At 35.4% G+C, this 107671-nt stretch overlaps 1 protein-coding gene across 3 annotated transcripts; it reads left to right on the top strand.

Annotated features, from left to right (window-relative positions):
• The first annotated feature begins 10560 nt into the window (after positions 1–10560).
• Positions 10561–107320, top strand: LOC149784322 (translation initiation factor eIF2B subunit delta-like). Of its 3 annotated transcripts, none has more exons than XM_089932353.1 (13): positions 10561–10713; positions 36054–36208; positions 43630–43754; positions 48684–48717; positions 60581–60770; positions 65417–65531; positions 71033–71109; positions 74885–74987; positions 76640–76767; positions 77292–77383; positions 90025–90110; positions 104549–104729; positions 106955–107320. In XM_089932353.1, the coding sequence occupies exons 2-13, from the start codon at positions 36079–36081 to the stop codon at positions 107161–107163; spliced, it is 1470 nt and encodes a 489-aa protein (XP_089788479.1). In that variant the 5' UTR covers positions 10561–10713; positions 36054–36078; the 3' UTR covers positions 107164–107320. The 3 variants fall into 3 exon arrangements, with proteins under 3 accessions (XP_089788479.1, XP_089788477.1, XP_089788478.1); XM_089932351.1 differs by having other exon boundaries at positions 36054–36211; XM_089932352.1 differs by lacking the exon at positions 10561–10713 and adding an exon at positions 11723–11819 and having other exon boundaries at positions 36054–36211.
• The last annotated feature ends 351 nt before the right edge of the window (positions 107321–107671 follow it).

Here is a 107671-nt window from a genome sequence, read left to right as displayed (position 1 = left end):
ATCTTCGTCTTAAAGACTTTTATCGTAATGATTTTTGATCATAGATCTTTGATCATAGATCTTTGATCACAAACATTTTATCAGAAATATTTTTATTTTATCAGAAATATTTTTATTTTTTCTGAAACATTTTATTTTTTCATAGATCTTTGATCAGAAACATTTTATTTTATCAGAAATATTTTTATTTTATTTTATCAGAAATATTTTTATTTTTTCTGAAACATTTTATTTTATCATCGATCTGTGATCTTAATATTTTTCTTTTTTCTGAAATATTTTTCTTTTTTCTGAAAATTTGATCATTTTACATAGTTCTGAGTACCAACTAGCCCATCAAAATTACGAAATTGATTGGTTTGCATGATTCTGAGTACCAACTAACCCATCAAAATTACGAAATTGATCATTTTACATAGTTCTGAGTACCAACCAGCCCACCAAAATTACGAAATTGATCATTTTACATAGTTCTGGTACCAACTAGCCCATCAAAATTACGAAATTGATTGGTTTGCATGATTCTGAGTACCAACTAGCCCATCAATTTCAGAAAAAATAAAATAAAGATCAAAGATCTCAGACAAAATAAAATATTTTAGAAAAAATAAAATATTAAGATCAAGATCTAAATGTTTCTGAATAAAATAAAATATTACACGTGCTCGGTCGTTTCACCAACGAAGTTACTCTGGATCGTTTCACCAACGAAGTTACTCGCTAACATAATTTTGTCTTAATTGTTTTATACGAGTACCAATTATTTTTTTGCCTCGTATTCGTGGGATAACTCCAATCTAATTTTTTCTACTGCGGCAGAGAGATGGGCGAGTTCCTTCACTTGATCTTCTTCTATGGTAGCTAGCGACTGAAACATCGCCGCTTGAATCTGTTTCATAAACTTGTATTCAGAAGATAGTGTGTGTATTCCCTGGTTCCTGCGTTCTTGTAAAATTTCAAAATCAGAAACTATTTTTTTCAGGATTTAGTTCATTAGATATATTAATTCCATCTTTTCCCAATTTTTTAATAGCAACAATTACATCATTAATATTTTCGTACTTCATTATTTAGTATATATTTATTTAAATAAAAAAATATATCCTCGTGTTAGCCCCAAATCGAGTATTTTAGCGAGCTCATGAGGATGTTTCAAGGACGGCACAAACATATATGATGAATGATTGAACTTCTATTCGAGTGTTTTAGCAAGTTCAGTAAGTATACAATGAATGAAATCTTAATTAAGGACGGCACAACCCAGAACTAGTAGCTTGCCACCGCATTTTACCAAGTTCAACGGCCACACGAAATACTACCCCCATGAGAGCCCCTAACCCGTCAAACAACGGTCTAGAGGCCCAAGAGGGAGGACAGCACAAACATATATAAATGAATGAATGAATCTCTATTCGAGTGTTTTAGCAGGTTCAGTAAGTATACAAAGAATAAATGAAATGAAATATATACAATGAATGAAAATCTTAATTAAGGACGGCACAAACATATATGATGCCATTTTCTACGCATAACAGAACACCCCCCAATAATCAGCCCGTGGGTGATACAAAACATGTATCAACCACCAGTGACGTGTGGCTGGAGGGGTTCTGTTATGCGTAGAGGGGCTGGCGGTGCCCCAATTAATTATAAAAATCGCTAATATGCGTAACCACCGACGGTTGTCAGTCGTGGGATTCGATCCTGATACCGTGAGTATCACGGCCAGATACGTTATCGACTGAGCTATCTAACCTTCTTAACAACATATGTTTCAAAAGTTATTATATAGCTACAGATCGATTTCTGAATAGATTGTAAATATTTCTGCATTAAAACAGCGGTTTCTGAATAGATTGTAAATATTTCTGTATTAAAACAGCGGTTTGTAAATATGTAAATGAGAGTAGCGTGTTCTGCCAAGATTTCTCGTAATAGATTGTAAATATCTGCATTAAAACAGCGTGTTCTGCCTATTTACAATACTACCACGGCACCAGCAAACGTTTTACCACCTGCAGATCGGTTTAAATACTTGTGCATTATAACAGATTGTAAATATCTGCATTAAAAACAGCGTGTTTTGCCTCGATTTCTCATAACAGGTTTAAAAATAGCTCGCTATATTGTATGATGGGAAATACGTTTATTTTTCTATTTTGTAAGTTAGAAACCATAAATATCTTTCTTTGGTATTAATTACGACGTAGATGATTAATTAACTAATTACGACCATAAAAATCAGAAATCTACGAAGAAAACTATATTACAGAAATAATCTCCCTTTCGCATAATCGAAAAATAAGTTTTATAAAAATGGTAATTTCTGCCTAAAAGGATAAATAATTAAAAAAAAATAGTTAATAAATATAATTCTACGTAATTACTTCATAGTGATGATAGTTTATCTCACTAACAATATTGGAATATGATTTTCTGTTTATATTTACTGGAAAAAGTGGATTTGGTTATATTTTCCGAGACGAATTTTACCACACGCGAGTTAATATCAAGGTATTTTGCAGCTGAATACATCGATTGAAACGTTTTCTCTTCGCCAGTTTCTATGTTTGTGGATTTTACAGCCCTCCTTACAATTGTTCTGTCAAATTTACCAGTATTTCCCCGTGCAGAGTTCTCGCTCTGTGTAACAGCTTGAAGATTAGATAAATTATTGTCAATTTTCACCCCGTTGATATGATCGATCACAAGACCGTCTTTGATCAACCCAAAGAAATACTCGTATGTGAAACGATGACAAAGATAAGTTTTCTTCCTAATAGTAAATTTCAGATATCCAGTATTACTAATAACACCAACTGATCTCTTCAACCTGCAATTTCTAATCATAGCATCAATATTTGATTCGTAGTCTGTTATTATAGGATGCGGGACAAATTTATTTTGCTCCATTATATAATAATATCATTTGTTTAAATCATAATTTGTCTAAAAACTTAGATAATCCTCCACGGATTGTATAGCTCCGTCACTGACATCATTGTTTTATCATAATATCTTTTAAGCTCTCTGTATCGTTTACCACCACAACAAGCACACAACTCTCTTTTACCTCGTACTCCAACATCACATCGCAGACATGGTATTGGTCCTAAGCTTCCACGGTGAACGTTTTGCATGTGTTGTCCGCAAAATTCCCTTTTACAGGATTTACTGCAACGAGTCAATGAACCCACCATGAGCCATTTGCATCGAGACATTGTATATACAATATTTTAATTTAAATACTTGTTTGAAATATAATATTTTAATTTAAATACTTGTTTCAAATATAATATGAACAAATTCGATGGATTATCCAGAATCAAGCCCCTGAGCGCAGCTAAATTTAATCTCGACAGAATATCTCCTGATTTACCAATAAAACATCTAGTTGATAAGAAAAAGAAAAGTTTGATTAATAAAATTCACGACGTTAAGAAAGAATTTCACGCAGATGGTGCATCTCATGTCTGGTCAACGTTCAAGATTATACGCGACAAAAATATCATCGACGCTACGATGAATGACAAACGAGCAGCAATTATCATCAACTATCTTGACAATCGCAAATATCTTTTCAGAATAAAATTTGTGGTGTTGACAGAAACAGATGATTGGATTATTCGTGGCAAATATGATCCTGTCCACGGTGATAAAAAAACTGTCATACTAAGTAGAGATTCCAAACCAGGTCTCGTGACCGGTATTGACAAACCGTATTATGAACGAGCATATCCTGTGACCATGGTTATTTATGGAATCTATGTGATAAATGAAAAACCTAACGTTGATAAACTGGCGCCGATGAAATTTTCAAAAATAAATTGTGTGGCTGAACGAGAAATAGAACATTTTACAAACGCGGCCCGTGGAAACACGTGGGTAGAAACAGTTAAAGATAATAATAATAATAAACGTTTTTAATAAACACGTGGGGAGAAACAGTTAAAGATACCGGGGCGTCTATCAAAGATGTCGCTGAGTTAGGAAAAAGATTAAAATTTCCAATAACCGTAGCGACGATAACAGGAGAGTTTGTATGAATCGAAATATAAATCAAAAGGAGCTTCGATCGAAATTATTGATCATAACGCACACGCGTGGACTAACGCAGTAACAGTGTTTCCACGAGATCGAACTGTTCAATGTTATTCCCCAGACAATTCTGATGGAGGTAAGTTTGATTTTATTAACGAAATAAGTAAAATCGATCCTGTGTCAGTATGGTTATTTCAGAGTTTTAGCGACGAATCATGCATAGAGGAAAAGAATAAATTTGATCAGTTTGTAAATGGTGTTATTTATCGAACAGGTCTTCTGCACGAAAAAATGAAAAATCTTGCACTGCAATATACTGATGACACTGACGAACTACTGAGCAACTGTTTTACTGTTCCGTCAGTTGCGGCTCATTTTGCTAGAAAGAAAAATTTGTGGAAGCCAACTCGGTCTGATTTTCTCAAAGACATAATATCTAGTTGTGTCGAATACGGACACGGCGGACTATGGAATACTAAATACGATCATAAAGATGTTATTTCAGTTGATATGGTTGCATATTATCCGGGAAGTTTTCTTGGATACGGAGATTGTTCTGTGTACTTTGAGCGATTCGGTCATCCGACGCACGAGATGACACGAGTATCGATAAATGGACCATTACCGGATTTTGACCTAACTGGATTTGCTTGTATCGAGTCATCTGAAATGTCTAAAGAGCTCCATGCGATTTGTTATACCTGGTTTGGAAGACATTTTTCAGAAAAAATGTGGGCACCAATAGTACTGTTACGGTATATGCTCGATTGTGCGATGTTAACACGGTTGATTGTAAGTGAAGCAATTATATCATATCGGAAACAAACCGAAGTTTGGTTACCACATTCGGATGAAACCGATTACGAGAATAAAATTAAAAAGATCTTGGTAGAAAAATAATTGGCAAGTTTACCCAAAGAGGAGCATATGATCACAGGCGACATTGTACAAGATTGATCATGGACGATGCTGAGTTAGATTTTATAATCGCTGATACAACGAACAGAAATACGTTTATAAGTCGAGAAATAGCTTTCTTGTCAAATGGAACTAAATTAGGTACAATTGTAAGTTACATGGACGGTGAGTGACCTCAGTATACTCATTTAAGATCATCGATACTCGCGTACGTTTCGATAAACCTATTATCGATGATAAATAAAGTTTCTGCACTCGCTGTCAGAGTTGCTACTGATTCGTTTTATATAAGTAAAAATTATTCAATACTGTTAGAAAGATTAAGCAGCACTTGTGCATCGTGGGGTTCGTGGAGAATAAAAAAGGAATATATACTCGATTATTCCGATTCCGCTGATGTTGCGGTTAAAGATATTTACCTGATAAAATCAGGCAGAAATAATCAGATATCTTCTGCACCATCGGTATACGATCCAATAACTAGACACAAAACGGTTTATCTTAACGGACCTGGAGGTTCTGGTAAAAGTACTCGAGCTATCGAACTATTTCAGAACTCGGATATGATCGTGCTGACACCTACACACAGACTCGCGCGAGAGATGAAACAACGAGGAGTACAATCTTGTATTTATCATAGCTTCTTCCGACGGAAGGGTGATGCATGGACATCTTTAAGGATGGGCGAGAAATACATTCCAAGGATTATAATATGGGATGAAATATGCACGGTGCCGTTAGAAACATTAAAAACGTTTCTAGATTGGTTGTTAACAAGAAATACTGCTGTGATAATGTGCGGCGATCACGGTCAACCACCACCGTTTGTTGGACCATCTCCACATGATTGGCTGAAAAATATCGCTGATTACTATGAAGAAGTGGCTGATGATCATAGAGCGCTTGATGCAACGTTGAAGGAGTTTAAAAAATTAATCAGACTACAACCGAATAAAATTCAGTGTGAAGTAATGCGTGAAATAATTCCAGAAACACCCATGAACGACTTTCTACAAACGTGGCGACCAAATGTTCTGATAGTTGCAAGTAGAAAGATAGTTCGTGATACACTTCAACGAGAGTTATTTCAGTTACAACGAGAAAAATTTCCGATGCTGCCAGTGCCGTTGTGTTATCGACCAGCAGATACGCGACGGCAAAATATTGACGTTGATATACCAGGACAGACCGAGAAACAGAATTTAGTATTAAATGATATTATCACAGTTGATGTTGATGTTGTTGAAGATGCATTATCGTTGAACAAATCTCCGTGGACACTAGGATATGCAATGACAATACATTCATCTCAGGGATTAACTGTTACCGATACAGTTGTTTGGATTATAGATGATCGTATCGAGTGGTCAAACTTAGTTTATCTCGCAGTGTCTAGAGTCAGAAAAATATATCAGTTGAGACGAATTGTCCTGGACGAGTCAGTGACTAGTGATGATGTTGACGGTGACATAATAAGAAAAAAATTAGCTGGTTATAAACAGTGCGATAAAAAAAAATAATCGAGAATTTGATCTAGACACTGAAGTTGTCATTGCGCTGAAACAACAACAGAATATTAATTGTGCAAATTGTAATTGTGTGATGTTATGGAGATATTCGAGTAATAATCCAAGACAATTTACCGTAGATAGAAAAGATAACAGTCGCGGTCATACACGCGAAAATATCATGTTGACCTGTCTTGAGTGTAATCGACGTAGAGGAGCTAGTTAAGTGATCGCAGTGGTAATTGCGTGTCCTCGAGAATTACTTATAATTGTTCACGTACAAATCCACGTTGAGGAGCAGTTGAATCTAATCTGTAGATTGCGGGTCTACCTGAGGATCTTGTTATGTTAGATATCTTATGTGTGGTAACACTCCAAATAGGATCAGTCGCTCTTTTTTTACCGCCTTCAAGTTCACCGGGCTCGTATAAATACCTGACAGTGATATTACCTAATACTGGTTGCGCTGAAAAATCACGTCGTTGTGTAGTTATACTTTTTTTTGTGACTGCGTTAATAGGTTTCATATTGGTTGTTCGAGTGATCTCATTATTTAATGCAGTTATCACACTTGGTAATCTTGCAACCCATTCACGAGATCTCGTATCCTGAATAAATTCCTTCGCATATTGATATCCAAATAACCGCTCAGCGAGTGTTCGATTAAATCGTTCAACAATTGCCTAATCACGATGAATCGCAGTATGTCCTCGTCGTATTTTGGTATTATGTTGTTTCATCAGCGATGATACTGGACCAAGAAATTCCTTGCCAGGATCAACCTGTAGCAGCTGTGGCCATCGTAAACCACCTCGTTGATAAATTCGTTTAAAAGCATCGGCTACCTTAGATGCTGTTTTCGTTGATAGCGGTTCTGCATCTTTGTATCTGCTTGCAAAGTCAATGACAGTTAACGCGTATTTGTATGTTTTTGTACGTACAGTATCATGTGGTAAAAACGGAATATCAGCTTGATGAACTTCATTAGGAACACTAACATCGAAATACGCGTACTGAATTTGTTTCGGTGGTGGTAGATAAAATTTGCCATATTGCTTGTTTGGATAACCACGCTTTAGCAGTAGAATGTTTAACCGCTGCTGCATCAGCAAGTTTACTAATTGCTGCTTTACCTTTCCAGTATTCAATTGGTGAATAATAAATCGATTCCATTTTATATATTACCAGCCCCTAGCGCTAATTTACCTTTCATCGCGGATCTTACTAACAAATTAGCTAATTTTTCTTTGATATTTTTATTTTTTATAGAATTTAGCGCATGAATTAATTTCACATCTGCAATATGCCTATGTTGTAGATCATTACTTTTATACGCAACATCATGAGCATGACATGCTTTATCAATAACATTTATTGGTTCCTCGCCTGGTTTTGGTTGATCTTGATTATCAAGCCTGATATCGAGTCGAGTACCAGGACCGCAATAATTATATCCTGGTAGATGTTTTTCTCCTGGGTATTTAGCCCACGGAGTTCCCGGTAATTTTGTTAATTTTGCTGCAATATCACCTCCGCGTTGCTTTCTTTTAACGCTGACTTTGTCCCTGAATTATCACCGGGAATAAATTTAAATTTCTTTGTACCACACCGCGTACACTTACCCGTAACCGCTGATCTGTTATTTTTTGTGGTAATAGTTGTTAGTGTATCCGTCGGGGTACGCGTCCTACACTTCACACAATATAAATCCATAGATATTTTATACAGCATGGATATAATTGATTTCTCAGCGACAAGAAAACGAGAACCTGTCAAGCACCATCCTGCGTTACCGAATTCCATCAGAATGATAATAATAGGACCATCTGGAAGTGGAAAGACGCAATTGTTACTTAATCTAATAATGAGATGGTTAAAGTGGGATAAATTGTATTTGGTAGCCCCGTCAGTTGATGATCAACGATGTTATAATGTGCTTAAGGATTTTAATGAAAACGCGCAAGTAGATAAAGATAACGATGTTATCGAGTTTATAACCGATATTGATGAAGCACCATCAGCAGATTCCATAGACGGATTTATTAATAATTTAGTTGTATATGATGATGTGATGCTGGACAAACAATCAAATCCAGCCAGGATTTTTTCTCGAGGTAGACATAAAAACACCGATGTTATTTATGTTACTCAACGATACACACAAATACCAAAAGTGATCAGAGATAACTGTAATATTTTAGTTGTGTTTAATGGAGTTGATACACACACGTTGCGAAATATTCATCAAACTTGATGTAGCGGTGACATGGATATAATTAAATTTAAAAACTTCTTTTCACAAGCGCAAGCTACTCCGCATGGATTTATAACAATAAATTTGCACGATCCTAGAACAAGATATCGTATTGGACTTGATAAAATATTTGGATATATTAATATAGCGGCAGGGAGGGTGGGACCTCGCGAAGACGTAATTGCGTAAAGCGCGTGCATAATAAACTAGAAAAAATCACCAACGACAATGGAGTAATATTAATTGGAAATTCCATAGAGATTTTCTAAAAAAAGTATCAACGCTTTTTTTAAATCTGTCGACGCTTTTTTATATTTCGATTGTTCGTAGGAAGGCTTATTTTCAATATTTGGACGTTCCTACAAAATGGTCTGTTCGCCCTCCCTGCTGCTCTTTGATTGACGACAGCGCTTTACCAGCAGCACTAACAATTAAACCAGGAGCTTTTTCACTAATTACGTTAATGGCTTTCATCGATAATTGTTTTGCAAGAGGACCCAATTTTGGTGCTAACCCTGCAAATAATCGTTGAGTTACATCACCAAGTCCGTCTCCGTAAGCTGCTCTGTAGATTGGTAATCGTGAGTTTACTGGTCTGATCTGCACAGGTGTATGTCTGTTATATATGACCATTATGCTATTTACTATTGTTTAATCGTTGTAATCATCAACGAGTTCATCAACGAGTTCTCGGTAAATACCAGCATCCATGACACCACCTTGAAACAATCGCCGACAAATACCAGCTGCTTCATTAATTATTTCTGGTGAGTTGTTTCCGGCTCGTTTTCCTCCTATGAGAACTTCTAATCGCGAAACGTCATTGAAGATATTATCAGGGCAGGGAATACTTCCCAAACCACTGCAATAAGAGCCGGGTGGTTTTGGAGATCGTTGTAATGTTTTGACATTTTCCACAAATTCCAAGTAATTGTGATCATTTGGGTTAAAAGGTAATCCTTTAGCGGTAAAATATACTACAGCAGGCCACTGCTCACGCGTTACTTTTCCAAAATATTCAGGTTTTAAATGAGAATTATGATCATATCTCACAGCAAACCAGACTAAAGTAGGGTCTGAATATTTTTGAATTTTTTAAATAGAACCTTCTTTAAACATCTCTGCGAGATTCTTTGGTAATCCGGACAAGAATTGTTCTTGCTCTGTTTGCTGCGGAGACGAAGAAGAAAGATATAACGGAGGATCATCTTAGTCTTCTTCTTCTTCTTCAGGTGGAAAATACTCACTATCTAGAATATCAGCACGAAACTGTCTTTTTTCCCCCCTTCCTTTCTTTTCTCCTTTGTTCTTGTGCTTCTTGTTTTTCTTGTTTTTTTCTCTGTCGTTCTAGTCTTTTCTCTCCCTCTTGTTGTTTTTTTTTGTTCCTGCATCATTTTATCATATTCCTTCACTCCTGATAAAAATGTCTGATTTTTTGTGTCTAATCGAACATCACCTTTGTTTACCTTAAACACCCAATCATTCCACATATTACGACCTACATTTTTAGCAAGTTCGGGTTTTAAAAAATCTTTTTTTGAATTATAACTAGCAGCAGCAAACATACCAAACTCGATTAGCTCATCACGACTTTCAGCAAATTGTTTTTTTATTGCTGCTATACCCCTCTCAGTAAATTTTTCCTTAAAACTAACTCCCCCTTTTACCTTTTTTTGGTTCTTTAACAGCACCTTCAGGTTGAGGCTGAACCGCAGCCATTTTTTCAGCAGTTTCTTTTAATACCTGAATAAGACTTTCTTGTTTCTCACCTGGTTCCTTTTTAGGCCCCCTAATAGCAGTTAAAACATCTCCAGTAACCGCGGTAATAGGTTTAAACAACTGTTCCGTTTCCGCTGCGTACTCAACTTGTGCTTCCTGCCGCGATTGCACATTTTTTTTGGAATCCTCGTTTACATGGATATATTTTTTAAGTGCTTCTTCTCGCTCTCTGGCTAGTCTAGCTGTGTAGGATTCCGAGTTTACCATTATTTGGTATAGCAATTTTTAATTCAGAGCAGCAGGGAGGGCGACGCTCTCAACGCGTCACCAACACTATCGCGTATTTCCTTAAGTTGCATCGAAGAAAAAAAAAAACCTATCAGCGATAACAGGTGAGCCAATTTGTCGTTGACGGAGTTGTCTTACGCTGAGTATCGCATTTTTTTAAAACGATTTTTGCGATCCCCAGGAAGTCGTATTTTGCGAAAAACACAGGTGAACCAATTAGAGTCTGTTCGCCCTCCCTGCTGCTCCATAATAGATTGGTCCATGCTCTTGATGCTTTAAGCGGAGTCGTATCTATTAACTTACAATAAGTGCTATAATAGTACTCAGTTAGCTCTGGCATAAAATTAACAAATGTTATAGTTAAATTGTGTGTAAAATACTTAAGGAATTTAATATACTGTTTAAATCCCCGGCCGAGGCATACCAAAAACTTGTTACAAAATAGTACTAACAGCTGCCTCAGTTGGCGCTCAGCATTTAGAGGTTAGTGTTAGGACTGGTCGGCCTAGTGTCACGAAAATGTGACTGGGTGGGACAATATGCTACATATCTGTGGCATGATTCCCCAGTGCTAGACATCACTGTATACTGCCACACTGCAGACATCGTAGCGATATGGCTGACTTCTTTCGGTTGTAAGGTATTTTTCAATTTGTTTGAGCACATGTAATTGTTCAGATGCTTTCTGGCAAATTTCAATGAATTGCTGATTAAAGTTAGCATAAAGTCCAAAGCAACTCCAAGTAGTTATATTAGCCTCGCTGGAGGACAAAAACCTGAATTGTTGGCCCCCCCCCCCCCCCCAAGTTATCAAGGTTTGCTTTCATTTCATTGTTGCAAAAGCACATAATGAGTGTATTGCACTCCATTTCGAAAGTAGATTTCAGAATATTAAACTGTTATTTTTTTCCTTTCCACAAGTTGCCCTTCTGTGTATCCCCCTGCCTGATCTGGGTTTCTATTATATATTTAGTCCCCTCCTTTCTTAGCAAACTTCACAAGTTCTAGCGTTTTCCTTTGCGGCGACGCTGCGAGTATAGTTTTAGTACTCACCCAATTATACAGTATGTACACATTGGACTTCCTGCCTGGTAAGGTATTGAGTCGTTTGAAAACACAGTCACTAAAACTGACAGATGTATATACCCTTAAATTAAGAATTAGAGATACAATTCCTCGATCCAGTCAACATAAATTAAAAATAAGTCTTGGAATATTGCAAAAGATTGTATCCGACTGACATACAGGTGCTTGCTCTCACTTACAGGCACTCGTTTCTAGCAAGTAGCAGTAGAAAACTAATAATGACACCCACGTCGACGTAATCTAACACCAGGATGACTTTTGCAATAATTGTCTTGTACTATGTGCACATCACTAGTACTATCTACGTTCAAGATATTTTGAAAAATTCATTTTGAAGGAGTAATATTAGTCCTACATGTAAGACCTTGATGCTGATATTTATGTTTTGGGCGTCAACAAACCAGCATGTGCTATTTCTCACAGGTGCTCGACGCGAGCTTGACATTGAGAAAAAAAACAAAACAATAATCTAAAGGAAACAATCATACAGAGTGACTCAAGTACCTTAGATTACCCCCATGGCCCGTTCTGACATAAGACCCTCTCTATCATAATATATAAGAGAGAAGGTACAGAAGTTCCAGATACTTCGTTCCACCCATGACCCTCGATTTCCTTCTGCTATTTCCGTCTTTAAAGGCACACGCCCACACTATATGGCTTGTTTTACTCCTGAGATATTTTTCTATCTATCAATCCATCATTGACTTTTCTACATTGTACCAAATTGAAGTTACGGGTTCCAAAATGTTGCATTTTTGCGAAGTTTTACTGCTGAGACAAGTCTGTGCACCTTTGCTAATAAGTATAAAATTTTAAGCCAGTCATATTTCGGCGTTGACATGTGTGCCGCATAGTTTGCCTATTTTGAAAATAGAGATGCATGTATATGATGTATGTGCAGTGAAGAAGACAATGTCTAATTCTTGCATGGAACATGATTCATAAAGTTGAATTGAGTTAATGGTAAGTAAAAACTTTTGCATCGACCACTGTTCTGTAATTCAAGAAGGGATGCATCGTCGAGTTGCAAACATGGTACATGTAGCTTTCTTCACCGGTTTTCACATGTGCATGCACTTGCCCAGAAAAATTTTTCGCGAAAATGCCACATTTTGAAATTTAAACATCAATGTGTAAAAAGCAATTTGTTTTTAAAAAATATAATTGGTGAAGATCATTTTCTAATTTATTACTTTTTGAAAAAAGGAGACTTTAACTGCTGTGTTTGCATTATTTTCTTTATAATATCAGTTTGAAACCATAAGTGAACCTGTAATGACGGACATCACTGCATCTATTAAATACCGCTTCATTTGTAAATAATTGGGCAAACAGATTAAGGAAAATATATAATTCAGTGAAAACAGAGTTTAATATTATGTGATAGAAGATTTAGCCTAAATATTTAATCATGTAGTTCAGAATTATGGGACAATACAACATAGTGGAATTTGAAAAAAATGTTGTACAGTCAAGGTTTTCTGACATCTTTCATTTTCATGAAAATACGAAAAATATAGGGAAGCAATTATTTAACCAGTACATGTCATTACTACCAGTAAGTAGTTAGGCAAATAATAAAACCATAACTATGCAGTACTATTAATGGAATTTTGTAATGAAACTATAAAGTGAGTAGCTATATTCTGAAAATCCCTCTTTCAAAAAAATAGATGCACTCACATGGCACTATACATGTTCTTGGATATGTTTGGTTGGAAAAGGGCTCTAGTTCAGTCATGTATGGACTTTATTGCTTCACTGTGTTGTCCATTAATAGTTACAGCACTGTTTTATTGGGAACAATGAAATCAGGATGAGGAGTATGGTTTGAAGTCACCTGTATTTGTTCCTGTGTACATGTTGTAAGGGTTGTTTCAAAGTATGTTAGAAATCTTTTTGATTGCAATTTTACACAAAACTTCCAGAAAATGAAATAAAAAAATTAAATGGAAGTTTATTAAGCATTTTTACCGACTTGCAGTTACGAGACTCTAATCTTGTTATTCCTATCAATAACAATTAATTACAATGTATAGTTTCTGCTATGCTTTTAAAGTCCTATGGCCCAAAATGCACTGCATTTACCATCAGTCAAACATACATATGACTACAAGTATGAATACAATGGGTATGAATATAATAATTTTTATACACATACAAAATGTTTTGATAATAAAAATATAACACAGATTTTTCAGCTTTCAACCTGAAAATAAATTATTGCTTAAAACTATAATAAACACATACAGAGAAATAGAGGACATAATTAAAATAAGAACACAGCTCTCTCTCTCTCTCTATATATATATATATATATATATATATTTGTTGTAGTTGTTGTTGTAGGGTTTAATGCCATTTTTCAGCACACGATAGGCTATATATGGCAGCCAGTATTAATGGCGGAGGAAGAACCTGGGAAAACCCCAGAAAGAACCACCACGAGAAACTACTGGCAAGCTTTTTCACATACCCACATTAGCCGAATCCGAGACTTGAACCCATGCAGACAGAGGTGAGATGGCTGTGATCCGTAACAGAGAACACTTTATACCACTCAGCCACTCAGGGCCCCTATATATATATATTTCTCCATCTTTAGTTTGTACTTCTCCCTCTTTACTACCACTTTCTCCCTGTTCTGTCCAAAAGGAGCAGTCACTTCTCCATACCATTCAAGATTGACCTCTTTAAAGTGCAAGTTTGTGGTTATATAGAAAATTAATATTAAGAACATTATTAAATAAATAACCCTTATTAACTATTATTATGAAAATAAAACACAAATGTCAGATGTACATAACAATCCCCGACATGGCAAAGGGGTAAACACATGTTCAAAATTGTATAGGTTGGTGGCAGTAATCACCATAGTTTATAACTCTTAAGCTGACTATACATAAAATCATATATCTAGTGATAAAGTTAGAAAATATTGTGTGCTGCTTTTGGTCTAAAAATTGACATACTTTTGCATTCTAACATATTTTCTAGCCAGTAAAAATATAATTAACTCAGGGGTCAAGCTAGACTTGAATTTTATGGAGAAGTGACTTTTCCTTTTGGACAGAACAGGGAGAAGTGAGAGCAAAGCAAGACATGCAGTATATATATATATATATATATATATATATATATATCACATTTGGTGCATGTTAAAAGACTATCATATTCATATGCAGTGTATTTGGCAATATGACTTAAAATGACAACAACAGAAGCTATACATTGTAAAATTTTAACTGAGTAACAAGATTAGTGTTGTAATTAAAAGTTAGTACAAATGCTTAATCAACTACCCTTAATCAAGAAATTTTCTTTAATTTTCTAAAAGTTCACTGTAAAATGGCAGTTGGAAAGATTTTTTTAGCTTGTTTGAACAACCCCTGTACCATGCACATGAGAGAAAATGTACACTTCTTTCCGGTTTTGCTGTTAATCCAGATTTCTTTGTTGTAGATAAAACTTTACCTAATTGTTCATAGAAACTGAAGAAATAGTCAGTATATAAATGAACAAAACTAAATAGCATTGTTCCATAGTCCTGTATGTTTCTGACCTATATATAATAGCATTTAAATCTAGATATTCAATAATGTAATATTTAGACTCAGCATTCTATGAATTGTATATTTTCCAGAATATATTTGCCCAATGGTTTACGAAAAGAGACAATCTGAAAAAGTGGTACTTCCCAGACAGAGCAGTGTCCACTATTATTTCCCCATGACAGGTTCACTTATGGTTCCAAACTAATTTTTATTAAAAAAAATAATGTATATGAGTCATTTAAAATATTCATGTTACATATTCTTAAAACACAAATTGCTATTTACATAAGCTTAAGCTTCGAAACACAATTTTGTATATTTTTATCGTCAAAGGATAATTTGCTGAAATTGGGCAGTAACAGTTGCTAACTTACTCAGGAAACGGTTAATGACCAATCAACTATCACATGCCTGTCAATGTGCAAGAGTTTGTTCGCACAGTCGATATCAACACCAGCTATTTGATGGCTTGAAGCCTACATTTTAAAAACAGCAATTGTTTACCCATGGCTATTGTTTAGCTTTCTTTTTCATATTCAAAACAAAATGTACCATCCATTTGATATGCAGAGAGTGAAGAATTGTGAAGATGATGAAATTTTTTGTTCACCTCACTTCATGCTGGTATGTTATGTGCAAAAACAAGCACAGCTAGCTCATCTTTTTCAAGTACATCACTATAATCAGACTTGTGCCAAACACCAGAGAAAATTTGCCTGTTGCATTTTTTTAAAACCGCAATTGCAACCTGGCCTTTACAATAAATATATCTAATGGCATTTTTTCCAAATATTTACGTGGTAACCTTTTCCCTCCAGTTTCAGTTCCTCCAGGGACTTGGGGTCATTTAGTGTACACCTGCAGGGTTCAGATACACTTAATATCAAAATTATTTTATATCCAGGTTCCAGCAAGTCAGTTATCCAAGGAATAATGATAGCATGCTCATTAGACACTGTGTATTCTTCAGTTTAGATTGACAGCGCAGGAATCACGTATTTTCAATGCGTTGAATTTTTTTCATTGTTATTGTATGTACGTATACTTCATTTTCTCAATACAAATTGTGTAAAACACTGAAAGCTCTCATTCTTACATGGAAAAAGATGTAAATTTATGCTATGGTTTACTAAACCTATAGAGATCACAGAGGTGTACTCCGTACATGGTACATGAATAATGTCAACACAGCCTGTGGGAAAGTGTGTCCACAAGAAGTCTTCCGGGGACACTCATCCAGACTCTGTTAAGTGTTCCAAATGTACAAGAAAAATTGTTGTACATTTTTAAATCATGGTCTGCAGAAAGCTGGAATCTTGCAGACTCCAGCTCATTTTTCAGAGAAAGAAAAAGCTTCATTCTCCTTCTTCCTCAGAATTTTTAGGCTTCTTTTTTAGTGAAAATAAGTAGTCTTCTGACTTGAATACCCCTCCAAGCACATCACTACATCCCATTATGGAGATGCATTGCTCACCTCTTAGTGTGTTGCTGCCTCCCATTGTGAAGGATATGCACTGCCTATACCATAGCATGTCGCTATCTTCCATCGAGGAGGAGATGCACCACTGTTGCACTACCACCACCCTGTCAGAAGTAGTGTGTCGCACCCTCCCACTGGGAGAGATTAGCACTACACCTTCCTTAATGCATCAGTTGTTGGTCCTGTGTCCTCTGATCATCACACTAAGGCCTCATGATATGGGAATAGGGTTCAGACTGAGTTCCTCCCTTTCCACCCTCTGCCACCTCATGAACATTGGGCATCCAACCAGCGGGCTTAGACTAGGATAGGGGATTGAATGGGTATTCCTAACTTTCCTATTATCCCATTGAATCCCTATGTAGTGTGGGGCCATCCACCTCAGGGGCCTTGGTCATGTAAGCCCCCATGGGGTTTTGGTTCTTGCCCTCATAACATAGGCAGTGTTGCAGCTTGTATCCTGCCATTGCCTCATCATTAGCTGGAAACCATTCAGAAGGCTAGAGTCATCACTTCTTCCAGGACTGACAGATGTTCTCATCTATATTTCCAGCTCTTGCCATTCCTTCAGCCCCTACTCACTCTGTTGCAGTATGGGATATATCATAGAGTATCTCTATGCCCTCTTGTCCTTCTAGGGACTTAGTGATTCCTACACATTCTCCAGCTATGAGTGTCCTAGACAATGCTATCTCCATTGTGGTAGACTAATGAGTTCGACATGGAGGAAGCACAAGTGATGTCTGGTTTTATGCCTGCTCCTTCATCTCTGTCAGATGTGGAAGAGGAGGTATGGTCTTTTGATAAGGCAATAAATGAAGTCTATCACCTCTTAGCCCCTCTTGTGCCCAAACCCACAGCACAGTCCAAAATGATCCTTTCCAGTCCAGAAAAGATCTTGGGGGTTCACCCTGATCCAGACCTCCTCCTCCTTCCTCATTCTTATACAATTGAGGATATTTCTGAGAGGTTTTTAACAGGAATAAAATATTAATCACAATGTCAATGGTGGACTGTTCCCTCCTCAATATTGCTACCCTTGATCTCTTCTACCAGCTATGGGTTACAATCCCCAAAGTGGCCCATGAAACCTCCTCATCTTTGTGCCACTGTGACCAAGGCAGGTATTACTTCTCAGCTGCTTCTTTTAGTATGCTGAGGGAAGCATCCTTGAATCCAAGCACCCTTCAGTACGTTCTTGAAGCTGTGGCCAAGACATCTCAGGATGCACTTTCTCTTTCTATGGCTTTGTTGGCAGAATATCTTCACATCCACTGTGATATTGCTTTGGACTCTTACTGATTGCAATAAAGACATCCTTAAGGCTCATTCGCTTGAAGCTGAGAGTCTGTTTGGAGGCCTCATTCCTTCTGTGGCATCTCAAGACTTATTGGATCATCATCATAGATCCTTCACATTCACTCCTGGCCCATCACAATTGGCCCGGAAGCCTGTCAATCTGAATTGCCCTCAAAGGGCCTTCTGCCAAGTTCTTCAAGCAGACACAGCCTCAGTCCATTATAAAACCTCAAAATGAGACTCCCCCTTCTTGGCCATTCGGCTCCCAGAAACTGAAAAATGGACGTGGCCTATGAACCTGGAAAGACATGTTGATAGCTCGACCCATGTCTCTTCCTGTCAGGAGGGATCTTCTGTCACAACACTGAGGATCCCACCTCCACAACAACCCACAAATTCTCCACTTTCATGCTTGGCTCATCTTGAGTGATCTCTCTGCCAGAACAACTTTTCCGGGCGAGTTGCCAGTTGCATCATTCAGGCCAGGAAAGCTTCCACATCCATGGTCTATGATGCCAGGTGGGACATCCTCAGTGATTGGTGTAGTAGGAAACATGTTGGTCCTAGCTGCGACTCTATAACCTCTGTGACTGATTTCCTTTCGTTTCTCTTTGAGAACAAACAATGCTCTGTATCCACAATCAAGGGCTATAGAGCTGCCATTTCTAACACACTTAAATTCTTGCAAGGCACGGTAATTGGTTTGGATTCACACCTTGCTGATCTTTTTAAGTATTTTGAGCTGCAGAGACCTGTCTTGTGCTCTCTTACACCTAGATGGAATCTTTCTTGTGTTTTATGGTCATTAACCAAAAGCCCCTATCAACCAATGAATGAGGCTTCTTTTTAGGACCTCACTCTCAAGACTGTTTTTTCTTGTCCTCACCTCAGCATGACGATGAAGGTGAGGTTCATGCCTTATTTATTGACACTATCTGTCTTCGGTTTAATGGGAATTATAATTCGGTTTCTCTCCTTTGTCAGCCAGGATGTTTAACTAAAAATCAATTACATGTACCTTCCATATCTCCACCACCAGTAGAAATCCCCAGTCTCAGTCAAATCTGTGCTGTGGATGATAAGATAGACTTTTATGTCCATTGAGGGCACTCTGTTTCTAAAGGCATCCAAAGGATAAATAAATGGTAGGAAGCATCTTTTCCTCCCTCTCAAGGGCTCCATAGACATTTCAGCTACCACTATTTAATGATGGATTGTCACCATGATCAAAAGAGGATACCAGACTTTTACTAATTGGGACCTTTCCTTTATGAAACTTAAAGACCATGAGGTTTGAGCCATTGCTACATCATGGGCCTACCTTAATCACTCGTCCTTGGAGGACATCATGAAGGCAGCATTTTGCATTTCCATACTGCCTTTTATTCCATTTATCTCTGCTTTTTATCACAACAAAGCGCAGGAATCATTTCTGTATTTTTTGTCAGTTTAATGGAGTAACATCCAACTCTCCTTACTGTCACATTCACTAAACAGTAGCCATGGGTATGCGACTGCTGCTATTAAAATGTAGTTTCTTGGGGGAGGGGTGGGGGTAAACTAATTTTAATTATGCAATACTTACCCATAGCTATTGTGAAATGCCCTCCTTCCACATGTGCTCTGATGTAGCAGCCATCTATGAAAAAAATGAGCTAGCTGTGCTTGTTTTGCACTTTACTTACCAGCGACAAGTGAGCTGCACAAGGAATTGCATCATACTGACAATTCGTCACTGTAAGAGAAGATGTATACACATCAAATGGACAGTATGTTTTTTTAGCACAAAAAAGAAAGCTAAACAATAGCCTTGGGTAAGTATTGCATAATTTAAATGAGTTTTACCCCATAAAAGACTACATTTCTACTTGAGCTATATAACATAACACTGAATCTATTTAAAAATGCCTGTACTCCCATTTAGACCAAGATGTTAATCACTACTGGATGTAGAGTATGTAATTGGTATATACAATAAAGTTCTCTATCTTCCCTAAAGATTGTGCTACTGGAGAGCTCTGGATCAGATTTAATAATTTCTATTATCTGATATTTAACACAGTCTGTGTTGTGGTCAGATAAATTAAAATGATTTAGACTCTGGGGAAACTTTGATTATGGATATCCCTCAAATGCTCTTTTATTCTCACTTGGAATTCCCTTTTAGTCTCATCTACATATTGGTGTTTCAGGCACTGATGAAATTGGGAGAATTAGTGAATATAGGGTGTAGATTAATTTCTAATCTTCAAATAATTTTCCATTTTGTGGTACTTAAATCATACATTGGGGAAAGACTTGGAATGTCTTCTTTATGGAACAAGGAATGAGATGGATATAACAGTTAGGATAGGGTCATCAAGGGGTCAGATTTCATACCATGAGAGTTAGTTACCTCCTGTTAATTGGGAGTAGAGGAGTGTTATCTTTAGCTTCCCCCCTTTTTAGTGATATAAGTAAGTATAGTCTGCTTGTTTTTTTTTAATGGTTGACAGTCTTAGTATACTGTATAAAGCTCTGCATGTGATTTGGGGTGTGTAATAAAAGTAGAAGTGTGGCAACATTTTTTACAACCCACCACAAATCCATACTTTTTCTGTGATGTTGGGATATTCAACCTAACAAAACAACAATCTGACATATTCAAGTATGTAATTAACTTTGTATATGGTTAGGATAGTGAGAAAAATACTAGCCTGTCACTTTTGTTTTTGAACTTAATATTTATTACCAAAATTGTTTTAATTTATAATCAACATTTCAATAATTAAGTTTGTAAAACTCTGTTGATTACTGGTTTTGAGAATTTTAGGGCACTATAAGAGCATTGTCAGTGTTGACCATAACCTGATGTCCAGGACTATTCTTTTTTCAGGTTGGGCAAATAAATGTTTCCAAGTTGCTAGTTCAAGACAATTGGTTATATCCTATTTTCAAAAGTCAGGCAAATTCATATTTTCATGTTATACTCATTTTATCTACCTTTATCTGGTCATTCATGCCCCTGGGGCATAATGAATACCTCGTTCTATCTTTTTCATGTACCAGTATAAATATATACATCCTATGTCACACTTACCAGTGGACATTGATAACAGTTCTGTGTGTGCATGTTTTATTACCACTTAAATGCATTTTGGTCTAGACCGCCCTGGTGGCCTGGTAGCTAGAGTGTCCGCATTGGATGCGGGAGGTTACGAGTTCGATCCCCGGTCGAGTCATACAAAAGAATTACAAAAATGGTACTAATATGTGCCTTGCTTGGCACTCAGCATTAAGAGGTTAGTGTTAGGACTGGTCGGCCTGGTGTCAGGATAATCTGACTGGGTGGGACATCATGTTACATATCCGCAGCATGATTCCCGAGTGCTAGACATCACTATAAACTGTCACACTTCTGACATCGTAGCAATATCACTGGAAAATTGTTAAAGCTACGTCAGAAATCTAAATCCCACACACATTGTTGTCTAAGTGACCAAATTATTGACAGATCACAACACGCCAAACAAAACAAAGCTTGTTGGATTAATTACAAGTGTTTTTAATGGCTTTGTTGTATTTTGTTTACTGGTACTTAAACCAGATCCTCACAAATGGCTCAGTGTTTTAATCCTGTGAGTCAGTGTAATTAAATTCATATGTGATATTGTATAATCACACTAATGAATGAGCTGTGTCTGTATGTTATGATCACTTTAGAATTAGTTGTCATGCAGGCTGATATTTACTCTGAATAAAATGAGTTTGCTAAATTGTTTTTGCGATGATGGTAATAAGAAAGATTGGAAGAAGGAAAATTCATGTGACAGTGGAGGGATGTAAACTGCAACTGAGTATGAAGTAACTATATCTCCCAAAAGACATATGCCAGAATCTGGCAAGAAATAAATTTCAAATATTACATAATTAAAAGACAGTCATTTTCAGCTACATTGGTTTGATTGTTATCCCTTGCTTGATTTTATTGATGTAGAGGAAAAGATGTTTAACTGCTCCAATCCCAACATCACAAGTTGCATCAACAGACAATTTAAAAGATTGGCTGAAATTTGGAGCTGTAAGAACTGGCATGTTTTTAAGTATGGCTTTCAACTTGTCAAAGGCTTCCTGACATTTTTCAGTCCAAAGGAATTTGTTTTTCTTACTTAATAAATTTGTCAGGGGTTCAGCAGTGTTAGAAAAATTGGAACAAAATTTTCGATAGTATCTGGCCATACCCAAAAATCACATCAGTTGCTTTTTATTCCACTCTGCTGAACATATGCAAGGCTGCATATCTTGAGCTGAGATGCATCAGCTCAATTCGCAAATATCTTTCAGTTGTTACCACTAAAACACTTGTGTGTTCATTTAGTACTTTCAAGACTGGACTATTATAACTCAGTTCTGTCTGGTTCATCTCAATATCTGCTCCAGAAACTTCAAAAAGTTCAAAACACAGCTGCTTGGATCATACTTTGAGTACCACGATCAGAGCACACCTCCCCGCTGATCTGTGCCCTACACTGGCTATCCATTCGATCCAGAATCAAACACAAAATTTGTTCTCTGTGCTACATTTCACTGTCGGACTCTAGTCCAACACATCTATCTGACCTCACCCATGTGTACACACCAGCAAGATACGTGCGCTCCTCTTCTGACAATCATATACTCATTATTCCCACTAAGAAAACAAAAGTCATATGGACAGCGTTGTTTTGCATACCAAGGCCCAGCAACATGGAATGAATTACCCACTGAACTTAGACACAAAGACACATTCAAGAGGGCTCTCAAAACCTCACTTATTTTGACTGCAAGAACAAACTTAAAGACCTAATAATGTTTCCTACCTTAAATATTTTTAGCATGTTTTCTAATTTCATGGTGTTTGTTTTTGTAATCATATCATTATATGTTTTTTATTCTTATAGGTTTTATCTAATGTTGTAAAGCGCTTAGAGCTTCTAAAGATTAGGTGCTATACAAAGTCCTCATTATTATTATTATTATTGTTATTATTATTATTTATTAACAGGCATGGGTAATTCAGAGATAGCCTTGACCTTAGCATCTATAGGTTTAACTTGTCCATGTCCCACGATGTGTCTCAGAAATGTAACACTAGCATGGCAGAACTCACTTTTAGATAAGTTAATTGTCAAACATGCATCTGTGGGTCTGTCAAAGAATTTCAGAATCGTTGCTTAATGTTCTTTCCAGGTGTCATTGTAGATGATGACATCATTGATATAAGCATCACAATTGTCTAGACCAGAGGCAATCATATTCAAGAGGCATTGAAATGCAGTCGGCGACCCTTTCATCCCAAACGGCATTACTTTATATTGGTAAAGTCCATCTGGAGTTACGAATGCTGAAATTTTCTTTGCTCTTTGTGTTAGTGGAATCTACCAAAATCCTTTCAGAAGGTAAAATTTGGTGATGTACTTGGCATTCCCAATCTTATCAATACAGTCATCACTTCTTGGTAATGGGAATGAAGCTTTTTTGTCACACTATTCACCTTCCTATAATCAGTACACATGGAAAGTTTTATCTGGTTTTGGAACAAGTATGCATGGTGAACTCCAGTCACTTTTACTGGGCTCTATAAAATCATTCTCCAGCAAATACTGAAATTCCTTTTTCAAGTATTCCTGTTTGAGAGGGTTCATCCTGTATGGGTGTTGTTTGACAGGTTTGGAATTTACAATTTCAGCGTCATGGACAATTTTGTTTGTCCTTGTAGGAACATCTGGAAATAATTGCTCATATTTAAATAATAACTGTTTAAGTTCATTTCTTGCTCTTGCAAATGTGAAAGTTTCTGGTCCAGATCTTTCATAATTTGTGAATTCCGAAGATTTGTCACTCCAATGTCAGCAGAATCTGATGAGATTCCTTCACTTAAATCTTCACTGAGTGGGACAGGTACAACTAAATTAATTTGCATGTTTAACTTGGCTGTCTCTTTCAGTATGCCCTTTTAGCATGTTAATGTGACATAGTTGTTTTTGTTTACGCCTCCCAGAAGTATTTATAATGTAATTTAAATCATTTATTTTCCTGTCAACTGTGTAGGGACCATAATACTTGGCCTGAAGAGGATTTTGTGGTGTGGGCAAGAGAGCCAGGACTCTATCCCCAGGCTGAAAACTCCTTTCCTTCAAGTTTTTATCACATCTTGACTTCATTTTGGATTGAGTAGAGTGCAGATTTGCCCTTGCAACCTCACAAGTCTTTGACAACTTGTATTTAAAATTGGAAACATAATCAAGAAGATTAATCTCAGAATCCCATAACTTCAATGGTCCATGCACAGTGTGTCCAAAAACCAGTTCAAAGGGACTGAAACCTAAAGATTCTTCAACTGATTCTCTAACAGCAAACAATAGTAAATGAATGCCTTCATCTCAATCTTTACCCATATCAAAACAATATGATCAAATCATATTTTTTTAAGTCTGATGGAATCTTTCTAATACACCTTGGCTCTCAGGATGATAGGCAGAAGTTTTAAATTGTTGAATGCCTAATTCGTACATAACTTGCTGGAAAATTCCAGACATGAAATTTGAGCCCTGATCAGACTGTACGGACTTAGGAAGGCCAAATTAAGTAAAAAAAACTTTATCAAAGCTTTTACTATTGTTTTAGATTTTATATTCCACAAGGGAATTTCTTCTGGAAACCTTGTGGACGCACACATAATGGTCAACAGGTATTGGTTACCTGACTTGATCTTAGGTAAGGGACCAACACAATCTACTGTAATTCTACTGAATGGTTCGTCAAAGGCAGGAATAGGTTGTAGATGAGCCTTGGGAATTTTCTGATTTGGTTTTCCTACCATTTGATAAGTATGACAAGATCTACAGTATTTGGCAACATCACTTTTGTTTTTCGGCCAATAGAAGTGAGTTAAGATCTTGTGATAAGTTTTATTGATCCCTAAATGACCAGCCAAAGGAGTTTCATGGGCCAGACTAAGTATTTCCTGTCTGTAAGGTTTTGGAACTACAATTTGATAGTTCACTGACCATTCGTCATCGGCAGGTACCTCGGGAGGTCTCCATTTTCTCATAAGAATTCCATTTTTAATGAAATAACAGACAGGAACTTCAGTTAAAAGGGGATCACTGTGATCAATACCTTCTAATTGATCCAAACAAGGAGTAAAATTGGCCTCTTCAAAAGCCTGACCAATACATGTGTCAGCTAAAAGAATACTGCCCTTATCAACATCATTTTCAAGGGCTTTCTTTGCCATAGCTCAGGTAACTGCACAAGTTGTAAATACATCAGGGAATTCTTTTTCAATTGGATCGACTTTCTGATCCAAGCATGGCTTGTCAGTTACAAGTGAATTAACCACAACCTTGGGTCATTGCCTGGTAATAAATGAATGCCCTCAATGGGTAAAACAGAGACCATTCCAACTTTCACGGTTCCTGACACTAAGTCTGACGACAAATTTACACAATGGAGAGGAACATCAACAAAGCCACACTCTACTCCCTGAATAAGAACACTCTCATTAGAAGAAGACTTCTCATAAAAAGGCAAAGTACCAGACAATAAAGGACTGAGAAGCCCTTGTGTCCCTTAAAATCTTAATAGGGATAGGATTGGCTGAATCACCCAAGAGTGATATAGAACCCTTCGATATGAATAGTTCATAATACTCTGTAATCAAATCAGACTGGGGTTTGTTAGACCCAACAAATGTATTGCTTTCAATACATGACTGTGACCTTGACCTCTTAGAGAAAAGGGCATTTGGAATAGGTCTGTCTTGATTCTGATGCCTATTTTTCAATTTGTAGCAATCAGAAATAATGTGTCCATTTTTCTTGCAATAAGTACACATAGGAAGAGACAAGGATCTTGAATCAAGCTTCTCTGAAGTTTGATTTTTAGAAGTTGTGCCAGTTTGATTTTTAGAAGGGCTTGTATTAGGCTGAAATACTTTTCTACCAAAAGACTGTTGAGTAGAAGTCTTATTTACAAAAGGAACTTTATGAGTTAAAGAATACTCATCAGCAGCGCAAGCATCATTTTCCAAGGTTTCAATCTGATGCTCGTCAAGATAAGACTTAATGCTACTATGTACACAGTTTTTGAACTCTTCAAGTAATACAAGTTGTTTGAGACTTTAAAAATCTTGCTCAACTTTCTTGGTTAAGCACCATTTATCAAATAATTGCTCTTTTTCTCTTGCAAATTCAACATCAGTTTGTCCAGCTTCTTTTCTATAGTTTCTGAATTTTTGCCGATAAGCTTCAGGGATTAACTCATAACCCCTTAGGATGCATTCTTTAACTACATCATAGTCACCACTTTGGTGAACTGACAGAATTATAAATATCACTAGCCTTGCCAGTGAGTACATATTGTAGTAACTGAGTCCAATACTCCCTTGGCCATTTCAAATTTTCAGCAACTTTTTCAAAACGAATAAAATATTTGTCTACTTCTCTTTCTATGAAAGGGGGCACTAACCTAATGTTCTTTGCAAGATCAAAACATAAATTTGAATTTGAAGTACGAATGTGTTTTTCACTTGCGAGTTCCATTTCTTTCATTTTACATTGATATTCCCTTTTTTCCTTCTCTCTCTCTCCTTATCTGTTTGTTTTTCTTGTAACTGTATTTGCATCTGTTCTTTTTGTAATTCCATTTGTCTTTCTTTCTCTCTTTCCTCTTTTTCATATTGTGACTGCAATTGTTTTTCTTGCATTTGTCTTTCTTTTTCTTTTTCTTCTGCTTGTAATTTCATTTGTTCTTTTTCTTTCTCTAATTTCATTTGTCCTCTCTCTCTTTCTCTAATTTCATTTGTTCTTTCTCTTTCTCCAATTTCATTTCTTCTTTCTCTTTCTCCAGCTGTAACTGCATTTGCATTTGTTTTTCTCTTTCTTCTTTCTGAAGTTCTAGCTTCCTCAACTCCAATTCCATCTTGTATTTTAATTCTAATTTCTTCATTTTTGTGTCAGAGTCTGATACTCACGTACTGACTGAACCAAAGCACTTTTATTCAAAACATTCTTTACTACCAAATACTAAACCAAAATATTTCTTATTTCCTGTTTTGCTAAGGAAGCCTTTACTTCAGAAAGATTGTATTTTCTGGCAAGTTGAATCAAATCATCTTTTTTGAAAAGATCTAATTGTTCCTGTGTAGGATTTGAAAAAAAGATTTATACTTTTGATGCCATTTTAGAAAAAGCATGTCAATCTCACTAAAGATTTCAAAAACATGGGGAATTCAAATTTAAAAAAACAAAAAGTTTTCTGAAATATTTTTGCCAAAATTCAACTATTCAAGGACGAGCACTCAATTTCTATGTTACGTGAATAAACTGTAACAAAGAATGAGTGAAAACAACAAGCTTTTTAAAATTTAACAAGTAATTTATTTTCCTGGAAAATTCTGTAAAAATGAAAAAAGGAGAAGAACTTGCGGTTTCAAGAATCAAATCCAAAAATAATCTAAGAATAATCCACGAATTAAATTACAAAAGTCCTAGTAACAAATGTTCTATTCATTTTAAATTCAAATCCTGATGTAAATTCCAAGATGGATGATGATGACGTATGCTGTAGTCAGTACTGAGCTTATCTACAGTTCCTTGTAGAAATACAAATAATGGCATTCCAGTATTGGAAATCCAAATTAAACTTGTAAACAATGTCTTTCCAAAATCTGTGTAAGCACTCTTCACATATTTCCAGAGAATAAAGAATTAATCCTTTTGAAATTCAAATGATCTGAAGAATTATTCTAGCTCAAATCTGGCTACAACAAATTAACTTGACATCAATATGAAAAGCCCCAAAGCTGAGAAATCTCTCTCAAAACAAAGGTTATATTATATCATATGACACAGTTTCGAAATTTCCTCAAGTTGTGAAATCGGGAGAGGGGTCACATGATCATGTTTATATCATGTACACAGAATATGGCCTTGATTAGACCAATGATTTTATTCCCAGAATAAAAATTTTAAAAAAGTTTTTACTTCTTAACCCATGTAGTCCCATCATGACCATGACAACAACTAATCATTTTAAAATAAAATAGAACTTTGTTTACTAATTCTGAACCCAGGTCAGAAGTTACATCAACACCTGTTGCTTATAAACTAACAGTCAAGGTCAAACAATTTTTTGAAAAAAGTATCATCTCTAGTGAATAAATTTACATTACAATAGCATGTAAGAAAAGAAAAATGTAAAACTGACAATTAAATATATATATATATATATATTAAATCAGATAAATGTAACAGTATTACTTAGTAACCTTTCCAGTCAGGATCATTAAATTTAACTAAAACTACCTAATTTGTTTCACATGAAGTATTTTAAATGTATTATGTACTTTGAGCTACATATATTGATACGACCTGAAAATTTATTGAGTTACAAAAAAGATAAAACTCACGATGCTATGTGGATTAAATGATAACTTCTGGTTTCATAAATATTAAAAGTATCATTGTATACTATTTTAGATTACCAGTAATAGGGAAATTGCATCATTAATACTAAAATGCTTTTTCCTGTTTTTATTTTTGTTGTTTTTTTCCTTTTTGGGAGGGGGAAGAGAGATACAGAGAGAAGGATGCATATGTATTCCATTGCATTTTTCTTCTTGCATCTTGTGATCAAAATAAAATATGGTCCAGTATATAAGAGAGAGAGAGAGAGAAATCTCGGCTCTTTGTGGGTTTTTTGTTCTTTTGTTTTTCACCTTGTTGCCCCTGTGTTTCTGAAGCTTTTGCAAAAGAAAAAGAATGTTAATAAATGAAACAGTAAATGTTAACTATGAAAATACATACTATACTCCTTTAGGGTTTAAATATTGACAATAGTTATATCCATATAGTCTCTTTTAGGTTAAATCCCAAGAATGACCATTTTGCATGCTGTATAATTTTCTTTGCAAGTATAACTAACTCTCCATTCACAACAAAAAAGATTTCATTAAAAGTGCATGTACTCTTCCTGTACTTAGGCGGCAATTATTTTTTATCTTTGCTCATGCTAGATGTACATTGAATTGCTGTTGGTTCCATCAGCAAGTTAAAAAATTTCACTGGTTGAGAAATTTATACTCGCAACCACCTGGTATGTCCTTTCATTATATGGCATGGTATTCATACTACCCATGGGTAACCTAATTTTCTATTGGTAGCCTCGCTAATCTGATCTTGTGTGCTGAATCATGACCTCAAGCAAGTGTTATCTTGGAATGACTTAATACAGATGTTGCATATTTAATTAGCATGTAAAGACCACTACAAAGCCATGTGATTCTTGCAATAATGGAAGTGGCAACAAAAACTAGAAGGAATTGCTTAACTAGTGCTTAGTAGTGGTATTAATTGATAAGGGAATATGGTACTGCACTTGTACATGAGTAAGATCAGTCATCGGGTAAGTGAACAATACAGATTTACAATCATGACAACATCTTTGTCTGTCTCTCACTCTCTCATTGAGGCATACGTTTTATTTGATCATTAGATGCAAGAATGAAATTGTGATGGAATATGTCTTTGTCGTGATCATTCATCTTCTAACTTGTAAATTCCAATGCACATATATTTAATCAAATTTAAACAATGCATATTACAAATAATGTACATTATTGATGCATGCTGCTTTAGCGCAATTACATCTGATCTATGTTAATTTTTAATACTGACAATCATATAATTCTTTAAAATACTCAATGTGGGATCCTATATTATTTCATACACAATCTATTCCCAAAAATTAAATATTTTGTACACATTATTTTTCATACTCTTGGAGAATTGTTTTCCATACAAAAAATATGATGATTCGGATGACATAATCCATATATATATGTTGATTTTGGAGTATAAGACGAAGCAAAGATTTTCTGGTCAAAAAGTATCGTCTTGTAGGCCGGCAAATATGGTACTTGTGTTCTTGAATTATTTCAAGGAGCTGATCGTAATAAATAGAGTGCAACCCTTATGTAATTGTATTCTTCAGTCATGGTGGGGGCTGATCATGATAATAATAATAATACTGAGGAATTTGTATAGCGCCTAATCTTTAGAAGCTCTAAGCGCTTTACAACATTACACAACACCTATAAAATAAAAAAACATAATATTATTACAAAAAACAAACACCATGAAATTAGAAAAACATTAAAAAATAAAAAACATGCTGAGAATATTTCAGGTAGGAAACATTAGGTCTTTAAGTTTGTTCTTGCAGTAGAAATAAGTGAGTTTTGAGAGCCCTCTTCAATGTGATCACTGTGTCTTTGTGTCTAAGTTCAGTGGGCAATTCATTCCACATTGCTGGGCCTTGGTATGCAAAAGAACGCTGTCCATATGACTTTGTTTTCATAGTGGGAATAATGAGTATACGATTGTCAGAAGAGGAGCGTAAGTATCTTGCTGGTATGTACACATGGATGAGATTGGATAGGTTTGTTGGAGTAGAGTCCGACAGTGAAACGTAGCACAGAGAACAAATTTTGTGTTTGATTCTGGATTGAATGGATAGCCAGTGTAGGGTACAGAGCAGCAGGGAGGTTTGCTTTGATCGTGGTACTCTAAGTATGATCCGAGCAGCTGTGTTTTGAACTTTCTGAAGTTTCTGGAGTAGATATTGATAAACAACAGAGTGCAACCCTTATGTACTTGTATTCTTATGTATTTGTATCCTTCAGTCATGGTAAGGGCTGTTCATGATAAATAGAGTGCAATCCTTATGTACTTGTATTCTTATGTACTTGTATCCTTCAGTCATGGTAGGGGCTGATCATGATAAATAGAGTGCAACCCTTATGTACTTGTATCCTTCAGTCATGGTAGGGGCTGATCATGATAAATAGAGTGCAGCCCTTATGTACTTGTATCCTTCAGTCATGCTAGGGGCTGTTCATGATAAATTGAGTGCAACCCTTATGTACTTGTATTATGTATTTGTATCCTTCAGTCATGGTAAGGGCTGTTCATGATAAATAGAGTGCAATCCTTATATACTTGTATTCTTATGTACTTGTATCCTTCAGTCATGGTAGGGGCTGATCATGATAAATAGAGTGCAGCCCTTATGTACTTGTATCCTTCAGTCATGGTGGGGGCTGATCATGATAAATAGAGTGCAACCCTTATGTACTTGTATTCTTCAGTCATGGTAGGGGCTGTTCATGATAAATAGAGTGCAACCCTTATGTACTTGTATTCTTCAGTCATAGTAGGGGTTGATCATGATAAATAGAGTGCAACCCTTATGTACTTGTATTCTTCAGTCATAGTAGGGGTTGTTCATGATAAATAGAGTGCAGTCCTTATGTACTTGTATTCTTCAGTCATGGTAGGAGCTGATCATGATAAAAAGAGTGCAACCCTTATGTACTTGTATTCTTCAGTCATGTTAGGGGCTGTTCCTGATCTGTTGCATTTTGGGTTGTATGGTTTCAGTGCTAAGAGTCTACCACACATCATATCTGTTGCATTTTGAGTTGTATGGTTTCAGTGCTAAGAGTCTACCACACATCATATCATCTATTGCATTTTGAGTTGTATGGTTTCAGTGCTAAGAGTCTTCCACACATCATATTATCTGTTGCATTTTGAGTTGTAGGGTTTCATTGCTAAGAGTCTACCAGACATCATATCATCTATTGCATTTTGAGTTGTAGGGTTTCATGCTAAGTCTACCACACATCATAGCATCTGTTGCATTTTGGGTTGTATGGTTTCAGTGCTAAGAGTCTACCACACATCATATCTGTTGCATTTTGAGTTGTATGGTTTCAGTGCTAAGAGTCTACCACACATCATATCATCTATTGCATTTTGAGTTGTAGGGTTTCAGTGCTAAGTCTACCACACATCATAGCATCTGTTGCATTTTGAGTTGTAGGGTTTCAGTACTAAGAGTCTACCACACAGCATATCATCTATTGCATTTTGAGTTGTAGAGTTTCAGTGCTAAGAGTCTACCACACAGCATATCATCTGTTGCATTTTGATATGCAGTGTTTCAGTGATGAGAGTCTCCCATATGGCATATCATCTGTTGCATTTTGATATGCAGTGTTTCAGTGATGAGTCTCCCATACAGCATATCATCTGTTGCATTTTGATATGTGGTGTTTCAGTGATGAGTCTACCACACAGCATATCATCTGTTTCATTTGATATGCAGTGTTTCAGTGATGAGAGTCTCCCATACAGCATATCATCTGTTGCATTTTGATGTGTGGTGTTTCAGTGATGAGAGTCTCCCATACAGCATATCATCTGTTGCATTTTAATATGCAGTTTCAGTGATGAGAGTCTCCCATACAGCATATCATCTGTTGCATTTTGATGTGTGGTGTTTCAGTGATGAGAGTCTCCCATACAGCATATCATCTGTTGCATTTTGATATGCGGTGTTTGAGTGCTAAGAGTCTACCACACAGCATATCATCTGTTGCATTTTGATATGCAGTGTTTCAGTGATGAGAGTCTCCCACACAGCATATCATCTGTTGCATTTTGATAAGTGGTGTTTGAGTGCTAAGAGTCTACCACACAGCATATCATCTGTTGCATTTTGATATGCAGTATTTCAGTGATGAGTCTCCCATACAGCATATCATCTGTTGCATTTTAATATGTAGTGTTTCAGTGATGAGTCTACCACACAGCATATCAACTGTTGCATTTTGATATGTAGTGTTTCAGTGATGAGAGTCTACCACACAGCATATCATCTATTGCATTTTGATATGCAGTGTTTCATTGCTAAGAGTCTACCACACAGCATATCATATGTTGCATTTCGCTATGTATGGTTTCATTTCCAAGTTTCTGCCACACAGATATGTAGAATTTCAGTACTAAGAGTCTACCACAAAGTATTTCATCTGTTGCATTTTGATATGCAGTGGTTTCAGTGCTAAGAGTCTACCACAGAGCATATAATCTGTTTCATTTTGATATGTTTGGTTTTTCAGTGCTAAGAGTCTGCCACACATCATATCATCTGTTGCATTTCGATATGTACTGTTTCAGTGATGAAAGTCTACCACACATCATATCATCTGTTGCATTTTGAGTTGTAGGGTTTCAGTGCTAAGAGTCTGCCACACATCATATCATCTGTTGCATTTTGAGTTGTAGGGTTTCAGTACTAAGAGTCTGCCACACATCATATCATCTGTTGCATTTTGAGTTGTAGGGTTTCAGTACTAAGAGTCTGCCACAGAGCATATCATCAGTTGCATTTTGATATGTACTGTTTCATTGATGAGAGTCTACCATACAGCATATCATCTGTTGCATTTTGATCTGTAGGGTTTTAGTGCTACCACACAGCATATCATCTGTTGCATTTTGAGTTGTAGGGTTTCAGTGCTAAGAGTCTGCCACAGAGAATATCATCAGTTGCATTTTGATGTGTACTGTTTCATTGATGAGAGTCTACCACACAGCATATCAGCTGTTGCATTTTGATATGCAGTGTTTCAGTGATGAGAGTCTACCACACATCATATCATCTGTTGCATTTTGATCTGTAGGGTTTCAGTGCTACCACACAGCATATCATCTGTTGCATTTTGAGTTGTATGGTTTCAGTGCTAAGAGTCTACCACACATGATATTTTCTGTTGCATTTTTAGTTGTAGGGTTTCAGTGCTAAGAGTCTACCACACATCATATCATCGGTTGCATTTTGAATTGTAGGGTTTCAATGCTAAGAGTCTACCACACAGCATATCATCTGTTGCATTTTGAGTTGTAGGGTTTCAGTGCTAAGAGTCTACCACACATCATATCATCTGTTGCATTTTGAATTGTAGGGATTCAGTGCTAAGAGTCTACCACACATCATATCATCTGTTGCATTTTGAGTTGTAGGGTTTCAGTGCTAAGAGTCTACCACACATCATATCATCTGTTGCATTTTGAGTTGTAGGGTTTCAGTGCTAAGAGTCTACCACACATCATATCATCTGTTGCATTTTGATATGCAGTGTTTTCAGTGCTAAGAGTCTACCACAAAGCATATCATCAGTTGCATTTTGATATGTACTGTTTCATTGATGACAGTCTACCACACAGCATATCATCTGTTGCATTTTGATATGCAGTGTTTCAGTAATGAGAGTCTACCACATAGCATATCATCTGTTGCATTTTGATATGCAGTGTTTCAATGCTAAGAGTCTACCACACAGCATATCATACGTTTCATTTCGATATGTATGGTTTCAGTTTTAAGTTTCTGCCACACAGATATGTAGAATTTCAGTACTGAGAGTCTACCACAAAGTATTTCATCAGTTGCATTTGGATATGCAGTGTTTTCAGTGCTAAGAGTCTACCATAGAGCATATCATCTGTTTCATTTTGATATGTTTGGTTTTTCAATGCTAAGAGTCTGCCACACAGCATATCAGCTGTTGCATTTTGATATGCAGTGTTTCAGTGATGAGAGTCTACCACATAGCATATCATCTGTTGCATTTTGATATGCAGTGTTTCAGTGCTAAGGGTCTACCACACAGCATATCATATGTTGCATTTTGATATGTATGGTTTCAGTCCTAAGTTTTTGCCACACAGATATGTAGAATTTCAGTACTAAGAGTCTACCACAAAGTATTTCATCTGTTTCATTTTGATATGCAGTGTTTTCAGTGCTAAGAGTCAACCACAGGGCATATCATCTGTTTCATTTTGATATGTTTGGTTTTTCAGTGCTAAGAGTCTGCCACACATCATATCATCTGTTGCATTTCGATATGTACTGTTTCAGTGATGAAAGCCTATCACTCATTATACATCTGTTGCATTTTGATCTGTAGGGTTTCAGTGCTACCACACAGCATATCATCTATTGCATTTTGAGTTGTAGGGTTTCAGTGCTAAGAGTCTGCCACAGAGCATATCATCAGTTGCATTTTGATATGTACTGTTTCAGTGATGAGAGTCTACCACACATCATATCATCTGTTGCATTTTGAGTTGTAGGGTTTCAGTGCCAAGAGTCTGCCACAGAGCATATCATCAGTTGCATTTTGATATGTACTGTTTCAGTGATGAGAGTCTACCACACAGCATATCATCTGTTGCATTTTGATCTGTTTTGTTTCAGTGCTACCACACAGCATATCTGTTGCATTTTGATCTGTAGGATTTTAGTGCTACCACAGAGCATATTATCAGTTGCATTTCGATATGTACTGTTTCACTGATGAGAGTCTACCACACAGCATATCAGCTGTTGCATTTTGATATGCAGTGTTTCAGTGATGAGAGCCTACCACACAGCATATCATCTGTTGCATTTTAATCTGTTTTGTTTCAGTGCTACCACACAGCATATCTGTTGCATTTTGAGTTGTAGGGTTTCAGTGCTAAGAGTCTGCCACACAGCATATCATCTGCAGCATTTTGAGTTCTATGGTTTCAGTGCTAAGAGTCTACCACACATCATATCATCTGTTGCCTTTTGAATTGTATGGTTTCAGTGCTAAGAGTCTTCAACACATCATATCATCTGTTGCATTTTGAGTTGTATGGTTTCAGTGCTAAGATCTACCACACAGCATATCATCTGTTGCATTTTGATATGTAGAATTTCAGTGCTAAGAGTCTAACACATTGTTTCATCTGTTGCATTTTTCTATGTAGGGTTTCAGTGCTAAGAGTCTGCCACACAGCATATCATGTGTTGCATTTTGATATGTGGTGTTTCAGTGCTAAGATTAGCACTATGAGGTCCATGTAGGCCTCATGTTGGATTCTGCTACAGCAGATTAGGTGAAATGTAGAATATTACAGAATTATGATGAATCTTTATGGTTCATATCTGTTACCTATTGCATAGTTTACATCTACAGTCGTTGTTTTTAAAATTAACAGGAGTCTTCAACGAAGCTTGTAAACGATGTCTTGTGTAGGGGAGACAACTGCTGTAGGAACAGATAACCCAACAGAAGAGGGGACAGCTTCCAGTAAAAATAAGAAAGAAAAGAAACAAAAGGCAAAGAATCCAGAGGAACAAGTTGAACAGAAAGGTGGTATGATTTTTGTTTTAACATTTTCTGTTTCAAAGCCATATCACAAGCAGACTTTATCCCTTTCCTATCTCAGCCTTCTAACTAAGCAATGATACTTTTGTACCAACCATTCTTTGTAAAACATCTGTCTTTAGTGTGCTGCTTCATTTTCCAGAACAGTAAGTCTGATTCTAAGCTGGCCTTGACACTTAAGAACTAGAAGTATAATCATGCTAGCTGGTCTTCACACCACAGAAACTACAAAGTCTGATGCTATCTGGTCTTGACTTTTAAGGTCTAGAAATCTGATTCCAGCTGGTCAGGACACTTCAGAACTAGAAGTCTGATGATAGCTGTTATTGACCCATCAGAACTGGAGGTTCTGATGTTAGGTGGTCTTGACACATCAGAAACTAGAAGTCTGATGCCAAATGGTCTTTACTGTTCAGAACTAGAAGTCTAATGCTAGCTGGTATTGACACTGCAGAAACTAGAAGTCTGATGCTAGCTGGCTTTAACAACTCAGAAACTAGAAGTATGATGCTATCTAGTCTTGACTACCAAATACTAGAAGTCTGATGCTAGGTGGTCTTAACCTTTTAGAACTTGAAGTAAGATGCTAAGTGGTCTTGACACCTCAGAAACTTGTGATTTCATGCTAGGTGGTATTGATGCTTCAGAACTTGAGGTCTTAAGATGGCTGTTCTTGATACTTCTTAGCTAGAAGTCTGATGATAGCTGCTCCTGACACTGACATTGTAAAGTTAACGTGGAAAAAAATGAGCATATAATAACAGCTGTTCCTGACACTTAAGAACTTGAGGTCTGATGCTAGGTGATCTTAACATCTCAGAATCTTCAGACAGACATACAGAAACTTCCAAGTCAAATGCTAGCTGGCCTTGAAGTCTGTCTTGACAATTGATCGAAGTCGGATGCTAGATGGTCATGACATTTTACTGCACTGAAGTCAGATATATGCTGTTCTTGACACTTTATTTCAGTTCAGTCTCATGCTAGCTGTCATAGCATTTTGTTCATTGAAGTCAGATGGTAGATTATCTTGGAAATATATTTCTGTGAAGTCAGATGCTAACTGGTGGTCATGACACTAGTTTAGCAAAGTAAGATGCTAACTTGTCATGACACTAGTTTGGTGAAGTCAGATGATAAATGGTCATGACACTAGTTTAATGAAGTCAGATGATAACTGGTGATGACTGGTGATAACTGGTAGATTATCTTGGAAATTTATTTCTGTGAAGTCAGATGCTAACTGGTGGTCATGACACTAGTTTAGTGAAGTAAGATGCTAACTTGTCATGCCACTAGTTTAGTGAAGTCAGATGCTAACTGGTCATGACACTAGTTTAGTGAAGTCAGATGATAACTGGTTATGACATTAGTTTAGTGGTCAGATGCTAACTGGTCATGACACTAGTTTGGTGAAGTCAGATGCTAACTGGTCATGACACTTAGTGAAGTCAGATACTAACTGGTGGTCATGACACTAGTTTAGTGAAGTCAGATGATAACTGGTTATGACACTAGTTTAGTGAAGTCAGATGCTAGCTGGTCATGACATTATAGTTAAATGAAGTCAGATACTGACTGGTCTTTACACTATAGTTCAGTTATGGCAGATGGTGGCTATTCTTGATGCTGCTGGTCTTGGCACTTTATTTCAATGAAGTCACTGTTCCATATTAAATACACTTTACCATTAATAACATTGTCACTGCAAGAAAGGGGCCTGTTTGATACAGAGACATGAATTAGATGTTATTAAACATTATGGTGTATAATATAATTGCCTGGCCTAATGGCATATTAGTTAATGTTACTTACTGACTTTGCTGCCATGTAATAAAACATTAAGAACATTGGAAAACTAATTACAGCAATGGAATTAAACTTGTTCACTTGTACCAGTGTGGAAAAGGATGTCAGAATATTCTCTCATTCAGATTTCCACATTTATGCTAAGTTTTGGCAGAGAATAACTTATCTTATGAACCTAATTACATTCATAGTGATTAAGCTAGTTTGCTCAAGGATGCATGGAAGTGAATGTCTGTAGTATCTTTGTCACAGAATGCAGCATCATAAAAGAAGTATTGCATGTGTCAAAAATGTATTTAAAGAAATAATAAACAGAGCTGATGCTTGTGTTACTTACAGCTACCAGTAGAAAGATAACATTGAAAATTTAAATTTTCCTGTGAAATATTTAGGACATTCTCAAATTGAATTATGTATGTCATAAGAAAGTCTTAATTGATGTTGTAATTCCAGATTTCTCAAAAAGTTAGCAATCTTTTCTTTGATGTTCAGATTATTTAGGAATCATAAAAATACATGTCCAAAATCATAAAATAACCATCCTAAGAATAAAAATGTTATTAACTTAAAAAATATTTGTCACCATATCTGTGATGAAATACTCTCATTGTATCTGTTACATTCTAAAATAATAAAAAATTATGCCTGACTTTTCAGATCTGTACCACAGAGTGGTTTTGAGCAGAAAAGATGTGTAATGGGGAAGTGAGGAAATCAGCCTGTTGATATAAATAGAAATGGTGTAATTTACCCACCACATATTGAGTGTGCTGCCATATTTTATTTTGATAAATGAAAGAACATATTTTACATAGTATTGAAGCTTATTCTAAACTCTGTCTGATATCCATTGTATGTCTGATGTATGTGATAATATTGGAAATGGTCATGAAGCGTTGATGTTATGACAGTGGTAATGAGGATAGTAAAAGTATCACTCCTACACGTGTAGATGTACCTTTTCAGCTTTTGTCAAAAACATACAGAAATCTTTGTATCCATGTATTCTCTCTATTGTTATTTTGTTGTATGTGAGGCAAACAATTTTAGGTAGCCAGTGTATTGGGGTTATGCTTTTCATGCATTAGTGTGACAGATTGAGCAGTTGGATTTTAAATAACAAGTCAGATATGGAGGTATCTTATAGGTATGCAGTTTTTGTGGAAAAACATGTCATAATGTATAACTGTGATCAATCTTTCATACTGTAGCAGTGTGTTAGTGGTTTTGGACTGTAGTTGCTGATCCAAGTAGCAGTAGACCACTTAGTGGTCCAGCCACCAAGAAGAGTATTTGTGCCAGAGGAATTGCAAGTCATTCTAGGAAATATAGAACTACAACCAAGATCTCTTTTATCAATCACAAGATGATTCACAATCACATGGTATCCAAATGTATAATTGGTGATTCACTCAGTAAATATCAAGTAGTGGCAGACTCACTTTGGTGCATTGGTATACACACGTGTGATGTTTTTTGACCTTATCATATTTGCTGTATTTGTGAATTCTTGATGACATTGAAAATACATATCATGTCTGGGATCCTTTTACACAATAAATGGTTCCTACCACAACTGAGTACCTTTTAGGTTGGAAGTCCCACATATTCTTCAATTGCTTTGCCAGCACATTTATGTTTGAATTTGCCAACAACCTTTTTATTCATGTTAATATACAACAGGTGTTTTTGCAAATAACTGCTGTTGGCAAATTCATTTGCAAGTGTGGTTGATGCAGTATCTGAATAAACATCTTCAGTTTTTATATGCATCAGCAAAGAATTGGTATTTTACATTCAAGATTAACATTGTTTTCAAAATAGGCCTTAAAATCCTTGGATCTGAGTTTGCCAGAACAAAAAACAAAAGCTACACTACTTGTAGGTATGTTTAAGCAAGCACATTGAAAAACAATAGAAACAATAGAAACTACAATTCATGCAGTTATGATTAAGCATAAGCACACTGAAAAAATTATTGAAACTACAATTCATGCAGGTATGATTCAGCACAAGCACACTGAAAAACAATAGAAACTACATTTCATGCAGTTATGATTAAGTTCATGTTTTGTTGCTTGAAAATGCACTAACAGTACAGTGTGCAAACACACAAACAATATACAGATATGTTCCAGTGACTAAAACATGCAAAACTATTGATGCGCAGATCTTTAGTTAGTGGAACAAATTTATAATATCACAAATAAATGAAATCACATTTACTTGGTTACAAATTTTGTGAATACTGTAGCCTTACATGCATGTATTAGGGGAATAGCTTATGGGGATTGTGTAAACTAGCCACTAAAGGGGCCAGATATTTAAGCTGGATGGTCATTTAACAACAATAGCTAATCAGTGATAAAGAGGCCAAAAGCAGATCTGCATTTTGCGCTGTAATTGCCAGAACAAAAACTACTCACTGGCTAGATTACACAGGTTCCACTCAATTATGAACTTTAGAATGTAGTTTTATTTTTACTGGCAGAAATTATGTTTTTTTTGGTGTTAGTTACATGTAAAGAAAACTGTAAAGTCATAGTTGTCATATTATTGCCACCATTAATATCCCAAGCTAATGTAACACTGTACAGTAGAGTTCTGGTTTTCCAACATTTGCTTTATCCGACATAGCCATACAGTCTATTTACCATGCTATTTACAGTCTTGTGCTGCACTTGCTTTAGCATCCCACTTCTTTGTCTGTCTGAGCATAACATACTGATGTGGACATAGCTATGTTTACACATCTGCGCTAGCGATTTATGTTTGTACTGTACATAGAGAATGATTCATAGCAAAGGAATCAAGGCTGTCAGGGCGGGGGGCTTATGTTGAACAACATGAGGAGGCAACTGCTACTGATGTCATGTTATTGAGATGCTGGCATGACCTCACCACAAGGAAGAAATGGAAAACTGTGATACAAACTTCAATCACTCATTTTATTAAACTATGACATTTGCCTCTGCCATACTGTATACTAAATGATGCATTAAATCATTTAAAGTCCATTGCTCAATTTACTTGATTGAAATTTATTTCTTAAAATAATAGCTATGTACACTACTATGTTAGTTGTACTGTTGAATAATTAATAATAAATCTGATTATATACTTATACTGCATTTGCATTTAATTTGCAGTTTGTTTTGCCCCCCCCCCCCCCCACATTATACAACATATTTGTTTACCCTGTTTAGGTCAGATAATCATGACTTTACTCTATTTTAAAGCAGCTCATTTTTCTGAACTACCTTTTCCCTAGTTAAATGATAAATTTATACATCCTTCTGTAGGAAGAGTGTTTAGCATGTTTTTCATGTTAATTATTTTTTACGTGTAGATGATTTTCATATTGAATCTGGCATCATTAAGATGATCCTAATTGTCAAATGTACATATATTGAACAAAGACATATCTTTAAAGCTGAGGTTAACAACTTACAGCAAATGCAATGTGAGGTATGGCATTCACATTCTCAATGGTTTATGTATAAATAGCCTTCAACTGTTAGTCTAATGTACAGATCAGGTTAATGGTTAAATTTTAAATTTTCTTGATTATATGGCATAATTTTGATTATGATATACATTTACCATATATACTTTTACAAATTATGGTAAGTGTTGCAGTAATCATGAATTAAACATTACATATATTTAATTTCTGATTTGTTGGCTTTCTTATTGTTTATGTGTTATTTACATCTGTATTTTGTACTTTGTCCAAAATCATGGTCATGGTGTACCTGACTAGTAACATTTTCTTTGTAAACAATATAATACATAGATAATTTCTCTGTGAGTGTAGATTACATGTTCAGATCATTATTAATGGTAAACATGTTAACTTGAATCTGAGTCTAGGATATTAAGTTTTTCACTTGGAAATTCCTAAACTTCTTGACAACTTTGAATGTTTATAAAGGAGAAGGACCTATATCCTGGCCCTATTATTGTGTCTCAGCTTTTTATATAATCTTGTCTACTTGAAAAATGACTCATCCTTGCATTAAGCATACTGAAGCAGAGTCAGTCTTATTGTTGTGTTCAGTTTTTAATTTGGGTAAAATTATTTATTCAGAATATTATTCACTAGAATTACAAAGTGCTCGGTAATATACTTAGACTAAAACATTAATTTGGAATTATTATGAAATCAAGAAAGGACATTTTTGATTATTTTATTATAATACATCAAAAGACCATTAGTACATCAAACTCCAGGCCATCAGCACAATCGAGACTATGGGCACATCAACACATTCAGTATCAGAATTTATTTGGAATACCACTGGAATTCAGTTGGAACTTTATATATTTGAATTTGTGGTAGAACTTTTAGGACTGTTTAGGATTTGATTCACAATACTGTACATTCTTTCTAAATTTTCACTTTTGTATTCTAGGGAAATAAATTATTTCTTAGATTTTTCAAAATGTTTTGATTTTCACTCTTTTTTGTTACTTTGAGACCATTGAGTTGTAACAACATGGACGACATTGATGTTAACTAAATCTTATACACATTGTGGCACTGAAAAGTGGAGACTTATAAAGTCTGAATAGGTTTACATTTCTTGAACCTTGTGTGAGGTGATGAGACATCTGCAAGAAGAACAGATAGTAGTTAAAATGACCCAACTTGCATTACTGGAAGATAGTTTCTTTTTAGGTGTAATGAGATGATGAGTGTTGTAAAATGACCCAAAGCAATAAAACTCCTTGTCCTGGATGTAATTGTTTCCTCAAAAATGCCACCATCCTAATTGAAGAGCAGTAACTCTATAAAACTACAAAATAAGGATGTTCAAATTTCTGTTCTGTTGATTAACCATTTGGAAAGCAATCTGACATACTTCAAAATCATTTGTGAAAATTTACAAAGTGCATTCAGTTACATCTGCAGTATATTAGTAGCTACATTCATAACCTGACATGTAATTTAAATATAAATAAGATGTGTTCTTTGCACTCTCTCTTTAAGTATATAATCACAACATCATTTGGATACTTTCAGTGATGACCAATACATCATGACTCATTATTCTACCTTTTTATTCAAGTTTCAAATTCATGAATTAAGAATGAAGAGCCAATAAATCCTTAAATATGCATTTTAAGGCAAACTATGAGATTTGATGCCCAGTAAGTAAAATGATTCTTCAGAGTCTTTATGTTTCCAATTATTAGAACAGTATATCTCAATCTGCTTTCTCTATTTCTCTTCTAATTGCTTCCCCTTCCCCCCTCCCCCCAGGTGAGGAGAATGACTGACATATGGTTGTTGAATTTCAAAGGGGACAGTGTAGAGGTAGAAAGTCCAGATATTAGGCAACTACTCAAAGCCTTTTTTATTCTGTGTTCCATCTATGTTATGAAGGTACATCATGTTAAACATTTACTGAATATAACCTCTTGAATAACCTTGATGTTTTTATATTATTATGGAAGCAGTAGCTATCTTAATGGCTAATTATATTCAAAGTCTGTATAATGGTTTGTGAAAAAAATAATTTTACAAACCTTTCTCCATAGCAGGAGCAATGTCGTACATTTAATTAAGGTATACACGTGTATTTTATTTGAAGGTAAAAACCCTCAAGGAGCTGGAGGAGGAAAGCCAATTAAGGATGGAGAGGTTCTTGCCCATGCAGATTCTGCAGTCATTCAGAAGAGTAAAGCAGAATTAAGAAAAGAGAGAAGAGAAAAGCAGGCAAGTCATGGATATTTAGCATGAGTTTGGAATTATCTCTACTTTTGTATATAGAGGGTCTCAAATGGGTAATGATTTAATATTAAATGTGTTAAACTATTCAGTGAGTTTCATAACTTTAATATTAAATCAATTCCTATTTGAGAGAAAAAAAGAAGGAATTTTGTTCATTCTAGCTCAGATACTGCACCTTTCAGTTGATGCACTTAAAGATCCTAGATGACTTAATAATGTGCAGTTCTATCACCAATAACATTTAAAAGTAGTTTCTTTTAAAAATTATAATTCAAAGTGCAACTGTCCTTCCAAATCAATATAACATTAGACTTACAACATTGTTTTTCAACACTGGATCTCTGATGGAAATTCCTGTATGTTGTCTCATAGTTTTCTCTGGTTTGATTCGGGAAATCTTGCGCTTTGAATTGGATGAGAATAATTTTAATGTTTCCACCTAAGCTGTGTCATTTCTACTGTTAAGCATTCCATTTGCTGGATATTCATCTTAAGGGACGATTTCTAGATGCAGAAATTAATGTATTTGTGACTGTATGGTTGGATTATTTGTTTTGGAACAGTAGAAATAGACATTGATTTTATATGTAAATCGCATCACATAATAAGAGACATGAGCTCATTGGATCTGTTTTATGATATAAGAAATGATGTGGTTGGATAACTTTGTGTCAGTTAAGAGACTTGTATTTGTCCACATTCTTCTCTAAACAGAAGTGAGTTTATATAAATCTATAAGTTAACATTGATTCCATGCTTATCATAAGGTGGGGTCCCAGTTACAGGTTTTGGGCCCCTACCAATTCCCATATCCTTGATGAATACCCTTAATTATTTTTTGCAACAAACTCCTGTGGGTTTAATTAGCCATATTAAAACAGATGTAACCTTTTTTCCCAATGCCTTATGACCACCAAAATGTTCATAATACATTAATAGTAATAAAAATAAAAAGTTCTAGAAGACAGGGTAAGGAAAATTCCCATGGCTGCAGCCTTTAGGTAAAGAGAATACTATACAAGGATTTCATGTACGATTTGAACCAGTCAGATTCACATAAAGTGCTATGTTAACATGCTGACTTATCAAATATATTAAACTGCACACATGATATGTAAAGTTTACCAACTATGTGATAGACTTGAAATGTGATATTTTTTTGAAAACATCAAAAGATGCCATGTCTGTTTAACAGCCAAAGATTGCTCCTTTCTGTGAACATTTAATATTGTGGTCACAAGTATGGGGTACGATAACAGCGCATATGGTAATTTTAATTTTTGTTCGTTTTCATTACTGTCTTACAAATAAACTTTAAATTCCTTCTGAAAATGTGTTTATTGTTTATAGTATCAAGAAAATTGTTCTGAATAAACATCTAAACTTTTAGGGTGGACCAAATTTGAAGTCATACACTGCATATCTAAACTTTTAGGGTGGACCAAATGTGAAGTTATACACTGCATATCTTAACTTTTAGGGTGGACCAAATTTGAAGTCCATACACTGCATATCTAAACTTTTAGGGTGGACCAAATTTGAAGTCCATACACTGCATATCTAAACTTTTAGGGTGGACCAAATTAGAAGTCCATACACTGCATATCTAAACTTTTAGGGTGGACCAAATTTTAAGTCCATACACTGCATATCTAAACTGTTCAAGCCTCTGTCAGATTTCCTTCTATAGTTACATGTAACTATTTTCAGATGGTGAAAACAGTTGTTAAATGATTTGTGCATTTACAGTTTAGCTCACCCAATAGATAGCAGAAGTGTAGCAGTTAAAGAGATACATGGTGCCAGTTGCTAGCCAGCCTAATTAATCTGGACCTTTGAGCCTTTTGGTATGTGTTCCTGAGTTTGTAGCAGAGGATCTTTGTTAGAATCTTTGTTCATCATTTCCAGTTGCATACTGTAGGTCTTTTTTAAAGGCACATTAAAGAAAATGTTGTGTGTTTTTATTAAAAGACTTCATTTTCTTACTATAAATAGTAGAATCTTTACCTTCTTTTTGTATAATTTATAGATTTATGTCATTAGTATTTTTAAGTCATACTAGCCTTAAAGCTGTGAATGACTCTGATGTTAAGTAAACAGTGTATTTTGGTACTAGCATGGCAATAAACTGCAATTGCATGACTGGAATATAAGAATGGGGTTACAATAAAATAGCCAGTATAGCTCATATGAGCATATGTCATAGGCACATCATATGTTATGGGGAAAACTTTACACGCAAGCATGTGCACACACACACACACACATACATACACACACACACACATCCCTTGCTAAAGAGCTGATCCAAATATAGCTGTCCGTAGTAGCAATGTTTTTCTTGCTAAGTAGTACACCATGATAATAGTGCACATCAAGTAACTGATCCCCATGACCTTAGGAGTCTTACCTTTACCTCACATGACCATAAGACCAATTCATCTTATGGTATATCCATTGTGAGTCATGTGTTATCTGTCATCCATCTGTCAACAATGATGTGTTGCCATTTTCTGATCTGATTTAAAAATATGCATTATGGGGTTGTATCAGGGTACCGAGTTTGTTAACACTGGAGACTGAATTCCAATTGGAGTTTGGTCCAACCTGGTCATGACAGGTGATTGATTTATGCTCATACTGTTCATATTGTTTTAACTATTTAAGCAACCACCATCTGTTGTGGGCATATTTTTATTCTTTTGGGGAACGTTTGTAGGTATTAATCCATAACAGAAAATATCTGTAAATATGAGAACTTTTGACATGAAAATCCATGCATTTAAGTTTCACAGAAATGAACTTTTTACAGATCCATGAAAATTGATACCCATAAAAATAAAGTAAAACCTGTAAATAGCAATTACTGATATGAAAAAGCAAAACAGGTGTTTGCTGTACACAGATACCATGCACCGAATAGCATTGTTGTTGTTGTTTCTGTTACTATTATTATTATTATTATTATTACATTATCAGGATTGTTTTATGTGCACCGTAAAAGCAAAATCATAATTATAGATGTTTGTTGTTTTCTCCCAAATTTATAATCCACAAAAGATTATTATAATCAAACCTAGAAATTAAATCATCATTGACTAAGTTTGTTCAGGCTATAAAAACAAGGTTTAGTCAGATGCTTAGCATGTGAAGATCAAAAGACACTTGACCTATCTGAGAAGCTGTGATGAGCAGAAAATCAAAAGAAGCCTTATATTGCTATTTTTGTGACCCATAATCTGATACTTCACCTGCATTCACAGACACATTTTGAATATTGAATGACCCCTGACCCTAATGAAAAGGGATATAACTTCAGTCTTTCCTCAAAGACAAACATTTTGTTCTTCAGAGATAGCTTTAATTCACAGGCAAATAGATGAAGATATCTAATTCAAGGTAACTTAACTTACATTTCTGCTGTGATAACATTACTTTTCTCATCAACTAACAAATGAATTGCTTCAATCCTGTGCTGTAAGGATAAAAACCACCTTGTTTTCAAAACTGATACATTGACATCTTTGAGTTTGACTGACAATGAGACTGGACCATGGCAAGTACAATTGTGATATGAAATTCTTAAACATCAATTCACATAGTATGCCCTTATTTAAACAATGCCCTGCTCATCAGACAGAAGAATTGTTTAATTTGCATACTTGGAGCAGTCACTGCTGATATGCTTCAGTAACTATTTATGGCATGGTGAAACCATTGTTTGATTAGAAAACACCTTGCCACTGACTGGGAAAGGCATGTGACCATTAAATACAGGACATTGGTGGGGTGTGTGATTAGAATGGCCATTATGACCAGGTGACAGCTGAACTAAGGTGACCATTATTACAGGTTGGACTATAGATGAAGCCATGGTAGTTTATATAGGCTTGTGTTCATACAGGTAAAAAGCCTGCTTAGTGAAATGGACAACTGTTAGGATGTGTACCAGTTTAATGATACCATGATCATTTGGACATCTTGTTTCAATAGTTTTACCAGAAACAATGGTTTTGAAGAAACATTCAGTGGCAGAAAAATCTAAAAATTATTGCAGGGTAAGAAATTTTCCCAATGTAAAGGCCAGGTCAGAAAGCAACATTTTTGTTAAAAAAATGATTGTTTTAAAAAAATGGAATTTTACATATTTTCCAGCAATAAAACATTTGATTATTGAATTCTCCCTCTGGGTAAGCACAGCAGGATGCCTGAATTATATATTTATATTGCATTAGTGAGTGTTGGATGATTTTTGCTGGTAAGAGACCAAACTAATCAACACATGACTGATTCTCATTATATAGTCAAAGTCCATACTACCAGGCTATCAGGAAGAACTTTAAATAAATGAAACTTTTGATAAACATAAAATATGGATAAGTTTTTGAGAGGGGTTGGTCAACTACTAGACAGGCAATAAAATATTGTCAGAAAAGGAATTATTCGAATATGTTTGATCTTAAATCAGGGCTCTCGAACATGAGGGTCGTGTCCCACATTTGGCCTGCCAAGCCATATCCTGTGGCCCGCAAAATGATTGGTGTCACAAGTTGTCATGAGAGATAATAAAGGTTGTGCAGCCCTTGGGCCATCAAAAATGCCCTCATGTGGCCCTCAGGGTGGTTTTAGTTTCAGACCCCTGTCTTAAAAAGATTATATATGTTTGTAAACTTGACTGACACTTTCCATTAGCGGGTTTGATCATGAGTATGTGCAGTTAAGACTAATTATAAACATGGTGAAAGTTGGTAATACATGGGTATTACAGCAATCTTGGGGTCACCTCCAGTAATTTACCAGCAAACCAGAAAAATCTGTTGGGCAACAATATTTTAAAAGCTGATTGCTCGGGCATTTTCAAACTCCTGACACAAAATAACCACTATATGACCTTTATTTATCATTTCTTTTCAGGAAGCACAAAGAGCTGCTAAAGAGGCAGGGAAAGGTGGGTAAAATTCACAGTTAAATTCATCAGTTTAATATACAGTTCAGCCATTGATAATTAACTCTATATAAATCAGGTTTCATGTTTTGTTACCATGTAATTTTGTTTAGAAATGGCATGAATACTTTTATTTATATGCAGATTTTAACTCAGTTCTTTGTTGTCTCACCTGTGAAGCACAGGTAACATATTAATCACTTTTCCAACAGCAGTTCATAGTTGTTATTACAGGTTTTTGCAGTTAGATGAATTTCTTGAAATAATTGTACAGTATGTTCAATTATGGAATTTGATGAATTCATCATTAAGGGTGGTGCTTATAACAGGTAGAAAGTGGTCAGAGTGACCTACTTTTCAGGTTCAGTTGATCTGCTTCCTTGTTTTAGCACACCAGATTACTCATGGAGACACCTTTAATATGGAGGCGGGTGTGGATCCCATGTTTAGCTTGCCTGTATGAAATATATGTAAACTATTGTACTACGCTTAGCATTTGTGTCAGTGTCTACACAGATAAATGCATATAACACATATACACCCTCACTAAATGTCAGCCATTCTTCTTTCCTTTGGCAACAGGTTGGAGTGGGTTTCATAGTGCCTACTTCACATGGATGTGATCAGGGGGCAGACTTTGACCATACATGTACGATAGTTGTACATTCTTAGATAAGTTCTTTTGTTTAGCTCAGGTGTTTTGCACAGTCTAAATACTGTTTTACGAAAAATTGGTGGGGAGATGCACCTGAATGAATACTACACTTTCATCATTGAATTGGGTTATTGTGACCTGTATTGCAAACATAAAGTTCACCAACTTTTTATTTTAAATTTATCTCTCAAATTCTATTCAAACTTGATGGTTATAAGGATCTTTATTAGCATCATACCTAGGGGTGAAATGATACACTTGTGCCTCGTATAGATCTGATTCACGATACACAGCCTGTGATACAATACATATCGATACACATGAAATTGATAGTCTTTCCATCTTTGGAAAAAAGTGCCCTTTTTTGTTTGTTGATTATCTTGGTTGTATTTCCAATAAGCAGATTACAGATAGAGATATAGTTATCATTTATTTGATAGTACTCAAGATGGCCACTATTGCTTAACCGACTTGAAGCAGCTGTTCCGTTTTTTTGTGCCATTTTCCTGATATATGAGCTTGTTGCCTGTCTTTGTCTACATTATTGTGTTCATCATATATTGGCTGTTCAGTTCATATGTGTTTCTTCATCTCCTTGTTTTGGAAACAAGAACAGTTAGACTTTTTCTCAGCTGTTTTGCTCCACTGCTACAACTTCCTTTGTTTTTGAACAAACCACCATCATGTGATACTTGCCAGTCAACCCATTTATCCTATGATGGACCCACATTACTTGCTTCAAATGACCACTCCTTGGCTCTCCACACTACATTGTGCTCTAGACTAAACGAACTGGGTCTACATTCATCATTATCTACACGTAAACAAAAGCGAGAAAAAAAAATATTTCAAAGCTGGCTGGCATAGAACAGGAAGAAGAATTCCAGTTATCTCCCTTATGCCCTTTCCGGCTCAATAATTAAAAAATTTGACCATTAATTTAGATAACCTAATTCAAATCCCTATTAAATCGTCAATCTTTGTGTCAACTATCCAGGAGATACCTCTGTGTATTGCATTATTCAATGTCCAGTCAGTAGGACCACCGGAAAAGCGCACAGAAATAGTTAATTTCATCAACAACCAGAATATTGACATCTTTTTCCTGACAGAAACATGGCTAAAAACATCAGGTGATGAGCCCAAGTGCACGGATCTAACACCCACTGGTTACTCCATCAAGTCGTTCCCCTGCCACTCTTATGGAGGTGGAGTTGCTGTCATCACAAAGAACTCCATGATCAAATGAACAAATCTCTCAACCACACCACAACATTCATTTTCGACCACACATCATTTGAACTAGTCCAAACCACACTCACAATGGAGCAAAGGTCAGTCCATTTTTTCTGCCTATAGAAAAAGCAAGCTGACTGAATCTCTCTTTTTGGAGCAGTTTCCGAATCTCCTGGAGTATGGAAATTTGATAGGTGGCAACCTAATTATTCTTGGAGATTTCAGCTTTCACTTTGACTGTCTAGGAAACCCAAACACATAAAAACTCCTAGATTCCATTAATGTTTTCAACCTCAAACAGTCTGTTAACAAACCCACCCATAAACATCTCATTTTAGACTGGATTCTTCATAGACCTAATGATAGCATTCTATGGTCCTCCCTAGTATCCCACAAACTGGCATCAGATCACCTCTGCATTATATGCCATCTTGACATATCAGTCCCTAATCTTATCTGCTACTAAGAGAAACCTCTGTATGATAAATAGAACCAAACTAATGCATGACATCTAAGCAAACCTAACAACTTGCTTACCTCCTAGTACAGAACAACTCGATAACTGCCTGCATTCATTGCTCGACAAACATGCCCCTGCTAGCAATTGCAGAGTATCAATTCAGAAGTGTTCTCCGTGGTATAGCAGTGTTAGGGACCAGCTTCGCACTGTTAAAAGAGACCGCCATAAAGCTGAGAGGCTTTGGCTTTCCATCAGACTCACTATTCAAGTAAATCTATGAAGCCACTAAGAAGAATGTCACAAATATAGTCCATGCAGCAAAATCAGCCCACTACAGTACTAAGATCATGGAAAGTTCCAGCTGCAAAGAGCTCTTCGAGATCACTAACAAGCTAATGTCAAGGAACAAATGTACACCACTTCCTACTACCTTTCTCCAGTCAACCTTCCAGACATGTTTGCAGATTTCTTCCGTGACAAAGTACAGACCATTAGAGATAAGCTTGACACCACAATTTCAATTGACTCATCATCACCATACAATTGGGATACAGAATTTGAGCGGCAACCATTAGCAGCATTTGAACCTATCTCTATGGATTTCGTACGTACAATCCTGATGAAGAGTGCACCAAAGTCATGTGAACTTCATCCAATTCCAACATCACTGCTGCTTGAGTGCTTAGATCCAGTATTGCCTTCACTAACTGATGTTATTAATACCTCTCTCTCATCGGGGGAATTCCCATCATTTTTCAGAACTGCCATTGTAAAGCCTCTGTTGAAGACACCAACACTAGACCATAACGATTTAAAGAACTACTGCCCAGTTTCTAATCTCCCATTCATATAAAAAATCTTAGAAAAGGTTGTTCTATCCCAGCTTGTATCTCATCTGAATTCCAACAGTCTTTTTAGCAATGTACAGTCTGCATATCGCCCTTGCCACAGTACTGAATCTACTCTTCTAAAAGTAGTTAATGACATTCTCCCTGCGTTGGATAACGGAAGATTACAGTCCTCACCCTCCTTGATTTGTCTGCAGCATTTGACACAATAGACTATGATATTTTACTTCACCATCTCCAGCATGTATTTGGCATTCATGATACAGTATTACTGTGGTTCAAGTCCTACTTGGTCAACAGGACACAAATTGTGTCTACAAATGGAATACACTCCAGCCCAGTTAATCTATGTGGTGGTGTTCCAAGGGGTCTGTTCTTGGACCTGTTCTCTTGATTTTATACACTCAGCCCCTCTCAAGTGTCATAGATCATCATCCAGTGTCTAACCAAGTATGCTGATGACACCCAAATATACAAATCTAGCCACCCAACTGAAGTTAATGCTACCATCCAAGGTGTAGAGAGGTGCATTTCTGATGTGAAATCATAGATGACATGTAATAAGCTGCAGATGAATGATGATAAAACTGAAGCCATTCTGATCACAACACAAAGACTTTCTCATTCACATCCTTTGCCACAAACAATTAATATCAGCAGCACCAACATTAAATTCATGCAATCAGTAGGAAACCTAGGTGTTACTCTGGACAGTACTCTCACATTGCACTAGCATGTCGTGAACATATTGCAAGGTTGCATATCTTGAGCTGAGACGCATCAGCTCCATTCGCAAATATCTTTCAGGTGATGCCACTAAAACACCTGTGTGTTCATTAGTACTTTCTAGACTTGACTATTGTAACTCAATTCTGTCTGGTTCATCTCAATATCTATTCCAGAAACTTCAAAAAGTTCAAGACACAGCTGCTTGGATCATACTTAGAGTACCATGATCAGATCACACCTCCCCGCTGCTCTGTACCCTACACTGGCTATCCAGTACAACCAAAACAAGTTACACTTCCATCCATAGCAACAATGCCAGATCTAGTCAGTAAAATCATTATTGAAGTTGCTCAACAATGTCTGACTGTATCTATGATTGCAGACACAGCACTGGAAAGTGGATTAAAATCATGGACACAAGCAAAGAAGTATTGGATGAAACAAATAATAGCAACAATCATTGAAGTACCTGATGTCATTTTGGACATGGACATACCTGTAATTAAATCAAAAAAGATTTTCATTATTATTCATACCCAGTGAAAGAGGTCAAATAGACTTACAAGTACATGTTACATCTCAGTATTTGTTCCATGTGAGGCCTTAGAAATCAGTGGAAAACTAATACAACCAATGATGCTGATTACCTTGACAATGGTAATGTTGGATTTGTTAACTCTGGTTTCATGGCATAATTCAGCAGCACAAAGAGAAAAGGAAATTGAGTAACATTGATATTGCCTCAACTATTATTGAACTTGTAGAGACATGCAAGAACTGCTGGCCCAGTTTTGATGTTTCATGAGGATGAATCCTTCAAGGAGATCATACAAATGTCAGAAATGTGTCTGGAGATGTGCGAATACATGCTGTAATTTGAGACAGCCAGTATTATAGCATTGGATTTCAACAGCATCAAGGACAACTTCATACTTCATGGAGCCTCATTATCATTTTTCGTTTAAGATTCCTCTCAGATATATGTTGAGGTTTTGCAGAGACTTTTGCTAGCCTGTGTTGGAAGCCTAACACAGAGTTATATTAAACCCAAAACGTATTGATAATGATACAGTTTGGCATGGCACAGCAAATGGTAAAATTATTTAGTCGAAATTAACATTCTGGATGCCAGTGATAATCCCTTCATTGGCTGCAGAAACATTTTGTTGTCATTTTTGAGTTCTGGAGGCACATCAGCCACTATCATTTCTCATACTCAGTACAGACTTATATGAAAGTAGTGCCAAGCAGTTTTCATGGTATATAACTACCTACTTGGCAGACCAAGACACATTTGTGGTTTTTCAAGAGATGGCTCAGGTGTGTGGCAGATCGCTCATCAGTAAAATGTTGTTTGACTGGTTAAGATTGTCTTGGCTTTCTTGGTGTTTGACTGGTCATCAGGAACCCCATTGTCATTGATGGACTGAGACCAAAAATTGTTGATACAGAACTGCAGATTTCTCAGCATGATTTCACCATGTTGTACCCAACGTTGGAACACTTGGACCCTTAGATTTAGTGGTTGATATGCACTTTATTGCATGTGTAACTTTGGTCCCCACTGGCAATCCTCCACCATTCCCCTATTCCTGGATATTTTGCTGTAGTTCTCTCTGTAGGGCACAGGTAGTCAAATGAGGGACATTGACACACCTGTACAAAACCTGATATTGTTGTAGTTGTTTTTGTTGAACAGCATGATTAGAAATAATGTCATGTCACAAAGTTATGGTTGACCTTGGCCTAAAGCAGCTTATAAAAATAAGAGCCAAATAAAGTGATTGCAGGTGACATTAATACTTTTTCCTACACAATTAACTGGAAATGACTCCTAGTGGTTAACCCAAACACAGCTTAATCAGCTAAATGTGGCCAAAGAAAAGAACACCTTGGTGACATTGAAGTTATCCATGTCAGAGATAATTCAGATGCAAAATAACAGTGGAATATTTCTATTCCTCGTGGCCATTCCAGAATTGTTGGCAGCTGATGCACCTGCAGTTGCAAAAGCATCTAAATTAAAGGCTATTGTTACTGTATCTTGGGTGGCTGTTGTAAGTTATATTTATTTAGTTTGTATTGTGTGCTTGACCTTTGTCCATGATTGAGGATAGAAATGTAGAGTGTACCTGATGTTTATTAAACACGTTTATAAGTTATAAATAAGTCCTTTACTGACATTTAAGTTCAAGGTCTAGCCATATTTACAAACTTAAGAATGTTTTGGAAGTGAACTTCTAACCCACATCATGGTTATTTTATTGTGTCTTTGGTTTGTATACAGGGTTGATTTAAGCAACATTGTTCATTTTGTTTAAGTTCAGTATGTGGAATTACTTACTGTTGTGTTCTGTTATATTTTCAGAGGAGTCATTTATTATCCACTGCAATTTCAAAGTGCTCATTGACAATTTAAACTAAAATATTATTTAGGGATTATTATGAATTCATTCAAGGCATTCTAGTTTATATCATTGTGATTAGTAAAGACTATTGGTACATCAGCACTTTCAAGAGTGTTGGGATGTCAGGACATTCAAGATTGGAATTATTTCAGAATACCGCTTGGACCTTATTTGGAAGGATATTGTAACAAGATAACCGGGTGGGATTTTGGATTTACAACAGAATACTTTTGATGGTGATACAAATACAATGTTTAATGATGAATGAGATAAGAATTATGATTAATACATGTGTATAATAGCCAAATATTGGATCAAGTAACATAATCCGCGTGAACTAAATAATAAAAATACAAATAAATGACTTTACACAGTACAAGCACAAGGGGTGAATGAGTCACAGTGATTTCACAATGAAAGAATGATGTGTTTTACTCAAATAGTAAAAATGTATTTTACTCATGTAGTAAAAAATGTATGCACTCAGATAGTGAAAATGATGAAAACAAATGGACAGATGTACAAAATATATTATACAGTCCCAAAAACACAGTGGGTATTACAACCCCAAAAATTTGCCCATGGCTAAAAGATTAGATGTATGGAGTTACACACTCCATCACCAGCACACATGGCTACCAGTCACACTGTCAATATTCCAGGTTGGTAAATCAAGCAATCAGCGCCCACCAGCCTTGGTCAGCCATGCCTGATCACCTGCTACTTGACCAGCAACACTTTACTCAGCTCTATGGCTGCTATGGTTAAACTTCACAGCTGCTACAGCCAGTTCCTATGGTTAGCTCTGCAGCTTGTACCATGATGATTCCAATCACTCCAATAACTCTGTTCACTCTTCTGGGGGGCCCCGAGTGGTCTAAAGTGCTGTCCGTTACGGATCACTGCCATCTCACCTTTGTCTGCGTGGGTTCGAGTCTCGGATTCGGCTAATGTGGGTATGTGAGAAAGCTTGCCAGTAGCATCTCGTGGGTTGGTAGTTCTTTCCGGTGTTTTTCCAGGTTCTTCCTTCACCATTAATACTGGCCGCCATGTATAGCCTATTGTATGCTGAAAAATGGCGTTAAGCCCTACAACAACAACAACAACAACTGTTCACTTGGTCAGTCAGACCACTCCTATCACTCTGGTCAGCTGAAAACCCATCTAACACCATGTGCATAACACAGGCATATATGATCAAATGTAATGATGTTATATAGGGTAATCTATACAGATTACATTATTGGCACAATAATTACAAAACAATACATAAGTTCAGAAATGAACCTAACCGTGCCTGATAAGAATCCTACAGTACTAAACATTTCTTAAAATTGCAACTTTATATTGGTAAGTCACAAATAAGAATAGAAAATATTTGCATGATACTACATAAGCCGAAGCTACATAGAAAATATACAAAAATAAAACATGGTAGTACAATAGTTATAACTTATAAATGAAGCCGGACTACCTGTATTTAATAAATAAATGTATTTATACAATTCCATGACAGCTATACTTTTGGATTGATGATAGAACTTCTAGGATTATTTGGGATTTAATTCACAATGCTGTAAGTAACTTGTCGTTTTGCTGTTTTGCTTTTTCTGTTACTTAGTTTAAGACCATAGTCATAACAGAAATTGGGGGCTTCTCTGGAATACAGTTTTTTTCCCATTGTTTCTGAGAAATTAAAATTATTTTCAAAATTTAAATTGACTTTGTTTTGGAATTTTTGTTGTCCCAGGTAATGTTTTTAATTGCACATATTTTAACAATCTTTAGTGAATTAAAAATGCATTAAAAATGTCATCTATGATAGTGAACTTTGTTTCAAATCCTACCCAGGCACGGTTAGAGTCTCTGAAAAATGTTAAAGTTGCTTGAGCTTACCAGGCATTGTGCTATTTCAGAAGTAAAAGCATCTTTGTCAAAAGAAGAAATACAAAATATTTTTTTTCCTGTATTTGGTTGAAAATTTTTGGGATAAAAGTGCTTTGGGTTTGATTAGTAAGTCTGTTTCTGGTTTTGATAGAGTTAAGTAAGCTTCAGCTTCAGAAAGAAATTATGCAAATTCAGAAAGACATGATAGAAATACAATCACAGAGAGAGAGAGAGGGAAAAATATGTATTCAGAGAGAAGAGAGGCAGATGAAAAGAGAGAGAGATACAAAGGCAGAGAGAAAAAGAAAATAGAAAAATTAAAAGAGAGAGAGAGAGAGGAAAGGGATAGGCAGAGATAAAGAAGAGAGGGAAATACAAATGCAGAGAGAGAGAGAGAGCGATAAGGAAGAAAAGATTATGCAATATAGATTTAAAAGAATTAGAACTGGCAAGTAGAGCCTGGTCTTGCCCCCCATTGCACACAATTTCAGACTTTCATGTTATCATAAATATCGAGTTACTACCCCCGTTTCTGGAAAAGGAAGTTGATAAATATTTTTTCATCTTGACAAGATTGCTGAAAACTTGAACTAGCCAAGAAAGCACTGGACCTTGTTATTACAAGGTGTACTTATTACTGGAGCTTGTGAGATCTCATTTCACTGTCAGTGCAACAGCGCTGATTATGATGTGGTTAAGGAATAAATCTGAAGGGTTATGAGCTTGCACCTGAAGCATATCAACAGAATTTTAGGAATTGTAGAAAACTATATAAACAAACAATTCTCATTTTTGCATGGGAGAAAAAACTACTATTTGATAGGTAGTGTGTACCCAAGAAGGTTGATTGAGTTTACAGTAACCACAGGCAGCTCATAATAATTGAAGAGTTCAAAAATTATGTCCATAGTAATGTCAAGACCTATCTTGATGAGCAAATGGTAAAACTTTGGATACTGTTGCTCATACAGCTGATGATTATTCCCAGACTCACAAAGTTTTGACAATAAAGTCTTCCAGGCAGGTTTTTGGTAAACAAATCATCTCAGTCTCATATATTAAGTGCTTCCAAGTCTTAATGTGGCACAACTTTTAGGAATCAAACTTCTGATAAGATTGATCAGAAATCATTATCTCTGCCTATGTGCACTTACTGTGAGAAGAAAATGGACATTATTTCTGATTGCTACAAGTTGAAGAATAAGCAGCAGAATCAAGACAGAGCTATTCGAGATGCACTTATTTCAAAGAGGTCATGGTCATGGTCTTTAATTGAAAGCACTACACTGGTTGAGTTAAACAGACCCTAGTCTGATTTCATTATGGAGAATTATGAAGCATTCATGTTGAAAGGTTCTGTATCACTTATCAGTGATTCTGCTAAGCTTATCCCTGTTAAGATATTAAGGGGCACAGGAGCTTCTCGGAGTCTTTGGTATCAGGTACTTTGTCATTGGCTAAGTCTTCTAGTGTAAGTGTTCCTATTCAGCGAGTAGTGTATGACATTGTTAATTTTCTTCAACATTGTTTAAATTTGTTATCAGAATCAGTGACTGCCAGACCAATGACTGCTTTACCCATTTAGGGTATTTATATGTATTGACGATGATGTAGCTGGAGGTAAGGTTGTGATTAATCCACTTGTAACTGATGAGTCTTTTTTGATGAATCAAAAGCACATCTAACAGCATTACGTGATTTGGATTTTTAACGCAGCTTTGAAAAAAGATTCAGTCATATCTGCAGTGTGGGAGTTTATAGTTATGTCTAGCACTGGGGCATCATGCTGCAGACATGTAGCATCATGTCCCACCTAGTAACAATATCCTTGCACCAGGCTGACCAGTCCTAACATTAACCTCTTAGTGCTGAGTGCCTTGCGAGACAGCTGCCAATACCATTTTTATATGTCTTGGTATGATTTGGCTAGGCTTCAAACCTGCCACCTCCCATGTCTGAAGCAGATGCTAAAACCACCTAGGCCACCTGAGTGTTCAGCATTGATACTAATTTTGTTCCACTTTTTGATGAATATCTATGTTACAGTGGTATTAACAAACCCTCATATACACTAAAATATAATCTTGTTAAGGACAATTAGAAATTGACAGTTGGGTCCACCCTCACCCTTATGTACCAGAGTCAGCTCTAAGCTAGCTTAAGATTGCTGCATTAGCATGCAGAAATACCCAGTCACTGACAGCACAGCCAGGTATAAAAGCACTCAACAAAGAAGTGTAATTTACTGAAAAAATCCATCCCAGAACCAAGAAAATACAAATTTGTTATTCAGCAAGTATGCGTTTGGCCATGGAAAAGTTCTTAGATGAAAATGAGAACAGTTGTTTGTGACACATGTCAGTGGCATAGTCGATATGGTTGTAAATGAATGTTGTACAATGTCATCAGAATGAACAATCCTCTGAGACTTAATATTTCCCAGGTACATATTTGCTATGCTTGTATAGCAGTTGTAGAAGTAAAAAGGGTAATTGGTTAAAATAGCATGTGCATGATACTCCTGAAGAAGTCCAGCCTGTCAAACAATTATATTTTGTGATCATACTAATAACATAATAACTATGATAGGCATGATTTGTGACCTCGTGTCCTCAACAACATTTGACCTTGGTATGGTTGGAATTGTGACCACAGCAACTATCAGGTACAAAAGTTTTTCTGTCAAGGCAATTTCAATAGCAACTGATTTGGCTGGTGGTGCTGGTAAAATCTCACAGCAGCTGCATTGACAAACGTGTCTATTCAGAATTTTTCAAGGCACCACAAAGCAGTTTCATTACAATTAGTAAACTGTTCACTGTAGCTAATAAAGATAAAACCATTATCATGGCAGAGTTCAAGATTGTGTTGGTGAAAATGGAAAACGACCTGTGACTCCATGCACAGATATGGAATTGGTGCACTAGTGATTAAAAGCAGGTATCTGATTTACAAATAAGTAAATTAAGTAAATGTTTGATAGTGTTTATTGCTGCTAGCTGTAATAGTATAATGGGCTAACTGGGGTACCTAGTGGTAACTTTGTTTGGGGGCATCTATGGGGAGTTTATGCTAGCAGATTTTGCTTTGCAAAATCATTTACATTTCTGAAGAGTAAAATTACTTGAACTGGCTGCAGTATTGTTTGTGTTTGTAGAGAGTATCCACAATGACACCACTGTTGGCAGCATATACAAAGACAAAATTGTCCAGCAGTGGCAGTACTTTTGTTGCTGTTGGGTGTCACCATTTGCATTTCTAAAAGATTTAGTAATTAGCTACTTCATTTACACCTGTTGATTTTACTATGCAAATCATTCATGCTAACATTAGAATTACATTTTTGAATCCCACACTACATACATTTGCATGTAGTGGAGAGGTAACATTAGATAGTCCAGCAGTAAGCCTGGTCAAAAGCCCCATTTTGATACTGCTCAAGTATACACAGTAATAATAAATTTTGCTTAATTGGTATAATTAGTTATAATCAGACACAGGATCTGATTGCTTGCCAGAATTTCAGTCGGACTTTTTTGTAGTGGCCAATCATCCTTTTTGAAAATATTTCTACTACTGATGATTTTTATTATTTGCTACAGTTTTCCTACAGTCACTATTTACAATAATGAATTTCCTATAGTTGTCAAGAAGGAAGTACCACAGAGAGTACCAGATCACATGAAGGCAGATGTTGCTGAGACACAGAAAAGGGTTGCAAAGAAACTTGAGAAACAGCAAATCCCCATGAGAACAACTGCACAGAGAAAAGTGCGACTTTTTGATCATCTTCCACAGTATGAAAGAGAAGCCTCACTGACTAAATCAATATCGTAAGTTGATTTGCATAAATACAATGCAGACATTTATCCTTATTTCACTGCAAGATGTAACCAAAATAATTTGTATGTCTGTTTGTATGTTATTTCAATTCAAGTTTTTTTTTTTTAAACCCATCAAATTTTTAATTTGTGGACAAAAGCATATTTGAGTTCAGTTTGGGCATGTTTAAGAGTTTGAATTCAATTTGGGCATGTTTAAGCTTTACCTCATGCAAGCGTCCTTGGACGCCTCTACTCCATTTGCATGGAAGCACCTTTTGATGACTCTACTCCATTCTCACGGAAGCGTCTTTTTGACGCCTGTTGTATGCATCAGCCATTTTTAGCTGGTTTTCGTAGCACCACCTTCGGGGAAAACCGCCTATTAGATACAACATTTATTTCTGCAAATGACAATTACGACAGATCACGTCACTGTTTATGCTCTGGTCGATATCTACTATATAAAGTAACTGGGTCGTATTCTCCACTCTCCAAAATGGAGGTCGCGGATTTCATTCAGTACTTACGAAGTTTTCACGATTAGAATCACAACTATGAAAGATTAAATAATTTAGGTAAAGGCTCTGATATTGATGTAGGCAGCAATTAGTTTTTATAAATTATCAAATTCAGATGAATTAGTGATGTAGACGCAGACGAAAAACTTGTAAATTTTGAGTATGAGAAATAGCAGCTATGGTTGGTCACGCGGCCTCACTGACTTGATGGTGAATGAGTTCTCTCAAGATCTTAAAGCACATAAATTCTTCCGTGAAAAATAATTATACAGCTATAACAATCGGACTTTACTCTTAAATTTTTCCACACATTATAGATGTGTAACAAAAATGTAAAATGGTTAAAATTGCTGTTAAACGTAACATACACTACATTGCTTAACAGTTAACAGGCAGACCTATGCATATGGAGTCGAATAGGTAACAGGTGTTCTGTTTATAGCACGCTGCACTTTGTAACTATGCTCTATGAGGTAAAGGGTTAAGAATTTTAATTCAATTTGGGCATGTTTAAAAGTTTTAATTCAACTTCGGAATGTTTAAGAGTTTTAATTTAACTTCAGAATGTTTAAGAGTTTTAATTCAACTTCGGAATGTTTAAGAGTTTTAATTCAACTTCAGAATGTTTAAAAGTTTTAATTCAACTTCGGAATGTTTAAGAGTTTTAATTTAACTTCAGAATGTTTAAGAGTTTTAATTCAACTTCGGAATGTTTAAAAGTTTTAATTCAACTTGGGCATGTTTTCAAGTGTTAGTTCAACTTGGTCATGTTTAAGACTTTTAGTTCAATTTTGGCATTTTAAGAGGGTTTGCATGCTATGCAGTTATGGGATAAATCCCATATTGCAGTTGAAAATAATGCAGCTGAATTTGTAAGTGAGGGTTAAGAGCTACATTGACAAAATTCCCTATTTGCCACTAGTAGAAGTTTGATACTGAGTGTTATTTCACATTTTATGTATTCTAGCCATGAAATATTGTTATTAGATGTGTTTTGATGTGCCTGACTGATGCATCAGTTGTCTAAAAATAAGCACTACCTGACAAGATTCTAATTGTGAAGGTTAACAACCAAGTAGCTTACAATGCATGCTGCATGTAAGATTGCATCAGGACCAGCAGCATAGCATCCATTCTTTCTTATGGATTTACATGACCTACATCCTCAAATAAAAAAAAGGAATTAAAGTATCCATTATCACTGAAAATGTCCCCCACAAACAAAATTATGAGAGAGAGTGAGACAGAAATGATTTTAAACATTTTCCATGAAAATGACCAACAAGTTTTGAAAATTTGAAGCTGTTGAACTTTCATTACTTATGAAGTCTTCCTAAAATGTAGGTTGTACAGTGTCATTGCAGTGTGGTACACGTTATGCTGCAAACATTGTCTTTGCAATAGAGTACAAATTACACTGCAAACAATGTCTCTGCAGTATGAGACAAATTGTACTGCAAACTGTTTTTTCCCCTCAGTTTGGTACACATTACACTGCAAACAATGTATTTGCAGTGTGGTACACATTACACTGGGAATGTCTTTACAGTGTAGTACACATTACACTAGAAACAATGTCTTTGTAGTGTGATACATATTACACTGGAAACAGTGTCTTTGCAGTGTGGTACACATTACACTAGAAACTGTTTTTGCAGGGTGGTAGACATTACTCTGTAAGTATGTTTTATACCCAATTACTGTTGACCCACATGTATGAAGACCCTCAGGTACTGAAAGTGTTTAAAACATTGTTAAGACTAGCATTTGTTTTCTTAGTGAAAGATAGAGGATACAGGAACATAATTGCAATACCAATAGCTGGTGAAGGAAAGTAACATTTCCATTGGTCAGAATGTTACCACATGATCAAAATGAATTGCGTTTTTTTCTGTATGAACTGTAAGGAGAACTACTTTTCTAAGAATACCCTCTTCTATAGAGTCACGTGTACAGTGTGAGATAAACACTGCCAATGAAGGCAGACATGAAGTAAGCATTAAAGGAAAAGAACATTCAAAATATTTTTTAAAAAAAATAATTGAATAAATTTGGCTTCCATTGGTTGAAGGACTGGTATTATGATGACCTTATTACGATCAAGCAGGACAATAGCATGTGCTATAAATAGCTGCATAACAAAAAACCCCATGTATTACTACACTCAGTTAAGATTTCTGTTGTTTAATGATGCAAACAAAATAACATAACGTGCGTTATTTGGTGTGTGAGTCAGCAACTGACATTTTATACCATGATAAACTCAGAAAAAACAACATTAAACTCAATTAAGTTCCTGGCCTTAACTTAGTTTCCCAGTTTTGTCTACCACATAGATGTTTATTGTAATGGATCTTTGCGAATCTTAAATTTGTCAGAAGTATAAAACATTTTCAGCATAGAACACCCAGTGAAACTTCATTGTATTATGCTTTGTTAAAACAAAAATTTGAATACTGACTCAAAACTTTTATAATCAGTCAATCAGTTTCTCAAAGTACTAAATGTATATAGTTTCAGTGCTGAGATAAACAAGTATGATTGAATAATTTGGCAGGAGATATTATATTCATCAAGGAAAGAAATCTTATAACTACTTCTTGCTTATTTTTAAAAGACTTTAGCTCCTTATAAGCTGATCATTGTTAATCTAATTTTTATTGAACCATCAACAACACAGTTAAGTCCTTTAGTGTTTGTCTTCAATGCACCCTTTTTACAGTTGTTCAGTCCAGGGTAAACAGTACCCATCATATATTTGTCATCAGGCATACATATCCAAGCACCAAGCAATGTGGTGGTCTAAAATTTCTAAAATTTTCCATCAGTTAAGTTATATTCCCATTTAAGAGTAAATAGTAGACCACAAATGCCTGCTCAACAAATGTCATACACACCTTTGCACTAAACAGTAGACATCACCAGGAAAATCTCAGTCTGCTCAAACTGTCCTATACAAGGCACTTGAAGGCTTATAACAGGATGAGATGTTTTTTAGGACTGGTACACAAACAGCATTATCATGTCAATAAATGGTTTGATCTCACATTGGACTTTATTCTGTGGTTCTTTAGGAATAAAAAGTTTGATCCTGTTATGATCAAGGGGTATTGCTTCAAGATTTCTAAGACAGACATGCATTATGTGAGAGCAAATATAGGCCTCAACAAGGATGAATAATTTCTGACCAAGTTTAATCTGAATAGTACTAAATTACTCACCTTGTTTCCCTGGGTGGAATCTTTCATAGGTTCTGACTTGGCTCAGTTTGAGCCTTTAGCTAGAGCCATTTTAAAGCTGAGCTGCTATCTTATAAGACATGTTTGCTGGTTATATGGCTCATAAAGCAATTATCTGGTTGCGACTTAAATTGTTTTGTAATATGTGACCATTGGTTGTGCTTCAGTGTTTACCCTTATAATGAATTCATACAATATGCTTTCAGTGTATGCCAGTAGTTGTGGTTGGATGCTGATGCATTTCCTCATCCTCTTCTATATTTACTCATAGTTAATGTGATTATAGAACATATTCATAAGAAAAAGTAAAATTTATTCCTCCTGGAATACTTAATCATAATACTGTTAAACCCTCCCAGACCTTACTGCAACTGCAGGCATCCACTGATGTATCACTCAACTTAAACTGGTAGCCAGTAGGCAAGGGAAGGTAATGGGAAAGAGTTTCTTCCCTTTGTATAATGTATAAATATGGAAAGAAGAAACTTTACATCTTTCTGAGAGTGCTGGACCTAAGAGGCAGCAGAGCTTATTTTATGTGAATGTGATTGTTCACATATTATCAAGAGTAACATCATTTTTTTAAAAATTACTTTTACAAACTATGTCCTAAACAGAATTATTTAATCTTCTGGCTGGCTAGCTGGTTATTGTCTTGGTATGCTGAATATTTGTATACTCACCTGAAATGGAAGTTCAGTAGGAAAATGTTTCTCTGCTACTTTAAATTTTTAATTCCAGGACGTTAGTTGACTACTCAGATAGGTTTTTCTTTCAAAGTGGTTCTCCGCAGTTGGAAAAGCTCAAAGAACATGCTGTTTAGGACGTGTTATACCTGTAGTTTTGTTTTGGTTTCAGGTTTTAGAAAGCATTTAAAAGTATCTTTTATCTTTTTCAGATTTTGTAATAGTGGTATCCATCCAGCTATTATAAAGTTAGGTATACAGTATGCAGAGGGTGTTATAAATGGATCGAATTCCAGGTGTATTGCATTACTAGCTGCTCTTAAACAGGTAAATTATAACCAAATGCAATTAAGGATGAGAGCAGATGAAATTGTAGGGTACATTTATCCCCCTCTTGAATGGCCCCTTTATCAACAGCCACCAACTATATATGCACAGGGTCCCATGGCATAGACAAGTTTGAGTTTAAAAGTACCCCTCTGGAATGGCATATTATTGTGTTATGGCTCTATGGTCCTAAACTTAACAGAAAAACAAAACATAAAAGTTTATTAAAATTCAACAAATAATTTATTTCTCTAGAATACAAAGTGAAAATATGAAAGGAACTTACAGTATTGTGAATTAAATCCCAAATAAACTATAACATTCTTTCACAAGTTCATTAATATAGAGTGTTCAACATGAATTACAGTGGTGTTCTGAATGAATTTCAATCTTGAATGTGTTGATACACTGAAAGTCTTCACTATGTCATTGTACCAATAGTCTTGATATAGCACAATAATATGATCCAGAAATGTCTTTGAATAAGTTATCAGTAATCCCAAGATTGTGTTTTTAGTCCAAACGTTAATGAGCACTAAATGATTCCTCTCAAATTATATCTGAAAACAGTAAATACTTCTACAGACTGAAATTAATGGAGGAATGAATACTTTTATCTCAACATTATCAACATCCCCACATTACTTATTTAGTAATAACTTTTTAAAAAAAAACTAATCTTAATGGATAATTACCCTAAACTTTAAACAAGTTCTGATTTGGAACCTTCTAAGGTCATTATCAAGGCTTAGTCCTGATTTCAAACCCAAGTAAACATCTGTTTATAAACTTAAAAACAAGACAAAAATCAGTTATGCACAAAAACAATATCCTCAATCATGGACAAAGGTAAGGCACACATTACAAACTAAATATACATAACAATTACAAAAACTGTCCAATTTACCCCTTATAACTGACCACAGTATGAGGTTTACAGATAGAAATCACAAGTTTAATTGTTGATTTCTAAATGTAACCTGTTGACATTTGTTCCAGCATAATGATATGGTACCTAACTTTAATAAATACAAAACAGTAAATAATCAAATTTTCCTTACAGTTGTGTGTTCCTTAGATATTAGGTTTTGTCACTTTGATAGTTTGCTTACTATTATTACCACTGATAATTACCAGAATGACAAAAAGGTAACTACTGAGAAGCACAGAATTGTTTTGCTCAAGTCAATATGACATCAAGTCATTATAGAATCAGATAATACATTTGCCTTAATGGCTTCTCAGAAAGATTAAGAAATGTATTGAAATGATACTGGACTAAAACCAGTCAATCATGTAACTTGCTCCCTTCCTTTGTACATGCAGAATTTCATGTAATAACCTTCAGATATTCAACACAGTAATAAAATGTTGTACAAAATTCACATTGTCAGATATTCTCAGTTTAAAAGGAAAAGTCAAAATTTGATTAAACAAAAAGAGGGAGAGCCCGTTAATAATTGCTGAGAAATTGGATGTCAGAAAGATTTAAATAAGCTTCTTTAGTTATACATTATAAAGTGGTGGAAAAATGGAATGCATGGAAATTGAGTTAATACCAGATGTTTGTGCCCTGATTTTATTTTTACAAGGTGCTCTTGCACCATGATTAATTATTTTAATTATTTCAAATAACATTATGAGTTTTATCATATTAATTGCATAACATGTAAGTGAGTCTTAAATGAAAATATTGATTCACACTTTGCATGTAATTATTACTCACATTCATGTGATCTTCTTCTTGAAAGGTCAACCTGCTTATGAGGTCACTTTCTTGCTGCAGAAGGGGTGGCCTTACTAGAGAAGACCCCATCATTATACTTTCTAATATAAATGAATTTCATAAGATTTAGAAGTGTTATAAAGTCTTACAGTATGACAACATTCATTGGTTGCTGTTCATAAGTTGTCAGATTGCAAGCATTTGGATTGATAATGTATTTCTCTTCATCTGTCCATCTGACTGTCTTCCTGATGTCAGAACTTTGGCCAACATTTGTATTTAGTTCATCTTCTTGGACACCACTATGATCATGTAAAATGATACATGGATGCACCAAAGAGAACTTCACTATTTGTCAAAAGATCACTGTTATGAGTCTGTGCTCTTAATATATGTAACAAAAGAGTGAATGACAACAAGCTATGTAAAATTTAACAGATAATTTATTTCCCTAGAATAAAATGTAAAAATGGGAGGAGAAAAACCTACAGTATTGTAAATTAAATCCCAAAATAACCCAAGAATTACAGACACAAGTCCCAATAATGTAAAGTCCTGAATAAAATTAATTGAAAGTCCCAGAGAAATCCAAAAACTGAAGGGAATCATGTGTCTGTTATAGCTTATAGAGTGTTGATGTGTCTTTTGATAAATGACATTAATATAATTCCAGATTTGAATTCAGTATAAATTCCAGTGAATGACTCTATCCATGAATTTTATCAGAGCATTTTTGTATTTCCAGAGAAAATGAATTGAATTCAGTAATTTGAACAAAAAGATTCTAGCCCCAAACTACAGGTCACAACATATACAAATTGAAAGTGCTAGATGTTAAAGCATGAATGACCAAGTCCTCACAGTTGCAAATTATCTATTTCTCTTTTTGACCTCCAGTCACAATTAGCATTTCTATAAAAAAAACATTACCTAATGTAGAACAACCTTCTAGAATGATCCTGATGTTTACAAAATCAAAACCATAACCTGGATTCAGGAAATTCCAAAACGTCCACTCAAATAAATATGTTTTCTTCTATTAATAATGATCCTGATATTATGCCCATACACAGAGAGAATAATTTAGCTATTTATTAGTTGTTTACACAAAATAAAATAAAAAAACTCAATCAGGTCAAGCCAAAATGAACTCAGTTTTGGACAAAGTTAAGTCCAGTATATAATGTTACATTAAAATAGCATGTAATAAAAAAATATTTAAAACTAAGAAACAAACAATTAAATTTAATATACATAACAATCACTGTGATAATTTCATGGCTTCTTGATTTATCAGTCTTGTTCAGTAGATCTGTTGGAGCATGTTTGTTTCTGAGTGAAATTTTCCAGTAAAACCCATGCATATTAATGAGATACTCTTGCATCCAATTGGCTGACCTTGTAAGCATTCCAGTGGCCAGATTTATGATCTGATTTGGATACAACTTGTTATTTATGCATTAAATTATAAAGATCTCAGAAGAGTTTGATAATCAGCTACATACATGTATATTAATAAGTAAATATTTTTGCATCTTAATGGCTGAGGTTGGTAACACTTTGTAAGCCATGTTTATGATCTGATTTAATTCAGACTTGAAATTGGTTTATAAAATCAAGATCTTGGATAGGTTTGATAATGAGTGAAATGACTACATATTAATAATTTAATCTTAAGTCTGATTGACTGAACTTGTACCACTCAAGTAGCCATATTTCTGATCAGATTTTGATCAATCTTGTTATGTTGACTTGTATGGTTCAAGTCCTACTTGGTCAACAGGACATAAATTGTATCTGCAAATGGAATACAGTCCAGCCCATTTGATCAGTGTTGTTGTGTTCCACAGGGGTCTGTTCTTGGACCTGTTCTCTTCATTCTATACACTCAGTCGCTATCAAGTGTCATAGATCATCATCCAGTGTCTCACCAATTGTACGCTGATGACACCCAAATATACAAATCTAGCCACCCAACTGAAGTTGATGCTACCATCCAAGGTGTAGACAGGTGCATTTCCGATGTGAAATCTTGGATGACATGTAACAAGCTGCAGATAAATGATGATAAAACTGAGGCCATTCTGATCACAACACAAAGACTTTCTCATTCACATTCCTTACGTCAAACAATAAATATCAGCAATGCCAACATTAAATTCACACACAATCAGTACGAAACCTAGGTGTTACTCTGGATGGTACTCTCACATTGCACCAACATGTCATAAACATATGCAAGGCTGCATATATTGAGCTGAGACGCATCAGCTCAATTCTCAAATATCTTTCAGTTGATGCCACTAAAACACTTATGTGTTCATTAGTACTTTCAAGACTGGACTATTGTAACTCAATTCTGTCTGGTTCATCTCAATATCTACTCCAGAAACTTCAAAAAGTTCAAAACACAGCTGCTCGGATCATTCTTAGAGTACCATGATCAGAGCTCACCTCCCCGCTGCTCTGTACCCTACACTGGCTATCCATTCAATCCAGAATCAAACACAAAATTTGTTCTCTGTGCTGTTTCACTGTCGGACTCTAGTCCAACATACCTATCCGACCTCACCCATGTGTACACACCAGCAAGATACTTACGCTCCTCTTCTGACAATCGTATACTCATTATTCCCACTATGAAAACAAAGTCATATGGACAGCGTTCTTTTGCATACCAGGGCCGAGTAACTTGGAATGAATTTCCCACTGAACTTAGATACAAAGACACAGTGATCACATTCAAGAGTGCTCACAAAACTCCCTTATTTCGACTGCAAGAACAAACTTAAAGACCTAATAATGTTTCCTACCTTAAATATTCTCAGCATATTTTCTTTTTATGTTTTCTAATTTCATGTTGTTTGTTTTTGTAATCATATCATGTTTTTTATCTTATAGGTGTTGTCTTCTAAAGATTAGGCACTATACAAAGTCCTCATTATTATTATTATTATTATCATCAAGATCTTGGATGGGTTTGAGAATTATTGAGATCAGTTTATGTTAGTGATGTAATGTTATGTCAGATTGGTTGATCTTATTACTGCTACAGAAGCCATATTAGTGATATAATTTTGATCATATTTGGAATATATTTCTTATCATAAGATTTTGGACTGTAAGCACATATGAGGTTGTCATAGCTTATCATTCTGGAAGCCATAATCCTGATTTGATTTGATCAGCTTTGGTATATGGGCTTATACTGTCAAGATCTTGGGCAGTTTTGAAAGTAAGTAGTGTATACTTAATGAGGTGATTGAGCTTCTGATTGGCTGAGCTTTTTACCATTCTTGAAGCCATATTTTTATCTGGTTTTTGATTTGATTTTGATTATAAGCAAAAAGACTATGCATTTTAGTTATACATTTATCACTGAAAAGTATTTTTAATCAGAATATACTAAAATAAGTAAAATCAGCATGGTACAGTTTGAGGGATAGTTTCAATAAATACATGTAAGATGTGTACTTACAATACCTATCAAGCCTATTTAGTTAAATGGGCAACTGTTATGTAAGATATGTGAGCAATATCAGACCCATTTTGGCTCCTGTTAGTATAAATGTCAGCATAAACATCTGCAGATATGCAGCTTATGGAGAGATATGATAGAGGGTACTGCTCATGAAAGGCAAAATGTAGTCACAGTGACATGTTATTTATGTTCCAGGGACTTTACTGTGTATCTGCAGAATACTTTTTAAGCTATTCCATACTTAATGTGTTTTATTGATTTACTTAGCAATACTTGACTGTGTCAATTTTCCAGGTAATAGGAGATTATTCCACCCCACCAAATCAAGAACTGCCACGTGATCTTGCTGCCAAGCTTAAACCATGTATAAGGTTAGTGTGCTCTATGTTTGTCAAGTGTATAAACTCAGATTTATATGGTCAGTCTTCTTATTTACATTTTAAAAGCCAGTTCAAAATTAAAATTACACAGCTAAGTCCATATAACAAAAACTGTAGTGTACAAGTAGAAGCATCAGCTGGAAAATTAGAAGCTAAATTTTCTGGCAGTCAAATGACAGTGAGCAGGCTGTATGGTAAATGTATCTGAGTAATACACTATTGTGAGTCAAGTAGACACTTCTGATCATGAAAGCAGTTTGTATCATATTCATGTCAAGGATTGTAACAATTGTCAAATATTTCTTCTTTCATCTCACCTGACTGGCCTGTAGCAGCAGTACAGCAGGTTACCTTATCATAAGCAGTCCTGTACATCCTCCATATTCTATCTGATTTTGTGCAAGTTGTAAATACTAAAAGTTTGTATTAGCCAGTTAGTACAGAAATAAGCAAATGAAGTATGAAAATAATGCAACAGCAGCTCCCCTTAGCTAACTTTGTATTAAATGCAAGGGTTGTGTATAAAACACTCTGCACTGTGCATATGGAGGATTTCTTTGTCTTCAGAATGAGACTGGCTGAAAAAAGAATCAGCTTAAGCCAAAGACATGAAGAGATGAGTTTATCACTTCATACAGCAATACCTGGCAGTTTTCTACTAGCAGAAAGGGTGACAGTTATGCAGACTGTGAAATCAGTATTTCAATTGGAAGTTGAGTTGGGAATGACAGCTATCACCACTAAAAATCTGAGATGCATAATGAGATCTTCAAGGCACAGTGCATAAGAACTGAACAGAGCAGAGGCATCAATGGGAAATGACACTCTAGAAGCATTGTTGCTTCTGAAATGAAAACCTGGTCATCTGTTTGATTCCCAATGCCAGCACTCATTGGAACAACTACAGAAGTTGAAAGTGGCTGCTCTGAAATGAATAAGCCAAGTTGCTGATTCTCGTGTATTATTCATGTAGCACTAAACTTGAGACAGTGAGACAGTTTTGCTATGACCTTCCCCATCTAAGCTCAACACTGATGATTATTAAGAAATTATTTTCAACTGTTGTTTCAAATACAGTCTGACTTATTTCATGAGAATTGAACCTAGGAGAATAGGGCTATTACTTGTCAATGTTTCAAATATTGTAAATATGAAATATTTTGCAGCACTTTTGAAGTATGGATCATTCTGCCCTTTGATAATTTGGTTACAAGCGGGAACAAATATCCGTCAGTAACTTTGTATGTCACTGATGGTGTGCACTTGTCAAGAATACTGAAAGGCGCCATGAAATACTGAATGTGTCCCTGAAAATACTGAAGAGCATTTTGAGGGGGTGCAAGTGTGTCTAAGTTTTGGGGTCAGTGATATGGTCATATGTGTCTCTAAGTTAATAATACTTGAATTCCCATTTAAAAAGAGATGTTAATCCCAACCAGCTATGGAGTATGTAATTGGTTTATCAAAAAAAGTTCTCAATCTTTCCTAAAGATTGTGCTACAGGAGAGCTCTAGATCAAATTTAATGATTTATATTATCTGATATTTAACACAGTCTGTGTTGTGAATTAAAATGTTTAGACACCAGGGAATCTTTATGTATATCCCTCACGTGTTCTTTTATTATCGCTTGGAATTTATTTTTTGTCTCACCTACATGTTGTTTACCACATTTACTGCAGGTGAGTAAATAGATGACATTATGTGTGGTATAATGTCCACTTAGTTTTGATTTATATTTGAGGTTGGTAAATATGCTTCTAAATAATTTAGATTTATCCATTTTCTTACAAAAACTGCAATTCATGGTCTCACAATCTAATAGTTTATTTGTGAATGTTTTTTTCCATTAGGCCAGGGTGTTTGCTCGAAAACTTAGCTCTTATTAATTGATCACTAAATTTATAACCAATCCTCTGTGCAAATTTCGCTTGATCTTGGAAAATCTCTGGTAGACTCAATTTGACCATAGGCCATTTGCATGTTTGAAGAAATGATCATCTTAATTGTATGTGAAGATAGCTGGTCCTGCACTGCAACGTACTGAGATTTTTTTTGTTGTCATCAATAAACCTTAGATCACTGTAAGGTTATAAAGTGCTGATTGTTGCATTTTCTATTCAAGATCACCCATAAGAATATTGGCGTATGATGGGGCTACTTTAGTTCCCATCGCAGTTCCACTGATTTGCAGATAGTTGGTGTCATTGAAAGCAAAGTTATTGTAGTATAAAATCAATTTTAATAAAGCTAAGATACTTTGCTTAGAGAGACAATAATTGAGTTTATTCAAAGCTAGAGTTCTAGCTATTGAAGTTAAACCTTCATGATTCAGTGTATTGGTGTAGAGAGAGGTGACATCCATTGTATTCTTGGCATGGATCGTTCATTACATTTCACCCTTCATCTTACACTCTCAATTTCATTTAAAAAATGCAGCTTTTTTCATGGGAGAATTTTGATAAACATTAGTATATTTGTGTAAAAGTCAGTTCTGTACTTTCAATTTGGTCAGGAGGGCAAGTCTCTCAAAGTTTTTCCTTGGCATTCTGGAAGGTGGCATCACACCCATCAGTCCTATTTAAGTGTGTGGGTGAATATCAGGCTAGTTAGTTTATTCGAGGCTTCTTGAAGAATAGTGTTCCAAGTACTGATGAATTCGGGACAATATGCAAATTTCGGGCATAGATTTATTTATAATCCTGGAGCAATTTTCCATATAAGGCCACACTCTTGGAGGTAGTCAGACACATTTTTTCAAATGTTTAACAAATTTAGAAAGAAGTTATTTCACTTCTTTATAAAGTGGAATTGATTGGGATGGTAGTAGCAGACTCTTCACTTCTGGGTCTTCCAGTTTTCTCATTTTGTAAAAAATCTCATTTTTACTAATAACTGTTTGTGTGGAAGAGCTGAACAAGAGTACTGATGCCACTTTCGTATAGACTCCTTGGGCTCACATTGGTTTGGGGATCTGTTGGACTGGTTTCCCACAGAGGGTAGCATTAGTACTGATGCACTCTCGTATAGACTCCTTGGGCTCACATTGATTTGGGGATCTGTTGGACTGGATTCCCACAAAGGGTCACCTTAGTACTGATGAACTCTTGTATAGACTCCTTGGGCTCACATTGGTCTGGGGATGTGTTGGACTGGATTCTCGCCTCCACATCCAAACAGTCATCATCTTCCCTAAGTTCATATGTGTCTCCGAATTTGTAATTTCTAGACAGAACAATATTGATCATCAGTGGAGATCCATCCTAAGAACTAGTTCAGCAAATACTTTATGATGATACAAGTTTTACATCATTTTGTAAAGAAATTTTTTCAGGCTGTAGTAGAGTGTAAATGTGTAAAGACAAGTCAGATTGTGAGGTTATGGTAGAGTGTAAATATGCAAAGACAAGCATTTGTTTGATAAAATGTGGAGAAATCAGTTTGAATTCCATCACATCAGCATCTGTATGATGCTTACTGATCGGTTTCAGTATCAGGATTTCTGCCAGTAATATTCATCTATATTTGTACCATATGAGATTTTGATCTCAGTGTAACTCATGACTCTTCCTTTAAGGCGGTGTCATGTCAGATAATTTTTCTTCAAAATTTCCCAAAATGTTGGAATAGAGATAACCATGCTATGTTTTAAAATTTGCTGATGTAGTTAGTGGTTACTGTCAAAAATATTATCTTTTAGTTCTTTGTGTTGGAAAAAAATATAATAAGGCTGTATGTATAGCATTTGTACCTGTTTCTGTTTACAGTTTTTTGAACCAGTGTCGACCATTGTCTGTCAGTATGGGCACAGCAATAAAGTATCTTAAATGGCAGATAACAAACATTCCTGGTGATATGAATGATGTAAAGGTATGTTGGTTTATTAGTCAAGAACTGAGTTATTGTATGAAGTGCTTATTCTCTTTCATATTGTGAAATCTTCTGTTTGTCTGTCCATCAGTCTACTAGTCTTTAACTCATTTTGCTTTTTAACTGCTGAATGGAAATTAACTGAGATTGCTTTATTAATTGTTTACATGGTACCATATGCTAGAAAAGTATAACCTGTAGCTTACTACATTATTTGTCTACATGGTACCATATGCTAGAAAAGTATAACTTTTAGCTTGCTACATTATTTGTCTACATGGTACCATATGTTAGAAAAGTGTACAGGCTCAATCTTCTGTATTCCCTGGGAAGGAGTCAGAGATCAGATGCACAAAAGGCCATTTGATTACACCTTTCTTCTAGTAGTAGACAAAAACTTTTTACACATGCAGTCAAAGCTGGATGATACATATGCGTCATGGATTGGTATGTTACAATCTTGGGCTGTTTTCAGGGTGGGTGTGGATGCCTTTATAAATATTATTAATATTATAAGCACACAGATTGGTGATGGAGAGCCACTGAATTCTGATTTCTGTTGAATAATACAAAATCTTCATATAATATACAAGGCTTGCAGTAAAGATCATACAGATATTGGATAAAATTATTTTCATATAATTATGTAATTAAGAAAGCAGTGTTTTCCAGGTGGCATTTTACTTCCAGTTTGGGACACTGGATGGCCAAGTGTTCAAATGTACTAGCCTTTACAGATCACTGACATTTCATCTCTGTCAGCATGGGTTTGAGTTTTGGACTCAGGATATGTGAAAAAGCCTGCCACTAGCTTCCCATGGGTTGGTGGTTCTTCCTGGGGCTTTGCCAGTTTCTTCATCCACTAAATATACTGGCACTATATATATAGCCTATCATGTGCTGAAAAATGGATTAAACCCATAACAACAACTACTTCCAATTTTGCTGTGTTGTGACAGGCATGTCTTCATACCATGAAGCAAATTAATTTTATATCATCTGTTGTCCATCCAGAATGAATGTTTGGTTCATGGTTTCTAAGTTAATTCATATCATTGGTTTGACATCAGATTAAGTACTTGGTTTTACAAAGAAATAATCATATAGGCAGTCCTTTTGAAAATATGTATTTTAATTAAAATGCATAATTAGTGATAAGGAACTGTTCTTGCTCATGCAGCCTGTGACCTTAAACATTTTATTGTTTTTGACCCCCATTCTAAAAAGGATTATATGTCCCTGGTTTACTTCATCAAACATTTCCTTATAACTGGAAAATTCTCTCCATTTTTCACATAGAGGGTGAATTTCCTTCTCCTACCTCAGTTTCATTTCCATGATAGACCCAGTATAAAATTATACTTTATCTTCATTTGCCCCAGTTATTTCTTGTCATGAAATTATTAAAATTGTTGATATGATCTCTTATAACAGCCATTATAATATATTGGACAAACAAAATTTGAAGGTTTGTACAGTTTATTTCCAGAATGGAATTTTATTTTGATACAAATGTAGAAATAAAAACTCTCATAAATTCATGTTGTAACATAGAGCTTAATTCAAACCCTGAAAAATCGGCATCATCTTCACCCATGAAATATTCTATTGTTTTAAAATTGGATGGTGTACTTAACATAATCTGTTAACAGGCAAAGGAGTTACTATATGGACTCATACAGAATTTTTTGGAAGACAGAATACTGATCGCAGCTGCAGCAATTTCAAATGAAGCAATGTCAAAAATTGCTGATGGGGATGTCATTCTGGTTTATGCCTGGTAAGTTATGCATAAAGGGGTATATGTTAAAACTCTGTGTTATATTGCTAACAGTGATTTTCAAGTATACTGAAACTGTTAATCAGCATGCTTTTCTTCCGACTCGTTTCTTGCAGATAAATGAAATATCTGAATTAACAAATGACTTCAAAGAAAACTACATAAAATCCATTCCCAGGTAGAATTATTGTCTGAATCAACACTGCAAACAAGGCTTTACATCAGTACATTTTGCTTCAGAACCTTTGTTCAGTTTTATAACTGTTTATTCTGCATAAATGTGAAAACAGTGCACCAACTTGAAATGTTTTATAATGGGGTAGATGCATGAGGTACCTTTTACATTGTGGCATTTTCAGTGACACATATTTTAGATAAAAGGGTTTTTTGCTGATAATAATTTAAAAATATTTTTTCTTGTGAAAATGGGCAGTATTATGTAATAAAAGTGTATAGATTGGCAATCATTAATATTATTAATATTATTATTATTATTATTATTATTATTAATTTGTTTATTACAGTTCCTCCTTAATTAGAAGAGTACTATGTGATGCACACAAGAAGGGCAAAAAATTTAGAGTCATTGTAGTTGATAGCAGACCTAAAATGGAAGGTAATAAACCTAACCTGATGTAAATTTGCATCAGATGTGTAAATACTGTTTACTGGTAACAACAAGGAACATTTATTATTATACATTTCAAAATGAGATTTTGAAATATATTAGTTTCGGAAAAGTTATGTCACCACCTACTTTCTTTTCCCATTTAGGAAATATGCAGGCCATTATGTATATTTTTCAGATTGGTATTTCCATATTTAGATCTATTTAATTTTTCTTCTTCTGCTCCTTCTCTCTCTCTCTCAATAGGATGAAGAGATCTTACAATGTGTCATGACTGTACGCCCTCTAATTTATTCATTTATTACATCAATATGTAAGCACTTTACAAACTCCAAAATAATCAAGTGTGCCTTAGGTATTAACTTTTCTAAATTAGTTTTCCACATAAATCTTGCAAATTAATAGTGACTGAACTTACATGGACTGTTTGCTATTTGATATTATATCATCCACGCAGTATCATATTCCTTTTAAGCAGTATGAAAGGCTGGTTTGCTCTCACCTGATTCTTGTCATTTGTCATTTGTCAAAATGAAGTTTCCCTGTGCATCCTCAGCCAGTTTGAACTTGGCCAATATGGCACCACACCAGCTAACCTGTCTTTTTATCAAAAGAGCGAATATTCAAATGCAGAAAAGCCCACACTGACACACATACATCAGGCAACAAAAGTAGGCCTTTTTCACCAAAACCAAGGTTTTGAGTTTGTTCACAACCTCATGGAATGTGCTACCAACACCTTTTGGCGACTAGTGACATGGGCAGGGGAAAAAGACTTCATCTGCTATGAAATAGTCACTTTGCACAGGAGACATGCCACATAACTGATTATATAGGTGCCCATACACTCCTGAGACTACTTTTGAGGAGTCCAGCAGCCTGTTTGACAAGTACACCATGCTCAACGACCTCTTCCTGAAGGCAGCATTAGTCTACAAGGTGACAGTTCCAGGTACCAGGAAGCAAAGAGACACTTCGCTGTAGTTTTACCAGGAAGCAAAGAGACCCTGCTGTAGTTATACCAGGAAGCAAAGAGACACTTCACTGTAGTTATATCAGGAAGCAAAGAGACACTTCACTGTAGTTATACCAGGAGAGGCAATAAATGTTGAGTGGGCCAAGTGTAGGTGCCAGTAAAGCTGCATAACACTCGCAAGGAAAATGGAGACTTCCACAGGGTCAAGCTAGTAATGTTTTCATAGGGATGGAATCTTCATACCACCTGGTATGTCATCTCAAGAGCTGCAAGTAGATCCTTTTGGGCCTCAACACACAATAAGTATGATGGAACTCATTCAAATTCAACATCATTCACATCTTATTGAGATCCAACCATGGAGTGGACTGAAGTTAGCTTTCAAGCCACCATCAAAGACATTGATATGGTGTTGGGTACTTCAGAATGCCCCCCCGCTGTAAAGAATGGTAGATCTCAATGAGGAAGACACGGACTTAAGTTTACGGTTACTATATAGTAGTTCATATGTCTGCTTGTCAGTTCTATAAAGTGGACAAATCTGCTCTATGCCCATCAGAGCTGGTTCTAGATGTCATTGCACATTCTTCATTGTTTGATTTGGCTTCATTGGTACCTTTCAGACTTGATGGAGACATGCAGCAGTAGCCATGTTTTGTAGGTGACAGCCAGGATTGATATGGTCATTGACCAGAGCTGCTCACCATACAATGGCCAGACTGATGTTTTTGGCCAATTTACTCCTGATACAACATGTTGTGCATCTGTGATCCATGTCTCTCAAACCTTGTCATACCCACCCATTCTGGATGATCCTGTTTGGGTCACCATTGCTTTGAAGGAAGAATAAAGGAAATTCAGAGGCAGGCAGCTCAGGAACTTCCCGTCCATTCTCTGCTCAAGCCACATGGGCATTTGGAACCACTCAGTCTATGCTAATGTGAAGAGAGGTTAAGCAGCCTCTGGACAAGGGATCTCATTCACATGTGCAGCAACATTGATTCTAGGAGCAATTGTGCAGAGGCAGCAAGAACCAAATTTTGAGCTCACTGGATCTCCCTATTCCTTCTGAATGGGGATGGGGGGATCCAGGTTATTTGAAGGGATTTCAGGTTTCTTTATCAACAATCCCCTCCCCTCTCCTCCTTTCCTCTCTTCATGGAGGCACACTCCCTGGGGTTTTGTTCAAGGCTGTTTCTTTTTCTGAAAGGAAACAGCAAATTGAGTCCCATCATCAATGGAGTCACCTCAAACAATTCAAGGATTGAACGGCAAAAACGGTCCTCATTAGGTCTGATAATTTTATGATATTAGCCTATCTCCTCCAAAAGGAAGGCATCAAACCACCAGACCCATGAGTTCTGATTTGGCAGTTTCTACATTGGTGTGACAATCTCATATCAACGTACAAGTCAGACACATTCCTGGCAGACTCAGTGTCATGGCCAACACTCTATCCAGAAGAGGTCAAGTCCTTCAAGCAGAATGGTCTCTATTGATCAATCATCACTTCGATTTGCCTACTGTGGGGGCATCGAATAATCAGCCTCTTTTCATCAAGATGGAATCACAGCTAGCCACCTCTGTCTCTCCAGTTCCAGACCCTTTGGAAGGGCTTTGGGGGCATTTGCCTCCCCTCCCATGGTACTGAGACTGAAAATAATCTAGAAGTTACATGCTCAGAATGGCATGATGATTCAGATCGATTTAGACCAGTAAGATACAGAAGCTGAACTTATGTTTCCTGAGGATTAAACTGACATCAGTGATGCAAGTACTGCTCTTAAAAAAAGGCTACAAAATAGAGTTCAGTACTTGATTGAGAGTGGAGGAATCCAGAAAGTAGCCAACTGGTACAGAGTGAAACAGTGGTTGTTTTATTTAGGTGATATAACAAATATGTGTATTAACAGAATATCATTAAGTTGTATTCTGAAGGATTTCCTGTTAAAAATTCTACAATAAAAAATTGGTATGTGTATGTATCTCAGCAAAAAATCTATTTGGTGTTAACTCTGCAGTACCATTCTAATTGTTGACGGGATTCATATTTATAATACAAAGGTACTGACAGAGTTTGATTCAAAGGCAGATACCAGTAATGTAGATCAGTTTGTAAGTAATAAGATTTCAGTATTCATCTTAACTATTTATTAGGGTCACAGGTCAGTTGAACCCAGGCTGTGTTGCTGAGAATGGGTTATTGATCACTTGGGGAATCCAGCTAGTCTTCCCTAGAAGGATACCAGAGGTAGAGGCTGGATGTTCAGCATCCCCACCTCCTATTACTTATTCCCCTAATGTAATATGATTGATGGAACATATTCAAAGGAGAAAGCAAATTTTAAGTTATTTGTTTCTCCAAGAATACATACCCAATCCCTATACTTAAAACCCCTCCCAACCACCCTGCCATGCGAATGTCCACATTAATATCTCACTCAGCAAAAATCTAGTGGCACCTGGCAGTATGAGTTCTAAGTTTGTTGGATTAACTTTACTTGGTCTCAAATTACACCTGGTCATGCATATTCTTGACAGACTTGAATTTCTTGAATGAAGTTTGAATAATTCATTGTCTTTATCCTGTTAAAGATTGGAACACAACATTTTAACAATGATGTAATAAATCATTTTGGTAATATATTTTGAAATAAAGATGTTAAATTGAATGCTAGTTTCTAGATATATACAGTAATGACATTGTAAGGTTTAGATATATACAGTAATGACAGTATAGGGTCTAGATATTTACAGTAATGACATTGTAGGGTCTAGATATATACAGTAATCACATTGTAGGGTCTAGATATATAAAGTAATGACAGTGTAGGGTCTAGATATTTACAGTAATCACATTGTAGGGTCTATATATTTACAGTAATGATATTGTAAGGTCTAGATATATACAGTAATGACATTGTAGGGTCTAGATATATAAAGTAATGACAGTGTAGGGTCTTGATATTTACATTAATGATATTGTAGGGTCTAGATATATACAGTTATGATATTGTAGGGTCTAGATATTTACATTAATGACATGTTAGGGTCTAGATATATGCAGTTATGATATTGTAGGGTCTATATATAAACAGTAATGACATTGTAGGGTATATATATATATATACATTAATGATATTGTAGGGTATATATATATATACAGTTATGATATTGTAGGGTCTCTATACATACAGTAATGACATTGTAGGGTCTAGATATTTACAGTAATGACATTGTAGGGTCTATATATATACATTAATGATATTGTAGGGTCTATATATATATACAGCAATGACATTGTAGGGTCTAGATATATACAGTTATGATATTGTAGGCTCTGTATATATACAGTAATGACATTGTAGGGTCTAGATATATAAAGTTATGATATTGTAGGGTCTATATATATACATTAATGACATTGTAGGGTCTATATATATATATAGTAATGACATTGTAGGGTCTGTATATATACATTAATGATATTGTAGGGTCTGTATATATATATACAGCAATGACATTGTAGGGTCTAGATATATACAGTTATGATATTGTAGGCTCTATATATATACAGTAATGACATTGTAGGGTCTAGATATATACAGTCATGATATTGTAGGCTCTATATATATACAGTAATAACATTGTAGCGTATATATATATATATATATACATTAATGATATTGTAGGGGCTATATATATACAGTTATGATATTGTAGAGTCTCTATACATACAGTAATGACATTGTAGGGTCTAGATATTTACAGTAATGACATTGTAGGGTCTAGATATTTACGGTAATGATATTGTAGGGTCTAGATATATACAGTTATGATATTGTAGGGTCTCTATATTTACAGTAATTATATTATAGGGTCTAGATATATACAGTAATGTCATTGTAGGGTCTAGATATTTACAGTAATGATATTGTAGGGTCTAGATATTTACAGTAATGCTATTGTAGGGTCTTGCTATTTACAGTAATGATTTTGTAGGGCTAGATATTGAAGGGTCTATATAAATACAGTTATAATATTGTAGGGTCTATATATATACAGTAATGATATTGTAGGGTGTATATATATATATATATATATATATATATATATATATATATATATATATATATATATTAATGATATTGTAGGGTCTAGATATTTACAGTCATGACATTGTAGGGTCTAGATATATACAGTAATGACATTGCAGGGTCTAGATATATACAGTAATAACATTGTAGGGTCTCGATATTTACAGTTAATAATATTGAGGGATTTGCATTATTGATATTGTAGGGTCTAGATATTTACATTAATGACATTGTAGCATCTAGATATTTACAGTAATGACATTGTAGGGTCTAGATATATACAGTCATGATATTGTAGGGTCTAGATATTTACAGTTATGATATTGTAGTTTCTAGATATATACAGTAATGATATTGTAGGGTCTAGACATATACAGTTATGACATTGTAGGGCCTAGATATATACAGTAATGACATTGTAGGGTCTAGATATATACAGTCATGATATTGTAGGGTCTAGATATTTACAGTTATGATATTGTAGGGTCTAGATATATACAGTTATGTTATTGTAGGGTCTAGATATTTACATTAATGACATTGTAGGGTCTTGATATTTACAGTAATCATATTGTTGCGTCTAGATATTTACAGTTCTGATATTGTAGGGTCTATATATGTACAGTAATGATATTGTAGGGTCTAGATATATACAGTAATGATATTGCAGGGTCTAGATATATACAGTAATGATATTGTAGGGTCCAGATATTTAGAGTAATGATATTGTAGGGCCTAGATATATACAGTTATGATATTGTAAGGTCTATATATATATACATTAATGACATTGTAGGATCTATATATATACAGTAATGACATTGTAGGGTCTATATATATACATTAATGATATTGTAGAGTCTATATATATATACAGTTATGATATTGTAGGGTCTATATATATATATATATATATATATATATATATATATATATATATATATATATATACAGTAATGACATTGTAGTGTCTAGATATTTACAGTAATGACATTGTAGGGTCTTTATATATACATTAATGATATTGTAGGGTCTACATATATACAGTAATGACATTGTTGGGTCTATATATATACATTAATGATATTGTAGGGTCTATATATATATTCATTAATGACAATGTAGAGTCTAGATATATACAATAATAATATTGTAGGGTCTATATATATACAGTAATGACATTGTATGGTCTATATATATACAGTAATGACATTGTAGGGTCTATATATATACAGTAATGACATTGTAGGATCTAGATATATACAGTTATGATATTGTAGGGTCTAGATATTTACATTAATGACATGTTAGGGTCTAGATTTATACAGTCATGATATTGTAGGGTCTATATATAAGCAATAATGACATTGTAGGGTCTATATATATACAGTAATGACACTGTAGGGTATATATACATACATTAATGATATTGTAGGGTCTATATATATACAGTTATGATATTGTAGGGTCTCTATACATACAGTAATGATATTGTAGGGTCTAGATATTTACAGTAATGACATTGTAGGGTCTATATATATACATTAATGATATTGTACGGTCTATATATATACAGCAGTGACATTGTAGGGTCTAGATATATACAGTTATGATATTGTAGGCTCTATATATATACAGTAATGACATTGTAGGGTCTAGAGATATACAGTTATGATATTGTAGGCTCTATATATATACAGTAATGACATTCTAGGGTATATATATATATATATATATACATTAATGATATTCTAGGGTATATATATATATACAGTTAAGATATTGTAGGGTCTCTATACATACAGTAATGACATTGTAGGGTCTAGATATTTACAGTAATGTCATTGTAGGGTCTAGATATTTACAGTAATGATATTGTAGGGTCTAGATATTTACAGTAATGATATTGTAGGGTCTTGATATTTACAGTAATGATTTTGTAGGGTCTAGATATTGAATGGTCTATATAGATACAGTTATGATATTGTAGGGTCTATATATATATATATATTAATGATATTGTTGGGTCTAGATATTTACAGTTATGACATTGTATGGTTTAGATATATACAGTAATGACATTGTAGGGTCTAGATATTTACAGTCATGATATTGTAGGGTCTAGATATATACAGTAATGACATTGCAGGGTCTAGATATATACAGTAATAACATTGTAGGGTCTAGATATTTACAGTTAATGATATTGAGGGATTTGCATTATTGATATTGTAGGGTCTAGATATTTACAGTTATGATATTGAGGGATTTGCAGTAATGATATTGTAGGGTCTAGATATTTACATTAATGACATTGTAGCATCTAGATATTTACAGTAATGATATTGTAGGGTCTAGATATATACAGTAATGACATTGTAGGGTTTAGATATATACAGTAATGACATTGTAGGGTCTAGATATATACAGTTATGATATTGTAGTTTCTAGATATATACAGTAATGATATTGTACGGTTTAGATATATACAGTTATGACATTGTAGGGTCTAGATACTTACATTAATGATATTGTAGGGTCTAGATATATACAGTAATGATATTGTAGGGTCTAGATATACAGTAATGACATTGTAGGGTCTAGATATTTACAGTAATGACATTGTGGGGTCTTTATATATACCTTAATGATATTGTGGAGTCTACATATATACAGTAATGACATTGTTGGGTCTATATATCTACATTAATGATATTGTAGGGTCTATATATATACAGTAATGACATTGTAGCGTCTAGATATATACAGTTATGATATTGTAGGGTCTAGATATATACAGTAATGACATTGTAGGGTCTATATATATACAGTAATGATATTGTAGGGTCTATCTATATGCAGTAATGACATTGTAGGGTCTAGATATATATAGTTATGATATTGTAGGGTCTAGATATTTACATTAATGACATGTTAGGGTCTAGATATATACAGTTATGATATTGTAGGGTCTATATATAAACAATAATGACATTGTAGGGTCTATATATATACAGTAATGACATTGTAGGGTATATATATATATACATTAATGATATTGTAGTGTCTATATATATACAGTTATGGTATTGTAGGGTCTCTATGCATAGAGTAATGACATTCTAGGATCTAGATATTTACAGTAATGACATTGTAGGGTATATATATATAAATTAATGATATTGTAGGGTCTATATATATATATATATATATATATATATATATATATATATATATATATATACAGCAGTGACATTGTAGGGTGTAGATATATACAGTTATGATATTGTAGGCTCTATATATATACAGTAATGACATTGTAGGTTTAGATATTTACGGTAATGATATTATAGGGTCTAGATATATACAGTTATGATATTGTAGGGTCTATATATTTACAGTAATTATATTGTAGGATTTAGATATATACAGTAATGTCATTGCAGGGTCTAGATATTTACACTAATGATTTTGTAGGGTCTTGATATTTACAGTAATGATTTTGTAGGGTCTAGATATTGAATGGTCTATATAGATACAGTTATGATATTGTAGGGTCTATTTATATACAGTAATGATATTGTAGGGTGTGTATATATATATATATATATATATATATATATATATATATATATATATATATATATATACACACATTAATGATATTGTAGGGTCTAGATATTTACAGTTATGACATTGTATGGTCTAGATATATACAGTAATGACATTGTAGGGTCTAGATATTTACAGTCATGATATTGTAGAGTCTAGATATATACAGTAATGACATTGCAGGTTCTAGATATATACAGTAATAACATTGTAGGGTCTAGATATTTACAGTTAATGATATTGAGGGATTTGCATTATTCATATTGTAGGGTCTAGATATTTACAGTTATGATATTGAGGGATTTGCAGTAATGATATTGTAGGGTCTAGATATTTACATTAATGACATTGTAGGGTCTAGATATTTACAGTGATGACATTGTAGAGGCTAGATATATAAAGTAATAACAGTGTAGGGTCTAGATATTTACAGTAATGATATTGTAGGGTCTTGATATTTACAGTTATGATATTGTAGGGTCTAGATATATACAGTTATGTTATTGTAGGATCTAGATATTTATATTAATGACATTGTAGTTTCTTGATATTTACAGTAATCATATTGTTGGGTCTAGATATTTACAGTAATGATATTGTAGGGTCTAGATATTTACATCAGTGACATTGTAGGGTCTAGATACTTACAGTTACTGTAATGATATTGTAGGGGCTACATGTATACATTAATGATATTGTAGGGTCTAGATATTTACAGTAATGACATTGTAGGGTCTTTATATATACATTAATGATATTGTAGAGTCTGCATATATACAGTAATGACATTGTTGGGTCTATATATCTACATTAATGATATTGTAGGGTCTATATATATACAGTAATGACATTGTAGCGTCTAGATATATACAGTTATGATATTGTAGGGTCTATATATTTACATCAGTGACATTGTAGGGTCTAGATATTTACAGTAATGATATTGTAGGGTCTACATATATACAGTTATGATATTGTAGGGTCTATGTATTTACAGTAATGATATTGTAGGGTCTAGATATATAGAGTAATGATTTTGTAGGGTCTTGATATTTACAGTGATGATATTGTAGGGTCTGTATATGTATTCAGTTATGATATTGTAGGGTCTAGATATATACAGTAATGACATTGTAGGGTCTAGATATATACAGTAATGACATTGTAGGGTTTAGATATTTACAGTAATGATATTGTAGAGTCTATATATGTACAGTAATGACATTGTAGGGTCTAGATATATACAGTAATGACATTGCAGGGTCTAGATATATACAGTAATGACATTGTAGGGTCTAGATATATACAGTAATGACATTGTAGGGTCTAGATATTTACAGTAATGACATTGTAGGGTCTAGATATATACAGTAATGACATTGTAGGGTCTAGATATATACATTTATGAGATTGTAGGGTCTAGATATATACAGTAATGACATTGTAGGGTCTAGATATATGCAGTAATGACATTGTAGGGTCTAGATATATACAGTAATGACATTGTAGGGTCTAGATATTTGCAGTAATGACATTGTAGGGTCTAGATATATACAGTAATGACATTGTAGGGTCTTGATATATACAGTAATGACATTGTAGGGTCTAGATATATACAGTAATGACATTGTAGGCTCTTGATATATACAGTAATGACTTTGTAGGGTCTAGATATATACAGTAATGACATTGTAGGCTCTTGATATATACAGTAATGACATTGTAGGGTCTAGATATATACAGTAATGACATTGTAGGGTCTAGATATATACAGTTATGACATTGTAGGGTCTAGATATATGCAGTAATGACATTGTAGGGTCTAGATATATACAGTAATGACATTGTAGGGTCTTGATATATACAGTTATGATATTGTAGGGTCTAGATATTTACAGTTATGATATTGAGGGATTTGCAGTAATGACATTGTAGGGTCTTGATATTTAATTAATGACATTGTAGGTTCTAGATATTTACAGCAGTAATATTGTAGGATATAGATAATTACATTAATGACATTTTAGGGTCTAGATGATTACAGTAATGACATTGTAGGATCTAGATAATTACATTAATGACATTGTACTTTGTAAATAATTATATTTGTGACATTTTATGGTTTAAATATTTACAGTAATGATATGATAGAGTCTAGATAGATAAAGTAATGATATTGTAGGGTCTAGATATTTACAGTAAGGACATTGTAGGGTCTTGATATTTACAGCAGTAATATTGTAGGATATAGATAATTACATTAATGACATTTTAGGGTCTAGATGATTACAGTAATGACATTGTAGGATCTAGATAATTACATTAATGACATTGTACTTTGTAAATAATTATATTTGTGACATTTTATGGTTTAAATATTTACAGTAATGATATGATAGGGTCTAGATAGATAAAGTAATGATATTGTAGGGTCTAGATAGATAAAGTAATGATATTGTAGGGTCTGTATATATATATGCAGTTATGACATTGTAGGGTCTAGATATATGCAGTAATGACATTGTAGGGTCTAGATATATACAGTAATGACATTGTAGGGTCTTGATATATACAGTTATGATATTGTAGAGTCTAGATATTTACAGTTATGATATTGAGGGATTTGCAGTAATGACATTGTAGGGTCTTGATATTTAATTAATGACATTGTAGGTTCTAGATATTTACAGCAGTAATATTGTAGGATATAGATAATTACATTAATGACATTGTAGGATCTAGATAATTACATTAATGACATTGTACTTTGTAAATAATTATATTTGTGACATTTTATGGTTTAAATATTTACAGTAATGATATGATAGGGTCTAGATAGATAAAGTAATGATATTGTAGGGTCTAGATATTTACAGTAAGGACATTGTAGGGTCTAGATATTTACAGCAGTAATATTGTAGGATATAGATAATTACATTAATGACATTTTAGGGTCTAGATGATTACAGTAATGACATTGTAGGATCTAGATAATTACATTAATGACATTGTACTTTGTAAATAATTATATTTGTGACATTTTATGGTTTAAATATTTACAGTAATGATATGATAGAGTCTAGATAGATAAAGTAATGATATTGTAGGGTCTAGATATTTACAGTAAGGACATTGTAGGGTCTTGATATTTATATTAATGACATGGTAGGGTGTAGATATTTTTGGTAATGATACTATATGATTTATATAATTACATTGGTGATATTTTATGGTCTAGATAATTACAGTAATGACATTGTGTGGTCTTTATATTTACAGTAATGATGTTTTATCTCATTATAACTTAATCCTTTTAATCTCTAGCTTATGACTATAAGAAATATTATTACGACTATAGAGCAACACAAGACTTGTGTTTCAGGGTCACCTCATTGCCTCCCACCCTCCCAAAACAGGGATTCTGATAAATTAAATACAGATCACTGCTTAAGAAAGATGAATTTGTGTCTTGGATCTTTGGTTTCAGAGACCCCCAAAAATAGCTGCTTGAGGACAATATTATATTTGAGGCAATATTTCAAATGAGTTTAGCTTCTTTGCACATTCTTGTTATGACTGCTCCGGTGGCCTAGTGGTTTGAGCATCCACCTCGGATGCGGGAGGTCATGGTTCGATCCCCTACCAAGTAAAACCAAAGACTTCCAAAAATGGTACTGACACCTGCCTTGCTTGGTGCTCAGCATTAAGAGGTTAGTGTTAGGACTGGATGGACTGGTGTCAGAATAATATGACTGGGTGGGACATCATGCTACATGTCTACGGCATGATGCCACAGTGCTAGACATCACTATAAACTGCCACATTGTTAAAGCTATGTTAAAAGTCCAAATCACACATCACAACACATTCTTGTTATGTTCTATCACAATTTTGCACTAATCTTTTAAGTGTTGATGTTGAAGAAAGTTATTTTTCTTATGCAGGTAAAGAGATGTTACGCAGACTAGTACAGGAAGGAATTAAGTCTTCGTATGTTTTGATCAATGCTGCTTCATATGTCATGAAAGAGGTAATGTGATCTTTCAACATTTTGTCAGTATTGTTGAAAGGCATGAGGACTTCATTTTTAGGGCAGAAGCAATGGTATCCACACTGAGATTTGCATTTTAAATTTTGTGTTGATGTTTTCTTTGTGAGGGGATTGGTACATCCTAGTATGTATGGATACAGGCAAGTTTTCTATATTATCATGTCTTACAAAATCCACTTCATAGTTAAATATGTGACTCTTTACTGATTTTATTTGTATAGAACGTCATTGGGCCTTTGTTACATGTAACACTGTCTCACAAATGGATATTGTAGCATCCACTTTGTAAGTATCAATAATGATGCTTCAGTGCCTTTTTTACATGCAGGTTTGGTGTCTATAATATAAAAAAATTCATATTACTGTATAACTTCCACTGTGGTCAGATACGTACAGGTAATTAGTTTAGTCCACTTTAAAGCTTAAACAGTGATTTTACCTGTATATGCAGTCAAAAATTGACCTTCCTACAGGGAACCGCTCCAGTGGCCTAGTGGTTAGAGCATCAACTTCGGATGTGGGAGGTCATGGGCTAGATTCCCGGCCGAGTCATACCAAAGACTTACAAAAATCTTACTAACAGTTGCCTCGCTTGGCGCTCAGCATTAAGAGGTTAGTGTTAGGAGTGGTCGGCCTGGTGTCAGGATAATGTGACTGGGTGGGACATCATTCTAGATGTCTGCGGCATGATGTCCCAGTTCTAGACATCACTATAAAACTGCCACACTGCAGACATCGAAGTGATATGATTGAAAAAAAAAATTAAAACTACATTACAAATCTAAATCACACACACACGCACACACACACACACACACCTTCCTACAGGTAACGTGTTACTAGAATTGATTATTTAGCATCCACTTTGTAAGTATTAACAGCTGTACCCTAATTCTATATCTGTACAGGCCATGTGCACCCTTTTACAGGTATTTGTCCAAGTTTGTAACTCTACATGGACATTCATATAGCAGGATGTGTGCCACACTACATGTATATACTGTCTGCTGTTTTGTCTTAACAGATTTTAGACCATGGATGAGATCAGACTGACAACCATTCTACATGTGTAGTTTTCTCTGGTTGTCATTCTTTGAATATATGTGAGACTTACATATTATGAACAGAAGTCGATGGGTGGCAGTTCTACAGGTACTAAAGGGGAAGGCGCAAAAACATACCTTGGGGGATGAAGACATTATTAACTTGCACACAAGGGTGAAACCATGTTATTTACTGTGGAGCAAGATAGAGAACAACAACAGCCATCTTGCATATCAGAATTACAGACTGGCTACATGGATCAATATCCTGTAAACCATCTCAGCTTCAAGAACTGGACAATGTCATGCCAGCCAAGATGATCATGTTCCTTCATGACCAGACTCAGCCATATAACTCAGATATTAGTAGGCCACAACCATAATCTATCATAACAGTATCAACCACCAGAAGAATGGACTTGTCAGGTTCCACAACTCTTATAGCGCTACTAGGTTCTTCCTGCATATGATGCCATGATTATTGACTCAGTATGCAAGAGCCGAGTTATACTGAGTTATAACCCACATAGTGTGGCTAGGCAGTTCTTGTAAACAATGCACAATTTATACAAGTGCTTTCATGTATCAACCTAACCTGCACAGTGCCATTTGGCACTTCCTGTGGACAGTGTCCAGTTTATTTAGGCACTCTCATGGATCAGTCTAATCCTCAGTGTACCTCTGGACACTCCTGGTGTATCATGTTCAACTTAGTCTCTCAGTTTCCAAGAGATGTCACTTAACTCATCCTCAAGACTTTGCCACAGAAAAGGGGGTCTGTACTTATTGGTATCCTGAAAGTAATGGGATATAACTCATGATGTGCTGCAAGTGTAGCAAACTGCCATCCATGACATTGTTCTTAGACTACTTCACATGTAGGACAAGATATAATGACTTCGCTGCCTTAATAAAACAAAAAAACAAAAACTGGACCTTCTTGTTATTAGATCATACTATGAGACGTGAAGACTCAGCCTTACAGGCATGGAATGAAGAACTTTTTAGCCCACTTCCATGGGAGTTCTGTACTGCTCATTCCTCTACAACACTCAACACTTGCCTGGTCTATATTTCTTACATAAGGTGATCATTGACTTAGGAAGAATCTACTTTCAATTGCTTTGACAATCTGACATTTACTATCATTATGGGTTGCATACAGCTTTAGTTACATGTCCCAAGCTCCTACAGACAGTTTATCTCACAGATACCTTCCCATGAATTGTAGTTGATGGATGTACCAGCCCCACACACCAGTTTTCCATTTGGATACCCAGCAGTTGATTTGTAATGCTGTGATCAATGTTGGATCTAGTATCTATGGTGACCATTCAATTGGCAGAACACAGCTTACCTTCTTCCACCCCGAATCTAACGAGACATGAGTGGGAGCCTATTTATTAGAATGGCCCACTTGTTTAACATAGAAGCTCAACATACCAATGCCATGGCCTTAACAGCAGTAACAAACTTACAATTGATGGAACAAGATGCATTGCTGTTTACCTGCACCTTTCATAAAGAACATCATAGGCCAAGCTATGCCTGCAACTTTAATCATTTAATCTCCTATTTAATGATCAGGTTGACAGAATTCACAAGCAAGACATCAAGGATGACCTCTTTCCATCCTTCACAGTCTCATCTTCAGCAGAAGGATTTGCAATGCAATGAAGAAAAGATCTCATGGACATTCTTAGAGCATAGGCCACTCGGAAGCAGTCCTACTGAATTTACAACCATTGAAAACTCCTGTTTTTCGAAACTAAAATAGAAAAGAAGGAATGGGGCGGGTGATCTTTTTCCCCAAGCGTATCTCTCCACAAGATCCTCCATATCTCAAGTGACATCACCCTTATTACAGATCCCAGAAGCAGGAAAGCTCCAGTCTTTTGCTGCCAATGGGAATATATAGATCCAACAAGAGGTTTCTGGTGGAATTAGTATCATGTTTAGCCCCACTGCCTCCTTTGCCCAGAGTTACTTCAGCTAAAAATGCAGCACTCTGAATGTGCTTGGATTCACAATGGAATGCAAGAATGCCATCCATTTGGGAGACTATGCAATTTGTGTGTACTTTCAGGAAGCAGGACTTCACATCCCCGCTCAGTCGGCTTCCAGAAAGTCCTGTGATTCAAGTGCAAAAACTGCAGGCTACAAAACAGCTGGCTTGTTATATATTGGAGCAAGACATGATATCACTTGTTATTCTCATCCTCAACAAGGATATCTCTAACCTCATATCATTTCAAGATAGTTTTCATTTCTATCTGGAAGTCAGCATTTTAGTAAACTGATTATTTTCCCCCAGGAACGAGAATGGAATTAGTATAAAAATGGATTCTTGCCTATATGGAACAATCCACCTGCTAAAGAATTCCTTTGTCAGCTATGTTTGCATAGCTGCCAAGTGTCCCGTTTTTCCTGTGTTTTGGACCAGAATATGGGTGTACATTTTTCTTGTTAAAATCTGGGTTTATTAAAATAATAAAAATAATAATGTTAATTTTCTTGGAATTTTCTGTATAGAACAGCACCCGGTTCTTTTCTGAGTGTAAATATATTGCATCTATATAGGGATATAGAGTTCTAAAATATGATTGGTTCATTCAAAATCAAGGGTACCTTGCCAGGTCTTCTCATCTTCATAATATTCAATTCTAGTGATGTCGAAAAGGAAAGCAGAAGAATCAGAACTTTCTCCAGCAAAGAAAAGAAAACAGAACTGGAAGGACAATTATGTCATCGTGTTTAGATTTGTCAAACCATCTAGTAAAGGAGAAAACTTTGTGTTTTGCAAATTGTGTAATTGTGATTTCACTATTGGGTATGGAGGCACCCATAAAACAACATGTAAAGCTAATAAACATCAGCTTGCTGCTTCATCATGAGCAACACAGTTTTCGGTATTTGTAAATACCAGAGATAACCTTCATGTAATTCATCTGCAAGTTTTGTTTTGCCAAATTTCTTTTAGAAATCAACCTTCCACTTTAACTTGCTTGTGTAGCTGGCGATTTATTTTGCACACTTTCTCCAGACAGTAAAATTGCTAAGGATTATTCGTGTGTTAGAACAAAACATTTCTTTAAAATAATCCCACAGAATTCAGATCATCAGTGAAAAATGGTACATTGGAATCGAAAATAATTGAAAAAAGAAGTTGTAGAAAAGGCTGATATTACAGCCCATGTCTGAATGTGAGTGTTGCCCTCTTGCAGCTCCTGAATGGAATAGGATGCCTGTTCAGAAGGTGCAAGTGTGCAGCACATGCATTTTTGACATTAAATAAATAAGTTCCTGACCTATTGAACTGATTATTGTACATGTTGTAAATAGTTGCATATGCATTAAAGTTTGATAAAATTAGTATTTGTTCCTGAAAATCTGTATTTCTGTCATAAGCAGTCAGTACATTTGTACTCTGGGTTTGGCAGCTGTGGGTTTGTTCCATGTGGCAGTGGACATCTAAGTCTTGATCACCTCCATGGGCTCCCACTGCAATGATTCTGTGTTCCAGATGAAGGCCATACTTTCAACAATTGGACCAACTCTCACAATCTGAAAATCATGAGGTTCCATTTTAAATGTACTGAAACTTCACTGAGCTCAAGTTTAGGATACCTCTGCAAGTACAGCTTCCAGCAATCATGATCTGTATGGATGCAAACACAGAACTGGAGGGGGGCAAGTCTCCTATCATTTTGGGATACCATTGGAATGTGGCCCCTTCAGAATCATTATTTACATGTCAACATTCTCAAGATGAAAACCATTCTGACAGCTTTTCATTGGTTGCTGGAGAACCTGCATGTGAATGGAGTTTTCATTTTGTCCAACAACTCTACTGTGGTGACTTATCTCTAATGGCAAGGCAAAACCAAGTTGTCAGACTTGGTTTTTTGCTTGGAATTTTCTAAAGGGGTGTCCTCAACAACACATCGATATCCAATTTAACATATCCTAGGTTAGCTAATGTACTGGCAGACACATTGTACTGCAAGAATGAACTAATACAAACAGAATGGTCTCTTCTTCATATGGTTTTCACTCATTAGGTACCTGATATGATCAACCTGTGATGGATTTATTGGCATAAAGTTGGAATGCCAAAATCACAACCTTTATTCAACCAGTCCCAGATCCAAAGGCCTGGATAATCAATACTCTTTTTCTATTGATTGAAATTGGCCAAACTTACACACTTCTCCTCAACAGCTCAGGTTCTGAAGGTGATACAGGAAACAAAAGAATCTCAGTGTCTCCTCTTTCTTTTTACTCCACTTAAGTAGGAAATCATGGATAAACCTCATAAATCTTGCAACAAAATTGCAAGGAAATCTAGATATTCCCTTTAAGGAAACATGATGGCATTTCATTCCATCCAAGAGTTCCAGAACCTGCACGTCTGAATATTATTAAAATACTCCCTCATGTACAGACAGTTCTCTTAGCCAGTTGTAGAGAAATCCCTCAAGCAAAATGGCCCTTCCATGTTTGCGGCATGATGCTCCAGTGCTAGACTTCACTATAAACTGCCACACTGCAGACATTGTAGCAATATGACTTAAAAATTGTTAAAGCTACATTAAAATCCAAATCCACCCCACCCCCCATCTTAAAGGTATATGAAGGCAATGGAATATACAGTGGTGAGCACAAGAACATTTTATATCACTGCAGGCATCAGTACCTCAGTAGCTAACTTGCTATAGCTCTTTGAAGAGAAATAATTAGGACCAATCACAGTTAAAACCTATCATTGCACAATCACTGGTTGACTGTGTTATTATGGAAGAGATGATACTGGACAAACCAAAGAGCTATCCAATATTCTATCCATTTTGGATTAAACACATCCAATGATGTTGGATCCTTGCCTAGGTGGAATATATCATGGGTATTAACCATCCTGAACAAGACGCCATTTGAACCACCTTCAAGAGCTTGATTGGTTCACCTCATACAAGTCCTTTCTCCTCACTGCACTGGTGAATGGCAGGCAGAATCAGCAAATACATGACCTATTGGTGGACCCATCTACATGCAGTTCCAACATGGGTCAGTATCACTCATGATGGTCCTGCTTTCATTGACAAGAACAGACTATCATTCATGAGTACTCAGACTTTAGGTAATAAATTCCTGTCTACTGTGGATACTTCATCTCAAGGTCATCTGCATGACCCAGTGCAAGCACAGAAGTGGTATTTAAGGAAGACCGCACTGTTGCATCAAGGGAGCTCATGCCTCTTGTTGCCCTCACAGAGGGAAAGGACAATAAATCAACACAGACACTTTCATCCTTGATAAAGTGGGTTGTTTTTTTTCTCAGAAATAACCCCATACCAATGAATTTTGTTTACATCTTGGCTCACAAGGTTTGGACAGTCACCACAAACACTGCATATGAGCGAAACTGTTCTCTGGTATCATCCATGCTGTGGAATTGAGATCATAGTACACTTCTCTGGTTTTTATCTTAGAGATCTTTCATTCTTAAAGTGCTCAAAGAAAAAACATTTTGAGACACAGGCCCAGGGCTGGTGATTTAAAAAAAAATCACAAGGCCTGGCTTAAATTCCAATAAGCTATTGGTGAAGCATGCAAAGTCAAACAAAAATTTATTTCTGAATCCCTGGATGATGGAGTACTTTGTGAAGCACAACAGCAATGGGGAGCATATAATTCTTTGCACACACTGCAAACATCATTTAGGCTTAAGACATTATGGAGTTGAAATACCAGTATGTAACATTAGAATATATTAGACATGCTGAATTGAACATACAGATTAGTTTTCTTCATTCTTGTTTGTCATTGTAATCTTGTTAAAATATCAACTATTGACTCGTGCTTTCCAGGATGATTTTAGCCACGAAGTTCATTGATTGAAAGACAGTAATGAGAACTGTTGATTTATGTTGATCAAGCAATAATACCCATACTGGACAGAGATGTTTATTACTGCTGTATTACCAGTAAGGCCCCCATTAAACTTTAAAATATTATGCCCCCCCCCACCCAAATGTGATGTATATTCATTTGTTTATTGAGACAAGCATACCTCATAATCAGACTGAAATTAGATACAGTTCTGTTAATGCCAGTATTATGGTTCTGACCAGAAATTGCTCAATGAATCCAGCAGGTACTTTTTTAAACAACAGTACTATCCAACCTCAAATGAACACTAATGGCACCTGCTTTACCTTTAAACCCCCTATTGAACTATTAGGAGCAGCAAAGACTGTATCTAATTAAGCCTCTATTTTGCCATCCATTAATTATAAAGACAAACTTGTATGTTTTTATTTAATGCCAGTGTGGTTACAATTATATGCATGTTTTCACATATATCATTTACCATATATGTTGGGACACCATATTTGTTGAGACACCATAAGTTAATTTTAAAAGTAATTTTTTGTGCACTGTTTGTTCTGGTACACTTCATTTTTTTTCAAGTTGTATGATGTGAGACATCTTTTAAATCATTCGAAAATTACGTTGGAAAATGCACTCTAACTGAAATTTTATTTTAAAAAATATAAAACTGTGTACTCGAGATAAAACTCTTTAATCCACTGCAGCAGCATCTCATCAACACAACCCTTCTGCATACATACAATCCATTCTTTCAGTGCTTGAATATTTTTATTATCTTTCTCATACTGTGAAAAATTGTGAGAGGAAACATATCACCTGAAGCAGAAACTGCAAGGTCTAAAGTCAGATTTTTTCAAATCTGCACCAGTCTTGCTAATTCTCACCTTTGACCCCTATCTTATCGTCAATTTGTCTAGAAATGTGATCAAAGTACACTAAAATTTCATCCATGTAAATGATCATGTTGTCGGTAAAAACATCTGCTTCTCTTCTGGCTTTCACGAATTCATCACATGAGTTTATTGTCTCCAAACCTTCTAGGCAACACTGGGTCATCAATGACCATGCACGAAGCACTTTATCATGTCACTTTAAAAAATTGTTCCATTGTTTCAATTTATTTTCGAAATTCCCGTGAATACCATCTAAAAGTGACCAAAGTTAGCTTCCATTTCTAAACCGTCTTTGTATATTAAAACAAAATAAAAAATCTACACACTTAAAAAAATCCAAAGCCAGCTTCCAAGGTCAACTTACTCTGCAATAAAATAACCATTGTATTGAAGTTCTTTAAAACAAAAAACGGTTTCAGAGTATCCAAAGTCGGCTTTCGAGGTTGGCTTGCTTTGTAATAAAAATAACCTTTGTCTTTGATGTCCTTTTGGTAAGTTCAAAGACGGAGTTTACTGCTTACTTCCAGTTGTGTTTATTCACCACCTGGGCTTCTCTGTGCTTGGCAGTTGTAGTTATAATTAATACAAAGGAGAACTGATGTCTGGGGGTAAATAATGATGATACTTTTGTAACCTGTGCTGGCAGAAAGATTGTCACTTGCACTCAAGTGAATATGTTTTCAAATAATAATTTTTATTTGCAAGATACTGTCATATATAGTTGAACTGGATATAATTCAGTCTTGATTATTTTGCACATAACACCATGTTATGCGTGAATGAAAAGTTGTCTTTAAAATATTGGTTGATTATTTCCCTTTTGTTTGTGATTTCATCGGATCCAATTTTCAGTCGGATAACTTATTCAAAGCTTTGAGCACAACCACACACAATCTGTTTCTCAATGTTCATGTCAATGTACAATGTGTTATGTATTGGACATAAGCAATACAGTATGTAAGCCTACACTACATACATGGATTTCATGGATATATTTTATTCTTTAATGCTCATGTTGAAAAGTAAGGAATAAATGATACAATACAAGCTTAGTTTCTTTTTTTTAATTATCAAATAAGCATTTTATCTATTTTATTGTGATTTGCAGTGGGGGTGGGAGCACAAATGCAATACAAATTTATTTCATTTCTTAAGTCTTGTGACATATGACCCAGGTATAAAAAAAAGTTTCACCACAAGTTCTGGGACAGGAAAAAATAAATAATGATTTTATCATATCCCAATGTATATGGTAAATACGGTATATATGTATTTGGTGATGATATTTGACAATGCTGTATATATATATATAAGTTTACCAACTGTTTCTTTCCTTGTAACTGTGTTAAATGCATTGAAGCAAATAGGAAAGTTATTTTCTTTTATTCAAATTCCAGTCATTTTGTATAGGCTTATATGTAAAAGATAGCATATTCTCAGATGGATGATGTTGCTGCTTTTTGGTTAGATGTACTGATCCCACCTGAGACCTCAAAACATACTTTTTGAGTCCCAGCACTGTCTGAGAATATGATAGGTATGTATGAAGTCAGCCATTTATTAGCAAAATAATTGTCATCTAGTCAGTCACTTGTAAGCATTGATGAGATTAAATTCAGCACTTGCTGTTGCTTGAATTAATCATACAGGTAGTCATTATCAGTTATATTCATATCTGACATTAATTAATCAATCGATTGCTATTACTCACATTACAGGGTTAAAACAAAACCCAAGCAGTGACTTTCATATTGAGTGAAAGGTGTGATCCAAGGTAGTCCAAACATACAGGCCTTACCTTTGATTTCAACATAAATAGCAGCCGAGTGTTTACACCTATGAAGGAATAATACCTTGAAAATAATACAATGTTTCAATTTGCTTAGGCTGTTAGTACAAAGATTGGATTACATTTTTATCCTAAAATAAGGAACAGCAGATTAGGGGTTTAAAACAATATTTAAGGTGAATGAATTACCTGAGAGCATTCAAGATTGTTTTCTTGTGGTTGAATACGCATAAATCATACTTCTAAACATAATTTATTAAAATCTTGATAGTATTGATAATTGCACAATAAACTTGGAGATGAACACAATTGATGATGAAAATGTGTGCATTAAATAGTGTATTGGTATAGCTGGTGTCATGATACATGTAATTCACTTATGAAAAATGGTTGTAAATGTTGATGTCTCTGTTTGAAAACTTTTGCATTTTCATTTATTATGTTGAATAGATAAGTCACCCACTTAGATTTTATTTTTATATTTTAATTATAAAAATTGTGACATATATGGTATCTTCCACATTAATATCATTCAACTGTAATGTACATTCTTTAGAACTTCTATACAGCTGGGATTATACGTAATGATAATTTATTAAATTTTAGTTATGTACAACTTGATGAGTTATTGTAGGTACACATTGCCAGTGTTCCAGTGAGGTTAGGGATGTTGTACATGTACCTTGAAATTGAGAGGCAGACAGGGAATTATCCAAGAGACTGTTATTAGCCTATTATTTGCTGTCTTCATGTGGCTTGTTGGAAAATCACGGGTGGTGGGGGGGGGGCATGAGCAGAACTATTCCTATTGGTTGGCATTGGCAGCAGAGTTCAAAGAGCCAACCAAGTTAGGTAATTTTATGTAACATTTCATGATCATACACCATGTGATCAGTTACTTCTGGTTTTTCAAATGTGCAGACAATGAATGTACAGTTTCACTTTTCTGGCTTTTCAAAAGGTATGGACTGGATTTTGAGTTTCCGCATCAAACTTTTCTTATGGATTTGTGCTGGATTTGAAATTGGCAGTTTTCCATATCATGTAAACTGACTTTCTGTTCATCTTCCTGATTTTGCGCTGTAACAGTCGAGTTGATTCTTTTTCCCAACAGCAATGGGCAGTTATAATGGGACATTACCGGAGAATTGGTCTCTGCCAAACTTAGACAAGAACTTTTTTATTCCAGGCATTCATTTCATCCTGGCAGTAAGGAAATCTCATCATTTCCTTTGTTCAGGGAATGTAGCAGCAATGGTGTTAATGATAATCAAACAGTTATCACAATAGACAATTTTGCCCATGCACAACCAGAAGTGCCTTCAGCACATCCTAATATTTTCACTGTTACCTGATTGTCATGGATGGTGGTGGCAATGCAAAATACTCTGGCTACATTATCTAAAAGTGCTTCACTCCTTGACTGACTCTAAGAATAGTGGCATGAGGGAAGCACGGGCCAATCTGACACACTGTTCTTTGGGACATGCAGAATCATTGCAGCCAGATGTCTCTGTCATGGACAACAATGCAGCCCTAGGGAAGACAATTTCCATCCCTTCAGTGATGGTCATAATATACACGGCAGAATCCTTGCCATTCATGGAGACAGTGCATCAGAATCTTCACCAACAAATTCAAGAAGGTGCAGATTCCTCCAGCTCTCACCTTATACAGAGGAAATTCCAGTACAGGTCCTGGAATTTCCAACATTAACAAATGGGAGTAATAAAATTGTCCATGTTGGTAAAAAGTGCTCTTTCTTCATGTACCATGGAAGCTTACAGGCACAATTGGAAACACTACATCAATTTTTTTCAACCTCTTTAAAACTCCACAGCACTATCCTTTTTTCTCCCCCAAGTATCAGTTTGACAATTTTTGTTTTATATCTTTTTGAAAAACCCTATGCAGTGTCTACCATATCTACCTATGTCTCGGCTATTGGCTATGTACAGAAACTGAACAATATCCCTGATCCAATCAATTCCTTTCTGTTTCATAAACAATTGCTGAAGACTACCATTGATAAATGTATTCTACAAAAATTTGTTCTAGTCCTGCCTAGATTCACTCACAAGGCCACCCATATGGCTCTGTGCAAGTCCATGTTTCTCCTTGCACTTCATGCATTCTTGCGGTTAGGGGAAACGACAGACTACAAGGTTGCAGAAACCCAACTTTAGTTTTCTCGGGTTCAGATCAATGATGTTGGTTTTGCTGTCAAGTTTACACATTACAAATACTCCAAGGGTACCCCTTTGCCTAAGTGTCATGCCCGAAAAGTACAAGACCAGTGCCCTGTCCATGCGCTGCGTCACTATTTACAACTACTGGGGTGGCATTTGGGACCACTCTACCTTACTTTGAGGGGGGGGGGATTTTCACATAACTAGGCAGGAGTTCAACCAAGCCTTGTGCACATCGCTCATGGTAAGAGGTTTTATTCCTCATTTAGTCAAAACTCATCCTTTTAGGATTAGGGCAGCATCAGGGTGCTAAGCATAGTCTTTCAGACAGTATTATTCAGGTCTTGGGTAGTCATATCCCTTTGAGAAATATATCAGCCTGATAAAATTTCAAGTTTGTAATTTTGAATTGACTTCAGATTGTTTTGCACAGCACTGCATGTTGCCTGGTTCTGCTTTTCATCTTTCAAGTCTTGTGGATGCACAGACCAATACCCACATCATATGGACACTGCACTTCATATGGTTTCATTGGAGAGAATTTCACTTTGTATGGGTTAACGCAAGACATGGCCATCTTACAACACATCATTCTTCCACTGTTTTTCAGTGACAGGGAAATACAAACCTTTGTTGGATAGTGTGTGTACAGCTCGGCAGTCTCATGGGTGCACAGGCTGATACAGCCATCCACATCATATGGCACTGCTCTTCATATAGGTTTATTGGTGAGCACTTCATATGGGTTCATTGAAGGCATGTCCATCTTACAACACATCATTCTTCCACTTTTGTTCAGTGGCATGGAATAAAAATATTTCTGGATATTGTGTGCCATTTTGACACAATTTGTGCTGGACTGGTGGTGTTAATGGGGAAATCAGTGGCCTGAGAAAAGAATTCTGGTGAACTGTGACAATCCTGCAACTGTTGAAATCATTAACGAAGGCCAGTCCAAAATACCTCTTATAATGAAATTTGTTCCAAGGCTAATATGGTGTGATGCCAAGAGACAGTTTGTTATTCAGGCTTGCCATATACATGATAACCTTATAGCTGATGCTCTTTCTCGATTTCAGAATAAGAAGTTCCAGCACTTATTGCCCCAAGCAGATCAAACTCCATCTGTGTGTCCCCTGGCTAAAGAGTTGATGCTATTTTGACAGTGTGCGCAGGACTTGTGGTGTTTATCAGTGTCCAATATTACTAAGTGTACAGAAATGGCTTCCAGTGTTTGGTGAATTTTTGGCCATGTCAGGCATTGTTACGCATGCTTACATCAGAGTTCACCCTAACTGACTCCTTTCTGCTCAGGAACAGTTGTGTACATACATTTAGTATCATGTTCTTTGGACACCAGTCTTTCCAAATGGATTTTCACATTAATATCAGATTCAATTGGGAATTTTTTTCCCCAATCAGATACTCACTCATAAGCTATATTAATAACATAAAGGTCATGCCTCTTTAAATACATTTCTAATACAGTTTTAAATAGGAAAAATATAAGAATACTTTCTTCATGCTGGGATCAGTCTAGCTCTATTCTACGAATCTGGGATCAACCCAGAAAACACTCTTTTGTGGGGATCAGCCTAGCATAGATTTAGTTAAGATGGGATCAGCGATCAGCCCAGAATACATTAGCATGCTGGAATCAGCCCAGCTTACACTGTAATGCTGGGATCAGCCTAGCACCAATTATCCTTGAGCTGGGATCAGCCCAGAATAAACAATAATGCTGGCATCAGCCAAGCATGGATTTACTTGAAGATGGGATCAGCCCAGAATATACTTGAATGCTGGGATCAGCCTAGCACTGAGTTTACTTGAGCTGGGATTAGCCTAGCACCAATTTTACTTGAGCTGGGATCAGCCTAGCACTGATTGGGAATCAATCTTTTACATTCAGATTCTAGCCCATGATTAGCCCCCAAAGAGAGAGCCAAATATTTTGAAAATATTTAAATTAAGTATTGATGTTATTTTAGTTAAGAATTTGATGTTGTAGAATATTGGTAATAATAAATAGTGGCATGTTTGAGAGAAAGGGTGTGTGATTTGGATTTTTAACATAGCTTTAAAAACATTTCAGTCATATTGCTATGAGGTCTGCAGTGTGACAGTTTATAGTGATTGTCTATCACTGGGACATCATGCTGCAGACATGTAGCATGATGTCCCACCTAGTCAAATTATCCTGACATCAGGCCGATCAATCCTAACACTAACCTCTTAAAGCTGAGCGCCAAGCAAGGCAGCTGTTAGTACCATTTTTGTAAGTATTTGGTATGACTTGGCCGGGGATCAAACCCACAACCTCCAGCATCCAAGGTGGATGCTCTAACCACTAGGCCACCTGAGTGAGTGAGAGAAATGCACACTCATGTATCCTATATTTCTTACAATGTATGTATTAAATCATTTCTCATACAATTCAGTTTTGTTTTGTTGTGCATAAACACACCATTAATATAAATTATATGGTGTAGAGTATTAGTGTATGCCTGGAGTATATACCCTGATAAGCACAATCACAATATCATTTACAGATTCAACACCATTCTGCAGAGCTCTTCTTTGATATTACATATTTATATTTTGTTTACAGGCAACAAAAGTGTTTCTTGGTGCAAATGGTTTACTAGCAAATGGCTTTGTGATGTCACGCGTGGGTAGTTCTCTCATAGCACTGATGGCTCGATCCAGTAATGTGCCAGTCCTGGTGTGCTGTGAGACCTACAAGTTCTGTGAGAGAGTCCAGACTGATTCATTTGTCTTCAATGAACTGGGTCAGTTAAGTTTTGTGTTATGTTACTAATTCCTATGCTTCAGGACTGAGAATTTATTTTTCTTTCTTTCTGTACATGTTATATTGTATGCACAATGTGTAAAGTTCAGTTTAGACTTATTAATTCAATAGAAATGATTCCCTCTAAATAATTTTCTGTAATTTTGCTGGCCACTGCATTCCCATTTAATTTGCATGTACTTGCTCTAGGCAATAGATGGTCTCTTTCCAAAGAGACTGAAAGAGTACCAGGCTTGAGCGAGAATTGTCCTTGTAAATTACACAAGACTTGGTTTTTTGTTGTTGTAAGGAACCAGATGATACAGGCACCAGAGTCTTCTTTTAGTCATGCTTCCAGCCTGATCAACCTGTCTTGCTGTATACATTTTTAACTCATTCATGTAGCAATTTTGTGGGTCAGCCCATTGGTAAACTTCAAGATTTATTTGTTTTAGATGGCATTTATTGCTTAAAGAATAATTATACTTACAAATCAATTATCCCATCACCTAATGTCCGCTTTGTGTGTCTTATAATTTTCTAGACATTTTTTGAATGTATTATTTAAATAAAAATACTTGGACAGCTATTCAGAATATAATCCCATTGCAATTTAGTTGAATACTGCGTGACTGGAAAGGCCATTTATGTCAGATGCTTAGAAGGACCAGTATATCTTCTAGTGTTGCCAGTTGCCTGAAAGATTTTGGATTCTCTTTCATACAACTGGCTGCATAATTATTAGTTTCAGCCATAATTCTATAAATTAATGCCAGGGTAAAAATTTCAAGGAGAAATCTATCTTTTTTTCCCTCATTCAAAATTAAAGTAGCATTATTTCTTTCTGAGAACTCTTTGTTATTTGGGGCACATAACCATCATGTCCACACTGCATTGCCATCATCGTTTTTCTGTTTCGGACAGGTTGGAAAAATATGATAATTCAGTGTACCTGCCAAAACTCACAGTAAATGCTGTCTTCTGAAAAAGCAAACACTGATTCTGCTTCACTTGCAAAAGCCACTGTCTTCACTATAAAAAACGACCACTGATATTAAATATCACATTGTACAAATTCCAAAAAATTAGACAAAATGTCTCATCACTTAGATATAATGAGCATAACCTGCAGGTGTCTTTTTCCATCTTGACATTTGGCAGTGATTGTTTACAAGTCGACTTATCAGTCACAGCAAGATACATATCCAAAGGTCAGTAGTACAAACAACATTTTTTAATAACTGAATAAAGTCTTGTTGACTCCTCTATCATATACCTCACAATATCAGGTCATTGAAGTGATACATGAAATATGCTGAGCCGTTATCACAAGTTCCTTTTTTGTGTGATCCATTGGGTAATTCAAACTGACTACAGATAATGAAATCAAATTCCATCTCTTGCTCATATTGGCTGATGAGGTCATGATGGTTGATATCAGCCTAGCATTCAAACATAACTGCTTTCTGACCAGTATCATTTGAGCTATGGGATGGGAGTATGATATAACATTTTCTCTGAAAGACCTTTAATGTCAGGGCTGTTCCAGTAAAACATACCTGGGACCCAGGGATGGCACTTTTAATGTGCGGTCTCACCCATAGATGCACTTTAGAATTTTCTTGTCACTTTCATGTGAAATCAAATTACCCTGGCATATATTTTCAAAAAACTGCCTTCCCTGGGTATCATGTATGTTAAAATGGAACAGCCCTCAGAAAGCTCAGTTGAAGAAATTATATCAAAAAGTCAACAGGTCACCCTACCTGATTACACAGTAGCATCACAATGACATGGTTATACTCTCCTTCCATTTGATTTATGGGAATGAAATTTTGATGTTTTGAAACCCAGTCTCTTTGTTGTTCTATGTTATTCTTTGCCTCTATATTTCTTACTAGATTCAAAGCTACAGGTCACACATTAGGAGACAAAAACCAGGGCATGTAAGGATCCATCTTTTACTTATTAATGTATTATCTTTGAGTAATGTATTTGAACAAATTTTCAAAGCAGATATGTTTCTTTAATGATACTTCTGTGATCATAATATAAGACTGCTGACATTTAGTACAAAATAAGTTAATAGATTGTTTTTTTGCTTGGAAGAACTCCAAACATTGTGATGGGTAATTATTATTTAAGAAACATATTTTATATCAAAAATGGGGTTTCCCTAGGTATTAATCGTATTGGATGCTATAATTATCCCTGTTACCATTTCAGGTGACCCAGATGACCTAGTTGATATTGGCAACAGACAGCCAATTTTGGCTGACTGGAGAGACCATAGTTCTCTGACCTTACTGAACCTTGTGTATGACTTCACCCCACCAGAATTCATCTCCATGGTGATCACAGAGCTTGGCATGATCCCATGTACATCTGTACCTGTGGTACTTCGCATGAAACAACAGGATATGAATGAAACATAAGAATGTGGGATGAATTTATCCTCTACACTCTTTTGTTGACTGGACATGTGATTTCTCATATGGATTTGTTGACTTCTGTCATCATATTAGGTTATAATGTTAGCATTAGTTCTGTGAAATTAATCAAACTTCATTGGAAATAAAGGCCTGAAAATAATATTTATCCAAGGATTATTTTTACTATTTGATGCATGAATTTCTCTTGCATCACTTGCCAGGCTAGCCTGATTGAAGTCTGAAGGTCATAAGCATCAGATGCCATTTTGTTTACTGAATCTTCAGAGTTTGATATAAGGCATATTTATAATTAAATGCTAGTACATGCTAATGCCCCACCATACATGTTAATTTGGACATTGTATGTCAACTCAGGCAGTTAAGTTTTGCATATATGTCAGTTTTCAAGCACTACAGTAGTAGGTTATTTAATGATATATGAACACATTATTATCATTTTATGTCTACTGTCTTAGAGCATAAAAGCTTGAGGGATCGTCTGTTGTCCATC

The sequence above is a fragment of the Sinohyriopsis cumingii genome, chromosome 14 (assembly GCF_028554795.1).
Source record: "Sinohyriopsis cumingii isolate HCF-2022 chromosome 14, ASM2855479v2, whole genome shotgun sequence".
Taxonomy (NCBI): Eukaryota; Metazoa; Mollusca; class Bivalvia; order Unionida; family Unionidae; genus Sinohyriopsis; species Sinohyriopsis cumingii.
This window is presented reverse-complemented; position numbering and strand designations above follow the sequence as displayed.

Excerpts from the sequence above, each read along its gene's own strand:
- LOC149784322 (XM_089932351.1), top strand. The coding sequence starts at position 36,079 with ATGTCTTGTGTAGGGGAGACAACTGCTGTAGGAACAGATAACCCAACA. Across the intron at positions 65,532-71,032 it reads TACTAGCTGCTCTTAAACAG|GTAATAGGAGATTATTCCAC; the intron begins GTAAATTATAAC and ends TCAATTTTCCAG. Across the intron at positions 90,111-104,548 it reads CTTCATATGTCATGAAAGAG|GCAACAAAAGTGTTTCTTGG; the intron begins GTAATGTGATCT and ends TTTTGTTTACAG.